The 144179-nt window shown below is 44.4% G+C and overlaps 1 protein-coding gene across 4 annotated transcripts; it reads right to left on the minus strand.

The window, feature by feature from the left end:
• Positions 1 to 1911: 1911 nt before the first annotated feature.
• Positions 1912 to 115328, minus strand: SPRED2 (sprouty related EVH1 domain containing 2). Of its 4 annotated transcripts, XM_013051105.2 has the most exons (7): positions 115198 to 115322; positions 70666 to 70815; positions 32032 to 32209; positions 23709 to 23877; positions 21534 to 21598; positions 7389 to 7538; positions 1912 to 5210 (listed from the first exon to the last, which is right to left on the minus strand). In XM_013051105.2, exons 3-7 carry the CDS (start codon positions 32173 to 32175, stop codon positions 4545 to 4547), a joined length of 1194 nt encoding a protein of 397 aa, XP_012906559.1. In that variant the 5' UTR covers positions 32176 to 32209; positions 70666 to 70815; positions 115198 to 115322; the 3' UTR covers positions 1912 to 4544. The 4 variants fall into 4 exon arrangements, with proteins under 4 accessions (XP_012906559.1, XP_004742137.1, XP_044933851.1 ...); XM_004742080.3 differs by lacking the exon at positions 70666 to 70815 and having other exon boundaries at positions 115198 to 115328; XM_045077916.1 differs by lacking the exons at positions 70666 to 70815; positions 115198 to 115322 and adding an exon at positions 53970 to 54269.
• Between the last annotated feature and the right edge of the window lie 28851 nt (positions 115329 to 144179).

Consider the following 144179-nt stretch of genomic DNA (forward strand, 5'->3'; position numbering starts at 1 on the left):
GCCTGCAAGCAGCTGGCGTGCTTCTACTAGCTCTGGCCCGTCATTCACAAGGAGGGGTTGCCTGCTCAAAAGCCACATTAGAAGAACAAACCACCTGAGAAGTCCCTGTAAAACAGGATTCTTTCAACAGTTTTTCCCCTGAGATGTCCTGCTTTTCCAGGGGGTAGGGTGGTGCCCACTGTTGGAGATACAGGGTTAGGCCTACATCTGAGAAGCTGAGGCCCCGGAGAGGAGCACGCTGACTTGCAGGGATCAAGGCCACCAAAGAGCTGGAAGGTTTAAGGTAGTAGCACTCTGCAAGACCACGTGTTCCCATCCTGGTCAAATACGCTGAGCCAGATCTAGTTTTCTTGGCAGAACCACTCAGAGGCCCAGAACTTTCTGGCAAGCTGCACGGGTTGGCCCCAGAGGAATCTGGCCAGCCTAGTACACTTCGAAGACTAGCCCTTGGGCAGGCAAGGAATCAAAAGTGAATTTAGAACTGCAGAGAGGTTAAGAAAAAGAAATCTCAACGTAGTAGGTCTGAATACTCACAAAATAGCTGCAAGCTCTTCAGCTTCCTGTGCTTCAAGTGGTTGTCCTCTCCAGTTTCTGGTTTCCAGAATAGAGGAGGAACTGAGGACAGGGCTAGCATTTCGAAGCACCTCCTGTGTTCTGCACTGTAACTACAGCAGAGCCTTTGACCTTCGCGATGTGTATTTCCTTTACCTGAAAAAAAAAACAACAACAACAACAAAAAAACAAAGCTCCAAGGGGTGACGTCACTTGCCCAAGGGTTAATAGGCTAGTAATGGCAGAGACATGGAATTGTGAATTAATGGACTTTATTTTCCTGCTTTCTCACCTGAGTGGAAATGAACCCTCTTTTCAATGGAGGTTTAAAGGAGATGATGTGTGCAGCACGCCCTGCTCCTGGCTGAGCACATAGGGCACCAGATGACCAGCTAATCCTGAGGCAGCTTGATGGGCCCAAGAGAACAAGGAAGACAGAGCAAGGCTCTTAATCAGTGACCCCTTCTCAAGCCCCAAAAGGGAGGTGAGCAGAGGTATGACAGCAAGTCCAGGAAAAGGACCAGGGCTCATCAAATTTCTTGAAAACATGTTTTCCATTGGATGTCTTCACTTCTCCCATGTTGGCTCTCCACCCCACTATAATTGTTATGGCCCCCTACTCTGAATAGCTTTCATGTTCTCTGGTCATCTCTTAGTTACTAATCTTTATGGCTTCTCTCCTCAGGCTTTCCAACTTCCAGCATCGTCTGTTGTTTTTCACCTTTGCCAGTGGCTTGTAAGAGTTAAAACTAAGAGGGCCCCTCTCCATGTCTTTTTAAGGCCCCTGCTCCATTCTCTGGAGAGGAGCTGAAGCTTTCCTCTGTGACCCTTACAAGACCCCACACCTTCCTCCTGGGAATTGCCACTGTAACTTTTGAGCATCCAAAGAGCCCATTTGGAAGGGAAAGTGGGCCAAATGTCACTGAAAGAGAACCACTCTGAGGAGACCAAGGGTCTTGCAGTGTTAATAGTTGTTTTCTGTGAGAAACTATCTCCCAAATGCCACACAAACCCACCTACCCGAAGTTCAACAGGAATTGGTGGAAAACAACTCGGAGGAAGTACAGCTGTTCCCTCTGAGGAGCACGCGTGGGGGAAGCCAGGCCTAGGACGAGGGGGTGTTCCCGGGGCTGTGACATGCAGCATTCCTTTCGCTTGAAGCATCCAAGCCCAAGGAGCTGCAGTCTCCCCTTGGGAATATGACATAACCACAGCCGGGAAGGGCCTCACAAAAACAGACTAGTGTCCACGTGTCCTGCTCCAAAGGAAACCCCTTCCCATCCTCTGCGAGAACTCTAGCATGTGCTGAGGCTCAACTGCCCCCGCAAATCTCCTGTCAGACAAATACCCCCAAGTCAATGATCTTTAGGATGTGTTTATATTTACATGGTACATTTTAAAGCAATGACTACATTGGTCATACATATTAGAAACCATAAAAAAAAGTTAAGAACTAAAATGTACATCATACACTTGTATATATATTTTTTACACAGAGGTAAAAAGGCTTATTATAAAAAAATCAATACAACAGGGTTTTTAGTATACAGGTAAAGAATGAATTATGCTTCAGGCACTTTAATTTGTTAATGTGAGCAAATAGCTTGGGGGTGGGGGGTGGTTAGAGGAAGCTTCCAAACAAATCTTTTGGTTAATGTTTTGTTACCACAGATACAAAAATAAAATCTGAATAATTTCTCTCAAATGATTGACGTCAGTATGGCAAAGCTGACTGGGAAAATACTACACACTGTTCAGCTGCAGTGTGGCAATTAGAGAGAGAGACGTATTTACATCAATGTCCCCATGGCTGTCCTTGTGCCCTTAACCACTCGCTGCCTTCACAGACCAAAACGTATAGGCAGAGTAAGATTCACCAGCATAACTCTTCAAAGGGTGGAAAAGGACAAGGGGTCAGTAACAACTAAACAGGGATTACAAACAGAATGTGCCAGGATGTGTGTTCCTAGTGAAATAAATAGGGGCACTTGAACTGAGGTCTAACAAACCTACATTAGTGTTGTGCTTTGTAGAGAGGAGAGACCTTGAGAAAGGCCCTGAGGAAATGCCTCAGGAGGGGGGTCTTGGGGAGGGGGCGCTGGTCTCTTGACAGGGTCTGGAGGCTGGCTGGAGATTTCTACATGTTCTCCAGGCTGGGAACCAGTTCTCTTTTCTTCCATCACCAGACTGACAGCTCTCTGCTCCTTTCCAAGCCAGAAGGCCCAAACCAGTCACTCCCAACAAATGAAAACATCTACCAACTAACTCATAAGCACACGGAGTATTTACACCGATGATCTGACTAAAGAAATGTGATGGGTGCTCGGATGAGCTGAAAACATTCCAAGAAGGTAAGCATGGCTAGCACTTTCCCAATACGATTGGCAGACTGGAAAAAAGTCCCTTTCCTTGAAGACTAGCTGTCCTGTGTGCAAAAGAGAAGGGATGGGGGGGGGGTAGTGGAGATACAGAGAGCAGGCCATGCCCTCAGCTGGCAATTAGCACAGGAAGATCATGGAGGGAAGAAGAGCCAGCCTTGACAAGCCTGTCCCCTACGGTCTCCGTGACGTTCTGATTGTACTATGCTAGGTACCACTCTTTGCTTTTCTTCTTTGTGCATTGAGATTTGGCTACTCCTTGCAATATATTAGAAAAATACTTTTTTCCAGCTAATTAGAAGCCTCCTACATGGCAAGGCGACAGGTAGACCCAGACTGCTGACCTAACCATCTGTGCACCCGAACTGGTAAGTCTGGGATTGGAGATGTAGGAGAAAGACACTTAGGCATTGGAAGGGTTTTTACATATGGCCTTGGTTTTTTTTTTAATCCCCCCCAAGTATAAACGAAGAATTTGGTGATGTGATTTTCAGTTTAGAACAAAAACAAAAACAGAAACCCATGAACAAAATGCAACCCACCACTCTTCAGATTTAGGACATTTAAAATGCACCCCTCCCCCAAAATAGGGGATATGGGAGGAAGCTCCTTTAATTTTATTTTCCACAACCTCGGTGTTTCTCAACTGGAAGTCTTTGGAGAACACGGGTGTGTGTATGTGTATGACTCAACTATTTCATTTGCAAAACAATGAGCACAATTTCTTAGTGTTGTCTTCTAATATTGCTAAATTTTTAGAAGTGGTGGGGACACAATTTTAAGAAAGTTCTATTTAAGGGGTTACCAGGGAGGCTCTCAGAGTACCTGAAATCCCCCTTTTCTAGGCGTGGTCCATGAGGATGCAATGTGGTTTAAGGAATTTTCCTGATTCACACAAGTTAATCTCAAGTTAAGGCTCAATTCTCAGTCATTTCATGGATGAATGTTTTGCATCAGTAAATGATTGACAGATTTCTGGGGGAGGGCAGAGAATGAGGATGCGCTCCAGATAGAAACTGCAGCTTCCTTGGGAAATTTGGCTTTCCAAAAAGTTAAAGCGATCTTGTTTTGTGGGAGACGTTTGTTAATTAGCTTACCTCCTATACATAATCCAACTGCAGGTTAAAATACTTCTGGTGGGGTTTCATCGTTCTGACGTTACCTATCTGCAGGAACCCAATACTCCTTAGCAACCGGCGAGCTGAACCAAGAGAAAGGAGCGGCTAGAAAAACCAACTACAAACCCCACCCCAAAGCAGCAGTCCGACTACAGGCGCCTTTGCACTGGAAGAGGTGGGTAGGAAAGACATGAAATCAACGCATGTATAAGACAGATTGATTACAGATCGTTAATAATACACGAGTGTTGTGCGGAGGTTCCTTTCCTTCCAACACTGTGTGCGTGCGTGTGTGTCTGATGCAGAGTGGGGGTTGGGGGGGCGGGGGAGGGGGGGAAGTGCAGAGTCCACTAGGCAGGCTCCCTGGGCTGGAATAGCGCCTCAAGGTACCAGGGAGCAGGGAAGGTGAGAGTATGTCGGACACAAGTTTCCTTGTGGCTGTGGGAGGAGGAGGAAGAGGAGGAGGGGGAGGAGTAGGGGAAGGGGGGAAACTGAGTCACACGGCCGCTTTGTGCTTCCCACCGCAGCACCTGCACATCACTCCGCAGTGGTAGCAGGCCCGAAGGGGCAGGTAACAGCACATACAGGGGGCCAGGAAAGACAAGGCAATAAGAGCCATCCACCGGAGGCAAAACTTCTCGTCGCTAGTATCGCACGAGCAGGGGTCTGTATAGTCTCCCTCGGGGTCCGACATACAGTGATAGAGCATGCTGTCCGCACACCACATACAGCTCACGCGGCGGATGCAAGTTCTCACGGAGTCGGGCGCGTCCTGACAGTGGCCCCTCCGGTTCTCCTCGTGGTTGAACATGTCCCTGCAGTACTCGCACCGGGAGCGCTCGCCGTCCTCCTTCCGCCGCCGGGACTTGCCCCGGGACGGCTGGGTCTTGATCACGCCGCCCCCGCGCCCTTTGGGGTCCTCGCCGAGCCCGAAGTCCGAGGAGTCCACGTACGGGTAATTGTAGTCGTGCTTGGGGACCTCGCCCTTGGCAAAGCGCACGTACGAGTCGGCGTCCTCTGACGTGTCCGGGGACTTGCCCCTCACGGGCGCGTGCCGGTAGTCCTCGTAGCCCGTCAGCCAGATCTTCTCCCTCGGGTTGATGCGCACGATCTCCTCGTCGTCGTCTGGGAAGCTCACCTGGCGGTAGGGCCTCGGCATCGGCTGCCCCGGGAGAAAGGAGACTGTTTTATAGCAGCGGCAAAAACAACCCCCCAAATCCTCCACTGTGTACTTCTGGCCTTGACGAAGGCATTTCTTGACACAAAGATCGGACCCACCCTGGAATGAGTGAACATCTCCTAGGTCGAAGGTCCTGTAAGTTGTGACTCGCCATCCACTCCTGGGTCGGAAATTTTTTTCCTTTTGCCAAGGTACTACCATACACGAGGGAACCCGTAAAAAGGGAGTTTGAATTTTTGGAAGCTGAACACACCAAGAGGGAGAAGAAGAATGTGAGAGGCTTCCCTGAGCCCCTCTCCCTAAGGTGACGGTGACAGCCCTCCTGATTTCTAACAGCTTAGACTAGTTTCACCTGTGTCTGTACAGCGCATTCTCTTTTGCAAGATCAGCTTTTCTTCCAAGGGAACAGGGAGGGACAGGAGCACACTGCCTGTTACAAGGGTGGCCTCTGTGTCTGTGAGAGCTGCCTACTGGGTCACAACATGAAATGCATTTTGCACTGTGGGTCATGTTCAGAAAAGCAAAAATGGATACAAGGAGCTAGGGTATGGGGGTCTCTTGTAATCTGGCTGGGAAGCTACAGGAGTACAGATCCGGAGGCTCACTGCCTGGAGTCTGCATGCGGCCAGGGTCTCACAGGTGGTGAGGGGCAGGCCAGACCCAGAGCCTCACCCCTCCCTGCCTCTAATTCTCCCAGGGGCTACAAAGTCCTCTCTGCAGCAAGTCCTGCTCTGGCGTCAGGGAGGTCCTGTCCATGGCCAGGGAGGCACTGAATCCGTAGTTATCAATCCACTTGACCGCCTCTGTGGATGAAGTCTTCTTAAGGGGTGAGGAACACGGCTCTAAGGGAACCCACTAGAGTAAAATTCGGACTTTGGAATTTACTAGCATGTATCTAAGCCTCAGATTCTCTATCACACAGGTGTGGCTCACACCTGTCTCGGTCATCATCAATCTAATACTGTCACAGGATTTATCACCTGCTAACTAAATCTGTCCATTCCTCTCACCAGACTGTGCGCTCCTTGAGGGCAGGGACCATGTCTCACATATTGCCAAATTCCTATTAGATTCTTTTTTTAAAAGATTTTATTTATTTATTTGACAGAGATCACAAGTAGGCAGAGAGGCAGGCAGAGAGAGAGGAGGAAGCAGGCTCCCCGCTGAGCAGAGAGCCCGATGTGGGGCTCGACCCCGGGACCCTGGGATCATGACCTGAGCGGAAGGCAGAGGCTTTAACCCACTGAGCCACCCAGGCGCCCATCCTATTAGATTCTTGACAGAGTTCCACAGACTTTAGAAAACCATAATCTTATATAGATCAAAACAAATCCTGGGAGCAGAACAGGCTTTGCTAATTACTTTGCAAAGTAAGGAGTCAAAAGGTCAATTCCCAACTACAGGTACCATAAAGTGATTTTTAAAAAGAGTGTTTTAATGCCAAAATATTAAGAAGCACACAGTAAGATTTTCTGGGGGGGGGGTTTCTACCAATCTAGCTTTATGTTGAAAACAAAACAAAACCAAAACCCTTCACTGCCCTGTGTTCCTTTTTTCCTTTTCAGAACAGACTGGTGGCCGCATCACCCTCTACGGGCACCAGTCCATGTCCCACAGTTTGGGAACCTGCTCCGCAGAACAGCCGCCTGGTAAATATTTGTTGAGTTACTGAATTCTAGATTCCAGCTACATCTCCCCAAGCAAGCCTGGGCCTGCAGCCTGCGATGCCAGGGTGCCCGAGCCAAGCAGACAGCATTCTTTAGTCCTGATCCTGGCTCTGGGCTTTCACACCAAGCCAGGAAGCCCTTTGCACAGAGGAACTCGGGGGGCAGCGTAGCATGCTGGGTAAACACACGCTTGCATCTGTAACCTGTTCTATCAAGGACTCTCCTAAGCCTTCTCCTCTATAAACTGGGGATGCCGAGGACGTGCCTCGTGGGGTCATTTGTGAGGATTTGACAAGCTTAAGCAGAGGAAAAGTTTAGCACGGGGTCTCGCACATAGAAAGCTAAGTGGGCATGAGCTGCCACCACCACCGTCAATATGGAGAACAGAGGGTGCCTGGCCATGAGCTTTGGGTCACATGGAAGGGGAAGGGGGCTGTCCCAGAATCAGCAGCTGCCCACCCCGTGCTCTCGGAGGAACCAGAGGGTTGCTCACCTGTTCAAGGTGACAGTGGTCCGTGGGGTATGAGTCGTGGAGGTGGCCCAGGGTATAAATCCTCCTGTGCTCACAGGATGTGGGAGAAGAGATTGTCCGAGTAGGTTGTTCCCTCTTCTGGGAGGAATTAGAAGAACTGTCTGTAGCTGTCTGTTTAGAGGGAGGTAACCCAGAGTTAATTAAAACAAAAACAAAAACCAAACCCACATACCCAAACCGAACACGCCATCTACCCCCACTTGTGGTGTCTTGCTGGACTTCCCGAAATCTGGAGTTTATCTTGGCTGTGGGAGGCAGAAGGACCCCTAAAGGGCCAGACTGTCTAAACACGATGTGGCTGGCTCAAAGGGCAGAGAAAGCCAACCACCCAACCCTGGAAAGCTGGGTTTGTTTTCTCAAATGTGGGAGCAGTTACCAGGCTTCGGGGAAAGGGCTCGCTTCATCAGGCCTCCTGTGAGTGTGTCCCAGTTTGATCAAAAATGGTCACCTCACTTGTAGCCCTGGTTGCATGGGACTCTGGTGCGCAGGGAAGATGCAAATGGGCAAAAAATAAAATCCAAATGTTTCTGTGTGGGGCTAATCCCATCCTGGGAAAGTCTCAGCAATAAAGATACCTCAAGGGTATCGCGGGCATTGGCTTTCCTGGAAGAAATTTTGTAATTTGGGGTTGAAGGCAAGCCTTGGGGGGGGGGGTGGTCACTGTAAGCCAGTGGAGGGGAGGGAGAGAAAGAGAGAGGGGATTGCACAGAGAACGAAGGCCCCTGTCTGTCGGTGGTGAGAGCTGCTCCCCCAGTAGAGGTGATGGGTTCAGACTGGAGGCTTGGTGAGTGTCTTTGGAAGGCGATCACATATTGGGATGGACTGTGGCCCCCACCTTGAAAGCCAGGAATCCTCAGAATTCCCTCCTCCCCTGGCTCCTCAGAGTCACAGATCCTTTTCTCTCCCAAATCAATGGAAAGTTATTTCTTGTATCTAGCTGTCCTATTTCGGCAAAAATCAAGAACTCCTCCATGGCTCTTGCTTCTCAATGTCTAAATTCCCTTGCCTCATTTGCTTATTTATCTCTTTATCTTACATGTTTTTTATTAGCGCTGTATATCTTTTTGGGGACAAGGTTAAAACAGACTTATGAAAATTATTTTTATATCCTCACTCCCAACTTAGAAAGTAATACCTGCCCAGAAAAATGGGACCAGTATTTAGGACAAAGATACCCATATTCCAATTATGCAACTTAATGACTGTTAATTTTTAAAACTTGGTGGACATGTGTAACACCTCTTTGGAGACCCAACCCTTCAGATTTTTTCCCTCTAATCCTGTTTGGTCCAAGTGATAGAGAGCTGATGCTGTTTCTGATCCCTCAATCCAGAGTGACTAATTCAGATAAGGATTCATGGTCCTTTCTTTTTTTTTTTTTTTTTTAAAGATTTTATTTATTTATTTGACAGACAGAGATCACAAGTAGGCAGAGAGGCAGGCAGAGAGAGAGGGGGAAGCAGGCTCCCTGCTGAGCAGAGAGCCCGATGTGGGACTCGATCCCAGGACCCTGAGATCATGACCTGAGCCGAAGGCAGCGGCTTAACCCACTGAGCCACCCAGGCGCCCCGGTCCTTTCTTTTTTTAAAAAGATTTTATTCATTCATTTGACAGAGAGAGAGAGAGATCACAAGCAGGCAGGCAGAGAGAGCGGGAAGCAGGCTCACCGCTGAGCAGAGAGCCCAATGCGGGGCTCGATCCCAGGACCCTGAGACAACGACCCGAGCCGAAGGCAGAGGCCCAATCCACTGAGCCACCCAGGCACCCTTCATAGTCCTTTCTGACGTAATACAAAGATTTTTCATGGAGAGGTCAGAAAAGATATTGTCTTAATCTTGGTAGTTAAGATCTAAGGGTCCTAGAAGCCTGGAATCCTGGTGAGGGTACAAGGAAAGAACCTTCTGAGGAGGATGTGAAGCCAAACCAGGGCAGCCACCCCCATAGACGCCATCTGAGCTTCTGGATCTCGTCAAGCCTGAATCCTGATCTACCTTAGGCTGTCCCCAAGGTGTAAGCATATTGCCTTGGGAACTTCAGCCAGTATGCGTTGGCTTCATCACTGGGGCACACTTCCCCCTCACTTCTGCTCTCCCCCGCCTTGGCAGTCCTGCCCACAGCATACTCTGCCTCTCCTCATTCCTCTCCACAGCAGTGCAGTGGAACTGGGCACACAGAGTCTGCTACTTCTCGGCCTCTTGGGAGCCACCCAACTGGCAAACAGCACATGCCGGCATCCACTCTGGGGACGGTGTGGTCCTCTTGGAGGCCAAGAGCCCACCCCACTGTGGGAGGCTGTGGAGATCAGCGCCCCTGCGCTTTGGCAGGGCGGGTCTGTCCAATCGTTGTGTCTTCCCACCTGAGCTGTCTGCTTCCTGCAGACGTGGGCCAGGACAGGTATCATCACTCTTCATGCATTTCCTTTCTTTTCTCCCCCTCAGTACTTCAGGACTTAGGGAAGAATTGCTATTTACCCCTCAAATCCCAATAACTGAAAGCAACCAAATGGACACACAGGAATGCTTACCTTCTCCCAAACTCTGTCCTGTCTTCCCACCTCTCACCTGCTCTTTCTTCCCATCTTCAGAGGTACTGACTACCTCCCTCTTTTCACACACGGGTGGTTGTAGATCAGACAGAATTAAGCCAAGAGTTCGTCCCTATCTCTGGCTGTCTGCCAGGCCCCGGCTTGTTCGGGGGTGGGAGTGGGTAGGGGGCTGGTACGCAGACGCAGGCAGAGTGCTGGCTCCGATTCACACATAGGACGACAGACTCCAAGCCAGGCAGGGTCCTGCTGGCCCGACCAGGGCAGGCAGCCACTGCAGAGCTGGATGGAAATGCAGCCCTGATCATGCTCGGGGAGGGGGGTGGGTGCGGGGAGTCCATTCACAGCACTGCTGCTTCTAGCCCCTACCAGCCCTTTCCGATGCCTGCCCTCAGAGGGGTTTTGCTGAGATTAACTTAAGCACAATCCCTCCAAGTAAAAAGGTGCACCCTGCTTTAGGCAAACCTAGGAGATAAGGGGATGACGTGTCATGATACAGAGGTTTCTAAAGATCTCAATAAATACTTCCTGAGTGAGTAGGTGGGGGCCCTTCAGCGTGAGTCAAATCTCAAGGGTTAAACTCTTAAGCAGCACCACACATGGCAGTCCTCTCTCTGGACAGAAGCTACCTGTGTATGGAACACTGTGATATGCACTCTGCATCGCGGCCAGTTCCGTGTTAATCATCTGTTCGCCCTCCTCCACCCTATTTCCTGTGACCTATGTCCAGGTTAACAATGTGGAGAAAGTCATTCTGAGCCATGAGGCACACCGTGTTTTCCTGGTGCTCATCAGCCAACCAGCAGTGCCACCTCTGATGCAGCCGTCCTACCTCGTGAACCCCGAGCAGCCTCTGCCCGCTGCACAGTCCAGTGCAAAGCTCCCTGGACACTATCAGAAAACGTGAGACTGAGCAGAGCTCATTAGATGAGTATCTCCTCGTCTAATGACAGATTTGTACAGGGAGCAAGAGGGCCAGAAAGCTCTGAAGCATGTCCACAGTTCACGGCCTCCTGCAGGCAGAGCTGAAGTCCGTGCCCAGACTGCTGGGGGTCTGTCTGGACTCTGGCAAGGAGAGCACAAGACAGTCTGCCCTACAGCTGTGGCTTATTCCAGATCTAGAGTATCAGCCCTTGCAGGCAGTGAGTGTGACCTACAAACAAAAGCAATGTACTTTCAGGGCACCTCAAAGAAACAAGGGGGAAAAACCTTTTATCCACATGTACCTTTTTTTTTTTTTTAATTTAAATTAAGTAATCTTGATGCCCAATGCGGGGCTCAAACTCATGATCCTGAGATCAAGAGTCACAGGCTCTACAGACTGGGCCAGCCAGGCACCCTCTCCACAGGTCCTGCAGAACTGACTCTCCCACAACGCTGCTTGTGGTTTCCACACATGCTGGAGAAAAGCAGCCCACCAAAGCGCCACACACACACACACACACACGCGCGCGCGCCAGATTCTGAACGTCTGTTATATGCTTGCACAAGTGAATGACATCAACCGACCAACCAATCTGATAGTGTCACCTTCACCTTGAAAATACTCTGGCTGTGTTTTAAACTCCCTGTGCTCTGCAGGGGTTGTACTCAAGCAGAACAGAGGCAGAGGCTTCCACAACAGGCCTCCCCACATCCAGGGACAGGGAGCCTTCAGCACTGCACCCCCATGGACGGCGAGGGCCAGCTTGGCTGCTGACTGGCGGGAGCTCCTGTGTGATGGGACTCAGCAAGCAGAACCCCACCACCTGCAGATTTGCTTCTGAAAAATCTTGCCTCTGGCTTTGGGCTGGACTCTGGCTCAATGTCCATGCCCATTATTCAAAAGCTGTCCAATGGAGAAGTTTGCAAGCTGACAGGGGGCATCGAACAACAGAAACTCGACAGAGTGTTCTAATGTGAAATGACAAGGTCTCAGCTCAGGAAATCATCCTCTAATTAAAAGTTGTGTGATTCTGTTGAAGGTAACAAGCTCTGTGTGGCCTGGTGCTGAAACCCTCTAACAGGGGAGAACGCTGAGACAAGACTTTGGTTAAGAAGAGCCTAGACGGAACAGGAAGGTGAGAGGAGTGAGGGGAGGGTGGGAGCAAGGATCAGAGGGTACGAAGACGGAAAAGTGGCCACTGCCAACCTGAGAATTAAGAAAATAGAGACACGAGTGGCCTGATAGAATGCACTTGGATTACGGCACTCATTCCTTCCCCGGGTTTGGGCCAAGTGCTTGGTGGGATGTGGGCTCAGACATGCAGGGGGTGATGTGGCAGGGGCAAGGCCACGTGGTTTCCATCCCAGATGGGTGGGAAACCCAGACCAAGCCTCAGATGAAGAGAAAAGGAGGTGCGAGGTAACCAGTGAACATCTAATAAAATTCTTCAGAAAGAGCAAGCTTCCAAGGGCCAGACTCTGCAGACATAAACTGTACTTATTTTGAGAGTTCAGATATTTCTTGTAATTCCCTAGAATTTAACAACGAAGGAGAGAAACATATCAGAGCTTCAAAACTTGATACAGAACTTTTCTTCTAAGTGACTTTAATGTCACGCTATCTGACAATAATCACAATCCAAAGTACAAAAGATACTTCACTGAGGCTGCCTGGTTTGTGTGGAAACCAGAATGAACGGGGAAAGGAGAGAAGAGCCAAGTCTCACTTTAATCCTGTGGCTGGCTCCCTTCTGCACGGGCATATTTTATAAGACAGCATTTCTCAGTCTTGGAACCTCAGCCATTCTTCCCTTTTCTTGGGTTTATCTGGAAGTTCCTGAAGCGTACGCATCTGTTCGCATGCCCTGGGTCTGGAAAGAGCCTTCTTCATTTGGAAGGCTGACCTCTTTGATCAAGGGAAGCTCAAGGAAGGGAGGAGGGAAAGCACCAAGAAGCCAGAGCAGCTGAGGAGGCAGTCTGCTTCAATGACCCATCCTGGGATGGAATCCTGGCTGTTGACCAACGGCTTTTTGGGGCATTCAGGGTGGGTCAGACTCTGCATTTCAAAGTGAAACAAGTGTTTTCAAGGCTCTGTGCATCCCTTCAGCTCCCCTTGAGTTTTCCTGTTGGTTCTCTGTTCTTCCAAAAGGATGGCAAAGGCAGAGGCAGCAGCAGCAGTAAACGCTGCTTATGGGAGAGGACAGAGAGGACAGATGTACCCCGGGCTGTTCTTTCAAGGACACTTGGGACTACTAAAGAGGCACCTGGAGCATTCTACTCCTTATCAGCGACCGAGAGGAGGCTGGCAACTGGCAATTTCCTTCTCTGTCTTGGGGAGAGAAACAAATGGGATGAACCCCACCTTCAGGAAGGCAGACAAAGGCGCCTGGGTGGCTCAGTCATTAAGCTCAGGTCATGATCTCAGGGTCCTGGGATCAAGCCCCTCTTCGGGGAGCCTGCTTCTCCCTCTTCCTCTGCCGCACCCCCCACCCCGCTCTGTCAAATACATAAATAAAATCTTAAAAAAAGAAAAAAAAGGAAGGCAAACAAGGACAGTCACTTCATCATCCCTGTGTCCCAAGACACACACGAGCTGACAGAAGGAAACACACACTGTAAGGAGCCAAGTGCAAGGAGGGACAACGCCAGGAGGTTAAGAGGCCAACGTGTTTTAAGCGAGGCCTAGAAAAATAAAGGTAAGAAATGCTTAAGGAGCCAGGCTGTCTCACCCAGAAATCACATAGCGCCATTCAACACCACTGCACCATATAAAGAGAAGTGATGCCAGGTTAGGCCAGGTGTCTTGCACAAGCTGTTTAACTTCCCAAGGCCGCAGTTTCCTTGTGTGTAAAACAAGGGAGAAGCACTGAGTGATCTCCAAGGTCTGAGGGAGCTGGGCGCGGGGGCATGTGTAACCCTCCCCTCTCCTCTTAAGAACATTAGCCGTCCAAGGGGTTTGACCAAGACTGTTGCCTCCCTGATTGCAGGGGGCGGGGGGAGGGAAGGGGGCCGCTACAGGATTCCTTCAGATTGATTAAGTAGAATTCCTGCCTTGTCTGCAGATGCTGCTACTTTACATTTTTAAAGGAGGCTACCTAGTAGTTATGACCACAATTTGTATTATTTTTACTGCAATCCGCCACCAAAATAGATCTCAACAGCTGATGCAACCAACGCAATATTTGACCTTCTTTCCATTGCAAGGGCTTTTCTCCTTTTTTTTTTTTTTAAAAAGTATGTACACACACGGGCTCTTACATGGCCCCAGCCAGCAGGCAGTGTGGGTCTACGAGGCAGCTGCAGAAACAGGGAAAGAGCCGACTTTGTCCCTAGACTCTAGGACATTCTGCTCTCTGGGACCCAGAGGATAAAGTGGGCATTCTTTCATTGTGAGGAAAACAACAAAAACCAAATTCCCACTCATTGAAAAAAAAAAAGTCTTAGGTTTCTAAATTCTCAAGTTAGGTGAAATTTTATTACAAAAGGAGAGGACTCTGATATACCCCCAGCTTGGCTTCCTGGGAAGGGGCAAGGGGCTGGGAGCAGGGAGGCGGGGTTTCAGGTATCCCTGAATATGTGCTCTATGGGAAGGAAGAAAATGGAAAGACTAGTGTCCTGCCAGCCACAGCTTAAAAAGATGAGAGGAGACGCATGTAAATGAAAACAGACACAAGTGGGAGGGCCAGCAAAATGCCTTTGGGCTTCCTGAAACCTAGAGCATTTCAAAGCTTTTGTTTGAGCTTAGGGTGTATTAATTGCTTTAATTTAGCCACTGTAGGTAGTTTGTCTGGAATAAAAAGATCCTCCCCTAACTACGCAGTGTGAGCTTGATACTTCATCTCATTTGGAAGACCAAGTGACTCCCACCCATCTTCTGAGACCTTCCAGCCACCCCGTATAGGGCTGGGCCTTGGCCAGCAGCAGTTTGGGATGCCACTTCCTGGGGTCCACCACATAGCACACAGATGCCCCTCCACCACATATGTGCTTTTCTTAATCAGCCACAATACTCATCAGCTTCACTGGCTAAGCTCTATAGAAGTAGCTAACATTCTGAACCTATGTTCTCTTTTCCAAAGCCTCTCTCCATCTCACTCTGCCCAATCCCTTGACTGCAAAGGAAGAGACAACAGAAAACATTTGGGTCACTTATCACCTAAGAGAGACAGGGGCTTCCCAGCGGAGATGCCGGGAACCTCAGGCCTTAGTGAAGTAGTCTGGAGCTCAGGCACTCCTGGGAGAGGCTATTGGTTAGGAACCTACTTTGCAATGAAGGGAATCTGGCTTATCTAATAGGTAGAAACTTACGGAATAAACATTTCCTTTTCTTAAAACTCTCTGAAAGGCAGCAGGCAGATGGGAAGTTTGCATTCTGGGTGGGCAGGGTAGGGAGCCTCGCTGATTTTCTCTGCAGACAGAGAAGCCTCACTATGTGGCTCACAGGGCGGGTGGCTGTGAGGCCTGCGTGCGGTCACATACGTGAAAACCCAGGGCCCGTGCCAGGGGCAGCCCCACACCACGGCACCTCTCCTTCCCCTCCCCAGGGGTGGCAAACAGAGGCTCGGAGGAAATACATTTGCCTTCACGAGATTCTGCGATCAGAGTTTACTACTAGCAGAAGTTAAGTCTGGAATGCAGGCCTCTTCTCCCTAGCTTCCAAACTCCACACACTCGGAGGTCACCCACCACGTCTTAGAAGATCAGTAAATGAACCCCACTCAATACAGAATTAGATTTGCCTTCAGTCTTAACATCTGCTGGGATGGAGTAGGTGGAAAAAAAACTTCAAGAAAAGGGAAACGTGGCGTCCTGTACTCCCCCCACCCCATGAAGCCTTGGTAACTACAAAATGCAATGAATTCATCATTTTCCTCCTTAACTCAGGAATGAAAACAAGCACAACTTGCAAATCCTCAAAAGCCCATCTAGGACAAAACAAATTGCTTCTCAGTACTTTGGTTTCAAATACTTGCTGTAGCCACGGTTTACAAAACACCTGGGGTGGCTGGGCGGTGCCTGGGAGGTCATTAGGGACAACTGCTCTGAATAGCCAGAAAGTAATAAAATGCAGCTTGTAGTAAACAGGATGTCAAGGGTTCAAGCGTAGGGCACGAGGAAGGACCAAGTTTTCTAGTCTAGGCAAACCATGGCTGGAAGCGGATGGTGTTCTAAAAGACAGGACATTTTTCCTCCGCGAAGGAGGGCTACCTTCCTTAAGTCTGATGAAATGCCAAACGAAATCCAAATACCAGCCTTCTTCTGCTGGTTTCTAGGCGAGAATTCAGACCCACGCAAAATGACGCGATTGCTCCTCTCCATTCGGCCAAGCCCAAGCTGAGGGTATACACGTTAATCCCATTCTGGGTGCACAGGGGAGGAGTGATCTCATTACACAGGATGGATGCCTTTAGGCACTAAGGGCTGCTGAGGAGGACTGCCCAAATCCAGAAACAATACCTAGGTGGTGGGAGTAAAAACCTAGAAGGCAGGGGGAAAAAATCAAGACCTTATATAGGGGAGGCTTTCCTCTGGTTAAGCTTTGACTTGCTATTCTGGAGACCTCTGGGCGGCAACACTCAGGAGGCTCCCAGTCTGTCCCATGAATGGGCCACGCAGGCCATGGCTCATATATTTATCCTCTTTTTGCTCCCTTGTCCAATTTGGGTCCCAGAGAACCCCAAAATATAATGCCTCTATTTGATTGTTGTTGAAAAAATAGAACAGCTGAAATATCATAAATATAATTATGCAACAGAGGAAGAGAAAAATAGCCGTGGTGGCCTGGAGGGGCTGGAGGAGGGTGTTCACAGCTCCTCCACTATGAACTGGCCCTGGGATCCTCAGTAAGTCACCCAGTCGACTCTCAGCCGCTTCCACAACTGCGGCTATAAAATGAGGTGAATCCTATTTCATTTGGCAGAGGAAGCAGGCTGGCTCATGTGATAGGAACTCAAAATCCCTTCCAATTCTAAGACCTGTAATTCTAAGGAGCTGGCATGTCTATAGCTAACCTCGCCTCCCCGCAAGCCAAACATTTCCAGCTAATTACCTGCATGGTGGACACACTGCTTCCTAGCACCAGGCAGAGAAAAAAGACGCACACCTCCAGCCGCAGACCTCAACGTGTATTGTGTCTCTTTACGTTTTTAAACCCCCAATGTGGGGGGACCAGGATCACCGGGACTAGGGTGTCTCTCCATTCCGCCTTCTCCCTTGAGCCCCTGGCCCTGCTCCGAGAAAAACCCGGCACTCTTTCTTTTAAAAAAATCAGCACACATGTATCATTTCCTGTCTCCAGCAGCAGTTTTGCCCCTCCCCATCGATGCTCGGGCACCAGACAGAAAATACTCTTCCAGTTCTTGTGGTTAGCTTCTTCTGGTGCCTCTCTCCATTGTTTCCAATGCCATGTGGTTATATATGACCGTTCCCCGATTTGCAGATTTAGATATTATGTCAGGACTTATTATGGAAGAAGACTTAAGCTATTTCATACACCCCCAAGTATCTGTCTATAATGCAAATATTTCCCCTAATCCCCAAGCTTTAGAGCCAGAATCCAGCCACTCAGCACAATGACAGCTGAAGCAGCAGCAACACCTGACCGCAGATTCTAGATCAGCCTGCTCTGGAAGTATGTATACGTACAGCTGCATTCTCCCAAGACCACATTAAAATTAACCTTGTCTATCTATGAAGATTCTAATAAGAATTAAAAAGTGATCATAGGCTTTGGCAGCAGTAAATAAACCACTGGGTTTTAATGGACCCAACCTTATGGACTAGGGAAAATTCTTCATTAAATGGCCATAAAACCCAGAGCCCTTCTAGTTCTCTATGGTCCATTTTTCCTACTTCTCCTCTTGTAGGCTCTGAACCCTTTGGCCTCAGAGTCTTCAACTGTAGGGAGCTCAGAGAAAGTGAGTCTAAAGTTGGGGAGCAAACCAGATCAGCTTATTCATGGAGCTAAACTGTTCCTATCTCAGGCTGACAATGGGCCTCCCCTCCAGGATATGCCAAAGCACGTGTCTTCTCTGCAAGACAAAAGTACAACAGAAAGAACAGACTCGAGGGTCTTTCCATTCTGTCCTTTTTAAGTCTCCCCAAAAATGAAAGTCTCCCAGAAACGAAAAAATCCTGTTAAATAGAATGCTAACCTTTTTTGTTGTTGTTGCTTTGTATTTTTTGCATTACTCACCTTCCAAATTTTATCAAATGTCTCAGGTCTCACACCTGCATATTTAATGCAGGGCACGGCCATGCCATGTAGGGATTTGTGTTCACCTGCACCAGTCACTGTACCTGAGGTCCCCATGAGCAGAGGGGGCCAGCATGAGACTGTGTTGCAAGGGGGAGGGCAAGAAGCCACAGGAGCAGTCAAAAGCTTCCAGTGAGCAACAATGCTAGGAGCTCAGCTCCCATTTGTAGACTCAGCAGAAAACACAGCTAGAAAAACAATGAAGCATCCCTCAAAATCACCCAACCTTGCATCGCTCCCTCCATAACAATATGGCAAATGAATAAAATATGCAAACCTATGACTGTCAGCCCCTGTATCTGGGGTTCAGACCACCCATTTTATTGAGCACCTTTTAGAGCAAAGCTTTATACAGGGTTGCTGAGACTGTACCAGTGAGATGTCCTGTTTTTAATTAGATGAAGGTTCATTCGTTCGGCAAATAAAAAATTTAAAAACAGAAAAGGGCAAGCTTTCAAATGGCAAGCCAGAAATCATCCACAGAGTACTTTGGAATTTTAAAGGAGACAAAACAGCTGTAAGCGATGGGAGGGAGAAAAAGGATACATGAATGAATCAACAGCCCAAACTCAGAAAAACAGAGCAGTCACTCATCGGGAGTCTATGCTGGTGGCAGTGGAAGGGAACGGAGAGGCAGGGGGACCCCGAGAGGGTAAGGGCGCTGGCGAGTGGCCACAGATGCACGGGCAGGGTATGCATGCGTGTATGTATGCACATATGTGTGCACTCATGCACATGCCAAGCAGGACGTTAATTTTCCTCTGAGGAATTACAGCACGGTTTCACAATCCTTGTCCAGGAGGACAAGCTGGTTTGAGGGATAAGCAGGAGAGCGGGGGAAGTGTGAGCAGGGACAGCCCACGCTTGGTGAGTGCCCAATGGCTCCAGGGGGAGTCGGGTCTTTCTTCCCCAACTTTATTTCCCAACACAACACACATCAGTATACTGTCCACAGTATACTGTGCTCTTTCTGTCCACAGAGCCTGTGCTCTTTCTATGCCAAGGAATCCCCTGCAGCAGAGGGAAACCCCTGGCTCTAGCAGCAGAGATAACCTTCTGGTTCCTCAGGTTAGACCCATACACACGCTCTTCTCCCAGAAAGCCCTCATGGTTCTGAGCCATCCGTAAGTTGTTTAGAAGGTCTTCTTGCCATGTATACTCTATCTGTAATAAATGAGTTCCAAATTCTAAATGTCTGTCCTATCAGTGAAAGTTTTAGAATACAACAAGCTTTGGGAAGCTGTAGACTCTATAAGGAGTCAACAGGGCGCTCCTGTCCTGGGCTTCGGCTTTTGGGTGTTTCACTTACCCAGGTAGGAAGCCCCTGATGACCCTCCCCAGCCTTCCCAACCCTCCCCAGCCTTCCCGATGATGAGTTCCTAACAGTCAAAGGACTGAAGACCAGGCCTGCCCGGGAAGGGAGCTGCTGTTATTAATAGGCCCTTGTTTGTAAACAAATGGAATGAAGGCAGACAGACACCAGGGCCTGCCTGGAATGCAGTTCCCTGGAGCTACTTCTCTGCTGAGTGTCTGGAAACAGCCCTGCTGTTTCCACACCTCCTCCTGGGCATCCGGCACCACCCTAGCGTAGCAAGTCGAGCCCCTGTGGATTAGGGGATGAAACTCGGAGGGATGCTGGCTTCCATCACCCCTTTCCCTCTTGCCCTCTCGCGATTCTATAAATCACTTCTGGCAGGTAGCTGGGAAGCAGCTGCGAATTGACAGTTTCGCTCTGGAGCACAGGAAGCCACCTTTTAACCTGCCTGCTGTTGTTTGTCTCTTGAAAAAAACGTGACAAAGGAACAGATGTAAGTAACATGCCAACTGTTGAGAGGGTCTGCTCGGAGCACTATAGGAAGCCGGTTCAGAGTCCCAGCACACACCAGGCGCTCAATGGAAAGACAACTGAATTCATTTCCTGACACCCCCAGCTATGCATGCTCGGGTCCCCTCAGGCTGGGGTCCATAGCCCTCAAGCAATTCACCACACACATCCCTGCTTCTGCCTTCCCGCATGCTGCCCAGCTTTGAAGCCCCTTCCTGAGTAGGGTTCAGAGGCCACTGAGAAACAGGTCAGCCTCCCCTCCTAGAGGTGTTCTCTGACCCCCCAGGTCCCTGCCTGTAAAGTACCCTGGACAAGAATACTTTCCACAGTCAGGGCCCTTCCACGGGTCAATCCAAACCATCCTGTTATCTCCATGAGGGGTTGAGGCATGCTTTACACGCCTCTGTATTCTCATGATGAGCGCGCTGGGAAACATGTTTAAAGGGCTGCAGCCAATATTTAAAAATATGAAATAAAAAGATCTAATGAAAGATACTCTTGGGGTAAGTCAGGAACTAGGAAGGAACTATCAGATGATTATTACAACATTCCTATTAGTTTTTCTAGGTATAGTAATGATATGCTTTGTAAGAGGATGCCTTATTTCTAGAAGATGCATGCTGAAGTATTAATAGAATTAAAGCCCTGAGGTGACTTACTTTTCACTGGATTGGCCAGAACCAAAACTGAAACCACAAGTGTGCGTGCATACACATGTGTACAGATAAAGCAAATGGGGAAGAATGTCTCAACGGCTGAATCTAGGTTTTCACTGTGCTCTTCTTCTGATTTTCCTATGGTGCTTTAGAAGTCTTGTAATAAAAAGTGGAAGGAAATGAAATGGAAGAGAAAAAAAGAAACAGAATGCAGAACATGAAGTATGATCTGGTTTCAGGTGTCTACAGATGTGCGTTTGTATTGTATGTTACAATGTAAATGTATTTCTTACTGTGGGTCAAGACAAAGAGTTTGAAAATGCTGCCCTACAGCTTTCTCGCTGCACTAAGCCATCTGCACTAAGCATACCGCAGGCCTGCAATGGACTATTTGTTAATTAATGTCTAGAAGCACAGGACTTCAGTGCAGAAGCAAGCTGAGAAATCATTAGGTCTCCAGTTATATCCCATTAACTCAAGCTGTGTCAGACTATCCAAGCCCTTTCCTGTCTTTGCATATGTGGGCCTCAGCTCCACTCAGCCTTCAGACCTTTCTTATCAGATGTTTAATTCCTACTCAGAAAGGCTATTCTGACTTTCCCCAGGGTGCCAAGGAGGGGTTAACACAAGACTCTGAGTAGGGTGACCAGGTGTCTTGCAGACCAGGGGGGACTCTTACTGTTAAAACTAGGAAGTCTCAGGCAAACCAGAGAACTGGTCGTTGACCCTGGATCTGAGGGAAGCCTGCATGAGAACCTTGGACAGATTGGGGACAGCTCTTCCTCATGGAATCCCAATGGCGACAGCAAATACCAGACTGCGAAGTGTCTCCTACACCCTTAGACAGAGCCTCCCTCGATTATTCACTAACTAATCTGGAAAGCAAAGGGCAAAGGGAGCTTACTGTGAAGACGTCATCATCGCCAAGCTCTGCTTCATTATGGATGGTGGAAGATGATGTGGTTGAGCCTAAAAAGATTAAAAAAAAAAAAAAGAAAAAAAGAAAGGTAGTAAGACGCATTTCCAAAGATGATAAGTCAAAGTCAATCATTTAAACAATATATTTTAACAAAACCACATTCCATTTCTTTTGAATGTGAGTCATCAACAGAAATACATAACCTGGGAATTAAATGTTTTTAATTTATTCCTCTTCAACTGACTCTAGCTAGGATGTTATTCCTTAAATTAAATCTGTCTACTGTTGTTCTCAATCCTTCAAACTTCTGCCCAGGCAACTAGAGAAGCAGCACCCAGAGCGGCACCTCAGAGGGGATGGCGGGGGGGTGCTGCCCATAGCTCGCCAGCACGCGCACCTCGGGCAGCCTCTGCCAGTGGCACCCCAGCAGGAATCCACCACAATCTCCATGAAAACTGGACTTACTTTCCCCATCTTTTCATCTGCCAAAAAGAGGGTTTGACGAAATGGCTTGCATGGTCACCTCTTGTTCTGAAATGCAGACACTAGACTCAAAAAAACCAGATTGGGGGAGCTGCCTTCTAAGCTGACACCCATGCAAAGAGGTTTTCTCTTGCAATGTTGGGCCACCAGTGAAGTTTCCATTTCTGCAGGCTAAAATTTGGGCTCATGCCTGAAAACCCAGTTTATTCCATCATGGAATGATTTGGGCCTGTAGGGTTCGATTTATTTACGTGTTCATCTCTTTCTTCCTTCTGGTATGCATATCCATGTAACTTCTTCCTTTTCCCCTAACAGTACCCGATACTGGGTGGCCCATCTTAACAGATACTGTTAATGGTCAAAAGGAAAAACATATTTAAATCTGCGTAAGTGATCTAGGTATACCAACAGGGAAATTTCTTCTCCATCTCCTTTTCTTGGTTAGATCTTTAAAAATGTGCATTTAGAAAATATTTTGCTATTCCATAAAACTGAAATTAAGAGAACTGCACTGAAAGGAATGAGAACTGTTTAAATTTCTATGAGGGATTGGAGGAGAAAAAAAATGTCCTCTGCTCAATTACTACCGATCTTTCAGGAGTTTCCTCAGCTAGTTCAATATTTCTAATCAACTGATGTTTGATGAAAATTTGACAGAAAACAGCTAGGTAGATAATATACAGAGAAAAAAATTCTAAGTCACATTTGTTCAGCTTCAGTGACTATCTGGACATATGGCACACAATTCTATCAATAATATCGGAGCTATTTTCTTTGTAATTATTTAAAAGCTATGTATGATAACATTTTAAGCATCTGCCACCTTAGGTCAGACCCATAATGTGAACACAGGTGTTTAATATCTTTTTGGACAGCACATGGTTGTAGTGAACAGACCCAGGTTCTAGCTTGAATTGTCTTACTACTGACGTTGACCAAGTTTTCTTAGTAAGATTTGCTTTCTGCTCTCCCCCAAACCCACAAAGAAGAAAAGGACTTCAGAACACTTTAGTTCTTAAATGCAGCAACCCATTCTTATTAATCAATCTCCCCAAATTCTGAATTTGGTTAACACATGCCTTGCTTGATTCTTTCTTTTCTAACAGGGCCCGGGCTGTGGCACCTTTAATTCTTCAAATGGATAACTTAATGTGTGGAGAACTTGTGCGTTTGCATGTGTGGACCCTAGAAAAGCCTATGAGAATGGAATGCGCAAGAGCCTTCCAGGTCATGGTCAAATGCAACCCAATGTCTCCTACCCACTCACCCACAGACTTAAGGCCTAACCCCAACCAGGGCTCCAGGAGATCCCCTTCCCTTTCCGTGCAAACACCCTGAGCTCTCGTTACAGGAAGGCAGTGGGAAGGCCTGGCACCTTCAGGGCCTATTAGAGTCACTCTCCATTTCTAAGTCAACACGGATCACACCAAAGCCATTTCAACAGTCAGGGAAAGGTGAACTCTGTCAAAAAGTCACTGACATGGAAGTCCAGAACTTACCTTTTCGGAGCAGAGTCTAAAAACCAACTGGGATCACCCCGTACTCTGAAACCTATCTCCTTTTCCCCTGCATTGTCACTTGGTAAACCACAAATACAGGATGGCAGACAACTGGAATAAAAAAGGCCTCGGAACATTCCCACTGTCCCCCTAAGAGCACAGTGACAAGACGTGATACCTTCTATAAGGTCCTCGATTGCTTTCCTCACTCCCCTGTCAAAGGCTCGAGCATCAGCTGGGCTTTGGAAAGTAAGTCCAAACTTCCTATTGTCGACCTTCCAATGATGAAAGGTTGGGTTGGCTTTGGTGTAGACCAAGTCCTTTCTTACATAGCATTCCAATACCACCTGAAGGATTGAAACACAGAGGCTGGTTACTTATGGAGTCGGGATGGTGTCTGGTTACCAAAATCCCAACCAGGAAACATCCATCATTAATGGCAACTAATGAAAACCCTCCGTCCCTGCCTTCTTGTATCTATGAGTCTCCCCATCTTAAAGGAAGCCTTTGCTTGCCTCATGGACCATTGCTCTTTGTTGACCCTGCCTGGCTGGCCTTTGGTGATCCTCACTATACTTCTTCTTTTTTTTTTTTAAGATTTATTTATTTATTTATTTGACAGAGATTTCAAGTTACGGGAGAGGCAAGGAGGGGGTGGGGGGAGGTGAAGCAGTCTCCCCACTGAGCAGAGAACCTGGTGTGGGGCTCGATCCCAGGACCCCGGGATCATGACCTGAGCCGGAGGCAGAGGCTTTAACCCACTGAACCACCCAGGCGCCCCCTCACTGTACTTCTTAACCATCCTGGTTCTCAGTCATTTTAATTCCTCCCACCCCTGATGGGGAGGGGGCAGTGGGGGTAGGGTGAAGGCGGTTTCTATGCTGATGGCCCAGGTCTTGGGGCTTTGCTCTGTTTCAGCTTTACTGCTACTATGTCAGGGCCTTTGTTCTAATGGCTCTCAACCTTCCCTCCTCTGTCATGATGGCTATTTCCCAGAGACCACACATGCAACATGTTGAAAAAATTAACTAACCTGTTCTGAAATTTCTGCCAATTTTCCACATCTAGCAATGCCAACCCTTCTCTGTTCATGCTCCCAGCTCAAAATCTCTGTGGCTGTCTCTGTCTCTGGTGCTTTCCCTCTATCCTATATTATCGACCACCAGGTCCATGTTTGCTTCAACATCTTCTAGATCCACCTCATATCAGTTGCTCCCACCCTAGTCTATTAAACTTTTATCTGGATTATGCAAACAATCTCCAAGTTTTTAGTGATCTTGTCCCAGAAGTGCCTTTTACTAAGCTGTGACTTGGAGCTGATTGTTTCAGACCCTTGGTCTTTTCATCTTTAAAATGGAAATAACACAGACACCAACGTGCTTGGAAAACACTGAATGAGAAACTTAACAAGGTCATACTATTTTCCCAGGATATTCCCACCATCACATTCTACTTTCACTCCCGTTCTTACTGTGACCTTCACAATTTGGTACTTGATTTCACAGTATTTTCTAACAGTGTCATGTGCGTTAGCCCTGTGCCCCTAACCAGGCTGCAGAAGACCAAGATACATTACAAAATAACAGTATGGCCAGCACAGTGCTGTTGGTGACAAAGATACCAGGACCTAAGATTATACCATCAAAGCAGCACTGCCCTCATGTGAATGTAGACGTCATGCTTTATTCATAAAAATCTCCAAAATAGCGACCATATTCATTCCTATGGCTTCATTAGCTATACCAAGATCATTCTGCTAAGTTTTAATAGCTTCCACCTTGTTCTGGCAAAGCTCCACATTTAACAAAATAAGATCTTATTAATTTTAGATTAAGCGAAGGGCAAGAGTAAAGCCCTGCCTAAATCAGTGTAAGTTCAAATCAGAGAACTTTAAATGCATAGAAGTTTCAAGAATGCATCTAAGCAAACAGAAATTAAGTGCTGCCTAATAATTGGTCTCTGACTTAATAAACGGAGTGCACTAGTCACATTGGTATATCAAATGGAGTCCACAGCAGTTCACTTTATCCCGTTGTATTGAAAGAAGACAACGGTCCCCTCGCACAGTTCTATTTATGATTAAATTGCTTATTATGGCCACTTTTCTCTAAGAATAGTGCAATGATTAAATGTCAGCCCAGCCCCATTCCAAATTGGGGAAATCCAAATAACCAAGGCTTTAACTAACAAATGTTATCTATTTTAGAATTTAATAGTCTCAATTCAAAGCCTCAGAATAAACTATTTATAAAAACAAAGACTTCCAGTTTCTCCTTATTTTTTGAAAGTCAACTTTGCTCCAACGTAGGGGCTTGAACTCATGACCCCGAGATCAAGAGTCTCGTGTACTACGGACTGAACCATCAGGTGTCCCTCTCCATGTTTTTAGGATGGAAAAAAATTAGTCTTTGGTTGATGTTTTCCACATTTAAGATTCTCACAGTGGCAAGTTTTCTTAGAGAAGTTATAAAATTCTTAGAAAAGCTCAGCTACCTAAAATAAGTGAGGGAAAAGGGCTCAGTACCATCTCTTTATGTCCTGTTAAACAAAATAACATCACTACGTATCTAGGTTTAATGACAACAATGAGAAAGTTCAGGTGTTTTCATCTTCACAGGTATAAACCCTCTAGTGAAGTCTGGCTTAACTTAAACCTTGAGAAAGGCTTTAAACAGATTATCTTTTTAAATGAAATGCATGGGGAGAAAAAAAGGTCATTAAATGTTCTCATTGGAAGCTTTAAAAGAATCCATACCAGAAATGCATATTTTCAAAGATTTAAGTAAATCTACACAAATACATGAAGGATTCATTCTGGTTCACCTGTCCTTCCCCACTCTCAATGCTTCTCCACTTCTAGAGTCAGCTGCTGTCAGGATGGGGGACACAGAGCCAGGTCCCTTCCTGCGGCTTCCTTATACACACACCTAAGCTTCTGTGTGAGTGTTTTTAAATGTGGCCACATCTATAACTGGCTCTGCAACTTGCCTTTATTTTCCTTGAGAACACATCTTAGAGACAGATACAGGAAAGGAAGGAGTTTCATTTCATGGCTCAGTACGGATACGTTAGAATTACTCAGCCATTTTCGGCACTGAGGGGCGTTCAGGTGATTTCTGATCAGTCGCTTTTAGAGACAGTGCTGCAATGAACATCTTTATACTTGTACTCAAATTTTGTTTTGCGAGCTCTTGGGAGCCCTCCCACTTACTCCCTCCTCGCTTCAGGGGATCCAGGGTGGCAAAACAATTTTCACATAGGGGTGCCTGTCGGTTAGGCGGCTGCCTTTGGCTCAGGTCATGATCTCGGGATCCTGGGATTGAGCCCTGGGTCTGGCTCCCTCCCTGTTCCGTGGGGAGTCAGTCTCCTCCCTCTGCCTCTCCTCTCTCACTCGTTTTCTCTCATTCACTCTTGCTCTCTCTCAAATGAACAAATAAAATCTTAAAAAAACAAAACAAAACAAACTATGATCACATAGGCAGTTTTTGCCTTTTCCTTGTGTTGCCATTTCTGATGAGGGTGCAGAAGGCACAGCCAGGAAAACCTTGGTGCTGTGTGCCGTTCACATACAGAGGCAGTGCAGCGGCACCAACGTCTACACAAATCACTGGTTTCGTCACTGCCACATAGGCCACATGGAAGAGGCCAGTTTTATGTCAGACTGTCCTTGATGAAGCAGTTAACAAGTATTAAGTCTTGCCCCTTAAACACAGAGCTTTAATCCCATGTGCTGCAGTGGAATGTGCATATAACGGGACTTTCCTATCTGCTTTTGCCTTCAATCTACTGTCCTACGTTGCTCTGGCTTAAGTATATGAAGAGATTTCATAGTGCATGTCAAATGTCAAATGCACAGATGGAGAGGGAGGGGCACTTCTCACAGCCTGTCCACTTCTGCTGCATATGGAAGAATGACGACTGTCTCAAGGAAAAGTACTCGTTCAACTGTTTCAGTTGTGACTTGAATGGACTGCCTTTTCCACAGATCACCAGGCTCACTTGAAAAAACCACCAGCAGATGGACTATGGTTATTCGGACCCAGAATTTGGCAAATACTTTCTTGAAAATGAACACAGCAAGCCTGTCACTTCAAAGAAAACAACTGGAGGTATTTGCTGCCAATAATAAAATCTGAACTTTCCAGTGAAATCAGAATTTTGGATAGCTTCCCAATACTTAACTTTTCTAATGATATTAGTGGTGAGGTTATGAAATGTGACTTTTTTTGACACTGCAGGATTAAATGTATCAATGTTTCTAAGATCTGCTGAACTCAGTAAACCATTCTTTTTCAAATGACATGATGTTAAAAAAAATTAGGAATGAGTAAAAGGTCCACTCAAGGTGAAAGATAAGCCAGCAGATTTAACGTTAACAGGGTATGAAAAGTTCATTCATGTGGATTTGGATCGCACATTTCAGAAACTACTATAAGCTGAGTTTTGGTGGGGTACATCTACAATTACCTGAAAAGTCTATTAATATTTTTCTCCCCTTTTGAACTACTTCTCTGTGTGAAGCTGGATTCTCCCCATATACTTCAACCAAAACACCAAACTGCAACAGCTTGAAAGCAGGAGGAGATATTAGAATCCAGTTATTTTTCTATTAAGCCAGATATTAAAGAGATTTGCAAAAATATAAAGCAATGGTTCTATTTTCTCCAATTATTTTTGTTCGGGAAAATATCATATGGTGACTTGTCATAAATAATTTTTAAAATTTCAGTTTTAATTTCCAATATGGTAAAAATAAGTAGCTATAACTCACAAAACGAAAAGCCTTTTCCAATCCTCAATACATTTTTTGAGTGTAAAGGAATCCTGAGACCAAAAATGTTTAAGAACCACTGCTTTCTTTAAATCTTTGTGTGCAAGTCTATCACTACAGGCTGGGGTTTAAATATGAAACCGACAAGTTAAGAAGTATGTACACTTAAAATGAATGCCCTGCCAAATTGCCGTTCAAAGAGCGTTAGCTGTTGGAACTCCCACAAGCGGGCACATACGCTCACAGACCTCACAGACCTGCTCATGTACAACGCAAGGATGACCAACCTTTTACAGGATGGGGTTCATCTTCGTAGGGTGGTTTCTCATGGGATTTAAGGAGTAAACGTCTCTAGTTTATCTAAAATGATTCAACTCAGACATTTTACATTTACATATAATTTCTCAGGAAAACTTCATCGTCCCCAACTTAAAAAAAAAAATCTAAATAACAATTTCTGATTGAATGTCTGGAACAGATTTTTCCCATGGAAACAATGGTAACTCTATTCATAGGCTTCAACATACAATTCAAATAATAACAAGAACCAATGTGCTAAATTCTGGAACTGTACTACACTGGAGAAACTAGTGATAACACTAGTTTTCTATCAGAAAAAGCATTTCTTGTCCTAATTGGAATACTAGGAACTCTGATACCATCCATCCAAAAATGACCTCCACCCTCTCCTCACCATTCCACCACTTGCGAGAGGGGGTCCTTCAACAACCTACCCCACCTGCAGGCTCCCTACGAGGGTCCATACCCTCCAGTGGGGCAGGAGTGCTGTGTTATGAAAGCTTGGAGGCCCAAGGAGCAGTCACAGCATCCCCAAACGGTGTGTGTATGTGTATTGTGGGACAAGGCAGAGGGGATTGGGGTTAAGTACCACCGAGAAGAAGAGTCTAGAATTTCCCAGAGTGTGAGGGGTAGAGAGATGGAGAAGCACAAATGGGTATATGGGTGTGTGATTTCAGTTCAAGGGCATATAAAAGTCTAGAAGTGTAGAGTCACAGAACATAGAGGGGACAGGAAGAGAAACGGGGTGACTGAGAAACATGATGGGGTATGGGGGCTGGTTAAGAGAGGATGAGGCACACAATCCTTGTGCAATAGCAACAAATAACCATTAGCTCGTCCACAACCAGGACTGCCCTATTACCTGGCAGAGTTAGAGTGGGGGGACCAGGTTTTGGCCTCACAGTGAAATGGTTTCCAATGCTGGCTCTGCTACTGACCACGTGCCTAGATGGAGGAAATGGATCACGTCTTGGAGCAAGGAGTTTCCCCACTGCGAAGTGGAGATACAAGTATCTTCCTCCTTCAGAATGTTACAGGAATTTAGCTGAGGTTCTTTACATAAAGGGCCCTGACCAAAATGGTAAAAGTTTACAATTATTATGTACAAGTCCATGGTAAGATACAAGTTTATAAATGTATTTCTAAAATGAAGGGGCTGGATGAGAGAATCTAAAGGCAATGTTAGGTTGACATAGTCTACGACAGACCATGAAAATACCAAGAAAAAAAGAGATCTAAAAAGATTTAACTGCTCAGGCAAGATAATCTGCTAACACAAAAGTAATGATAAAAATAAAAAGTGAACAAGTGAAAAAAATTCTATCAAAATTTTTGCTAGAAAAATAACACTAAAATAAAAAGGTAAGCAACAAATTTTAAGGGTATTTACAGTAAATAAGGCAGATGAAGATTAATATCTTTCTTATATAAGAGGGCACATATAGCAAGGAGAAAAATAAGGCCCCCAACAAATGAATAAGCAAAGGACACTGACAGATAATTCAGTTATAGCTGCTTAACAAACAGAAAAACAATGATACCATTAAGTACTCGATAACATGATACCATTGTTACTCTGTCAAATTGGTAGAGACTTAAATATATGACCCCCCCATGTGTTGAAGGAGATTCTCATACATACTGGTAGCAGTTCTTTGTGTAAGAATCCAAAGTCATAAAAATTTGATCCCCTAAATTCTTACAAGAAAATAGTAAGTGTGAAAAATGTAAGTAGTCATATGAGGTGGTGGGGGAGGGTGGGAAAGTACCTTAATATTTATAAATAACCCTAAAGAGATCAAGTAAATAATGTTACATCAACCTGATACCAGCAATTGGGAAAATTTCTTATGAGAATGTTAAGGCAAAGCAAATGAGATGCAACATTGTTGACCAGCTCCGATTGGGCGCTATGGAAAAATAAAAATACACACCCTTGGCGCTATGGAAAATAAAAACTACACACCTGTGGGAAAAAACTACACCAAAGGACTAAGGGCAGTTGCACACATGTGACTTTGGCTCAGTTTTAGGGTCAGAGTGACAGGGTATCAAATACTAGTTCCAGGCCCTCAAGAAGGGTCACTGAGAACAAGGAGTCTTTCTGAATCTTCATTTTTTTTCAGTTATAATTACACAGGCTACCGTAAGGGTTAGCACTCTATTTAGTGCATGGCAGACATCAGATGAATGGTAGTTATTTTACTTTTTACTGGTAGTGTGGTTACACTGCCTGTATTGTGATTATCTTGTAAATAAGAATGTTTTAATTATTGGACTAATATGTAGGGAATTTCCTGAATGGGCACCCTTCTTAAAATGAGCAATGTTCTCCCTTTAAACTTTCATTCACTGCATTTTTCGAAATGAATCAAGTGTGAAAATAGCATTTCTGTTAATCTATATATAACATTTATAAATTGTTCTGTCTTATCTGTTTGGTAACTTTTTTTAAACAGTAAGAAGTGGTTGCAAAAGAAGATTAAATTTGTACATTTAACTCATAAAACTCAACAGAAACACTCGCTGTTAGGATCTCAAATGTAACACTGACATTCCCTGTGGTGTCTCTGTATGTTCTCTGTTGAGACCCCATATGATCCTGCACATTCTGAAGCAACAGATGGCTTTTGAGTATACACTCCATGATCAAATAGGGCAGATAGGAGCAATGTTCTTCCAGGTTCAAGGCCACTAATTAAAAACAGGTTGGAACATTCAATTTTCCTCCGTATCATAGATTCCTTCCTAACTCAGAACTGGACATCCAAGGTCCTTCATGGAACTGTATGTTATGAACTACAAATGCTCCAATCTCCAAAATACATATTTAATAAGCATGCACAATTATTATAGATGAGTGATACCACTACTTTTTCCAAACAGGTTTTCTTTTCATTAGTGTCTGAAAGGAAAGCTACACTACCTTTTAGATGAAGAGTAGTTAAAAATAACCATATGTCTGGTGACATTCTGCCTTTGCATTTGACTTTTTAACCATCCAAACCTTGATGGGATACTTCATGAACAAACCCTACATTATTAAAAAAATAAGCCCGACCTCACAGCTCACTATTGTGTGATTCATAACAAAGAAAACACTTTTGTTTTGAAGATCTTGTTACAGGGACAGAAAGACAGCTCAGTTAAGCAAAGACGCCAACAAGACAGCCAAACACACAACTTCGAAGCACCTGCGGTGTCTGTGTGTGGTAGAAGTGCCTTTGTTGGAAAGCCAGGGTGATGTTCTGCATGTGGCATCAGCTCCAGAGGTCTAACTTCTGAAGCTTTCACAACAGTTTGAAGTCAGAGAAATAAGGGGAGGGAAAAACCACCACCACCACCAAACCTATGTGAAGAGGGCTTGCGATGAAACAATAAAGAAATCAGTTGTCGCGGATTTAACCATGTGTTGCGTGTCTGCTATTACCAGTTTGTCCTTCTGGCGTTCACCATGGATGAGAAAGCCGCTTCGTCCATTGCCTTCGGGGTGCATGACCTTACAGACCCCCACGCGACTGATCCCGCCTCCTTCCTGTGGGAACCATCCCCCGCTGGAGTCATCTCTGGTCATAACCACAGCCTTGACACGCACAATATAGCTGTCACTAAAACGACAACAACAAGAAGAACGGGGCATGACAATGGTCTGGTAGCTGCAGGACACGTTTCCCAATACAAGATGAACATCAGCCGGCACTGTTCTGGACTCGTCAAAAGAAAAATCAATGCCTGGTAGCAGCCTTAAAATGTGGTCTTTCTCAAATCTGGGGGAGGGGGGTGTTTTGACAAAAAACGCTTAAACTAAATATACTGTGAAAGTATATTTTTAAAAAGACACCCAGTAATTTAAAAATATTTGTGAGTCTCTGGAGATGTATATAAGCATTAACACTCTAGTTTCTGGATATAAGTTTTAACAACAAAATGAATGAGCTAATTGCCGCAATTTATTATCACCAAGTAAGAAAGACAAACCTATGAACTTAAGAGGATATTATAGTTTCAACCCTTAAAAACTTAGTTTACAATGAATGACTTAGGCTTAACATTTTATAAAGCTAATCATCTTCTGACTTAGTACAAGAACAGGATAATTCCTTTCCAAATTGCAAATTCACCATGCAATCGTGTGTCTAGGTGGGAAAAGATTTCAGTTCTAATACCCTTTACACATGTGCAGCCTTCTGTTTATGATTTTATGTTTTCTAGTGTAAACTTCAATTTTGCAATAAGTTCTCTTGCACATTTGCCAAAAATCCTCTTTCTTCTCCAGAGACCAACTCTAGTTCTTTTCATTCTTCATCGCTTTTGGGGAAACGTATTTGGGTTTTTCAGCAAGGCCATTTAAATTCTCATTTGCTGTTTTCTTTCTTTGGACAGAATTCATTTTTTACTCATTCAAACATATATTCACATCTTCTACATGCCAGGCACTGTGCCAGATTCTATAGAAACAAAGATGTAGAGTAACACAGACCCTCCCCCTTTCCTTGGGACTCAGGGAAGACACCACCCCCCTACCCCCAACGCCAGCCAGAGCCTGGCCACTGCCATCTCCAGTCCACCAGAGATCATTTAGACACCGCCCTTCTGCCCTCCACCCCTGCTCACCACACTCAGGATTTCCCACGACTCCCTGTGGCTCAGTATCTACTACCCACCCCCACCCGCTCCCTCCCCTCTTATTTCCACATCCCTTCTTCAGATCATTCCTTTCATTTTGAAAACAGTAAAATACGTAGTAACACATACCATTTTAACTGTACAATTCTTTGCCATGAAGTACGCAGCCACGGCTCTTCAACTCTCCCCACCATCCATCTCCAGGACTTTTTTTTTTCCATATTCTTAGGTCACAACTCCATACCGTGAAACACTAAACCCCGTCACCGCTCTCCCCTCGGCCCAGGCCCTGCAATCACCCTTCTGCTTTCTGTCTCAATGATTTTGACTGCTCCAGGGCCCTCCCAGAAGTTCCTTTCACTTTCTGAGCCCACATAGAAATGTGCTCTGGGGCTGGGCTTCCGGGGCCCATTGACACCGGGCCGCTGCCTCTCTCCTGCAGCCCTCTCTGGTTTCTCCGGCTTCCCAAGTCTGAACATGCCGCCACCACCCTCCTCTTCAACCTACTACAGACCTCTGGGATGCAGCCCTTCCCTCATTCCTGGAAGACAGTGGCAAATGGGCCCACTGTCCTCCATCTCTTACAATGATCCCTGCTGTGATTCTTGGTAATCTGCTTATACACACAAATGATCTGTACAACTCCTTGGCCTCTCAGTTTCTGGAACTCTTCCCCAATGCCCTTGTCTTACATACAACCTTAGGCATCCTGGCCTAGGTCATACCCATGACCTTGTCATTACTGATATCTGTACCACCTCCTTAACCTCAATTTTACACAGCTTGCTCTCCAGCTGCCACTTCCCATCTTTGCAGCTCACTCCCTCCACATTCCTCCAAGTCTTCACCCCACTGGGACCAACCATCTATCACTCTGACCCCCCTCCCCTCTCCCCTTCATGTTCTCACTTGATTCACTACTCAGGTTCCATAGTCGACTCAACACGTTTTTGTACAAAAACACAACACGCTGCCCTCTTTTTCTCCACTCTAACGCCCGGTGAAACCCCAACCCTGGTGGAATTCTACCACCTCCTTAACTTCATGCCCTGCCCAGGCTGTTGAGCAGGACTTTGTTCATAGGTCTAGTTTTATTTTTTATTTTTATTTTTTTAAAGGTTTTAATTTATTTATTGGACAGAGAGATCACAAGTAGGCAGAGAGGCAGGCAGAGAGAGAGGAGGAAGCAAGCTCCCTGCTGAGCAGAGAGCCAGATGTGGGGCTTGATCCCAGCACCCTGGGATCATGACCTGAGCCGAAGACAGAGGCTTAACCCACTGAGCCACCCAGGCACCCCATAGGTCTAATTTTAAAGTCATTGATCTCAAGTGGGCACAGGCTGCTCCATTTCCCTGATCTGTTCCCAAGAGGATTATTTAATGGGTCCACCTACCCTGTCCCTCTCAAGTGATGGATGAGTTTGCTTTAATTTCCCTGGGAAGATCGGAAAGTCAGAAGGGACCTTGCACCCGTGCCCACTAGCATGCCTATGACTCTGTACCAGTTCTCTCTGCCTCTCCTCCCTTAACTATGGCTAAACCATCCATAACCCAAGCTGGGGTCAACGACGCCACTTAAAATTCTTCTAGGTGCTAAGAGTGCCCAAATTCACATGTCTACCCAGACCCTTTCCCTAAGGTTCAGATCCATAAAATCAACTGCCTATGTGATTTCTCTCCTTAGGTTTCTGGTAGGCATCTCAATTAGCATGTTTCAGAATGAACTCTTAATTCTCAATACCTCTTTTATCCAACTGGTTCTCCCTTCAAAATATAGCCAGAATCCACTTTTTACCACCTCTGTTGTCACTGCCCTGATCCTAGCTGCCATCACCTCTCAGACTACTGCAACCGCCTCCTAACTGGACTTCCTACTTCCACACCCGCCCAACTTTCTAAGAAAATAAAAAGGGGAGTCAGATTATGATTCTACTCAAACAAGCCATCCAATGAGCTTCCTATGTTACTCTGAGTAAAAATGAAACCCAAGCACTTATCATTCTCCTCCTTACTCATTCTACGTCAGTCCCATTGCCCCTGTCCTCCACATCAAGCACACTATGACCTCAGGACCTTTGCACTTGCTATCCCCTCCTCCTTCCTCCACACTTAACAGCTCATTTCTTTATTTCCTTCAGGTCTCTTCCCAAGGTTAATTCATCAGAGAAGACTCTCTGTCCACTTTACATAAAGTAGTACCTGCCAATCCTCTTAAATCTTATCTTTTCATCCTTCTTTATCTTTCTACATGCTACTAAAACAACATTTGCCCTATTTGTTTGCCTACTTTGCCCAACTAGATTGTAAACTCCACAGAACCAGGGCCTTTGCCCTTTTTGTTCACTGCGACATCCCTAGAACCTACAGCACTGTTTTATATATGGTAGGCTATGGAATGAATGGGTTACATGCATGAAATTTATAGAAAGATTTAAAAAAAGTTATTTGTAGCTAACTAAATCTGAGAAAAAATAAAGCATTCAATAATCATTTGCTTATAAGCCACAAGAGCGTAGCTGACATAGGATAAAGATTTCATTAATAAGAAAACTAAATGTAATAATCACATGGTTTCTATCATTAATCCACTTATCTCATGATTCAAACCCATATTCCTTTAGATCACAGAGTTTAGGAACATTTGGTAACATTTATTTACATCAGTTACATACAAACAAGTTGAGAATATACCCCTCCAACCCTCACCACATCCCATTCATTACAGAAAATCTAAGGGTCCCCGGGATTTGTAACTCTCCACTATGAAACACTCAGCTTTCTCAGATCTTCTGTGAGTGTATGAAGGGTTCATCCCCATAGGAAATGGCCAAGGTGAGTAACTGAAACTACACAACTCTTGTTAGAACGTGCTTTTTACTTTTTATGTGCTGCAGCTGTCTGCTGTTCTCCCCTCCTTTGAGGGGAGTAAGCAGACATGAAAAAGGGAAGTTTGCATTACTTATGTTGGTGCCATAAACGTACTTCCAAAAGGTATTTAGACATTGGCATTTTTAAAAAAATACCCCACCCCTTGGCTTCTAGACTACAGGGGCTGCTAATTTTGGTCTTTGCTTGCAGTCTGCCACATCCTCTTTCTTGCCCTAATTCCTCCTATGTCCCTTCCCAAGAGCGCTGACTCCTCTGTGATGGGGTGTGTGTGTTGGGGGCTGGGGGAACAGAACCCCCGCCCCACCTTGTCTGGCCATAACCCCAACAAGCCAGCATTTACTGAGGCATCTGGCTATTTGATACCAGGCAGGGGGATAAAGTGTTGCACTGAGAACTGTGAAGGCTGTCTGGCCAATCCAGCTGCATGGCCAGAGGCCAACTGCTTCCTATCTGTGGTGTATTTATGTTACTCAGGCACGTCACCCCACCCAGAACAGAAACGACAGTGAACTCGACGACCAAAAAGGTATACGGGAGCAAACCTCCCTTCCCACCTTCCCTCTGTCTCTTTCTGGAAAGAATTAAACAACATGTTTAAGCCAGATGTTGCGTTTGTTTGGGGGAGGATGGGACAGGAAGGGCAAGGGCAGATTAGTTTTTTCATCTGCGCAAAGAAAACGGTGCTGGTACGCTTCAGAAGAAATTCAAAAAATGCTATTACTGTCAAAAATAACAAAACTTTAAAAAATGCTTCTGGAAGCGGCAAGTGCTAACCCGGTATAACTCGTCAAGGACCCGGTGAAGTTCCACGTGTAGATCCAAACACCAACCGGACGGAGATCTAGTGTCTGAGCTGGAGCTAAACTGCCCCAAAGACTCAGTGTCGTTACATATGGGATCTGACTACCACCCCCCAAATATATCCTATCCTTTCAGTATATTATGAACAAAAGAGGCTTCTGTGAATCCAACTGGAGCTCTGCCACTGAAACGTGGCTTCTTTAAGGAAAAAGCTTTGCATTCCGAACATGGGGGCTTATCTGTAAAAGTGAGACTTGTTCTGTGATCAGTGAATGTGCAAAAGAGGGAGGGGACATCCTAGGGCAGGACAGGGAGGCAGGGTAAGAACAATTTCAAAACCAGATTCTTATTTGGGGATACTGATTTCAAAGGAGCACGGCAGGGTTTGGATCTTTGGCTTTTACGTTCTAAGCTCTCTTCCAGATTCAAAGCAGGCCCTGTCTGGACCACATTACAGAAGTAAACAAGGTAAACAAAGGGACTGTAGGAAATGGTGATGAGGCAGCACCGTCTGGAAGTGTCATTCAAAGCTGGACAGGTTCGGCAGCGCCCTGACCCAGTAGCTGAAGAATCTTCTTGTGGAGCTTCAGATGTCCTCATCTGCAGAAGACACAGATAGAGGATCTAGACACAGACAGAGGACTAACCCTGCTGGAACGTCCTGAGGGTTAAAAGCTACATCAGAGGTCAAGTGCTTAATAGGGAGAAGTTTGGTAAGTTGCAGCCATCATTATTTTTGCTGAACGTCTGATTTTATGACAAAACAGGTCCTATAAAGACCAGCTCCCCTGGCCTCTAAGGAGTGTGTTTCCAGGCCTTTGGGCCCTTTCCAGCTTGCAGAGACCAGAGTTGCAGGGAGGCTGTCAGGGCCTCGCCAACAGAAGAAAATCCCAAACGGACCTGCAGCAATTACCAACACAAGTTGGATTTATAAAGACCTGGTTTGAGCCTCCATTTCAGGCACACCTGTAGAGGAAAATAATTCCATCTGCCATCTGTGAACTGGTCCTGTGCTCCTGCCCTTAGGCCCTTGGCTCTGGGGATGGAGACTGGAACTTTTACTCCCCCCCACACAAACTTCCTGGCCCCCTCATCTAATCACAAGGCTCCTGTATCTCTCCATTTTACGAAACATCACTGCTTCCTTCCTTCCTGCTCTCTTTTCCACCCTTCTGTGCTTCACCAGAACCTGAGAGGGATTAGCCAAGATCTGGCCTCTTAGGTTCCCTCTTCCACTGGGCACAGCCACCAGCTGAGCCCAAATATAACACGGGCACACCTTTACTGTTGTCACATCCCACAACCCCCCCCCCCCCCCCCGTCATCCTTGTGCCTATAGACAGACAAGGTCTCTTTGATTCCATTGATGATACATGGATACAAAGTATGGCATGTGTACTGAAGCCAGACAATGGTCAGATTCTATTTAAGCAGGTGGTCGTTCCATGAGTGGTTATTTTGTTAAGTATCAACTACTTAATTTTTTTTTTAAGATGTTATTCACTTATTTGACAGACAGAGATCACAAGTAGGCAGAGAGGCAGGCAGAGAGAGAGAAGGAAGCAGGCTCCCTGCTGAGCAGAGAGCCCAATGTGGGGCTCGATCCCAGGACCCTGGGATCATGACTCGAGCCGAAGGCAGAGGCTTTAAACCATTGAGCCACCCAGGCGCCCCTCAACTACTTACTTTTTTAAAAGTGGACTGCTCTGGTCTTAAAAATAAGTGTACTCCAAAACTGTAGGCAAGGGAGTTTTCTACATGATGTGGTTCTATGCATGGTGGTACCATGATTTTCGGCTCTGTACCAGCCTCTAATGGTAGGACACTGGCTCTGCCCACAAAATGTGTAGTGCATAGTTAGGCCATCATAAAATAGAAAACAGTGGCAAGAAAAGCCCACTGAAGATGCTGGATCTGGCAAAAGGTACCAGCTTTCCTCTCAAATGCTGGTAAGCAGGCACTATGAAGCATAGAAGGAAATTTTCTGAATCTTAACTGTTTGCTTCCTAAAGAGAACTGGTTTGCAGGATACTGGAGTTGGGGAAGCTGAGAAGTAGGCTAAGATCACGTAAGAAAGAGCCTTCCCTACAGTTACTGAACATCTGTGAAATCAGCCATGCAGTACACTTGATGGAGAGTCATACTGGGGACTGCCCTACCCCAGTATCCGCTAGTATAAGAATCCATGTACTTGAATAGGTACTAGCACCATGACTTTGAACTCATGGTGTCAAAGCCGTCTGTGCATGCCTGGATGTACTGAGAGAGGAAATCTTCGTTGTGTTGCTGCTTTTCTGAGACACCCCAGCTCACCTCGTCTTGGCAGAGTAATTCCCCCCAGACGGTTACAACAGAGCTGTTCTAGGCTCTATCTTCAAGGTCAACTTAGGTACTTTAAAAATGGCATGTAGTGAGTTTCCAGGAATGGAACCCAATACATACACATGGCACCCAAAAGGTGATTGTGGAGTTAGGGGGTACTTGTCTTACAATGACTTCACCCAGGAACCAATAAAGCTCAAAGCCTGGGGTCCTGTGGGAGCCCCAGAGGGGTGTGAATAGGTTCCCCTTTTATTGTGTGCTGGGCTCAGAATCCATGAGTGAGGGTATGAGAAAATGTCTTAGGAATCCTCAGTTCTATCTTGCACATAAGCCAGTGTGTTCTGCTGTACTGCGAGGTCACTAGAGCCCTCCACATGTCCGAGTCCTCCCCTCATCCAGGGGATGTCCATTCTCATCCTCAAATGCCACATATAAACCCAGCATCTTTGTTGTTATGCTACCTAGCTACACTGAGGCATATAAATAGACCCACTCACCCACACACCATTTTCTACGGCACATAATAGAAAGGGCTGCTTTCTCCATTTATTGTAAGGACACTGCCAACAAGACTGGGTTTCTGAGATAGGAATGATTATTACATTTAGTAATTTTAAAACCAAACCTCACAAGTCAATTATATACGGCCATTACTGTTTTTATTTTCCTATTGAAATCTTAATACAAAAATATTCCTCTAGGGCGCCTGGGTAGCTCAGTGGGTTAAGCCGCTGCCTTTGGCTCAGGTCATGATCCCAGGGTCCTGGGATTGAGTCCCGCATAGGGCTCTCTGCTCAGCAGGGAGCCTGCTTCTCTCTTTCTCTGCCTGCCTCTCAGTCTACTTGTGATCTCTCTCTGTAAAATGAATAAATAAAAAATCTTAAAAAAAATATTCCTCTAGAAAAACTATCACCAACTCATAGTTTATAAGCTTGTGATTCTATGATTCAAAATAAAGACCCATACCTTATTTAAGACAGAGGGCCGATTTGGCTTGCTACATGCCTCTATAGTATCTTCAAGTTACCGTGTACTGGAAACAGAAACGCTTTCTAGTCTCAAGTGCTAATTTACACCTTCCGGACCTAAGAGCCACAGCAGCACGTGCACTGAACATTCTGGCACATTCTCTCTCGCATGGGGCCAAGGCACCTGCCCTGGGCATGTCCTCAGGCATGGACGTTCTGCAGGGCTGGCCAAATGGAGGGTACCAGACATTGTGCCACTCACTGCTCTGCTCCCTCTTTCTTGGCTGCTGTGTCCTGTGACCCTTAATGGCCAAGAAAAGGAAATGAAGCAAAGACAAAAAGGAACAAAGATCAAGACTGGACATCAGACTCACAAGCTTTACAGTGGTTTAACGAGGCCTTTGAGGAAATAGTTGAGGAAATACCAGAGGCCCTCAGGGGTCCTCTGACATCCTTGCAGCCTGGGAGCACTGTGGACAGTTTTGCCGGGCCAGTGACATGACAGCCGGCCAAGACTGTCTGAGTCTCTGCTCCCCCACCTCAGTGAGAGCCCTGATTCTAGGGGCAAACCTTTGGGGTCGGTGAACACAAGGTGGGGATGCCCACAGCGGTGTGTGGGCGTGCTGGCAATTATTGGAGTTTCCTTCTCGGCAAGGTTTACAGAGTTATATTAAACTCACTCCACTGTACTGTGCTCAAAATGAAATTTTTTTCATTTCACCTCTGACTTTTATTGCCTGTAGCTCGAACACGCATGAATTCTCCACAAGAGAAAAGAGTATTTCAGCTGGATTCTACTTCTACTGCTCTCAGGTTTTTTTTTTAAACTTCTGTAGAGATCTTTTGATTTTATTTATGTAATATATCACATGTCTTGGACACAGTGCTGTTAGTTTTTTTTTTTTTTTAAACAACAAGACTTTTCCTACCAACATTTAAATTCAGTAGCCACAAGAATATAAAGTATCTAATATCCGTGATGAGGAGTCGCTGACAACGGGGACATGATTAAGATAAGGCATGGGGGGGGGGTACCTGGGTGGCTCAATGAGTTAAGCCTCTGCTTTCAGCTCAGATCATGATCTCAGGGTCCTGGGATCAAGCCACGCATCAGGCTCTCTGCTCAGCAGGGAGCCTGCTTCCTCCACTCTCTCTGCCTGCTGCTCTGGCTACTTGTGATCTCTCTGTCAAATAAATAAATAAAATCTCTTAAAAAAAAAAAAAGATAAGACATGTGGGCTGTTCTGCTAATAGGCAATCTAAAATCATAATACTGGGCTGTTTTAAGCTGGGACAGTGAAATGTTTGAATTAAATCTTAACTTCAGCACCCGAAAAGGCAATTTTAGAAGTTGTATCCAAGACAGATTTTTTTAAATGGCTCTTTGGCAACTCTCCCTATGTCAACATAACTTTTCTGAGCAAGTCCCTCTTGAGGTGAGTAATGCATACAGCTAGAAGAAAGGCCCTCCTAAGGTCAAGCCTGAAGCAATGGGGCAGGACAGGTCTGGTAGTTTATTGGGGGAAAGGGGGGGATAAATAATCAGTGAAGAAAGTAATCATTTTTCTTGGAATTTAAAAACTATTTGCTCTAATCCCTACTAATAGCAGAAATCCTAATTTCCACCCTGGGGGAAATTAGGGAACTGGAGATCCCTGGGCATGAGCCATTAAATCCTAGCTGGGATTCCTGGTCAACCACTTGGGACCTCTGTATCCTTACCTGTCAAGTGTCTATACAGTGGATAATTAATTACCTTAATAGCAGGCTGTGAAATACATTTTAAGTTCTGAGTCTTAAAACACTGGTTTCCAGGAAATTAAACTCCAACAACAAAAAAGTAAAGTATAATACGATTTTTAAATTTTTAAAAGATTATAATTCCATTGCATTCAACAAAGTTATAAAAATTTTTTGGAAAAGCTTTTGTAAAACCCAGCATCGAGTGATTCTCTGCCCTGTCACATGTGATGATTACACTAGCACAAGGGGGTAACTCACATTCAGACTCTTGCTTTCAAGGCAAATCTATACCAAACAAGGCTTCCAAACCCAACTGGACACATCAGCAGTCTGCCTCTGCTCCTAGTCCCTTTAATGTGTATGCCTAGGAAAGGAATCGTATCTGCCATAGCTAGTTACTGAAGAAACAAGATAAACATATACATGTATACACGTGTGTTTTATTTTAATGTTAATTCTATCCCCCATATTCTGCACAGATTCTCTCAGCATTAACATGGGAATTTTAGGCATGGACAAACCATTTTAGTAAATGAGGGTAAGATTTTTATCACAATAGTTTATTAACATTCAAGGCATCTATTGAAGATTTTTGAGCTTTTGTCAAAAATCACCAGAGCAGGACAACTTGGACATGGCTAAACTGCTTTAAAAAAAAAAAAAAATTATTCAAACTGAAAGAGAATGAGTCTACTTCTCACAGACTGGAATAGTTCTGTTCTGAAGGGCTGAGCTGCAGGGTGATCCCTCAGTGGGAAGTGGGGGTGAGGGAGTCCTGGGAGGAGAGAGGCCGAAGTCTGAATCCAGGTTTATGATTTTGCTTTTATTGTCGGCTGCTTTGCTGAGCCTGGAGTTCAGTGGAGTTCATAATTAATCAAGATCAAAGGATTACCAACTTAAAACAAACAAAATAACCCACCCCTGAAGAACCCTTTCTTCTTCTCCTACTTTTTACTCCGAAAGCAATAATTTTCTTTGACTTTCCCTCTGTTTTACACACCCTTCCAAAAATGGTATTTACGATCCACATTTAAACCCCCAAAGACCAGCTAATGGAAATGTTAGATTACTAAAGAAAATTAACTCTCACCACATTAAAGTATACATGTAATAGAAAAACTGGTACTTCAAAACACAAATGGCAAAGGGAGCTGTTTAAAGTTAATAATCTCCAATTCAGGTCTTTAAATTGCAGCCCTTGAACTTCCAAGTCTGACTTTCTCAGAAGATCTTTGCTTTCTTTCTCACTGAATTGGAGAAAACAAAGGGAGAGAGTACCTGATGATCCCACATGCTGAGATGTTTTTAGGGAGAAAACTAATATAGGGGCGCCTGGGTGGCTCAGTGGGTTAAGCCTCTGCCTTTGGCTCAGGTCATGATCTCAGGGTCCTGGGATCAAGCCCCTCATCATGCTCTCTGCTCAGCGGGGAGCCTGCGTCCCCCTTCTCTCTGCCTGCCTCCCTGCCTACTTGTGATCTCTCTCTCTCTGTTAAATAAATAAAATCTTAAAAAAAAAAAAAAAGCACTAATATCTGCACCGACTTTGAAATACATAAACATAACCTGGTGTCCTGGATGGAGAGTAGGATGGACACACAGACACCCGGGTGATAAAGCAGAAACAGTAAAATGGTAGTTGGAGACAGGAGCTAGTGAGTGTTGACTGTATACTTCTTTCAACTTTTCTCAGTAACTGAAGACTTCCATAAAGAAGATGAGAGAGATGGGGCGCCTGGGTGGCTCAGTGGGTTAAGCTGCTGCCTTTGGCTCAGGTCATGATCTCAGGGTCCTGGGATCAAGTCCCGCATCGGGCTCTCTGCTCAGCGGGGAGCCTGCTTCCTCCTCTCTCTCTGCCTGCCTCTCTGCCTACTTGTGATCTCTCTCTGTCAGGTAAATAAATAAAATCTTAAAAAAAAAAAAAAAAAGATGAGAGAGAAAACTTATAGAGCTACATGATTCTAAATGGAGATCAACACTAAACCTAGAAGATGCTGATAATGGTACTAAAAAGTCAGCTTCTCAAGCAGTCCAGGTCACATTTCCCATTTTTAACCCGCCACTCTCCCACTGTCCACCTTAAAGCAAACCATGGTGAAAAAGTCAGGAAATTACTTTACCAAACTATGTTAATACGAAATTCTAAATCTACAAAATCCTTTACAAACCAGTCCTTAATAAAACCTACTCTCACACGAAGACCCACAAAGAAGAAAGTAAGTCCACATGTTGAGCCGGCAACAGGTTGACTAGATTTTAAGAGCCTCCGCGCTTTTGTTCCCGACCCATCTAGTAGACACCGAAGCCTTTCAGATGGCAGGAATCACCAATTCATTTGTTCCCTTTCCTTCAGGTTTCCGCCATCTCCTTCAACAGAGATGAAAAGCTTAACACACAAAGAAACAAAACAAAGCACTTGCAAGGCATCTGTTCTCACTGAAGAATTCTGGACCTCTTCCTTTCTCAGGTAGAGATCGGGATAGAGGTGGGGCCTGCAGGTGGAGTTTAGGTCTCCAATCAGGACTAGTGAAGGGCCACACAAACTAGTTAGATATACATTTCTTATTTATTTATTTGACACAGAGAGAGATCACAAGTAGGCTGAGGCAGGCAGAGAGAGAGAGAGAGACTGCTGAGCAGAGAGCCTGATGTAGGGCTCCATCCCAGGACGCTGGGATCATGACCTAAGCCGAAGGCAGAGGCTTTAACCCACTGAGCCACCCAGGTGCCCCTAGATATACATTTCTATGTCAGAAAAAAAAATTGTAGAAACCATCTACTCTAGACCCCTTGCTTAGAAAATCTGTAGTCCAGACAGGAGAAGGGAATTGTTCTAGGTCACTGGCATTAGAGGCAGATAAAAGACTAAGATTGGTAAACAGACCACACCCCTACCCCATTTTTTTTTTTTTTTAAAAAGGTTCCTATGTTGTAGCTCATGTTTCCCATATTTAACCTAGGTGATCGAGAGGATATAAATTATTCTCATCGGTCTCTTCAAGTTTAAAGTATAGGCAACTGATTGTCAAAGGACTTGTAAGGAGAAATGAGGAGGTAGCACCAAGAGCCACGTGAACAAAATGGCAGAGCTAGGGGGAGGGGTCGGGAAGCCCTACTCAACCCTTCCAGCAGTAGAGGCAATCTTCACTCTCAGATCAGGTAGTACAGCTAGTTTCCTAAGTCAGCAGACATGACCTCTACTGCACTTCTCCTCCTTCCTCTTGGCTGAGACACCCCCGACTCAGCTTCTTCGTATGTAAAACAAGAGGTAGGGTCCAGTGACCTTTGAGGTCTCTTTTCAACTTTGGTCCCTCTTTTAATTTTGTGTAAAAAAGAAAAAGGGGGGGGGGCTTAAAGTCCTTCAGCTGTGCCAGAGGGCTTAGCAAACTTAAGCCATCCAAATACTCTACAAAAGCAGATGAGAAAACTTGCAGCAGTAAAATGCAACTGAAAACATTTTGACTTGGGGGAGAAAATAAAACCCTAGAAACTACAAAGACCCGAAGCCACAACAAACTAACAGGTCTGTTCTCTTGGTACAAGTATCATTATGCAATTTTAAGGTTCTGAGGAGCAAAACAAGTCTATCAAAGCATTTCTAAAAAACAAGAAAACAATGAAAATTGAGTTTTAATAAGTTTCTTAAGATCTTTGAATCAAACAGTCACAATGTAGCCATCTAGCTGGGTTTACCCGGCCACAAATGTAAGATTCCCTTTAGCCACATGGAAGCAAATCTCTAAGACACATCTATAGACCAAATGCAGGCAAAGAGGAGAATAGTTCATCCTATGTGCTTTAATCAACTGACTCAAGAGCAACACTCCAATACCAGCTTTTCATTACCTTCAGAGAGAAAGGAAAAAAAAAAAGTTAGGAAAAGGTAAGGAAGCAACCACCTTACTTCAAAATGGGGAGAGACATACACTATAGACCTTTGTTTACAGCAACTCTAAACAGGTTCAGGCTCCTTCGATGTCACCAATGACATTCTGGTCTACAAGTTTTCTTGTAAATCAGTTTTTTGAAACTGGAATGTATTTTTCCCACAGGAAAAAACAAAACATGAAATGCTGAGCATCAGGATTCCACTCCACAAAAGCCTAATCAAGCCCTAAAATACCTGAATCACAGTTATATTCCCAAATGGTTTTGACAGCTCACCAAGTCTCCTTAACAGAAGCCTGGAGGCCCACCTGCAGCGGGAACACCCAGTCCTACTCACTCAGCTCTGGCTAAGAGTGTTCCCCTCTGACGTGGGGTGGGGGTAAAGGGGTAGGCAAGGAGGAATCCCTAAACTTCTGATCTAGGTTTCATCTGGGACCCCTGGACTTTGACCTAAAAAGGGCCAACTGGATGGTCACCTGCTAGTTAGGCTGAGAAATCTTTTCACCTAAACAGCAAACACACAAACCAAAAAGCAGGCCTACTTAGGGGAACCAAACTCACAAGGACTGAGGAAAACACAAATTTAACATCGCTATCAGCTTCAGTGCTATAGTTTAGTAGGAGTTCCAAATTAAGTGTCACTGAGGAATCTGTTCTTTCCCTCTATGGTGGCCGGTGGCCGTGATTGTTGGTGAACAATCAAGAAGGACAAAACTAGCTTCGGCCTCACAGGATAATCCCCCCGCAGCAGATTCTTGACTAGTCCTTCACCACAACAGAGATAGGATTTGACCTACAAGGGCAATTTCCTTCCGAGTTATGACAAAACAGTCATCCACTCAGCACATGTGCTTCTAGGAAGTTACTCTCCTGCCGGAAGAGAACACGGCAGTAAGGAGAATGTGCAGGCCAACTTGCCACTACTCTGGCTCACAGTTTTACACAATATTCTTAGAATATTATTTCATCTATGGGAGAGTATTCATTCTGGTTTCACTTCAAAACGAACTTCCAGGGAACTCTAGGGCTATCCCCACATGGCAAAGTCTCCCAGCTTGTGGAAGGACTGAAGTAGTTTCATTTGGAGACTCATGACCTTCACAGGTGACTGAGACCCCTGGAGGCTTTGCTGACCATCACAGACGTGCTTGCCCCAGGGAGCCCAAGCAGGTGGTAGGTCACGCATTCAGTGGCAGCTAACGACCACTGCTTGAGGCAGGGCAACCGAGAGGCCACAGCCAACCACCCAGAAAGCTTCACTGACACGGTGGCAGTCTGGAGGCCAAACAGATGTAATTACACTACCTTGAAGTCATGCTGTCACTGTTGGCTGCCATTTAATACTGGAAGGAAGAAAAGGGCCCCCTGTCTTCACATCATTGAAGAGGAACTCCCCATGGCTCATTTCATTCACCAGTGTGCTTGTGCCACTTCCCAAGACTAAAGTCACCTCTAGGAAAGTCACAATCCCTGCAGGCACTGTGGCTACACTATCCCAGACCAAAAATTGCCACCTACCCAGCAATTTCCCACAGCGAGTAACCTGGCATACGGAAACTCGTGTGTGGACTGAAAAGGCTGGGTAAACATAAAGTGACATGACACAATGACACCTTTTCTGATGTGTTTGCATATAGAAGATTAACAATTCTTGAAAATCAATTCCTGTCTCAAAAGGCAATTAATTTCACATCTATGTTCACTGCAGCATTACTCACAACAGCCAAGAGGCAAAAGCAACCTAAATATCTATCAAGGTAAGAGTGGATAAAGAAAATGTAGTATATATACAGACAGTATTTTTCAGATTAAAAAAAAGAGAGAAATCCTGTCATTTGCTATGATATGGTTGAACTGTGAGGACATTATACTAAGTGAAATAAGCCAGTCACAAATTTCAAATACTGTGTGATTCCACTTTTTAAAGTAGTCCAATTCATACAAACAGAAGTAGAATGGCGACAGTGAAGGTCTAAGATGAGGGGGAAATGGAGAGTTGTTTAATGGCTATAGTTTTAGTTTTGCAAGATGAAGTTCTGAAGATCAGTTGTACAACAATGTATAATGAACACAAATGTACCACATACTCAAAAATGGCCAAGATAGTCTATTTTTCCTATTTATCTGGCCATCATTAATTAAAAACAAAACAAAACAACAAATATGAAAAACAAAAGAGGATACTTGAAATAAACGGACTCAAGAAGGATCCCAGGGGCGCCTGGGTAGCTCAGTGGGTTAAGGCCTCTGCTGTCTGCTCGGGTCGTGGATCTGGGATTGAGCCCTGCATCGGGTTCTCTGCTCAGCGGGGAGCCTTGCTTCTCTCTCTCCCTTTGCCTACTTGTGATCTCTGTCAAATAAATAAATAAATAAATAAAATCAATCTTTAAAAAAAAAAAAAAAAAAAAGGATCCCAGATGAAGAAATTTGGGCTTTGGCTAAGGAAGTTTCCATAGTCTTTAAGAAATAAACATTTGGGACGCCTGCGTGGCTCAGTTGGTTAATAACGCAGTTGCCTTCGGCTCAGGTCATGATCCCAGAGTCCTGGGATCGAGTCCCACATCGGGCTCCTTGCTCAGCAGGAGCCTGCTTCTCCCTCTGCCTGCCATTCTGTCTGCCTGTGCTCGCTCTCTCCCCCGCACTCTGATAAATAAATAAAATCTTTAAAAAAAAAAAAAAAAAAAGAAAGAAAGAAACATTGGCACTTAAAAAAACCAAAACAAGGGGTGCCTGGGTGGCTCAGTGGGTTGAAGCCTCTGTCTTCGGCTTGGGTCATGATCCCAGGGTTCTGGGATGGAGCCCTGAATCAGGTTCTCTGCTCAGCAAGGAGCCTTTTTCCTCTTCTCTCTCTGCCTACTTGTGATCTCTGTCTGTCGAATAAATAAATAACTCCCCTTCAACGCCAAAAATCTTTAAAAAAAAAAAACAAAACCACCAGGGGCACCTGGCTGGCTCAGTCAGTACAAAACGAGACTCTCTCTCTCTCTTTTTTTTTTAATTTGTTTATTTGACAGAGATCACAAGTAGGCAGAGAGGGAAGCAGAGAGAGAGGAGGAAGCAGGCTCCCCGCTGAGCAGGTAGCCCGATGCGGGGCTCGATCCTAGGACCCTGGGATTATGACCTGAGCCAAAGGCAGAGGCTTTAACCCACTGAGCTACCCAGGCGCCCCAAAACGAGACTCTTGATATCAGGGTTGTAAGCGTACCCCATGTTGGGTATAGAGATTATTGAAAAATAAAATCTTTAAAACAAAACAAAATCAACAAAATCCCCCCTCCATTATCAAGTCAACATATGTCCATTGTGCAAAATATACATCATGAGCAGCCTTTAAGCTATGAAATATTCTTCTACACTATGAGGAACTAAGAACAAATTTGTAAGACCTTCACAAAGTAACTATAAAAGGAAGATCTTGTGCCTCAAATATAAATGTAAATGTGGCCTATGCTTTGTTCTTTTGGATACAAGGCAAATCACATATATGAAAAACACAAACATTTCCTTTGTAATTGGTTTTACTGAGATAAAAACAGTTCTTCTTACAAAATCACATCAAAGGACAGAAGAAAGTTAAATATAATGGACTTTTCCCTAATTGTTAGCTCTAACAAATTCCCCTCCCTCATCCTTAACTGATTATATTCGAATAGAAGGCTTATGATGTTTACAAAAGTTACAGAATCCCTAAAAAATATTTATGATTAGTCCCTTTTTACTAACCTTCTAAGATTATTAAAACACATGCACACAATCACAAAGATTTTCTAACAGTTCCATTTCTTCAACATGAGGGTTAGTGATGTTTTTTAATATTTCTCAAAGCAGGAAAAAAGGGGCTGTTTTATTTTTCTTTGGAACAAGTTCCTGCCAGATTTTGCACACTGCAGTTCTTTGGCGATGTGATGAGAACACATGCCCACCCACAGGCACTAATTTTGCTCTTCACCCTTCCCAAGCAGCCTTTATGACACATGCTGTCTGCGCTCCATTTCATGGAATTCAAGAGGCCCAGTCAAACAGCAGGCCTCGTGGGGCTAGAGCAAGGGCAGGCAACCCCTCTCTTTCACTGGATGGGTACAAGGCACATGTGTTTAAAAGAAAACCACAAAAAAAAAAACCCCAAACCCAGGCTGGACATCTCCAATGTGAAAAATCTTTGCAACAGCATGAATTAGCACTGAAAACTGAAAGTCACCTCTTGGGTTGAAATCTGCAAAGAGATAGTATCTTGTTGCAGTTTCTTGCATACTAAGCGCTATGAAGACGACGTAGCTAACTCCCCATGCTGCTCCTAGAGTGTGAGGCAAGGAAGGTAGAGTTGTCATGTAAGCCAAATGCTCTTTCAGGAAGGGCTGAAGTGCCAGTCTCGTTCTCAAGCATTCACTTTCTCTATGGTGATCATTAATTACAAAGAAATGTCGGCGATTAAGAATCTGACTGGGAAGGGGTATGGCTTCCATAATTGTCCCACATATACCCTAAAGACAATCTGAGCACAGATGTCACTGCAAACAAGCCATCAGCAAATTTATATCTGGAAGAATGCTCAGGACTAAGAAAAGTTGATGCTGGTTTGATAAGAAAATGGTCATTCACCCCATTTAAGCGTCCTTAAAAGTGGGGTTTATGTACTAAGAAGGCTGCTCTGTGCTTGTCTCTGGCATTTTTGAGCTACAACAAGAAAGCTGTTATTTCCAGATAATGACGTAAGATCTACCTACAAGTACTATTAATCCCACCCACTATGTAGGCAGGATGTCCTCCCTATAACCTCAGGCATAAGGAGGACAGTTTAACTGCAGAACAGTGGGAAGTAGACAAGAGGAAATGGACAGGCCCAGCTCTCCCCTTGGGGGGCTACAGTTATTGCCAGTCATTCACAGATCATCCACCTGTACAGCATGAAAACATTATAAACTCACGAAACAGATGTCTCTAAATACAAGTAAGTGTTTTTAAAATGCCGATTATCTATAGCGATTTTATTTATGTATTTACGTATTTTTAGTAATCTCTACACCCAACATGGGGCTCAAACTCATGTCACTGATATTAAGGGTCCCAGGCTCTTCTGACTGAGCCAGCCAGGTGCCCCAGTCTATGGTGATTTTAAATAAACAAACAATGTTTTTATTAACTGGTTCCTGAATTCAGTATAGCTTTGAGTCATTAAAGTATAATTTTATTTATTTATTTATTTATTTATTTTTTAAGATTTTCTTTATTTATTTGACAGAGAGAGCTCACAAGTAGGCAGAGAGGCAGGCAGAGAGAGAGGAAGGGAAGCAGGCTCTCTACAGAGCAGAGAGCCCAATGTGGGGCTTGATCCCAGGACCTTGGGATCATGTCCTGAGCCGAAGGCAGAGGCTTTAACCCACTGAGCCACCCAGGCACCCCTAAAGTATAATTTTAATAGATGCTGAAGTGGGCAGGGGTCTTCAACTCTCAAAGATAAGGAAAAAATGTCCTTGATGTATACTAATCTGCTCCAATTCAATAAAATCTCAATGCTCTAAGTTTTGAGGATTCAAATGCTCTCCCCGACTGCCACTCTCCTCAAGGAGGAAAATCAACCAATCAATCAATCCTTCGTCTGAGGTTGTCAGTCCACTTGGCTTCAAAAACATGGCCTCCAAAACTATTAAAGGTATTTTTTTTAGTAGGGCAGTTCTTTCTCGATAGCCATCCAAGAAGTGTTAGATTCCGAAGAACCAAGAGGGAATAGCTAAAAGGTGCTTCTACACAGAGCAATTAGTGGCTCCAGATTATAGACTCCAGTAAATCTATGAATAAAAGAAAACCCGGGAGGAATCTACCACCAATAACGATGAATCCCCACTTAAGAGGGAATGAGAGCAAGAACAGGGCTGGGCCCACATAACAAGCATTTTTTAATTTACCACCATCCAGCACATAGCTCTGAACACAGGCTGCATCTCACTCAATACCTACTGATCACTTCTAAGTTGAACGATAACGATATCCTTGGTACCGGCCCATGGCTCTGTATTCCTTTTCCCTCAAAAGGGAAAGAAGGATCTGAAAACCATGTGGTCACTCGGGACCAACAGCACATGGTGCTCAACAGCACAGGGGCCTCTGAGAGCCTCCGAGAGCGGCGGCCACAAGCCTAGGGGTGACTGTCATTGCCAAATCACAGTCATCAAGGAGCTCTGAGTGGGTAAAAAAACCAAAGCTGAATGAAATCTACACTGCCCTAAAATGATCTGGACAGGACTTGAGTGTCAACTACGCAGAGCACAGGGAAAGCAAGACAATGCCAATTCACCGAGAATTTTAGACCAAATGTTTTTATACACCTGCCTGTAACCACTTTCTGGAGTTATTAAGGGGAAAAAATGATAAAGTGGAACCCAAGATTCCAGTGAAATCAGAGCAAATGAGCTATTCTGTCTTTAGTTCATATATTTAGGTCCCATGATTTTTCTGGTAACTTTTGACCAAGAGAAACTTGAACCAATGGTGCCCACCAAACCAGCAAGAGAACCTCATCTATTAAAGAATCACAAATTCAGGCTTTAGTTCAAGCCAACATTTTTAAAGCAGCCTTTCTTCTACAACTTAAAAAAAAAAAAGTTAATGAGAAGGAATAAAAAGGCTTACTTTGAATCTGAAGTATTTTTTAATACCACCAAATGCTATTATTAAATATGTACTATATATGCATGTATACACATACACATATAAAAATAAGCACTACAGATGTGGGCAGGAAAATTCTTAGCAAAACCCCCACATATTTCAAATACTGTTCTTCTTCATTATTGTCCTCTACCATAATTAGCATGTTACAGCATAACAGGTGGCTTTCATTTATAGAATGCAAAATTAATGAAATTTGGAGATGGTCCTGTCTTCAAAAACAAACTGGCCATTCTAAAAAAAGTGTACCTCTTAATCTACAGAAGAGAAACAAAACAAACTCTCTTCATGCTGCTTTTCCCTATTATCTGAATTTCTGAATGTAAATAGGTAAATTTGATACACTTAGGGACAGTTTAGAATACACGTCCCTCAAAGAAAACAAGTCATTATTATGGGCTTTACAAGAAAGGGGAAGAGAAACAAAGACTGCCTACATTTCCAGCTCGGTAAGCCTAGATCTGTTTAATGCTTTCTGAGTGATAACAGCATTTACCCGCATCGATGGACTGTTACACAAATGTTCAGTCTTAGGCAAATTTGTGGGTAGTTGTGTTATAGGTCTCGACCCATTCTGGACAGACAGACTAGAAAAGCATAAATAGTACTACTATAAACTAACTATAGCATCTGTCCCTAACAAGTAGGACACAAGAAGTATTTTTTAAAAATATGAGGAGATACCGAATGGACTGTCAACACAAAGAGGAATGTTTAATATACTCAAATAAACAAGATCTGTGCCTTCACAAGTCAGGCATTGTTTAAATTTAGTAAGTGAAGAAAGAGAGGTCAGACAGGCGACACAGCTTCCCAATTATGCAGAACAATCCTTCAGATCATGTGAAAGCTATAATTAAATGTTGTTACTAAACCCCCACTACCCTTTCTCCCACCTAGAAAAGTTAATGCATGAATTTAGTATGAACAAATTATGATTTGCAAAAATTAGACACAGTTACTCAGTACAGGGTTAAAGCTTTCTTGCATTAAGTTGTGTATCTTGGAGGTAAGAAAAATCACAATATTGAAAATAAATCCAACATAATAAATACAATTGTTACTATTAGACTGTATCTGTTAGCTCACCTCTGCTTGCTCTTTCTTTCATTCATTCATTTATTAAAGTTTTGAGCTATCCACCCAAAAGAAACACCACCTCTGCAAAAGCTGTTTCCTAGGCAGCCTTTTAAACTCAGGGCTTAATAAAAGGGATGAATTTACCTGAATACCTAAGGAGAAATCTGTTTGCAGAGAGGGAGAGGAGTGGAAAAGACCTCTGTCCTTTCAAGGAACAGTGGTAACCTATCTGTCCTTGCATGTGAGCACAGGCACACACACTTCAGCGTTCAGTGCCTTCCAATTAGAATATTTTTGTTTCCTCCCTTAAAAAACTGTCACATTATCAGAAAGGTTAGGCAGAAGAGAACAAGGAGAAAATAAAGTTCACGTAAACAGTAAGCACATACCTGCTGGGTGATGCCATTTCCTCTACATTGTGGAGCCTGAGTGCTGGGTATTAGCATTATTGCTACTATAAAGCTTCCGATAAAAATGGATGGTCTCTTGCGGACCTGAGAACCAGCTGGCTGCTTGAAGAGTGGTTCCCCCCATATATGATTCAGTCTCCTTGACAAATATACTGCATCGTATTGGATGAGTCATCGGAGGGTTAGTCCGCATTTTATAGGCCTGTTGTGTCATTACTCACATTCAACATCCTGCTTCTCAAAAGTGGAAGTTGGAAGCATGACAGCTGACAGATGCCTTTTCCAATTAAAATATTGTTTAAAAAAAAATTCCTGTAAGTTCTGATTATCAATCATTGATGATACTACGAAATGCCCAGGAAGCAAATGGCATAGCTCGATACCTGAGATTCCAAGCCAGGAACCACAACTGCAATTTGCTTACCCGCCCGCATCTCCAATCCCAATAACCTGGTTCAGAGCTGAAAGCAAGGACCACCCCCTACTCCCGGCCACAAACTCTTTTAAGAAATCAGTGAATCAGTATAGGCACGGATACTGTCAATTCTTAGGTTTTAAGGGAACCTAGCTGCAGGAGCTTTGTAAAAACTACACATCAAAATTTGGGTCCTGGTTAATTCTGTCAAGTTCGGAGAGCGGCACTGTACTCAGAAAATGTCTACTCAGAGAAAGTATGTTAGGGATGAAATGATGTGCTGCTAACTAGGATCTGTTATGAATATTTTACCAAAGGTGGGGGGAGGGTAAGGAAATGTGGTAAAATCTTGATCACTGTGCAGTAAGTAATATGGGGATTGGCTGTATTAGTCTCTCTTCTTTTGAGTATCTAAAGATTTTAATGATAAAATGTTTTTAAAAATTAAAAAAAAATTTTTTCCCCAGTCCCTACAGTCTAGTTTGTACCCGAACAAGGCACTTTTCTAGTTAGGTATGGGCTTATCCTACGTGCACACAGTGCAACCCAGTCACCATGGGTGTGGGAACTTCCAGCTTGAAGGTATGGCACACGTGTCCAAAGGCCACCATGAGGGCTGCATCCACCCAGTGAACAAACGCCTCCTGCTCTCTCCTCCCAAGACTATCTGATGTTCTTCGTGTTTCCTTTGCGGACACAGGCCCCAGCCTCATTTGTGAGCTCAATGTTGACATTAGAAGGGAGAGGTTACTATTTCCAGCTTCCTTATATGGTTTTGGAAACACTCCATGAGAGGTTACGTAAGTCACATCCATCGTCCCCTTACACCAATACATCTCTTTGTAAGGTGGCAGTGTTTGCTCGACTCCCTTAACCATCTGAGGGAAGAAGAGAGCTTTGATTTCATGCCTGGAAAAAACCCAGATATGGAAGCTCCAATGTATGTTAAACAAAACCACTACTGAAACTAGATGTTGTTGAAAAAAATCGTCCTTGTTGATATGTTCTGAAAGTGTGACAAGTCACCGCAGGACACTTAAAGTACAGACATTCTATGAAAAGCCTGGGACCTCTGGACTGCTCCCTTTCTTTCCAAAACTAAAGGACAGGAGGGTGTGTCAGGTCAAGGCTCCCACTTCAGCTAGTAGTCAAGGCCAATCCTCAAAGAACACTGCCCAAGCAGATGGAAAGCATGCAGCAAAGGGTTGTTAAATCCCCACACAATGTCAAGAGAGAGCCTCATGAATCCAAACTGGTCAGGACTGTGTGTAGGCTTGAGCCGAAGCCTTCTGTGGTTCTGACAAGTTCTTTCCTCATAAAGACTTCTAACTATAGGTTTATCAAAATGTCCCCTTGCAACTTAAGGAAAACCTTTCATACACCTGCAAAGCAATGATTTGTCTTAATGCAACAGGCAGAAATGGGGGGAATCATAAATTTCTAGTCTTACATGAGTTTCTTCTGCAAGTATCTTCAAGAAATAAGTATAAAGTTCATTAAAGAATGTATAACTCAAATTTAATTAAGAATATAAAAGTAGGGGTGCCTGGGTGGCTCAGTGGGTTAAAGCCTCTGCCTTCAGCTCAGGTCATGATCCCAGGGTCCTGGGATGGAGCCCTGTATCGGGCTCTCTGCTCAGCAGTGAGCCTTCTTCCTCCCTCTCTCTCTCTGCCTGCCTCTCAGCCTATTTGTGATCTCTGTCTGTCAAATAAATAAATAAAATCTTAAAAAAAAATTATATATATATAAAAAGTAGAGGTGCCTGGGTGGCTCAGTCGGTTAAGTATCTGCTTTTAGCTCAAGTCAAGATCCCAGGGTCCTGGGATCGAGTTCTATATCAGGCTCCTTGCTCAGCAGAGAGCCTTCTTCTCCCTCTCCCTTTCCCTGCAGCTCCCCCTGCTTGTGCTCTCTTTCTCTGACAAGTAAATAAATAAAATTTTAAAAAATATATAAAAGTAATGGCAGTAATACACAGAGAATGAGAATATGGAAATTATGGTAAAATGTTAACAAATGGGGAACTGGATATAGAAGAATCCTTCAGAGGCACCTGGGTGGCTCAGTCAGACTCCTGGTTTTGACTCAGGTCATGATCTCAGGGTTGTCAGATCAAGCCCTGTGTTGGGCTCTACGCTCAGCACAGTCTGCTCAAGATTCTCGCCCTCTCCCTCTGCCCCTCCCCATGCATGCACTTGTGCATCCGTTCTCTCTCTCATAAATAAATAAATAAATAAATAAATAAATAAATAAAATCTTAAACAAAAAACTTTCCCATCTAGTAGAGGTAACAAATAAAAGAGAGTCCTTTCACGTTATTCTTATAACTTATCAATGACGATGAAATACTTAAACACACAAAACAAAGAAAATACATACCCCCCCTTTTTAAAAGATCTATTTCAGAGTTAGTGACCACCATAGTTGTTGCGGCTGTCACCTCACCCATTTAAAAAAAAAAAAAAAAAAAAAAAAAAACTTGGACCATAAAGGAAATTTACCAAAATGCCAACATTAGGTAAGGACTCTGGGTTAAGATTAAGGATGATCTTTATAAACAATTTTATAAGACAATCCCAAAACAAAACAACCAAACAAACATTTTGGGAAACTATATCCTCGAGAATACTGTTTGTTTAGTCTTGCATTTCATAAGTTTATCTGACCACAGGAACCTCCTCCCCCGTTACCATCCCTACAAGCAGAAGAAAGCATTTTGGGAAACACTGCTGTAGGAGGGATATGAATTTTCCCCCTGATCTTTACTCTTTAGTTTCCTTCAGAACACACCTTACTTACTGTAACAACAAAAGGCATCCAAACCTGATTTCTGCCAGCTTTAATGAACATTTCTACTCGGTAGAAAAGAAATGACCACCACTGCTCAGCAAGCAACTTGAGGCACGTGCTATCCAGTCTCCCCTGACCACCTCAGACCGGCACACCATTGGGGACAACTGAGGAGCCTGTATAGTGTGTGTGAGTGTGTGTGTGTGTGTGTGTGTGTGTGTGTGTGTGTCGGGGGGCTGGGGGGAGGTTAACAGCTCATGCCAGAGCCGGTTTTGAATCGAACGGCCCTGGGTGAAGCCATCCCAAGAACAGTAGCTTGTTCCAGGCCCAGCTCTACCTCCACATTTTCAGAGGACTAGCTCTTGGAACCTGGAAGCCGGCCTGGGTGCCTCTGGCCTGAGAGCCCCAGGCCTTTATATACTTAGCTCCCACATTCCTTGGGTATTTAAGAAGCAGAATACTGCTTTCATTTTTTACAACTTGTTTATGGACTCGTTTTAAATTTCTGCCACGTATTAATCTGTGTAAGAGTTTCTAACAACAATTTGTTTGTATGTTTTGGGCTTTTTAAGGGGCATGGGGAGAGGCTAACGTCCAAATACTGGCTAATGTCGAGCTCTAAAAGCAGATGTGGACATTGATGACGTAATCTACAGGCTGTACTGTGCAGTGGTAAAAGAGCATGAAACTGAAGTCAAGCAGTCTTGGTTCAAAATCCAGCCTGGCCCTTCTTCTCTAAGCCTCTGCTTCTTTATCAGTAAAATGGGTATAATATTAATAACTTCACAGAATTGTTCTGAATGGGATAAATGGGATCACTCATAACATGTGCTTCGTAGTGTGGGGCCTGGCCACATACAGAGCGCTCACTAATTTACGCCAATGACAATGGTGAGGATCTTTCTAAGTCTTACAAACTCAGGTTGGCAGGGGTGGGCAAATTCTGGCCCTCCATGAAATGCTGGTCTGTTTATGTATCGTCCAGCGCTGCTTTACGGCCACAAAGGCAAAGCTGAGCAGTTGTGACAGAAACCCCATGGTCCCCAGAGCCAAAAATATTTACTAACTAGACCTTAAAAGAAAAAGTTTCCCAACCCCTGGTGATCAACCATTTAGTGGTTAAAGAATCGTCCAGTAGAGACGTCTTGGGACGTCTGGGTGGCTCAGTTGGTTAAGCGGCTGCCTTCGGCTCAGGTCATGATCCCAGCGTCCTGGGATCGAGTCCCACATCAGGTTCCTTGCTTGGCAGGGAGCCTGCTTCTCCCTCTGCCTCTGCCTGCCATTCTGTCTGCCTGTGTTCGCTCTCTCTCCCTCTCTCTCTGACAAATAAATAAATAAAATCTTAAAAATAATAAAAATAATAAAAAAATACATTAAAAAAAAGAATCGGGTCTTTCCCCTCAAGAAGTTTCGGTGGTTGGTCCTTTACTCTATTCAATGTCTCAATTTAGAAACCAAACAGACGGGTGTTCTTAACGATGACTTGGCCCGCGAGCGCTGGAGCTCACGCTTTCCATACACCGCCCAACACACACCACAGTGCGTTGTCTTGTGGCCGGCCTCTCCACCTCTGCTCCTTCCTGACCAGCCCACTCACAGAGGAAGACCTCCCTATTTCAGATGTGTGTGTGATGTGCATGAGCCCACAGCCATGCTTCTCCCACCCCAGTTACATCTGTGCATTATGTCGAAACCACATGTGTCCCCAGAGTTTGAAGCAAGAGGTGAAAGATGATCTGGAAGAGGCATTCAGGAAACCGAGCAAACAGAAATGAAGGATGCTTTCAAGAGGGCTGGACCACCATGGGCGGTATTACTACAACTTGAGGGGCCTTTGGAAACGAAGGCTGCCATAACATTATCACTGCAGACAAGAGTCCAGTAGAGACTGAGGGCACCACAGAAAAATGAAGAACAGGGGCGCCTGGGTGGCTCAGTGGGTTAAAGCCTCTGCCTTCGGCTCAGGTCATGATCCCAGCGTCCTGGGATCGAGCCCCACATCGGGCTCTTTGCTCAGCAGGGAGCCTGCTTCCTCCCCTCTCTCTCTGCCTGCCTCTCTGCCTACTTGTAATCTCTGTCAAATAAAATAAATAAAATCTTTAAAAAAAAAAAAAAGAAAAAGAAAAATGAAGAACATGCCTCAGATGCACGTCCCAAGGCACGTCCCTGCATCTAATCACGCTGCCTGTTTTCTTTGGCAGGAAAGCTTGTTTATTTGGGGGAAAATGAACCCACTGCATTAATGGATAATGCAGGTGAAGGGAGTCCTGGGACTGGTCTCTGCAAGAGGAAATTTGAACAAAAGGAACCATTCTAACTGCCTTCAGTTAGCTCTCTTATTTAAAAAAAAAAAAAAAAAAAAAAAAAAAAAAAAAAGGTCCAGCCTTTCTGGTGGCCACTTGCTGCCTTACTGGCAAATATCAACATTTTTGCAAGGTCTACCCAATAGAAAATTGCATGTGTTAAATGCCAACACGGATGCTAAGGGCTAGGGCTGTTAAAGAAACAGAAGGGGGAGGCAGATGATTTCTACAGTTACCTACTGGGAGCAGGATTCCAGAGACGTACTCAAAATGACAAGTCGCACTTGAGACTAAGCCAGTTTTCAGCCATGTTCTGTAAAGTGTAACTGGCGGGCACAGGGGTAAAATAAGGCACTTTCCAAAGCTCACAGTTATTTTGGGGATTTCAGCTTGGTCAGAGTCAGAGAGACCTGCACTGATTACATGCATGTGAGCTATTACACTTAGCTGATTTTTTTTCTTTTTGAGAGAGAGAGAGAAAGAGAGTGTGCACACATGTACGTGCAAGAGTGGGGGCCAGGGGTGGGGACAGAGGGAAAGAGAGAAAATCTTAAGCAGACTCCCCGCTGAGCATGGAGCCTACTGCTGTTAACTCTGAGATCACCACCTGAGCTAAAATCAAGAGTTGGATGCTTAACTAACTGAGCTACCCAGGCACACCATATATATATTTTTTAAATAAAAGATAATAAACGCTATGATATGAGGATCTTTCAGGCCTAGGCTGGTGGATTTGGCAAGATTTCTTTAAGGAAAGGTTAAGGGAATGGACATTCACCCAGTGCCCACTTGGTATGGGGCATTCCCTATGGTTAAACCAACACACCCACAAATTTTGTGCCTGGTCTGTATGGAGTAAAAACAAGGGGCTGAACTACTAGTCCAGAGAGCCTGATTTCCTCCAGCATAAGATGTTACACAAACAGGGCAGGATGGATACAAAGTGGAAGAAGGAATCCAAACTATATCAGAAACATGGGAAAGTCACTCTGGGAAATCAGGAAAGGAGGCAAGGGATTGCTCAGCAAGAAGAAGTAAGAGCATTCAGGGTTCTGTGGATATGGCCACGCCAGAGGCCAGGCATTCATTCAAAGACCATGTTAACCCTCAAGCCTGGAGAGCAAACAGGGCAAGAGGGCCTGGCCTCAGAGACAGACTGAAGAGAGAAACCAAGCCTACATCTGGGTGTGGAATTTTAAGTTCAATGGATGAGAGCGCCTCAAGACCTGGAAAGGGAATGTGGGGAGTGCCCAATGGGTGACCAGTGAGTGTATTTAAATCCGCCATGCGGAACAGTGAGGTCTGTGTCTGGAAGATGCTTAAGGCTGGCTAGCTCATTCTTCAAGACACAGTCGCACCATAAGGCTCATGACAGACGGAGTGTGCCGGACCCAAATCTGCCATCAGCTTAGCCAGCCCACTTGGCTGTTTCCTTAACTGCAGGACAGAATGAGACCTGAAGATGCTTAAAGGCTGTATAATTCTAGGAAGTCTTAAATCTACCACTTACCATAACGCTGATCACAATGAACTTATCCAAGATAATGGTAGCTTCCTAGCTAAGCAAACCTTTCTCATGGAAGCCACTTCCGTCAGATGTGTCTATTTCAGTTGTGGAAATAGAAATCTCTTCTGAGAACTCTCAACAATGCTCTTCAATTGTTCACCTATTTAAACAGCACACAATGCTGGAGTCAGAAATCCTACAAATTCATTCTGTCGGGAGGCAGCAGCTTGAGCTGAACTTTACCACTGTTACATGCTTTTGGGTCACTTTTCTTGGTGCCTCAATTCCCTTGTCTGGAACATGTAGGGCTTAAACGAATCCAATCTTTGAACCTCTAGAATTCTTTTTTAAAAAGATTTTATTTACTCCGACAGAGAGAGAGAACATGCAAGCGAGCATGTGCGTGCATAAGCAAGGGGAGGGGCAGGGGCAGAGGTAGAAGCAGACTCCCCACTAAGCAGGGAGTCCAATGTGGGCCTGGATCCCAGAACTCTGGGATCATGACCCGAACAGAAGGCAGATGCTTAACCGACTGAGCCACTCAGGCATCCCTGAAACTCCAAGAATTCTACAAGGCATGTATTGGTAAGGGCTACATGAGAAAACCGCCTACTAATACAAGTGGGAAGAGAGAAGAGATGGGAGTGGAAAGCAAGCTGGCAATGCTGGCGGATCAAGAACAGAAGACGGGGGGCGGGGAGGGGGAGGACGGGACAAGGTAAGTTCTGACCCTGGATCCAAGAGGCCAGCCTAAATGAACACACCAGTTTAAAAGGATGTGGCTCTCGCCCCAAAGCTAGAACTGTCTTTTCCTTACAAACAACATTGGTCAACAATAGCAGCTAATGTCAACACTGACTGTGGCCATATCATATGTAAGCACTGAGCCTCGCAATTTCACAGAACTTCTATCCTAGAGACCGGAGGTAGGAAATGGAGGCTAGTACATTCTCTTCTGTCTTCATGGCAATCAGTGCCATGATGACAGCATTTTGTTGTGACTTGCATGTCCCCTTTGCCATTGGACTTGAGACTCTCAAAAAAAGATGGTTATTTTCATTTTTGTAGCTCAATGTCTAACAAATGGTAAGCCCCTGGTAGACCAGAGTTTCTTTCATTTCATTCAAGAAACAGATTAACCTTTATTGGCTTAAATAGGGGGTGGAGATAAAAGTTAGATGGAAGGAGGAAGTGACAGAAAGGTACTAGCAAAGGTTTGTAATGTGTTTTCTTCATTACAAAACGTGCTAAGTTCATCCTAGAATACTTAGAAAATGCAAAGGAAAACATTCACCTGAAATGGCATTCAAGTGGTAGAAAGTAAGAGCATTAGAGGCATCTACAGATATGTGAGCCATGTTTACTGATTTGATTTATTTGTCACTGTCTGAACTCCATTACAAAAATGACTGGGAAACATTTCCCTATTTTTCTATTTATTCATTTCTGATAAAAACAAAAGATATTGTGTCTAAGTCTTAATAAGATTTTTTTTTAGTTCTTTGATTCAGCACCCCACGGTGCAAATAAATAATTTATGGGTTTCACATCTTATGGATCAGATATTAACTAAAGAACTAGAAGAGCAGCCTAGAATGCTAAAGCAAACCTTAGAGTTCTAGTTCTAGACCAATCACAATTGACCTATGAGGAAACTAAATTTTTTGTTCAAATTTAGCTCTAGGGTTCAGAACTGGGCTTGTGACTTTTGACTCTGTGTCTACGTTACCCACCTAGCAAGAAACCAAAATCATCCCTCAATTCTGTCACACTGTTAACTTTTGGTTTCTGAAAGGCAGTCAGAAATAATTCCAGAACAAGAAAAGTAGATGATGGTATCCAGAATATTTACTTGCACTACAATTCTGAGGTGCCAGGCTAAATATATCACCAGAAGAACAGCCAAAGCTCCTGATTACTCTGGAAATTGCTTCTGACTTTGCCATAAGCACTTTAGCTCTTAGCCCATTAAAAAAATGGGCCAATGAATCTGAGTTAGGGCTTGCTGGTCATCAGAGTGCAAAGTGATCAGATAGGCTTACAGATCATTGACTTTGGCCCCACCTTTCAAAGCATCTTCCCCTCTCAGGAATCCCTAACAGCAGTCATAATAAAACTTCCTGAAAGAGGAAAGGGGAGAATCCAAAGTGCCTCACCAAGAGAAGAACCTGGCCCTCTGTAGTAGTTAAGGCAAGTGCCTTATAGGGGAAGCTCATATATGCATAGTTAGCCTTCCAACTGAAAAAGAGAACAGAACCCAGAGCCTGCGTACGTTCAAGGAGAGAAGAGGCTCTTCTTGATGAACACATGCACCCTAGAATTCATCAAGATTTGGGGACCGACTGTCTATGTGCCTCTCCCAGTCTGTTGCTACCCTTGGTAGGATCTTGGTATTTAAAGATGAAGTAGCCACTCATCTTTCAACACAGACCAGGAACACTAGTCAACTACTTCATTTGGTGTTCTCTCACAAATATAGTGATCCTTCCGAAGACTGGAGGAAGAGGGGGAAGGCTGTATGCTGACTTCCTGCAGAGCTGCCAAGGGTGATTATGACCACATGCGGTTTTCATTATGTGTACAGCTCTTCTCGAAAGAAGACAAGACCTGTGCGTGATATAATAAATCCCCGATCAAACCTCAACCTTCTGAGTACTCACTCCTAGAACAGTACTCACTGTAGTATTCATTCAAGGAAGAAAAGGTACCAAGGAGAGCTTACTCACTCTCTTCATTTAGTTGTCATTTAACAGGACGGCCTTCAAGTTTTATTAAAATTAGTTACCAGATAGCTAAAACAGAATAGTGAGGAGAATGGACAATGGATGGAGGTCCCACTTAGTTTATAGACGCAAAACCAAAGAGCAAGCCCTGGATGCACAAACTGAAATAAAATATAGAAGGTACATTTGTGGCAGAGCCAAGAATAGGTCCTCAGTGTCCTTGAATTTCATTTTTCAAAGTACTTTTTTTTTTTTTAAGATTGTATTTACTTATTTGACAGAGAGAGAGAGCGCACAATCATGAAGAGTGGCAGGCAGAGGCAGAGAGAGGGAAGCAGGCTCCCTGCCGAGCAAGGAGCCCCATGCGGAACTCAATCCCAGGACCCTGGGATCATGACCTGAGCCGAAAGCAGACCCTTAACCGACTGAGCCACCCAGGCGTCCCTTCAGAATACTTTCAAACAAAGTTCACTCCAACCATGTTCTTTGCTTCAAGGCTCCCCCAAAGATTCTCTCTGCCCCTCTTTCTCCACCCAAGAGGGAGAAAACTGTTCCATGCATTCCATTTGTTTGTTTCCTGTGAGCCCTAGAGGAAATGTCCCTAATACTAAGAATGTGCCGCAAGTGCAGAGCAAGTGTTAACCTCAGAACATTCTTAGCTACTAGGGTGGGACTAGTTCAGCTGGAAGGGATTTTGCTACCACTCTGTAGAAGCTGGAAATAAATACAAACACACAATCAATATGGCACACGGGATGCCAAGGGAGAAACAAAAGACTGCATGGACAGAAAAGAAATGGGAACGGAAGCCATCCCAATTCCCCTAACCCGGGCCCACAGCTTCCCCTACAACACCTTCTTCTCCCCGTAAGAGGGAAACCAACTGCACTGGAGGACATGGCAAGAGACCTTCCCTATCCTTTCTGGTTAAACTTCAGTTGTCAGCTCAGTTTCTAGTTCAGGGTGAGGAAGGGGGAAAGCCCATGGGCTTCAGAAAAGAAGCAAATATTTATCATCTGCTGTTGAGCAGGGCATCATGGGGAAAATATGGCACACATTCCATGGGCTGGTCATAGGCTCACTGATCCATTTCCAAACACACCAGCTAAGGAGTGGTCAGAAGCTCCTCTAAGATTATCTGGGGCATGATAAGCCATCAACTTATCTGCAGGATATAAATTTAATTGTTCTGCCTAGGTAACATATTCATGATCATAAATCAAAATATAAAAAGGTATACTCCCTTGGGGCACCTGGGTGGCTCAGTTGGTTAAGCACCTGCCTTTGGTGTAGGTCATGATCCTGAGCCCTGTGTTGGGCTCCCTGCTCAGCAGAAGGGGGGGGGCTGCTTCTCCCTCTTCTCTGCCCCTCCCCCATGCTTATTCTCATTCTTTCTTTCTCCCTTTCAAATAAATAAAATCTTAAAAAAAAAAAAAGTATACTCCTGCCACATCCCACCTGTCCTGGTCCTTCTCCCACCCAATACACCAACAGTAACCATCTTTTGAAAGTCTTTTGTGTATCCTTCTAGGGTTTATACAAATATATTATTTACATGCTCTGGAGCTTGCTTTTTATCTCCTCAGAATCTTTGCATACGGAAACACAGAACTAATTCATTCCCTTTTTACATCTGTACAATATTCTGCCATAAAAATATGCTGTGATTTGGGGTGCCTGGGTGGCTCAGTGGGTTAAAGCCTCTGCCTTCGGCTCCGGTCATGATCCCAGGGTCCTAGAATCGAGCCCTGTGTTGGGCGTCCTGCTCAGCAGGGAGCCTGCTTCCTCATCTCTCTCTGCCTGCCTCTCCTCCTACTTGTGATCTCTGTCAAATAAACAAAATCTTTATATATATATAGTGATTTATTATATATTTATGCTATTATATATTATATTAATATAATTATATATATATATATATATATATATATATATATATAAAATGATTTAAAGAAATGGGTAGAAGACATGAATAGACATTTCTGCAAAGAAGACATCCAGATGGCCAATAGACACATGAAAAAGTGCTCAACATCACTCGGGATCGGGGAAACACAAATCAGAACCACAATGAGATACCACCTCACACCAGTCAGAATGGCTAAAGTTAACAAGTCAGGAAATGACAGATGCTGGCGAGGACGCAGAGAAAGGCGAACCCTCCTACAGCGTTGGTGGGAATGCAAGCTGGTGCAGCCACTCTGGAAAGCAGCTTGGAGGTTCCTCAGAAAGTTCAAAATAGAGCTACCCTACGACCTAGCAATCGCACTACTACTGGGTATTTACCCTAAAGATACAAATGTAGTGATCCGAAGGGGCACGTGCACCCGAATGTTTATATCAGTAATGTCCACAATAGCCAAACTATGGAAAGAACCTGGATGTCCATCAACAGATGAATGGATAAAGAAGATGTAAAATATATATATATAATGGAATACTATAAAGTCATCAAAAGAAATGAAATCTTGCCATTTGCAATGATGTGGATGGAACTAGAGTGTAGTATGCTGAGCAAATTAAGTCAGTCAGAGAAAGACAATTCTCATATGATCTGTCTGATATGAGGAATTTGAGAGGCAGGGCAGGGAGTCGTGGGAGGTAGGGAGAGAAAAAAATTAATTAAGATGGGATCGGGAGGGAGACAAACCATAGGAGACTCAATCTCGCAAAACAAACTGAGGGTTGCTGGGGGTTGGGAAGTAGGGATAGGGTGGCTGGGTGATGGACACTGGGGAGGGTATGTGCAATGGTGAGTGCTGTGAAATGTGTAAGCCTGACGATTCACAGACCTGTACCCCTGGGTCAAACAATACATTACATGTTAATAAAAATAATTTTAAAAGTTAAATAAATAAAATGAAAGGAATAGTAGGGAAAAAAAAAGATATACTGTGATTTAACCAGTCCCTTATTAACGGACACTGAAGTTCTTCTGAACCTTTTGCTATTGAAAACAATCCTGTGACAAACAACTTCAGAGATCAGAGTTGCCTTTATATATTAAGATGCTTGTTTACTGCTCTGTGATTAACTGGACCATGATACAGAGAAAGAAGGAATAAAAACCTTCCAACTGCAAACCCATTTAAAGTCAAGACAAAGCCTTTCTAAAGCAAAAAATATGGTTCCGGAAATAGGAGATTCTGATTTGATATGACGCATATGGGGTAGGCACACAGAGATTTGCGCAGGGAGCCAGAGTTCACTTATTTAGACTGCCCATTCTCTATCCTGATCTTCTCCTGCTCACTCCCCCTAAAGACTTGCCACCCATTCATCCCAGGGGCCATCCAGTCATCTACCTCTCTCTAAGAAATCCTAACAGCATTCTAGCTCTTAGAAGGGACACACTGTACCAACACAGCGCCAACGGGTTAGGTAGCTTTCTTTCTGTCCTCAGAGGCCAGAAAGCAACCCTCTCCTTCCCTCTGGACCTGAATCCAGAGGTTCAGCTGGAGGGGAAGACTCGCAGAACCCATCTGCACCCTAAGGAAGCAGGGCTGAGAGCTATTGGCTGGTCCCTGCATCAGGGCACAAGTCCCAGGTGAAGTCCAACAGAACCAGCACAGCAGGACCCCTCAGCAGAGCCCAGGGAGGACCCCCAAGAGGCAGTTTCAGCCCTTCCCAGTCACTGTCTTCAGCAAAGGAGCAGGAAATTCAAAACCATCCACAGAGTTGACTCACACTCTACAAGCAGGCTGAGGTTCTATTCTAAGCTTACCAAATGAGCTATGCCTTCAGGCAGAAGCAGAGCCGCACAAAAGTGGTTGTGACTGGGGCCTCAATGAGTACTTCCTCCACGACAGGTCAAGGTCTCACCAGAAGGGCTAAGGAAGATAAGGGGCAAAGAGAGACCACCCCACAAACACCTGGTGAGCCAAATGCCATTTACACCTTTCCTCAGACCTGCGGATGCATCATTACCTGTGCTCGCACACAATGATGGTTTAATTACCCCAGGGTGCAAGTCACACTGTTAAAAATGAATTATACTCGTTTGGACCCTAATTGGAAGAAACCAAATGTATAAGTGCACTTTTGTGACAAACTGGGAGAAAACTGAACACGGATTTGCTATTACATGAGATTAAAGAATTACTGTTCATTTTCTTAGGTGTGATAATGGTACTGTGGCTGTTTTTTTTTTTTTTTAAGTCTTTAATCTCGGGTGCCTGGGTGGCTCAGTGGGTTAAGCCGCTGCCTTCGGCTCAGGTCATGATCTCAGGGTCCTAGGATCGAGTCCCGCATCGGGCTCTCTGCTCAGCAGGGAGCCTGCTTCCCTCTCTCTCTCTGCCTGCCTCTCTGCCTACTTGTGATCTCTCTCTGTCAAATGAATAAATAAAATCTTAAAAAAAAAAATAAAGTCTTTAATCTCTTAGAGATGTACATGAAGGTATTTATGGATGAAATGATGTCTGGAATTTGCTTTAAAATCCTCCAGCCTACCCCTCACCTCTCCAGAAAGTGTGTGTAGAGAGGCAAAGGAAACAGGAATGACTGCTGGGTGATGAGGGCATGGGATCCCCTCCACTATTCTCTTTTACCTTCGTGGAAGACGTTTCATAAGAAAATAGGTTGTTAGAATAGCTATATGCCACGGAGACCTCCCTCACTACTGACTGCAACAGGCAGTTCAGCCCCTAGAGGGGACACCCTGGCCCCAGGTGATCCGTAGAGGAGAGAGTTCATGACCCTGCCAAGGTAAGTCAACTCAGGAGGGAACTGTAGCAGAAGGCTTTTCATCCCATCACCTAGAGCACTGCTTCTCAAACTTGGCTGTCCACTGGAATCACCTGGCAGTTTGTTTCATTTCTTAAAAAATATTGGTCCCTAATTTGATTGTTTGGGACACGGCCCCTATTTCTGGATTTTTTCAGAGTTCCTCAGGTAATTCTAATGGGAACTGAGAACCAGAGCTCTGGGAACCTAATGGGCCGGTTCAAGGAAAGTCAGGGGTTAAATGTGAGAGTCAGTGGCCACCACACACTCTGCTGCAGCCTGCCTGTGACCCTGCTGGCCTAGAACTCAGTCTCACTGGGACCCCCAAGTCAGGGATCCAGGCCAAGTTGCCCTGAATGATCTGTGTGATCAAGGAGGACACTAGGACTATAGTAAAAACTAGGGACTTGGCAAACAGATTAAAACCTGAAGGTGGGCCTTCTTTAAATCCAAACAGGAAATGACCAGTAATCAATATCAAGTTCATAAAGAGCATTCCGTTGGGTGTTTCTTTTTACTCACCTGAGCACTAAGTGCTGGTGTGCCTCTTGCTAAGGCTAGCCTCTGTTAGCTCCAGAAAAGCTTTTAAGAGGTGGAAGGGTCTTAGGCAGCTTTGTCTGTCAGAGGGGCTGACTGCTAAACAGCTGGCCTTATTCAAAGCTGAGAAGAACCGGGAAGAACCGGCCATTCTCCTCTCAGGAGTACAAGCCTCACCTCACAGAGGACTGGGGACATTTCCCCCGCAGCAGGTGGCATATCTGATGCGTGACCAGGGGCTTCTGCATGGCAATGGGGTTAATTCTAGTGTCACTCTCCAAGGCCGAGGGGAGGTGGAAGGTCTGCATCTGTTTAGGCTCTTCCTATGTGCAACTCTTAGGACCCTTTCTCCCAACAATCCTGAAGTGGAACCGGGTTCTGATTTTCTAGATGAGGGAAATGAAGTCTAGGCAATTCTAGTTATGACACCAGAGGCGACCCAGCCATCGAGAGCAGCACTGGAGTCCGACCAGCCAAATTCTAAAGCCCTATGCTCTTTCCACAGCGAGGACAAACTCAGATATACTGAACATGGCACCTCTAATTTCCACCTGTAAAAAATAATCCAAAGGCTGCTTGGGGGCCCATCCCTTCTAGATGAACCTATTGGTCATCATGAGCCTCAAGAGATGAAACTCTTGAGCTTTCTTCCATCATTTTCCATGGAGACATGCATTTTCCTCCACCCCCAGTGAGTGCCAGTTCAGCGGTGCTTTCTAGCCACTCAGCCGTCCACGGCAATACAAGAAAGAGGAAGGTCTCCCACGCCACCTGAAGGCCTTCCCTTGACACAGGCTGACACTCTCAGATTTGACTTCCACATATCGCAAAGGGTAAACAGACGTGGAAGGCAAGTCAACATCCAAAGCCAGGTTTTGGCTTCAACTCCTTGGATGCAGGGAACGTTCTGCTTCTGGCCCCATTACCAGCTACACAAGCCCCAAATGCCAGCTCAGCAGCAGGGGTTACTTACTACACTAGGTGTAAAGATGAATTTACTCACCCCAAACCCTGCCTTTAAGACTTCTGCTCTGCAGCCTCTATTAGTGTTCCAAAGTTGCTGTCCCAAGTCAAGAGCTCCCTGGAACCCTTCTTCTGGGGGCTGCCTTTAAGGCTAGTCTTCTAATAAATGAGCCAACCACTACAGTGTAAAACAAAACAAACCCAACCCTTATTTTTTAGTTAAAACACCATTTTTTAACCCATAGCAGACCTATCACCAAAGCTTATTCGCAAATTCTTAATCAAACTGAGCTCTAATGAACTTAAGGCCATTTCCACACTTCAAATTTACTTTCATAGTTTAATTTTTTGAAGAGATTTTATTTACTGGAAAGAGAGAGAGAAAGTGTGTGTGCGTGCATAAGCAAAGGGAGGGGCAGAGGCAGAGGGAGAAGGAGACTCCCTGCTGAGCTGGGAGCCTGATTCGGGCTCCATCCCAGGACCCTGGGATCATGACCTGAGCCAAAGGCAGAGGCTTAACCAACTGAGCCACACAGGTGCCCCTACTTTCACAATTTAAATACTTAATAAAATCATCCCACTTTCCACTCTGTTCACACCAGCCTCATTCGGAGGGCACCACAGCGCAGGTGGCCAGGGGCTACGGAGATGGGACGAGCATGGGTCGAGAGCAGCAGGCTGTGGTCTGGCACAGCACAGAAATTCCCAGTTCAGTCACCTGGATCACCAAGAGGGATGGGCGGAGCTCCGTGCAAAATAGGACATCCCTGCCCCACCTCGGAAGGCCTCAGGAAAAGGCAGCTGGCTTCCCTCCAAGTTCCGCTGCGGCGCAAGCCACCACCCACGCAGCCCAGTCCCCACGGCCTCTCTGCAAGTCAAACAAGAAGGCTTACATTAAAAAATAAAAACAAAAAACAAACAAACAAACAAACCCAACAAAAATAACAAACTCACCTGTGTGCTGGCCTGACATCTGTAAGCACAGAAAGGTAGAAGACCAAAGATCGTCTCCCAGAGGCAGGCAAGCGGTAACGCTCACGCCTACATACCAAAGCCTGTCTGTCTGTCTGCCGGGTCTGAACTTGGCCTGGCGTCAACATGGCTTTTCTCTTCTTCTTTGTGCACAGTCATGAGCACCAAATATACCCTCATCCCCTTGTTTTTCAAAGGGCAAAGCTGGAAGATGTTTTAAGAACAAATTAGGGCCCAATGAGGGGTGTTTTAAATTCTTCAAAGGGGTTAGAAGCATTCCTGGAACCATGATCCCCCTGTGGATATTCAGCTGGGTGCTTAAAACCCCCTCCAGTCGGGCCCTCTGTGGCAATCACTTCATCTCCTGGGGCTCTGGCCAGAAAGGAGCTATTGGTCATCCAGAGGGAGGTGATATGATTGAGGGCACCTACAGACACCCACGGCCGGTCCCTTCGCACCCCTGCCGGTGTTCCCGTGTGCTGGGCTCAACCCTTCGGGACTGGCCTTACTCACCGTGCTGCCTCACTGAAACCTCTCCAAGGAAAAGTCTGACACCAGTATGGAAAAGTTCTCTTATCATTTGGAGAAAATAATTTAGGGCTGGGTAGATAAACATGTACAGGAAATACTTCTATAGAGGTCTTGATCCTCTGAAGATTAATAACCCGCGGAGCTGGAGACCGGCCTCAAACTCGGAGGAAATAGGCAAGTTATAAAAACAGGAAGAGCGGGAAGTTTATTTTTGGATGAATATTTGTTCTAGTGAAGCTCTTGATACTGACACAAACCCTGATCTGTAGGTCATTTGCTCAGCTCAGCAGCTGTGGTGCGTGTTTCCACAAGCTGTCCCACCAGAGATTTCCGGGTCTTTCTGGAAAGGGCCTCACCCCCACTCCTGCAAAACATCTGCCTCGCTGCCACTGGCCTGGGGAATCCTTTCTCTGCCTTCCTGCTGGCGAGCAGACTCTGCAGCCCAGCTAAAAGCCTCTGCCGTCTCCTATAACCCTCTCGGCTGTTGGTCCCAGGGCCTGAAGGCAGCCCATCTCCACCAGATGTGTAAACTGGGGCTGCTGGTATCTGCCATATCTGTCTGTCTGCGGTCAGCCTCCCTCCACAGACCGCCAGCCTCCCTGGTTCTCCTCTACAACCCTGTCGCCACACCTTGCTCAGCTCCTACAGCTTCTAGGCTCAAGCTACCTTTACCGCCCCATCACCACCCGCAGGGCTTGACTACATGATTCGCAGGGCCCACTGCCAAAGCAAAAAGACAAACATTAAGAATTTCCGGACAGCAATGGCTGAGCGTTAAACCAAGCAAGGTGGGGCTCTTGGGTTAAGAGAAAGTGCGAGGCCCTCAGGCTGCACAACTCGGGCAGGCCCTTCTGTAGGTCTTGAGACACAGCCCTGAAGACAGAGGACACAACCGCTCCTACAAAGAACCCTTCTCACCTCTCTTCACCCTCACAGAAATTCGTCTCTCCCCTCAAAGAAGACTTTAAAACAGGCTTCCAGCTTCTTTTTTCGTTTGTTTTTATTCAAATTTCAGTAAGTTAACATCAATGTAATATTCGTTTCAGGTGTACAATGTAGTGATTCAACACTTCCATCCATATGTCAGCCGGCGCTCATCAGAGAGCGTGCCTTCCCTAATCCTCTCCTCAGCTTCCATCCAAAGTGACCCACTCACAGGCCCCCCTCCACAGAGCTCTCTGGTTCTAATTTATAGTATGGTTATTTATTTATCTGCCTCTCCTCCACCTCTGACTGAGACCAACAGTCCCAGGGCTCTGAGTTCACTGCTTAGTCACTTGTGTGCCCTCTCTTCCACCTTTCCAGAACAAAAGCTGGTCCACACGAGGACTACAACAGATTTCTACTGAACGGCCACTAGGACTACTGCTCTTTCCTTTAATGGCCACTCACAGGAGCCTCCAAGGACCTTGCCAAGTGACCAGTTAAGAGAAATTTTTAAAGCTCCCTAAAGATCGTGCTTTTACATAAGAGAAGATGCCCGGGAGCTCTAGAGACAGAATTACACAACGAGCTCGAGGGCATCTGAACAGGAACTTCCATTAACCACCATTATGAAACCTACTGGCCAGACACAAAGGCTGCACATGTTGACTTTGGCAGTGGCTTCACAGGTGGCCCAGCTAGCGCCGTGGCAGAAATCTCACCACCTCCTTGGCCGCTGTCAGCACCGTGGGGGGGCATGAAAGAAGGAGGGTAAACAGGAGAGCCAGCACTGCCTTCCTGTCGTCGTATTCCATCGGACACAGGGGTGGATAGAGCTGAGAGGGTGGATCGATGCTTCATTCCCTAACAACTGCCACTAGAAAGCCAAAGAAAGACAAGAGCCTTGGATTTTCTTAACTAGAAACTTTAAATGAGATCTCAGTTCCCTTGAAATGATGACCTCTTCAGGGAAAAAGCTTGTGAGCCCAGAAGTTCTTTTGGAGCAAAGCAGCAGAATGAGGTAGGGAGCAGAAGAGATGGACCATGACCACCACCAACCCTGAAATGTGGGCCTGCTTTATTATTCTTGAAGAGGAAGAAAAACACTGGAAATCCCAAATAGCTTCCTAAACATTCAGGCAAAGTTGATTTTTCCAGCAATTGGCAAATGATCCTTCTATAGGAGATAGTGAGGCCAAGAGGGGGATGATATAGTATCGGAAAAAGCACAGGTGGGGTGCCTGAGTGGCTCAGTGGGTTAATCCTCTGTCTTTGGCACTGGTCATGACCCCAGGGTCCTGGGATCGAGCCCCACATCGGGCTCTCTGCTCAGCAGGAAGCCTGCTTCCCCCTCTCTCTCTGCCTCTCTGCCTACTTGTGATCTCTCTCTGTCAAATAAATAAAATCTAAAAGAAAAAGTGCAGGCATTAATTTTGTGTGTCCTCTACTATTAGAGGATCTCCCCCAAATTTAGTCAAGGCACATTCCTTCCCCCACAGGCCATTCATAACCAATGAGAGCAACAGCAATAGCTTTACTGAGCTGGGTTGCTAGATCATTTGTTCTCCACCCCATCTCTGTGGGGAGGGGCCAGACCATCTGCACTTTTCTTGTTTGCTGCATTCTCCGCTTAGGGCACAGCTCCCCCTTACAAGATGTACGGTCACCTCTGATTACCCAAGACCCAAAAGGTACTGCCAACCTGGTAAGGTCTGAATGTAATCACAGATTTGTCAGAAGTAGATGATCCCCATCCTTCCGGTATGGTTCCCAGTCAACGGAAGAAGAGAGACCAAGCAACACATTCAGGGTGTCTCAGAGAGGACATTTCAGGTTTTGGACCTTCGGCGGTCATTCTGTGTGTCTACAAACACTTTGTTTCAGGAGTCCCAGGCATGAGTCTGTCCATCAGAACCTTCACTGTAGAGTCCTGCCTGCCTGGACACATTTCACACAACAAATACTGCCCACATAAAGTTCTTTAAGAGCTACTTTCTTTTTCTTTTTCTTTTTTTTTTTAAGTTGAAGCTGGTTTAATGTTACACAAAAACAGTTGGATTGTGAGGTACTCAAGCAAATACCCTGCAGACCTAAAACCCCAAGGTTGGCAGGGGGCGGCTGGGGGAACTCTTCCTCTGTGACAGGTTGATTTTGTGATCAGCATGCTAAAAACCTCATGCAGAATGGCTTAAGTGGTAGGTACTCAATTGATGCTGGTTCCCTCACTTGTAGTCACACAACACTGGAGACAGAAATTCCAAATGGCTACCCAAACAATCTCCTCTGTAAGCTGTACGCACAGCTCCTGATAGTGCTTTCTCCTTCAGGAATACAGCTGGGACCACTGAAAAGGGAATATGAACTCCCTCCCTTCAGAGGGTTCTAGTTTTCCTATAGAATAATTTGTAAGCCTCATCAGTTTTCACACAAAATCATGGTAAGCACACCCAAGTCTCAGCCTACTGAACAGAGAACAACAGCTAAATATATTCAATACCAGAAAAACACAAAAATTTCAAAGCATACCAGGTAAATGCTTCAAAATTATTTTTGAAGTAAACAGGACCCATGTTGCAAAATTAGGTAATTGTGTATATATGAATCCCAGAGCAGACATACTACAGCACTTGGTTAAACAAAATCAGAAATATTAAAATAATTAGCCCTATGCAACATCGAATGTGTATTTTCCAGTTCAGATTTAATAGTTTAGACTGTTAACTAAAAATGTGAACTTTAACCTAAACATACACATTTACGTAAAAAGGGAACTTCTAAACATGGAAAAACTAGGGAGAGTAAATAGCTAAAAACCACCATGAGTTAGCACTGAGGTTCGGGTCTTAAGGACAATGCCAGGTTTGGTGCATGACAGAGCCAAAAAGAACCAGGCCAGAGACTCATCCATGAGCTGTGTTCAGTCCCTTATTTTCATACTTGTTTAGGGTGAGAAGTTTAACCTGAGTGAATCCAGAGCGCTTATGGAACTCTGAATCCGAGCCCTCAAAGTAAGGATCAACAGGTCCCCCATCAGGGGCAGGGACCGAGACTTACCAGTACTTGACAAACAAGGGTAGTGTAAGGGGACGCCAACCCAGGGCCCCATGTGAGCAGACTACCCAGCCCAGCCCATGGCTGCCTCCCACCTAACGTCTCCGTTCCTACTCTATCCTGGGCCATGCCCAAACCGGCCAAGGCCCATAGGCTTACAACTCCCTTTCCAGTAATTTCTGGAGCCCGAAGAATGGGGACCTTCATGAAAAACTCTACCGTTTCCTTGATGAGAGTGACTAATCTCCTCACTGGTGTGCTTACCATGTGCTCAGGGTCTGTTACCAATGGGGCAGTTAGTCCCTTGGTCCCATCCAAAGACTACCAGTAATACAAGAGGGCAGGGGAAAGGGAAACAATTCATCCCCCAAATACACATACACTCTTATTGTGTTCTTTGTCGTTTCCTGGTACCCAAAACAAAACCCAAACCCTGAGCATGTAGTCCAGTGTCATAAATTTATATATTATATTTAGAATATATTATAAATTAAATGATCTCTCTCAGTCTATCTCCTAGCCCACCTTCCCCCCATTGTCCTTGGTTTAGAGGTAAACTGCTCAACTGGGTAGCCACACAAGCCACCAATTTAGCCAGTGCCCATAGACACTGCTGGTTAATCATCTGGAGGAGCTGATTCTGATTCATGGGTGAAGTGGGAGATTCTGCATTTTTTTTTTTAAGATTTTATTTATTTATTTGACAGTCAGAGATCACAAGCAGGCAGAGAGGCAGGCAGGGGGCAGGGGAGCAGGTTCCCTGCTGAGCAGAGAGCCCCCATGACCTGAGCCAAAGGCAGAGGCTTTAGGCTACTGAGGCACCCAGGTGCCCCCAGATTCTGTACTTCTAACAGCTCCCCAGAGATGCTGGCCCTGTGGTGGGAGCTGTGTGGAAGGGAGCTGTGGGCACAGGTGCTCTGGAAATCTTGACTGGCCCAGCCTGTCCCTTTCCCTCTAGTTTCTTAAGCCTCCACCCCTTTTCCCTTTGAGGATGAAAGGCACTTTGCTTTAAGGCTCTACCCCAGTGTCAGGAATCCCCCTGGCAATTCTCCCCTGTTCTCACCCCAGCAGATGTCTCATCACTCTTTTAGAGACAGCAGTAAAAAGATATATTAGTCTTTTTTTTTTTTTTTTTTTTTAAGGAGTACCTTGCCTTAGGAAGCATGGTCTTTCCTTTAAACACTAAAAATTCTGAAGATACTCTACTTCTACAATTTAGAAAAATAATTTTGCTACATAACTTCCCTCTTCCCTCCCAAAAAAGTATGTTAAGTGGAGAGACAATAACTCATACTTTTGAACTTTCTGGAAGGAAGAGTATAAAGAAACACACAGGTTCTTTGAAAATATAACACACAATGTCCAAATTTAAACTTTGTTTTAGCTTGAACACCATAGTCCCCATGAAGAAGTACCTAAAACTTGATTATTTGTCGAATAACATTTCTAAGATGTAAAAGCAAAAAACATTCCCTGCCCTGCCCACCCCACACCTAAAAAGAAATGTGATTTTGTGCTTCCACATCGTGGGTGAAGAATGCCAGTACCCTCTCATTGTTCGATTAATGTGACAAAACAAACAATTAAGCAGAAACTCTGGCTGAGTTCTCAACAAGGTACAAGTTCAGACAATAGCTGAAGGTATTTCTTTTTGGTAAAGAAATGGAGTTGCTCTAACTTGAATGAGGGTTACGACGCTCTTTGCCACGCATGGATTTTGAAGGAGCTGGAAACTCTGCAGGAGTAAAACTGCATCATAAGAGAAAACTGAAATGCATTTTAAAAAACCTGGACAGTAAAGCAAATTTGTCAAAGAAATGTTTACAACAGATAAGCAAAAAGAAAATCTATGACTTGTGATCTACCACCCAGAGATCACCACGGCTAACAAAGCAAGAGGCAGTGACTGGGGTTTTGTTGAGCAAAAGAGGGCGATAGATATCCTATTATACTTCACCCGATCCCTAAGTTCAGACTCATCTGGAAATGTGTACAGAGTTCAGAAACATCATGGGAGATTCTGGCCCTTAGAGAAATGCCTGATGGTCTGAGCAGAAGAGCCGAAATCACCTTCAGAGGAGAGAAAGACTGGGCAGCCAGACTCAGTGAAGTCAAGGAAAAGGAGAAGTGTTTCCAGAAATAACTAAAGCTGCACCTGGACCCAGCCCTATGCCACAAGATCATGTGGCAAAACTGAAAGAACTCTATCACCAGAGGCCAGTGCCTCTGCTATGGAAATCCCCACCCCAGGCTCCGGACAGGGAAGGTGTTTCCTCTGTTTGAGGTCACCAGCAGTCCCAGCATTGGGGGGGTGGGGGGACTGGTTTGAAGAACAGCAGTAAGAGTAAGAATGTGGCCAGGGCGCCTGGGTGGCTCAGTGGGTTAAGCCGCTGCCTTCGGCCCAGGTCATGATCTCAGGGTCCTGGGATCGAGTCCCGCATCGGGCTCTCTGCTCAGCGGGGAGCCTGCTTCCCTCTCTCTCTCTCTGCCTGCCTCTCCGACTACTTGTGATTTCTCTGTCAAATAAATAAATAAAAATCTTTAAAAAAAAAAAAAAAAGAGTAAGAATGTGGCCAACTTGGTGTTCTGGTATGGGTGAGATCGACAAAAATGTCAAGAGAGGTAGCAATGGAAGTGGCTGGACCTGGGCGGCGTGGGGGGATGGTGGCAGAGAGCTGTGGGACCATGCGTGAATTACCCGATTCCTCTGTGCTTCCGTAAATGGGGATGTGATAACAGTACTTACTTCACAGGCTGCAATGATTAGAGAATGTTAACCACCTAAAGCATATGGAATGATACTGGCCACACATAAGCACCCTTTTGGCTTTTACATATTTACTTTCTCCTGCGTTTTCTAAAATAAGCCATTTGAGTTTTATCACCAGAAAATCTATTGCTTGACTCCTACACAGGCCCCATCAGCTTGTCACTTGTCACTTTATCTTTGGCCCTTCCTGCCAAATGGCACAAATTCATCTCCATATGCATACACGCACACTAGAGTAACCAATTGTCCAGAGTAGGATTCTTGATGCTAAAACCAGGGCAGTGCTGGGCAAACTGGAACAGCTGGTCACTTTAATATACACATAGAAGAATAGAGAAGAACACGAGAGACATGCCTGTAACACCTCAGCTCAGAAACGACCATAACCATGCTACCAGTGTGATTAAGAGTTCCCTCCGGTTCTTTTGTTGCACATATGTTCTAGGCCAAATTCAGAGGGTGATCTGTAGATAGAGTTCTGTATCCTGTTTTCAGCCAGTGTTGTATTATTTGTGTAATTCCTGAACATACTGGGGCTGCATACCCTCTGGTTGTGTGCATGTTCCAAGGGGCTTAACCACTCCCCTATGCTCTCTTACCAACATTTTCGACTCCTATAACTTTAAGCACCACTTCCCATAAATGGTTTTTCATAGGATTATGATCTTTGAATTTCTAGAAGAAATTCTGAATAAAGATGATAAATTTTTAAAAAGATATATATTATCAAATGGCTTTCCAGAAAAAGTGCATTAAATTCTACTCCCAATAGCAATATATGAAAAATGTCCCCTCACCAAAGCCATATCAGCATTTTAAAATGTTTCTATTTGATAATTAATAGCAACTGAAAAACGCTACTGTTTCATTGCATTACTTTAATAATTTGTGGGTTTTTAAAAATTTCATGTTTAGCCAACTCTTTTTCTTTTAACCAGTTAGCTTGGCATTTTTAAGATAGTATGTTGTCTGTTTTTCTAGTGGTTGTCTTAAGCATCTTTTTGGTAATTTTCTAAACTTTTCAGTTTTGTATTAACTCCGAAAGTCACAACTGAGGCAAACTTTTGCGTATGTATATCTGTCTGTTAAATTTGTCTATGGTATCACACAAACAGAAGCTTGGAAACTCATCAGTGATTCTTCTGTAATTCCTTCCAATACTTTGATGTATGAGCAATCCTTCGTTTAGAGAGAAGTTAAATATCCACTCAAGTGTCTGGTTTATTTTGTCAAGCTTTTTCTTTTCTATTTACCTCACAGTTTTGAAATAAAATGTGAGGAAATCATAAAACCCATGGTACAATAGCCTTGTGTTGAAATGAGGAAATTGTTAAGAAATTAAATCCGCAGGATACAAATAGGGGATTTGCAGGAGACCCACTCTTGGTAATGAATCAGCTCATTAAAAAGCTGTACTTGACAATAAATAGGATTCATCAGAACAGGCCAGGGACACTCAATCCTCTTCCAACCCCAGGCCCTACCTAGTCTTTCTAAGTGTTATTTTAGTGAGCTGTTGAGAGCTGAGCAGAAAGCAAGCAGGATGGAAGCAGAGTCAGAATGGGTCTGGGGTCCTTCAGGCACTTCTGGTCCCAGACCTCAATGGCCAAGAGATTCTACTTCTGCCACTAAGTAACAGGCAATAAGGAAGAGCAAGGGGCCTGTCAAGAGTTTAAAACAGCTTTCTCTGCCTCCTTTTCAAAAGGCAAAAGATCCCGTAACTAACTATTTTTCTTACACAAAGTTATTGCTACGAGATAGAAACAAGGCAGCATGTTATCCAAAATCATGCCGAACGAAGGGCGCCTGGGTGGCTCAGTTGGTTAGCGTCTGCCTTCGGCTCAGGTCATGATCCCAGAGTCCTGCGATCAAGTCCCACATCGGGCTCCCAGCTCCACGGGGAGTCTGTTTCTCTCTCTGACCTTCTCCCCTCTCACATTCTCTCTTACTCTGTCTCTCTCTCAAGTAAATGAATAAAGTCTTTAAAAAATGTCAAACGGAGCCTTCCACCACCTTTCGGACAAATGCACAAAGATGCAGGACAATAGTGGGAATATATGGGAAATGGGGCATCGCTCCCCAACCTGCTCCTCCGACTCCATCCCCTACTCCTACCTGCTTTCCCAAATCCAGAGCTGAAGAGGACAGTTTTACCCATCCCTGTTGGTTGAATAATCATAGTTTCCCCCCTCTTCCCTTTGCAATTATAAACATAATAAAGAGATCTATCAGACAGAAGGATGATTTTTTTGGTGTCTCCTGGTCTGTGGCCCACTTCTCCAAACAACTATCTCAAATATTCATTCTCTTATACTACAGGGCATTTAGGCTATTCCTTCTTGGAGCATTCATTCATTCATTTATTCGTTCAATAATTAATCATTGCCAATTGTCAGACTACTCCTGATAATGAAAGCAGAAAGCCAGGGTGCAGTCAGAGAACTCCCGGTTCAAATCCCAGCTCTGGCATTTACCAGCTGGGGAATTCTGAGCAAGCTACTGACTTACCTTCTGCATCTGGGCTCTCATCTCTAAAATGGATTTAAAACCACACAAGGAAAAAATTACTGCGAGGACTACTTATTTTGTGTGAAAAGTACCCAGGGAAGAAAACTGTAGAATGTCAATCGATAGTGACTGCTGCTTGGGAACAACGCTTTCCCTATGCCACAGGGACCAGAAGGGAAGCGGGGTATATGTAAAAAATTTTGAAATCCTGCAAACATTTAAATTCTCATTTCCTCCTAGAAAGAGATCAACCACTGTTCAACAACTAGGAAATTATACATCATTACATTTGGAAAGATGACTCCGCAGACAAATCCCTGGTTTTAAAATGCATAGGCTTCTGGCAGAGAGTGCTGCTTTTACAGGATGGTCATACACCGGGGGGGGGGGGGGGGGGGGGGGGGGCTGGGGGGGGCGGCTGTGGGTACCTGCACAGGCCCCTTGTCTGATAGAATCCTGGAGGCCATTGTGAATGGACATGAACAAAGGCTTATCAAACCTTCTATTGCAAAGAAGCCTTAATCCAAGAACTGCCTCTGGGCCAAATATGAGGAACACACACTATCTGAAGACAGATGATTTTTTTGAAGTGGTTTTTTTTTTTGTTTTTTAAGATTTTATTTATTTATTTGACAGACAGAGATCACAAGTAGGCAGAGAGGCAGGCAGAGAGAGAGAGGAGGAAGCAGGCTCCCCGCTGAGCAGAGAGCCCGATACGGGGCTCAATCCCAGGTCCCTGAGATCATGACCCGAGAAGAAGGCAGAGGCTTAACACACTGAGGTGCCCAGGTGCCCCTGAAGACTGATTTCTTATCACTATTTCACAGACAAAGGATTATTCACCTGACTCACTGGAAGAGAGAGGCATAATCCTCTGTCCCTCTCCTGGCAGGTCCTAGACATTCAAGTGGACAGGACTCTTTCCTCCATGTGGGCACCTCAGTCCCACATCTCTGTGCATTTCTGTCTGATACTAGGATGGCTAGGAGCTGTGAGGCATCTTGCTTATTATTTCAATTTTCTGGCACACCAAAACCCTTCTGATCACAGGGAGACTCAGGGAAGGCAGAATCCAAAGGACACAATATTCAGGTGCTGGCCAGCACAGTTTCTTCCCTTTGTAGGAATCGAAATAAAATTTCTGAAGCACTACATTTTCACATTATGCTACTTCTGTGTCTTTTTCTTAGGCAAGTTTATACCAATCATAGGACTTTGATTCCTTTTCTGAACAAGATGAGAGACTGCCTTGGGTTGGGGTTGACTCTAGCAGCAAGTGTAAAACTGAGATGTCTATGACCAGGACTTGGCCAGTCCAAAGTCTCTCTCCATCACGGGCCCCTCCGGAGATATCACCATGTACCCTGCCTTGACCTCCCTCATTCCATCCCAGGTTCCTCTCCAGCCTCAGATCTAAGTGTCCAGCACAGCAAGTCCACAGCCCCAGCTCCACACTCTCCACACTCTTTTTTCCCACCTTCAATCCCCGTAGACCTCAAGCATCAGTAAGTCAGGCCTCAGAGGCCTCTGCCCCACTCGGGGCAGACCGTCCCAACCTGACCCTTCACATCGTTTGTAGGGTGCATAAGGAAGGCAACTTGCTCCCTCTTTTGCTCACATAGCCCTAGGGCACTCTCCAGGATCTGCACCCCACAAGATGGAAATCAGAAACCTGCCACACCAAGTCTCCCACCTCCCACCCCATCTTGTCGCCCCCACAGCTCCCACCCCCTCTGCCTCACCTCTGTCTCTCCTGGGCTTCTTTGGTGGCCCAATAGTCTCTCTGCCTCTGACCTCAAGTCTACCTCGCACACCATACTCTATTCCACTTCCAGCAAGTCACTGACCCACTCTCGATCTCCCTATTTCCTTTTGAGTAGGAGGGGGCGCCCACAGCACCCATTTCATAGGGCTGTCAGGACCATTAAAGAGCATTAGGGGTATCAGGCACCTGGCATAGTCGCTGGCACAGACTGACTAACTCCGATCTTTTCGCCTTAGAGTTGGAAACCCTGCTGGGGCCACACCACACCCCATTACATGCCTTCAATGGCTCCCTGCTGCTTACAGAGTAATTAACTCAGCTTTCAAGGTTCTTTCTTCCATCTGTCCCAAGCCACTTTTTTCTAAACTTTACCTTACCAACTACTCCTTTTTTCCTCAAATGATCTTTTGCTTAAGCTGATGCCTGCTTCATCCTAGAAACCGACAGTTTGGGATTTGGAATCAGACTGTCTTGGGTTCAAATCTTCACTCATTACCTACTTTATGAGTCACCCTGGGCAAGTTATTTAAATGCTCCAGGCCTCTGTTTTTGTAGCAGGAAAAAAGCGTTGTGACGATTAAATGGGATAACCAGGCTGACAACTTGGTCAAGTGCCTCCTCTGGTACAGTGAGAGCTGAAAAAGCACCAATTACTTTTCCTTCCAATTCTCCATCATCCTCTTGCTTTGTAGCTCACATATTACCTAGCTCTGCCTAAAACACCTTCTCCTCTACAGAGCTAAGCCTGTCCTTCAAGGCTCAACTCAAATGTTACCCTCTCCATGAGGGTTTACTTGAAACCCACCCATCTAACTAATCTCCTTTCCCTTCCAAATACCTACAGTACATGGCGCTATTCTTGGGCATTTCACGGTAAAAGATCCCACGTGGTCGCCCTACTGCAAGACATCTTCTCCTTGACTGACATCGTTTATGGAGAGGCCCCATGTCTGATTCATCTTTGTGCTCTCCACACAGTCCTGCATATGGCAGAAGGTTGGTAAATATTTGCTGAGTGAAAGAACACATTTTTGGAGGAAAGGCAAGAGGGAGTTCCAAGCTTTGAAGACTAAGGACCCAGCACCACTGTGTTACTGAGCAACAGGACAGAGATGGATTTGTCCAGGGACACACTAGAGAAGTAAAGAATGTTTTATTCCTAAGGAGCACTGAAGCCAAACTATACAAAGTAAAGTGAAGTCAGCCTCCTCCTGTCTACTCCAAGTGAAGCATGGCTACCTCTTCAGAGCCAAGAGTAGCCGCCATTTTAAACAAATAAGTCACGCTGCCTCTGGGCACAAACAGCCCTCAATGCTTCAGTCCTGAGGGGAGGGACTCTTGACTATCATGCACTTGAAAAATTAGATCTTTGATCCCAAGAGGCTATTCTAAACTTCTAACCAGGCCTGTCTGCTTAGCAGTTCGCTCCTTAAAAGCATGTGTTGGTAGCAAGTACAGCTGCATTCTTAATCACTTACACCCCACAACCAACTAAAGATAGCTTGAAGAGGTCTGCCATATGCCAAATTCTTCTTTTAAATAAGAACACAAGAACCGTTCATGCAAGAACAATTCAGTCACGGCCGTCAGAAAAGAAAAAAGGAAAAGGACTTGACTTTTCTCCGTTTTGAATGAAACACTGAAGTAGAAAAATTCTGATAGAGAAATAGAGACACACTGCATCTTGGCACCCCCATTCACCAGCTTAGATCATCTTACATGACCTGGCTGGAAGCCCAACACTGATCAGAATCCTGAAGACGATCCAGTCCTGCCAGAAATCAGCCAATGACAGTGCCAAAGAATAAACCCAGCCCACAGGACCATCATACTGAACAAATGACAAGGTTAACTTTTCTCCCTGGGAACCAGAGTGGGCTTGGATCTACCTTCTTCTTCTATCCAAACCCTACCAGTCCATCTAGGCAAAGCTCAATTCCGTTCTCTTCTTGAAGCTTCTCAGAACTGCTGAACCCAAGATAATCTCCCCTTTCCCACCATCAAATTCCTATAATGTTTCTGTCACCCTTTTTGGCCCTTTGCTCCCAATATAAGGTAATCCGTGATTATATTTAATTCACAGATCCAGCCTTTTTTTTTTTTTTAAACTTATTTTATTATTTGAGAGAGAGCACACAGGTACACGCATGTGAGCAGGGGCTGAGAGAGTCTCAAGCAGACTCTGCACTGGGCACAGAGCCTGAACTCACAACCCCAAAATCACAGCACAAGCAGAAACCAACAGTCAGACGCTCAACCAACATAGCCACCCAAGCACCCTGTCCTTTTGGCCTCTCTAGATTGCCAACTTCTGCAGGCAGGAATCTTAGCTAGATTTCTTTAGACATGTCACTTCCTCCAAACGAACAGCCCCTGACAGGCCCATGCCCAACACGGTAGAAGGTACAGGTATGAATACTTTTCCAATAGAGCCCCTGATGTACAACCCTTGTGACATCAATATTAGCCCTAATCTACTGGCTTTCTCAGGTTTAGCACTCTTCTGTCACCATGGGTCCTCCACAGTTCTCCTCCTCATGCCCTCCTGAATAGTTACAGGACATTTAAAGTAAATCAAGATTGGGGGATACGCTGGTATAAATATTTAGAGCTGACCTGGTAAAATTTGATAGTCTTATTCCTTGTAACTTTTTATTCCTACATGAAAAATGGCCACTTGTGCTTAGTTTTCCACGTATCAAGGACTACTGCATCTGCAAACTGGGCCAGAACTGGAGAATATTCTGATAGGATCAAAAGCATTTCTGCTCTTCCTGCCATCATCCCCTCCAGGACCACCTGTCCTGCATCTCCACCACCTAGACAGGTTGCTCTTAGGGCCTAAATGTGTAGCTGCATTGCTGGGGTTTCTTTCCTTTGTTTCTGTTCTGTGTTGGACCCTATTCCCTCGATTTCATGGTGTTCTCTTTTCCTTTCTTCCTTGCTCTGATGCAATGTTCTTCTACTCCCTGTTTTTGGTTCAGACTGTATCTGGAAACCCTGCCTTTCGGATTCTGTACCAAAAACTTCCATCTATCCCACCCCCAACTTTGCACCACCCACCCAGGCACGCAGTTCGGTTTCAGCTTTCTCCACTCTGCTAAATCAGCATTCATACGGTGGCATTCCATCTTGTAAAATTTGGCTGAGATCTCTCTGGGAGGTTTCTGGGTTTATACTGTTTTTATTCCTTATGTCATTTTATTAGAGCTTTGGGAGGAAGCAGAGATATATACACTTGTTCAATTTACTACATTCAACCAGAAGTCAACAACTAATGTTTACAAGCAGAATTACAAGGTCAGTCATCATGTCTCCTACCATTTTTTCCTCTTCCAGCACCAAATACAAAGACTTGCAAGTAGCAAGAGCTCAAGAAGTATTTGCCAAAAGCGGTGGGTCAATATTTTAATTAACTAAATGCAAACATTTAGACCACCCACAGATTATTACTTTTTAGATTTTATTTATTTATTTGACAGAGAGAGCACACAAGTAGGGAGAGCAGTAGGCAGAGGGAGAGGGAGAAACAGGCGCCCCACAGAGCTGGGAGCCCAACCAGGGGCTTGATTCCAGGACCCCAAGATCATGACCTGAGCCAAAGGCAGACACTTAACTGACTGAGCCACCCAGGCGCCCCTCAACCACAGATTACTAACTGCAACTCAGAGAATTAAAACCAACGTATTAATTTTTTTTCCAAGGTAATTCGGAAGGCACACTGGTTTCCTAGGAACTCAGACATCACTAGGAGAGTCAGTGGCTTTATGCAGCCCTGCAGCTGCAGGAACCCACCTTCTGATATACTCTGGAAATTTCTTTATACTACAACAAAACAAAGCAAAAAATATATATATATTTAGAAATGATTATGCTTATTTTATTATTTTACTTTTTGCCCCAACAGCAGTAAATAAACACCAATGCTGGTGGAACTCTAAAGTTCTTTGCATTCAAGATAAAGTCACTAATACTTAAGATTCTACTGTATTCAGGTACTTTCTAAGCACTATTATACAAAGGAGGTTCCTAGTCATGGATAGGAAGATAGACCATGAACATGTAACAGTGATTAAATCCTGCAGATTTCAACCTGGGTGATGTAACAGGGTGACCAGAGTCAGGGAAGGCATCCCAGAGAAGCTGACATTTAAACTCAGATACAATTATGAGGAAGGAGCCGGTGATGGGAAGGACAGAAGGAACAGCACTTTAGTCAGAGGGAATGGCCAACACAAAGACCCTGAGACAAGGAAAGAGCTGGCCTGACCAAGAGAGTGGTACCAGATGAGGAGAATGATCGATCCAGGCTGACACAGGAATCTGGGGATTGGCAAAGCAGGTGTGAAGTTCCCAGGGAAAAAGAGACACAAAACAGTGTGGTTTCTGTAAAGATTGTTTGTTCTGCAGAAAACGTATTATACAGGGGGCAAGAGAGGGACAGAGTGCCAGAGGGCTCCACAATGCTTCAGGGGAGGGATCATGCCGCCTGGACCAAGGGAGGTAACTGCAAAGGGAAAGAAGGACAATTTCATTCTGTCATGAAAGAACAACCACTTTGTTGATGAATCAGATGCAAACAGGCAGTACAGGAAAGTTGGATCAAAGATACCATGAGATCTGGGACCTGGACCTCGGAGGGAATGGTGGTGTCATTTGTCAAGACAGGGAAGGGTGGGTGAGTGGACTGCCCACTTTTCGGGGATCAGAACTTGCTTCAGACATTTAAGTTTAGATGCATGCTAGACATCCATGTGGCGACACCAGACACATCTGAAGTTCTGGGAATGGCCATCCTGGAGAAACTAATCTGTCAGTCATCTGCACACAGACAATATGCAAAGCCATATTGTGGACTAGATTCCACTCAGTAAAGCCTGTAAAGAGAGAAAAGAAGGCGGCAGCTTTGAGACCCCAGCACCGAAGTGGGTGTAGCCTTATTAGTGAAGGAACAGTAATTCATATCATAACTTACTACACAATCATAGCATCTTAAGACACGCTGGAAGTTAAACTCACACCTATATTATTGCCCGAATTAGAGTAATGGAATCCTACAAAGTAGCTGCATCCAAAGAAATCCTCTAAAAATTCGGAAATTATTAAAATCAATAGGCATGGTACAGCTATGCAAAGAACTGTAACTAAAGTTTTTATTGACTAAAAAAGGTTAGACAATGATGCGTACATTTGGTCAAAAACTGAGAAACAGAAACGGAATCTATCATGTTTGGGACTTTCTACGTAACTTCAACCCTAAAATTTTATCAGCACAATCCATGCCTTTTGCCAACACTGCAACAAGTAACATTTGTTTTATACCCCAAAGCCCCCCAAAACATCCCCCATGTATTTATATATCCCTCAAAGCCAAATAAAAAGCATCAGACTTCACTGAAGGCTTACAGGGAATTCTGCCACGTGCTAGCTTCTCAGAGCAGCTACACTTGGGCCGTAGTAACCAGGGGCAAATCTTAGGCCCTCCTAAGGAAACAGCTATTTCCAGAAGAGATTAAGTATAGAAAAGTCAACATTCAGAAGAAGATATGCTAGACGTCTTTAGAACACCAAAAAACCCCTCAAAATACTACAAAGTGAAGTCTCTGCTACTGGAAACACAGACCCTGAGCCCCTCTACCCCAGACCTGCAGACTGGGACCCCGAAGCTTAGCCAAACCTCTAGGTGATGCAGAGGCACAGCAAAGCCCCGGGTCTAGGAGGCCTGGACATCCTGGCTGGGCACTGGTTGGGCACTGGGGTCACTTGGTGAGTGTCAACACAACTTCCAAAGCAACAGCCGCATCATCAGTTTCTGAAAAGGGATGTTCACGCTACTCATGCTCCCCTTAATTGTTTTAAGGATTGTGTGTAGGCAGCAACCCTGTCACATGAAGTGAAAATCTGTAATCAAATACACTCACAAAATTAATCACATATATTAAGTATATTAATAAACTGCATGGTGAATAGGTATAAAAATAAGTTTCTACAACTTGTCTATGACCAAACCAAATGTTTTAAAAGTCTTTCTGCTCTCTCTATTGGATGGCTTCGCAGGCTCAGCAACGGCAATTTTCTCAGGAACTGTTCTCAAGGAGCACATATGATTTAATGCTGTCATTCACACCATTCAATCAGCAGCTGCTGCCGGGCTCCTACCATGCCAGGTGCTGCACGCAATAACCAATCAGGCATATGCCCTGACCTCCCAGAACGAAATAAACCCTACTGTGCACAGAGTGGGTCCTGGGGTCTCTGGGAGCCGCAGAGTCAATACACCCAAGTCTGGGAATACAAGGTCACAGAGCAGCCACCTGTATCACAGAGTATAAAAGTTTTTAGTCTACAGAAACCACATGTCCATTTCTTATAAATGCACACAGTTCAGGCACCCCAGGCACCACCTCCCCAGCTTGGACATCTGCCAAACAAATCCCCCCACCCTCCAAGCAACTGGCCCAGAAAACCTCTGGAGGAACCTCCGCTGGACCAACCTCACTTAGCTCCAGACACGCGCTCGCTGACAGACTGTGAGCTCCCCACTTTCGTTGGTTACACATGGGGCAGAAACATGATGTTAGGGTGTCTGAAAGGCTCAGTCGGTTAAACGTCTGCCTTCAGCTTGGGTCATGATCCCAGGGTCCTAGGATGGAGTCCCTGCTGAGCAGGGAGCCTGCTTTTCCCTCTGACCCTCCCCCGTCTTGTGCACGCTCTCTCACTTTCTAAAATAAATAAAATCTTAAAAAAAAAAAAAAAAGAAAAGAAAAGAAACAGGATGTTATAACACAATTAGAATATTGACAATAATGGCAGCTTGCTAATATTTACCCCTTGTGCTTTCTTCTGTGCCAGGTGTTAGCTCATGTCACTGTGCACACACCAGCCCTTCTTCCAGAAGAGAAAACTAAGAAGGCTTGTAGTCTTAGCTTCTCCAGGTCACATAGCCAACAAACGGCAGAATCGGGGCTCCGCTTGCCTCCTTACAGCACCTTCAGCTCGGGAGACAAAAGACTGTCCAAGGAGTCACCCAAATACTGGTTTCAGCTTTCCTTTTATCACTCAAATAGCAGTTAACAAGGGCCAGGTGCCACATGCCTTCCTCGGTTTTTCCTCTTGCTTAGATCTTAGTTTATTCTGGCCTCCAATATGCCACTGAAACGTTTAATGGTGATTCCTTTTTCCTTCATCACGAACTTGTCACAAACGCAAACTGAATGACTGTCCAAAGGAGCAGGACGAAAACTCCCACCTCCCCCAGTTACATCCAATACACACACCTGAACTTAATGGGACTTCAACACACCCCCAAAAGATTAATCAGCACCACAGGGCTCCCGAGAACACAAAAGGCTATTTTATGCCGCACTGCAATCTTCTCTTCTATGATTACACCTCATTTTATAACAATGTGCAGACATTTGGTTGGAGCAAGTATAGTAATTACATTTCTCACTTTGAACTAATTTAAGCAGCTACATCTGAGCTCCTCCACAAGTCCTCAGGCTCCTCCACCCCCCCCCCCCCCCGCCTCCACCCAGGGCACTCCTGTTTGAGGAGACCCAGGGCCTCTCTGCTGAGTGACTATTGCCCTTTCCTTTGGGAACTCTTCTAAATTCTTACCGAATCCCCCCAGCTGACCCCTGTGATGGACAGCAGGCCCACAACCCTTCCTCCCAGGCACTCATGTGGATGGTCCCTGTGGTAAGAGAAAACAGCCAGGCCAACCACATCTTTCACTACGCAGTTGTGACCTGGGTCTAACTCCCAAGCCTAGGGATAGTTCTCCGTTCTCAGGCCAAGAGGTTGATGGGCACTCCCTGGGGCTGCTAACTGCCCTTAGGTCAGAAAAGCAAGCACCTCAGCCCTGGGCAAAATGCCAGAGCCACAAACACCACCCCCGGGCCAGAAAACCCCGAGCTTGTACCCCAGAGAAAAGGTGGGAAAACAGGATTTCCTAGTCCTCTCCCACAAACCTACAAACTTTCTAATCCTCCTAAAGCCTTCTTCTTATTCACTCTTTACGGCGGTCAAGAATAAATAGTAAGTTGAAATGTTAAAAACAGCAAGAGGAGCCATGTGCCCCCTTCCTCCTTCCCTCATATCCAAGAGCCTAGTTTTGTTTGGTGGGACCCAATGTTCTATCTGCTCCCGTGTGGGCACCCACCTGTCTCAAAGACTGCAAGAAGCTTTCAGAGAGGAAGTGACTGGGGCCTAAATGGTGTGGAAATGAAGGTAGTCCCTCTGGGGGTGGGGAGGACTTGCAGAGGGGGGAACTTGCAGCGGGGGATGGGAGGTTGGGGGCAGGTAGCACCACACACTTGAGAATGTGTCATTTCACCTTTTCTGGGCTAGGCAACTCAGCCCTCCTGGCTGCAGGTGAGAGGCCAGAAACAGTTAACATAAATTCTTCTTTGTTGGGAGCAAACCTGTTCCGCCAGAATGGCCTGATAAAGGGAGCCACCACTTCCTTCGAGATAAGATCCACCTTTCCTGAGAGCTCAGACCCACAAATGAAGCAGGGCTCTCTCTAACAAGCCACCTGCCCAGGCAGCTCTCACCGGCTTCTGATCCAAGTCATGGGACACGACTTGGGGCAGTGGAAAATTTCGTCTTTCTCAAACGGGGCACTCAGCTCCTTTATTCATCGTTCAAAGACCCACCACGGAAGGTCTCTGACCTCATAGCTAATGTGAGCTAACGATGAGAAAACTCACAAGTCACAATTTAATAGAAACCTCACATCTGTACGTGTGTGGGGTGGAGCAAGGGGGGCAGAATAGGATTAATACCTCCCCCTGAATTCAAGGAAAACCCCATATGCAGTGAAAACCCATCAAATGATAATCTTAGGGCCATTTAAATGATCCTCATCAAGTAAAGATGCCATGTGCGAGGGTGCAAAGGGCTCTCATCTATTGCTGTACGGCCACAGATGCAAGAGAGCTGCTGATAAATCAGAGGTGGATACATACATAGCATGCAAAGCTTCCCTCAGCTCAAGGCTTGGGGCGGGGGTGCTGCCTATTTAAAGCAATTTTATGCTGAGTCTTTGTGTACAGTGACTGTCACACACACACCCGCATTCATGTGCTTTGCAAATCTAGATTTTGGTGTCTGGTTTGCTTAAATCAAAAGATCAACGTGCATTTATTCTCTCCGGCTGGCTGACTCACTTGTCCTTGTACCTCTGAAGACACCGTATCTCCTCATGCTTCCCCTTGGGGGCAGGTAACCCCAAAACTCTATTTGAAGATATTTCTCCCTCTGGAGAAGTGCAACACTTTGACAGTCATTTTCCTCCAGAACAAATAATAAAAATTACTGAAAGCCAGACAAGGAAGCCAGGACTAAAAGGGGACAGAAAAAAAAAGTTACCAAATGTTTATGACCTAGCTCATGTAGGGAGGGTAACTCCCCAATAAGCCACCCACCCAGGCAGGGCCCCCTTTTTTCCTCTTTCCCGTTTCTTTGCCAGAGTCCCCTCCAGAACCTTGCATAGTCACACATCTTGGCACAGCCTAGGAGAATCTCAGTATATTCAATGAACCAAACAGATGAGGAGCTCTAAATCCTCCACGCCCATCCACTAGGCAGAGACAGGATTAATTAGTGTGTTTGCAGCTCCATAGTTTCTCACCAAAACCATCATAGGGGCCCCTCTCCTCTCTTGCTGGTTTCCTCTTTGGAGCAGCTTTTCAGAGGGGCAGGTCAGGCCCCCTCGGCAAGATGAAACTGCTTCCTGGATGCCAGTTGCAGTAACGTACTAGGGACCTCAGATGTGGCCGACGCCACGGCAGACTGTCATGTGCCGTGTCTGACTGAATCCTCGCAAGCTTCCTATGATTAGTACCATTTAAGAAACGAAAACGCTGAAGTTTGGAAAGATGAAAAATGCAGTATAAGGTTCAGTCAGAATTTGAAACTGGCTCCCTCGCCTCTGAAGTGGAGACGGTTTTCATGATGCCACAGAGATTCCCTGTCGCCTTCGTCTCTGAACCGGTCACAGAGCTCTAAGCCAAATGCATTATCCAGAGCCAGAGAGGCCCAGGAACTGGTCAGATTTTTTGAAATTCTTCTTCAGCCCACAAATATCGCCCTAATACTGGTTTTCATCATCAGCCTTCTCTTTTCAACTACACTCTACACAACAGACAGTGGTTCCCTCAAAATTCATAGGTGCTATTGACACAGCACCTCTTCGTGGACCCATCAATTTATGTACACACATTCTGAATTAATACATAAAACAGCCCAGAAAAGAGGATACTGTGGTCCCTTTTTTAAACATGTGAGGCTTTGAAAGGTTCAGGTAACTTACCCCTGGTCTCATGGCTAATAACCAGCAGAGCGGAGTTCACACCTGGGTCTTCTTTAGGCTAGAAGCACACTATCTCACAGCAGGCACTAGCCACACATGGCCATGAGCACGGCAAACAGCTCGTCCCCATGAGATGTGGTGCACGTGGAAAACATGGCATTTCAAAGACGTGGTAGAAAAAAATGCACAATATTTCACAAATAATTTTTAATACTGATTACATGTTGAGATAATTTAGAGGTGTTTAATTAAATTAAAATCACCTGTTTGTATTCAATTTTTTCTTTAAATACTGCCACCAGAACATCTAAAACGACTCCTGGACTCATGTTTTATTTCTACTGGACAGCACTGGTCTAAATCCTCTGGTTTTTACCAAGAAGGCCCTAGTGCCTTCCTGTAACATAGCTCTGAGCAATTCACACCTTGGATGTCATTTTAAAAAAAAGAATAAACAGCCTCACCTCTAGTAATGGGAATTATGTTTCCTGATGAAGACTAATAATAATTTTAAATGTGGGGGCAGGGGGAGTTTCTAACTCGTGCTGATACCAGAGAATCTGCAAGCAGTCTACACTGGCAGCCACTCCTCCCTGCCCATGCTGGGCTCGTCAGCATATCAGGGCACCTGGTAGATCTTCTCAGGGAGAGGCTCTTTTCACATCACTGTTTGTACTCACTATTCCAGTTCTTAACCTAACTAAAAATGGTTCCCAAATCAAATCAAAAGATGACCTAGCTTTTTTCTCCTAAGAATGAGGCTTTTACAGGTAAGAAGTTAGGTTGAAAGATGTCACCCATGGAATCTCCGGTGACAGCAGAAGGAGCCTGCCGCACTTCCATACCGTTCTCCCGAGGAATGGCTGTCATGTGGGATGCCAAGCCGGCATCAGGATGGGGTCGCGGCTGCCACAGGACTTGAGGCTTCCCTGTGCCTTATGCTGGGGAAAACCTGCCAGGAGAGGCTCTTGACCCTACTGCAACAGCAAACTTAAAGGGTTTGTTCCCTCTCAGGGTTGTCGGTTTGTTTTATCACCATCATCAGCTGCAGGACATAACCCACTTCTAAACTGATTGCTTTCCATGTGCCAGGCACTGTGCAACGCATGTGATCCACATTATCTCAACTAATCTTCCTGCAATTCTTTTAAGGAATTCCTCTCTGTAAACGAGGAAATCCCAGCTCTGGACCCAACTCTGGACCCTGGCAAGACTCAATGAACCACAGGCTCTGAAAAAGCAACACTACAGAAGGAGCCCGAGTGGGCCTTCCTGTGATAACCCCTCCACCTGCCATGGGGAGGGCAATTCGGTCAGCTGCAAAGTGCTAACATGGCATTATTTCTTAGTTACTGAAATGACATGCTCTTCAACAGCACTCCCACACGATGACATGACAAGACAAATGGCATGTTTACCTGTATGCTGTATCTGGCCACACGTGTACAGCTTATGTGAAGTAAATGGTGTGAAGGGACTTGGGAAACTAAGCTGCAACAGGGGACAAAAGGTACCGATGGAATGTTGGCCTGAACAGCTCATTTCCTTGCCTTAATTGGCGTCTATCTTGGTGTTAATTGACTTTGAGTTAAGAACCTTTCATAGAAGTTGAGGAAAACTGACCTTTGGAGCGTTGGTGACTTGTTGGGTAAATATGTCTTTATGGACTTCATAAAATGCAGATTGTGTAAACACATACTCAGGAACTATTAAAAGCACTGGGTGGCTGAAGAAAGGCTCAAAGGTGGCCTTGAAGATTCCTGAGTACTCAGTAGGTGGACAATTACGAAAATGAACATCGAGGATATAATTACAATTTAGGAAGTGGATCTCCTGACTGAGCCAGGGCGTCTGGGAGGGGGAGGGGTGCTGCAGACACGTGCATTTTTAACAAGCCCTGCAGACGGCTGACTGACTAGGTGGCCCAGGACCAGCTCTGAGACCCACCAACTTCAATGCTATTAGCAGCTCATTCCCCTTCTTGCCTGTCCTTCAGCACCTGTGCTGAAGAGTACCAGCCAGGGAATACAAAAGACTAGAGTACCGCACCTAGAAGTGGAGAGTTCGTTTGGGAAAGGCGGGAATGCCCGTCCCCATCCATGCCCACCACATTAAAAGCCAAGAGGATACAATACCTAAGTGCTCAAACTGGCAAAAAGGAGGCCCTGTCACAGGGAGAGACGTCTACTCCTCTAAACCCCATGGCAGCTGAGGGTGAACAATACATCTATTAAAAGAAAAATTGAGGGCACTGAGTGGCTCAGTTGGTTAAGCGACTGCCTTCAGCTCAGATCATGATACTGGAGTCCCAGGATCGAGTCCCACATCAGGCTCCCTGCTTGGCAGGGAGTCTGCTTCTCTCTCTGACCCTCTCTCCTCTCATGCTCCCTCTCTCTCTCAAATAAATAATTAAAATCTTTTAAAAAAGAAAAGGAAAAATCGAGGGTGCAGGCTCAGCACGAGTGGTATGCATTTTCTTTTTTTTTTTTTTTAAAGATTTTTTTTTTATTTATTTGACAGACAGAGATCACAAGTAGGCAGAGAGAGAGAGAGAGAGAGGAGGAAGCAGGCTCCCCGCGGAGCAGAGAGCCTGATGTGGGGATCGATCCCAGGACCCTGGGATCATGACCTGAGCCGAAGGCAGAGGCTTTAACCCACTGAGCCACCCAGGCACCCCGGTATGCATTTTCAATGCAAACAGCCTGGAGCCTTTCTATGTATGGACCATGCACACCTCCCACCCCCACCAACCCCGCCACCCTAGACTGCACAAAGAGAGGCAAACAGCACATGTCTAAGAGTTGGCTGTATCCAGAAAAGCGCCTCCAATTCTGGTCCCCCAATTTCTTGGAGATGGTTGAACTTGAACACAGATAAGGAGACAGGGATGATGCCTGGCCAGCAGAACGGAGGACACACAGCCTTCGTGCATCAGCAGGGCAGTCAGAACAAGAGAACCGGTTGTTGCTGCTGTGGACAGTGGTTCCATAGAAGGCTCTGCCAACAAGCAGAGCCGCATGCCCAAGACACTGGGCACGTGGGTTTCTTATCACGGAAGTGTCCAAGCAGAAACTGAAGGGCCACTCAGCGTGGTGGAACAGGGCCTACTTCTCAGCTCCCTGAAGTGGTAAGATCTTTGGATTCGGTGTTTCAGTCCTGGGAGGGGGAGGAAGGGGGTGTGCTTTCATATGGACAACTGTGCCGTCGACCATGAATAACCCTATCCCCAAGAGCTTATCATAGCAGCTCATCATAACATTTGTTTTTTCTAGTGGACACAGAGATTACCAAATTAAGTATCAAATGTGGTGATGTGGTAACTTAAGTATTCCCAAGGCCAGCAAGTGTCAAATCTATAAACAGTTTATGAATGAGTATAAATTTTCAATAATCAAGAATGAGTACTTCTTGGTTACCATGCAGTTTACTGAAAATTTCCCAAAATCTATATAAAAAGTTGCCAATATTCCTGCTCTGGGGGCACACCACCTCAGAAATGCTAACAATCCGATTTACATCAACATGCTACTAGTAAAACCACTTAAAGAGAGAACTGTCAACTCTTAAAAACACCAAAAAGGGCCTGACATCATCAAGGAGCAGGTTGTTTTCTCATAGCCATGCACTACGGCACATGTTCATTCTCACTGAACATCTGAATTTGACTCTTAATTTCACCTGCCAGTTTAGCAATCTGCTGGTCTCCAAATAGAAGAAAGGAGGAAGAGAAAACTGGCTTGTTTGGTTTTCACATGTGTGTTAGGTAGTAAACTCTTGCACTGTTATCCCACGCGGGGTAAGAATCAGTATTCTTGTTCTACCCAAGAAGTACTGAGGCTCTCGGGATAAGAAGTGCTTGCCTAAGGGCAGTATTGGTTGGTCACTAATGAATGAGTGGACCCTCAACCCTGGTCTCCCCAGCTGGGAGGGGCTCATCGCCCCACCATCCAAAATCAAGAACAGCTGTGGTGGTAGCGCTCCTGCAAAGTTGTTTGGACCTTAAGCCCTTTCTCAGAGGTTCCAACCCCTTGTCAAGACACTAGTCTAAAAAGAAATGCACAAAGTCAAAGTCAACTGCAGGAACCTTTAGAAGCCGCACGACTGAGCGCCACCGGAGTGACCTCAGATTCACTTGCCTCAACTTTTGTGAAGGAAGCTTTTTTGAGGGGAGGAGCAGAAGAGGAGAGGGAGGGGACTAGCGATTGACAGGAAACAAGAAATCTACAAAGGAAGATTCTAATTGGAAGATTGAGAGTCTGAGGTGCGCAGGCCCAGACAGTCATGCTCAAGCTGCCATTTTTCTGGAGTTCTTATTAAGTCATTAGTTGACGTCAGTCCCATTTTTTTGGTTTGATTTTTTTTTAATTGTGGAAAAAATATATAACATAAAATTTTATCATTCTAACCATTTTTAAGTGTATGGTTCAGTGGCACTGAGTACATTTACATTGTTGTGCAAGACTGTGTCCCATTTTCTTCTGGTTCTGGGTGACAAGCTATAGTCTTAAAACCTGGCATCAGTTTTTGTTAGAGACATCTGTTCTAAGTCAATGTATTTTCATTTCTAGGTAAAAGCATATGATTCTATAATTCTGTTTTCCTTTAAATTTGAGCAAATACGGGTCTCACATTAGCAAAGTTTTGTCAAAAATCAAATGCAAGAACTATTCTTGTTTCCTGCAAAATAACTGGTTCCACTCCACTAAAGAAAACAAAACAAAACAAAACCTATATTTATTACTTTAACTATTAAAATAGCTAAATACGTATCCTAAAAGCAACTGTGTTACATTACCAAGTTAATAGGGCTGTCAAAGTTTTAGTTAAACCTTTTTTAAAAATAATTTTTAAAAAGCCATAATTTACGGCAGCTATAGGTGATTTTTCATATGCTTTAGAATTTTTTTTATTAAAGACCTCTTGGATCAACAATTAGAATTTATTTTTTATCCCTTATGATCTTACTTCACATGTAACATCAATTTGGTATCTTCCTCCCTTAGTAATTATTTGTTATCCAACATAAATGAGGTGGAACCAAGAAGGAAGGGCAGGAAAAGGAGGAACACTTCTCAGAACATTCCCATTCACAGACATGGAGGTGTGTTGCCTTCTGAATACCTTCCAAAATGGCAGAGTAGTGGTAGTGACAAGCTGGGGAAGTTGGAGGAGGGGCTTTATTATTTTTTAGATATAACTGACATATAACATTATGTTAGTTTCAGGTGTATGACATGATTCGGTATTTGTAGATACTATGAAATGATCATCACACAATAAATCTAGTTAACATCTGTCACCCAGAATCTTTAAACAGAGTAAATTTTCCCTAGTCAAGACCATCTTGGTTGGTTACAACCCTCTAGGTTTGACTACTTCCCAGCCTATCCCCCTACTTCCCCTCTTCCAAATCCTGATTAGTCTGAGGCACATTAGAATCTCCTGGATTTGCTTTAGTAAGGACACACACAGTGGAGGTGAAATTCTAATTCCATTTGTCCAGGGATGAGAAAGGTTAAGACTGTAAAGCAGGAAGGGTAGTGCATCCTAAACAGTGTCCCAAACCAACCCTGGGCCTCTGTTCTACTGATAAACTGTCCTTGTTAGGACAGCTTGGGGGGCAGGGGGCGGGGTCTGTTTCAGGTTGTACACCAGGGGTGGTGGGTGGACCGCACCTACCTAATTCTCTAGGTCACTGCTGTGCTGCTCATTGTGGAGTAACAGGAACATGGAAGGGGGATCCATCATTTACAACCAAATGATCCGAATCATTTGGACAATTCAGAAGCACTGAACTAGGATCTTCAGGTTCACAAGGGACCCTTTTACTTCCTGAGTAAAAGAATGCCCAGCTGAAGGAGATCAACAGGAAGAAACAAAAGGGAGGGATGGATAGAAGCCCAAGAGAAAAAAAGTTTTAAAAATATAAGTTTCCTATCCTACACAATGATGAATGAATCTTGTTATCGCATGGGGAGTCCTGACTAAAGACTGTATGTAGTTTGAAAGCAGGAATGGGAAATGGATCAAATCTCACTGTAACAAAGTAGGGTATGCCTGCCCAGCCTGTTTGTGGGACCTTTGGTTTGTGGGGATAGTGGCTTGGTTTGGAGCTTATTTTCATTCTTTCTCTAGCCTAAGTTTCCACAAGCCCTTGGCTACAACACTACCTATGTTTGGTACAGAGGATAATCCTACGTTTATCTGGTTTCAGCCTATAGGGCAGTGGCCCTAGAAAAACTTGGAAGTAGAAAGCTACCATAAAAACATGCTCTTATATGACCAGGTGGTCAACTCTTCCCTTCCCTCCTTAGGGGCCACAGCACCTGCTGGCTTAAAAGCGCGCAGTGTTCTCACATTAATGTGCCAAAACCGCCACCCTTCCCATCCTGGCATCCACCTACCCCCACCCCACGAGACCTGCATATCAAATATTACTTCCTGCTGTCTATGACCACATTGCCTTGGCAGTTAACATCAAAAGCAAACACATGGGGAGAACAGAAGGCACTGGAGCTGGGGAGGAAGAACAAGGAGAGGTAATGTTTCAAAACTTTTTTGCTGGTGCCCAGGTGCAAAAACCTTGGAACATCACATGTATTTCAATTTTTCACCCGAGGGCTCATCTCCCCTCTCCCAGAATGGCAAGCTGAAAGAGGCCCTCCTCTGTCTCTACCCCCAACCCTTCTGTCCCTGAAACACAACACGTGGAAGCCAGACCTCAGGAACCCTACTTGCCATCTGCAGGTGAGCCACACAGGGACAGCGTTTGGCAAGCTCAACTACTGTAACCTATTGCATAGGAGCTGACCAACGCTATCAATCTGTTCAAAGTGTTGATGGTTCACCGTCTACACGGGCCACGTGAACCCAAACTGACTGTTTCCACCATCTTTATCTTGTCTCCTGGGGGTTCCACAACTTGAGGATAGCAATTGTCATGACTGTTTAACATAGTACCCAAAACAAGACTGGAACCAAGGCCAGATGACATCTGCTCACTGACATATCCCAAACCACTGACTAGCATGGTGACCCCAGTACACACATCTGACCTCTCCAGACTGCAATTTACACGTAAAAGAAGGGAGCTGAGATGGCATTTTCCTAAGATCCTCCCCAGTTCTATAATTTTATGATCTAATTGCAACCATTTTGCTCTACTAAGGGCAATGTATCCTGCACACTTCACAAGCAATTTCAACAGACCAGTGCTGTGTTTCTGCATAAGTAATAATACTAAAAACATATCAAAAAACTCACACCACTTACTTGGGTTACTCCCAAATTTTAAGTTTGATCTACAAAGTAAAGTTCTGAATTTCACTGCATACTTGACCATCTTCCAATAAGCGTTAACGACACCCTCCCTGGAACAGAACTTTTTACAGCAATGACTACTGCATTTAATTAAGGCTAGAGAGCAAAGTCCTGCCCAGGTATGGCAGAGCAACAATTATTAGCAGCCTTCTTGACTCCAGCCTAGCCTGCACCCGCTAACTAGTTCAACTAATTTGAATTTAACAACATATCACATCATCTTTTCTTCAAAACCCTAACCAGCTCTGTCCTACCTAAAGAACAAATGTCCAAGTACCTGCTTTGTTAGCCTGGCACTCAACAGCCTCCCAAAGCTAGTCTCAGCCAATCCCACTGGCTTGTTCTCTGAGCTCCCCCAGCATAAACCTAGACAAGGAGTTTCCTACCTGTGGAAGAGACCTTTGGACAAGAGATGCCTCCCCGCTATATGGCTTGATCTGTGCCTCCCGCAAAATACCACCAATCACCCTTATTTAAGTCCTCTAAGATTCAAGACCCACCCTGCCAAAAGTGAACTCTTCCCTGACTGGGGCAGCAATTAGTATTTTAATTTCTACTTTGTATTTCTCTCTGTTTTAAAAAAAGAGTATTATGCCAACCAACACATGAAAAGATGCTCAGTATGACTGATCATCAGGCAAGTTAAAACCACATTAAGATATCACCTTACACCTGCCTGAAATGACAAGTATAAAAAAACAAAACAAAACCAAAAAAACACACCCCCAAAAAACAAAACAAAAACAAAAACAAAAAAACCAAGAAATAACAAGTACTGGTGAGGATGTGGAAAAAAGGGAACACTCATGCACTGTTGATGGGAATGTAAATTTCTATATTGACCCATCAACAGAGGTCCCTCACAAAAATTAAAAAGAGAAATGCCATACAATCTAGTAATTCCACTACTGGGTATTTACCCAAAGAAAATAAAACTCTAATTCAAAAAGATACATACACTTCTAGATTCACTGTAGTATTATTTACAACAGCCAAGATATGGAAGCAATTCAAGTGTTCATGGAGAGATAAATGATAAAGAATGTGTGGCGAACACACATATATACACCATGGAATATTAGCCATAAAAAGGAAGAAGATTTTGCCATTTGCAACAATATGGACAGACCTAGAGAGGATTATGCTAAGTAAGGCAGACAGAGAAAGACAACTAGCAAATCACTTCACGTATATATGAAACCTAAAAAAACAAAGCAGAATAGACCGTAAACACAGAGAACAAAATGGTGGTTGCCAGAGGGAGGTGGCGTGGGGGAATGGGCATAAGGGTGAAGGGGAGTGGGTGATACAGGCTTCCAGTTACAGAATGAGTAAGTCACAGAGATGAAAGGCACAACTCAGGGAATACAGACAATGGTATTGTAAAATGGTGTTGTGCGGTGACAGATGGTAGCTACACTTGCGATGAGGACAAGATAAGGTAAGGAGTTGCTGAGTCACTATTATGTTGTACACCTGAAACTAATGAGACATTGTGTGTCAACTATGCTTCAAAAAAAAAAAGAAAGAAAGAAAGAAAGAGAGAGAGAAAAGAATATCAGGCTTATAAATAAAACAATTTTTTAACATTTACTCTCCCTACAATATCTGGAACTAGACGAATCCTTCAGTATCATTATGCTATTCAACCGCTTAATTTTAGAGATGAGAAAGCAGAGTCCAGAGAAGCTCGACATCTTAGGCCACACACCAGGGTAGTGGTGAAGAAGGAACGGGAACCTAAATTTCCTGTCTTCCAGAGCTCTGTACACATGTTAACAGGGTGACCATCTTCTGTGCTGCTTGGTATTCACTCAAGAGTGCACAGCACAGGTACTGGACAGTGCTGACCACGGGAGCTAAAAAAGGCAAGAACTGAAGACAGAGAAGACTCAAGCCCCCAGCACTCCCAGCTTTAATCAGAAGACCAAACATCATGCCAAGTCTCTAGAGGAGAGGGCCTGACTCACTTTCATCTCCTCCTCCTCCAACTACACTTGGCCCCTACTTTCCTCAGACCTTCCAACCAATCCACCCAGGAGTAGGAACACGCCTTCTTGCGCCTGCATCCCCTACAGAAGGACCACACTTATGTTCTTACATCCAGAATGAGGGCCACAGGGATTCCCAATTTTCTAAGTATGAAGACTCAACGGGAGAAAATTCGGATACCAGCTCCCCTCCCCAGGGATTACAGTTGTATTTGTTATAAACCATAAGTTAAGAAAAATATACGACAAACATCCACTGTGAATTGTGTAGTGTTTTAAAGAGGTCATGGTTTATTATTCTGTAAATGCAGCTATGTACATTGAAACAGAGTAATAGTTACAAATGGGTGACATTATGTATTTGGTTTACAGACACCTGGGAGTGTTTATGGGTTCTCAGACATTGGGAAGTGCTAGGTGGTGGCATCAGACCAAAACTTCAGATGGGATATCCAGGGGTAGGGGTGGAGGGTCTTTAGTCTCTCATCACAAATATGGCAGACTAATGAACACACAACCAGAGGGTCATCAGCTCATTTCAGATTTCCCACCGCATCTGCCCCCATGTTGCAGTTTTACTATCACAGCATTGGGGTATTTTTAGTACCACTGTTTTGGGGGAACAAAGGGTCTCTCATTTACTTCAGTCCTCTGGTCTATTCTTGGCTTTCCTAGCCATGCTGCCTCAAGTGGAAAGCCCCATCCCAATTCACATTCCAGTCTTTTCCCCATCTCTCACCAGGAATCATCTCTAAAAAGTAAGCAACTGACAAGTGATGGATAATTTGCATTTTAACCCTATTCAAATTTGGGTAAATGGTTTAATATGCATACTAATATTCCATCATTATTTCAATTAAGGAAACTATTATGTTAAAGTGTTTAATCAGGAGAATTAAGGAGAACTCCAGACACCTAAAATTAACCTCTAATAGTCTTGACATTCATTTCATTTAGGTGCAATTTGCCAAGCTATAAGCAACTCCTTGCTTAAAACTTCTGCTCAGGCACGTGGGTATTCCTGATAAGACCTAAAAGCAATTCATTTCCTAACTAGATTGCTGTCTAAAAGAATAAACTGAAAGGGCTGCAATTTAAATACAATCAAATCCCCAAGCAGTGCATTCCAGAAGACTTAAACACCATCATCGGGATCCTGAGGAACAACAATGCTATTCGCATCAGAAACAACACAACCACTTCCTCTTTCTCTGACCTTCTCTGTTTAATTACTTCCTGTGATTTCTTCTAGGGCTGTACGTGCCTGCTTCCCCAGGCAGCAGGCTTTCCATACAAGACGGATTTGTCTGGAAGGTGCAGAATGCCAGCTGACCATAGACCTTACATACAAAGTGCTGGGACTTCATATTTCTTTTTAAATGATGGATTTCTTGGGCCTCCTGGCATTCACCAAGAATGCTTTTTAAGCCGTAAGAAAAAATTCTTCCAGCATATTCCCATCTAAAGCCAAGCTCCATCTCAAAGCTGGAAACTCTGCCAGGGATGGAGAAGTGGCTGCTTGATAATAGTATGTCTCCATGTGGAAGCACCACCTTCTTCAACAGATTCCAAACACCAAGTATGTGAAGTCAACTTTGCAGACACAAACCTGGCCGCTGTGAGCTTACTACCGGCACTACCGGATATGCCCTGATAACCCATGAACTGTCATCCACGGAGCAGCAGCACCTGGAAGTTTATTAAAAAATGGAGAATCTGAAGGGCACTTCGGAGGTGCAGTGGGTTAAGCATCCAACACTTGGTTTCAGCACAGGTCATGATCTATCTCAGGGTCCTGGGACTGAGCCCCGAGTTGGGCTCCATGCTCACTACAGAGACCACCTGAGATTTGTTTCTCCCTCTCCCTCTGCCCCTCCCGCTTCTGTTGTCCATCTGTCTCTCTCTCCCTCTCGAATAAATAAATCCTCTTTAAAAATGCAAAATCTATGGGGTGCCTGGATGGGTCAGTGGGTTAAAGCCTCTGCCTTCAACTCAGGTCATGATCTCAGGGTCCTGGGATCGAGCCCCACATAGAGCCCCTCATCTGCTCAGCAGAAAGCCTGCTTCCCCTCACCCCACCACCTGCCTCTCTCTGCCTACTTGTGATCTCTGTCAAATAAATAAATAAAATCTTGAAAAGAAAATACAAAATCTGAGGCCTTTCTAAACCAGAATCCTCACTTTGCAAGACTCACAATACAAGTTTAAGTTTGATCCTCCTCCCAAAATAGCTAGGCTAAAACACAGGTCCAGAATAGTATGCATTGTTATCCATTCTCATCTAGACTTCAAGGATAAGGTGGCTAGTTCTTTTCCCCAAAGAGGTATCTGTAAAGTTGCTCTTTTTTCTTTGAAAGATTTTATTTATTTGAGAGAGAAAGAGAGAGAGAGAGAGAGAGAGTGAGCAGGGGGAGTGGGAAGGAGAAGCAGACTCCCCACTGAGCAGGAGCCTGACAAGGGGCTTTATCCCAGAACCCCGTGATCACTACCTAAGCCAAAGGCAGAGAGACGCCCAACCAATGGGGCCATCCAGATACCCGTAAAGTTGCTCTTTGTATCAGTACAGAAAAGGTCACCTCTGGGGGCACTGCTTTCCAGGGCTGAAAAGAAATGCAAGAAAGAAATGTCACCTCATAGCTCTGAGGCAGTTTCAGGATTCAAAGTAAGTTTTAACTTCATTTGCTCTACAATAATATAAATCAAGCTGTACACACAACACAATTTTTTATATAAGAAAACTAAAGCTCTACAAAGTTATGACATGTAATATTCTATAATTATGGGGCCCGAAGTTAAAGGACCTGGATTAAAAATAAATTCTGCTCTGTGACCTCAGACAAGATACTTAACCTTTCTGCATATTCTCCTGGCTGTCAGACATATTCCATCCACATGTGAGGGCACGAGTGCATGTACACACAACACACACCCCCCAAAAATAACTTGAAGAGCTAGTTGGGGGATTCTGGGAAGGGCAGATGCTCTGGATGAAGACTGCCCCCCACCCTCAACTTGGGAATCCTGATGCCTGCAGCTCTAGGGGGAGCCCTGCAGAAGCAAGGGAAGAAAGGAAAAACAACTCTGAGAGTCAGTCATCAAGATGATGCTGTCTTCATACCCCTAAGGCATATGAAAGTGCCTAGCACCCTAGAACACAAGGTCCCTAAGGCCAGAGCCTCCTTCTGAGTCACAGTTCCAGTCCCATGCCATCTCGGTGTCTGGTGCACTAAGGTACACAGTAAGTGAATGGCACTCACCAGGTAGTCACTCCCTTGGCTCAAGCCTCACCAGCCTGGTTATTTACTTACCCAATAAAATAATTAACACATGGCTTTGCAATTAGGGTCCAAGTATCATTTTTTTAAGATTTTATGAGAGAAAGGAGAGAGAGAGAGAGCGAGCATGAGTAGCGGGGAGGGGCAGAGGGAGAGGGACAAGCAGACTTCTAAGTGGGGAACCCGATGCAGAGCTCAATCTCAGGGCCCTGAGATCATGAGCTGAAGACAGACGCTTAACTGACTGAGCCACCCAGAGGCCCCTAGGGTCCAAGTATCTTCTAAAGACGGGTGCCTGTGTGGCTCAGTGGGTTAAAGCCTCTGCCTTCAGCTCAGGTCATGATCCCAGGGTCCTGAGATCGAGCCCCGCATCGGGCTCTCTGCTCAGCAGGGAGCTTGCTTCCTCCTCTCTCTGCCTATTTGTGACCTCTCTCTGCCAAATAAATAAATAATATCTTAAAAAAAAAAAATAAAGTCAAGTAATTTAGATTTAAAGTCTACCACACTCTGAAAACCTCTGGAAACTAGTACTCCCTGATTTTCCTTAGTATAAAAGACATCAGAATGGAGGGAAAGGGACTCAAAGCTAGTTTATAAACAGTAGACTCTGGATATGAAACCTGTTTATACACAGATTAATGAAAAGGCAACCATTAGGCCGTCAGACCCAGAAGGAATACTGAGCCAGTACATGCTCCCCTGGCAGAGCAGACCTGTTTTGGAATACTGAGTCTGAGAAAAATCATAGATTTGATCTAACCTATTAAATGAAGGAAAAAGATGAAATGACTACATTAAGACTATATTCACACTTTGCAGCTTTAAAAGACCTGTAAAAATGAATAAAATTACTGGAATGCTGGTGATTACATTAAACATCTAATCTAACATTTACTTTATTTCTTGGCTGAAAATATAAAACATAAACACCAACACGGCATACAAATAGAAAAAACAAGTCACAAGCCAACTCACTCCTAAGGGAATCTTCAGCCAACCCCCCCCCCACACACACACACACCTACCCCACCCAGACCAAGCCTATGGACTCTGAAAAACAATCTGAAAGGCATTGGTGATAGGATTTCTAGACCTCTGGCAGGAATGTCAAGAAGGCCAAGGATGTTACTACATCCTTGTAGTACAAGGCCAAGGATGTACAGGTAAGTACACTGACAGTAACAGAGGAGGCCAGCTTCTGTAAGACAGGAAATCTTAAAAAGACAGCCAACTGAGTAAAAGTGCCAGCAGTCAGCTGGGCATTACTGACATGACAGCACCAAAACTAATGAGTTTCTCTAGGTCCTATAAGCATAGCACCAGAAAGCCGAACAGAAAGCAGAATGTGACTTCGAGGCTCTAATTCTCCTAGTAACCCCCTGGAGCAGGTCACTTCAACTCTCACAGGCATTAAAGTGAGAATCTTGTTCTTTGACTCAAAAGGTGCTCTGGGCACCTCAGTGGCTCAGTGGGTTAAGCCTCTGCCTTAGGCTGGGATCATGATCTCAGGGTCCTGGGATAGAGCCCCACATCGGGCTCTCTGCACAGCAGGGAGCCTGCTTCCCCCCCCACCCTGCATGCCTCTCTGCCTACTTGCAATCTCTTCCTCTGTGTTGAATAAATAAATAAAACATTAAAAAAAAAAAAGGTGCTCTGAAGGTAAAATATTGCAAATGGATATCCTCTACCTTGTAGATTCTGAAAATAAATCATACTGTGCTACATGATATGAGACACTGGAGGTGGGTGAGTCCCACTGAATTCCCAATTTATCAGGCACTGTGCTGAAATGCTTTACCTTCAAGATTTCATTTCCACTTTTTAACAGCCTATGAATTAGATAGAGTGACCTTCATTTATATTATCCCAGGACTCCTGGCTTAAAACACCTTCCAGGGGCCCTTAATCAGCAGAAGACAGAACACAGTATGACCCCAAAACACCCATTTCCTCCACTATCATCACGGCAGCCGGTCCCTCCTGGACATTTTGAAAAGGTAACCTCAAAATCTTTTGGAATGTAGGTACACTAAGAATAATAGTTTATATTTTGATACAAGGTATAATTACTTTTCAATTAACAAATATTTGCTTTAATCAATCAACAAACACTTGCAGACAGCCTACTATGCGCTCAGCATGCTGCAAGACTATGGGTATAAGGCTTCATAAGTGATTATTCCCAACACCAGCAGGGCAGATAGGGCTAGCCTTCTCCATGCATTCTCAGGGTGGGATGCAAAACTAAGTAGTATCTGAAAAATCAATACTGGATGCCAGGGCCAAAGCAACCCACAGAGGAAAAGAAGAGGAATAAGAAATGAAAACGAAGAGACAAAGATACCATTACCAGATGAACTAGGAAAGACAATTAAAAACTTAACCTGATAATTAAGTTTAAGCACTTAGGAATGGCCAACAGGGAATATATCTAAGAATGAAAACAACCAGATCTGAAAAATCATTCTATCAGTACACAGAGGAGCCAAACCCACACATTTCAAAAGCTGCCCTTATTCTAATCCCTTCAATTGCCAGTTCCTAGCAAGTATTTTATTAAAATCCTGGCCTGACTTCCTTTCTATGACATGAGACACATAACAAGCTGCAGGACCAACGTGTCACGCCCACCAGTGCACAGAAAATGCTTTTTGCTCCACAGTGCACTATGTGTACTGGTGCAAAATAGTCCTTCTACTCCAGTGACTACATGCCCCTGAACATGCTTTAAAAAATCATTAATGTTCTGGTCTTACATACTGCTTAAAGGGAAGCATTTACAGGAGTTCATCAATATGACTGGGTCTCAAACAAACAAAACCAGCCCAATTTACACAACAAAACAAGCCAAAAAAACCATACCCCCAAACTTGGGGCTCTGCCTCTATTATCATCATGTTCAGTTTCTGAGAGTTTTGCTGTCAGACTGTGTATTTGCTTTCAGCCCGGGGAATATAGGAACTGTGCCAATACTGGTGTTCATGAGCATGGCTGTCTCTGACTTTGAGTGCCGAGACTCCACGAGAACCCTGCGGCTACTACAAGTTGTTAATATTGTGATTTCTGTGGAGATTCTCCTGCAGAGGCAGAAACATAGCCCCTGGCTTGTAAGGCACTCAAGATCTTCCACTTCCCAACTCCTACAACACTGACTGGAACCAAAATGGTTTTGAGCTATCAATCACAGACCACCACCACCAGATCGTTCAGCACCCAAGTTCCACAAAATGTGCCAAGGGCTTCTTGTGAAGGCAGTTTCTCTGAGGGGGTTTATCCACATATTTTCTGTGCACAAATACAATTACAATTATTGCATTCGTTGGTAGAGACAAAGCATCCTAAAATAATTAAATCCATTTTTTAATTCAACAGACATTTATTAAGCAACCATAATGTGCCCAACAGTATTGGGCCAACAACTAGAAAACTAAGTAGTTAAGAGGTAATCCTGAATTCAAGAAGCTCATATTCTGGTAAGAATCTAGTCGGGTATAGGCCCAACTCTAAATGGTGGGAACTGCCCTACAGCATGAGGAAAAAATACTATAAAGGGTCCTCAGTTTTGATGTGAAGAGGGGACGGAAAAGAAAGAATGGAAGGACCTCATCAAAGTAATGGCTGCAGAACTGGTGGGAGGGGGAATGAGCAGAAATTCACTTGCAGAAGAGAAGGAAGAAAACTCCAGAATACAGAGCCTGAGTAAGCAGACTGCTGAGGCAGAATAGTTTTGGTATTTGTACTGATTCACTTTTATATATTTTATCTGATTAAAGGAAGTGGAAAGCAGAGGGGATCAGCCATAGCTAGAAAGGAGGGAGCACTCACTAAGTCCTCGTGGAAACAAGCCTAGCAGATGGAGAGAAGTACAAGTTCACCACCTAGAAAGATGAAGGGCCTTACAGTAGGCCCTTGACTTTATACAATTGCATGTCCTGGCTTACAATTTTGTTAAGGTCTTTCCAAGTGTTTTGTTTTGTCTTGCTTTCAAGATCTTCTGGTGAATGGACCAAGATTCAAATTCTGCAGAGCCAACTCCATGTTCTCAACATTTAAGGACTCTATTCAGGTGGAGTATAAACACCTCTTTTTTAAAGGCTGATGCAAAGAAACTGGATCAATATTTATTGTACCAGGTCTAATTTCTACAACTGTATTTCAACGAACATACAGCTGACATACAGCAATAATCAACTCTGGATTCACACTCCAAATATCTTATGGTGTATCATAGAATTCTCAAGCCTAGGTTTATTTAAATTCACTTTAATTCAGTACGTGCCCCATGGCAATTTCAGGGAAGATAAAGGAAGTAGAAAAAATTATGGCAATGATAGACTGTCACCAATTCAGAAGAATCAAGGACAGCATGACTGACAGAAACAGTGTGAGCTCAGAAGTCAGAATGACTAAGGCTGGCCCACCTGTCCTCCTCTGAGAAGGTACCTCACAGTGGTTAACGACAATCCTTTCTGGGCTGCCAGGATGGTTCAGTCATTAAGCAGCTGCCTTCTGCTCAGTTCATGATCCCAGAGTCCTGGGACTGGAGCCCAACATCAGGCTCCCTTCTCAGTGGGAAGCCGGCTTCTACCCTCTCCCGCTCCCCTTGCTTGTGTTCCCTCTCTCACCGTGTGTCTCTGTCAAATAAATAAATAAATAAAATATTAAAAACAAAACAAAACAAGTCCTTTCTGAGCCAGGCTGCTGGAGTCAAATCCTAACTCCTTCATTTACTAATGATACGATCTTGGACAAGTTACTCATCTTCTCTGGGGCTCAGTTTCCCCACCTATAAATGGAGGTAATAATACCCCATCTATCTCATAGGACTGTTGAGAAGACTAAATGACTAAAGTGTCGTCTTAAGCAAAGCAACTTAAGCTTCCTCATCAGTTAAATGGAGTAACTCCAGAGCACCTGGGTGGCTCAGTTTTTAGCCTCTGATTCTTGATTTCAACTCAGGTCATGATCTCAGGGCTGTTTTGAGGGTGGTGGGATCCAGCCTCTCTCCCTCAGCCCCAACCCACCACCGGTGGCTCTTGTGTGCACACGCTCTCTCTCTAAATGAATACATAAAATCTTTAAAAAATAATAAAATAATGGGGTAACTCCTTCTTCATAGGATTATTTGAAAAATTAACAAGCTGAGCCTATAAGAAACCTATCCCAGTGGCCTTCTAAGAGCCAACACCGGACACCTGTTTGATGCTTGGTGCTCGACAGTAAGCTTTACATAGGATATCTCCTTTAATTTTCATAGCAACTCCATGAAATTGCTAACATTCACTCCCATTTTATTCACTCAGATTAAACCAAGGTGAAAGGGGCGCCTGGGTGGCTCAGTGGGTTAAAGCCTCTGCCTTTGGCTCAGGTCATGATCTCAGGGTCCTGAGATCAAGCCCCGCATTCAGCTCTCTGCTCAGCAGGGAGCCTGCTTCCCTTCCTTTCTCTCTCTCTACTTGTGATCTTTCTGTCAAATAAATAAATAAAATCTTAAAAAAAAAAAAAAGCCAAGGTGAAAGAAATAACTTGCCTTAGATCAGAAAGTGAGCAAACAGCTGAGCCTTGAGCTGTAAGTATAAGTTAAATGCCTTTAACTCAGGATCATTAATTGGCACCTGGCTGAAATGACAGTTGTAAAAGACATTTTCAGTCAACTGCGCTGAATGTTAAAGACAAAAGGGAATAATTATTAATTTTGTAAAGTGTGATGATGGTATTGCGGTTTCCTGGATGAGTATCCTCATCTTGTGGGAAGTAAGCTCAAGTATTCAGAGACAGGACATTCTGACGTCTCATTTCTTTGAAATGGTTCGGTAAAAATATCTGTTTTTTGTTGTTGTTTTTTTAATGGAAGACCTTTCAACATTAGGAAAAACATGACTAAAAGTCCATTCTCAGCAAGATATGTCTTTCAGAGAAGTATTTATGAGAGGGACAGAATAGCTACATGGTAGGCCGATGTCTTCTGCGTTAAGCTCACTTGAGAAGGATTTCTTCATTTTGTCAACAAATTTCCAAATCATTCAAGACCATAATCAAATGCTTTCAAGATACAGACAAAATGCACATGATCAAAAAAATTTTTTCCACTCTTTTGGACAAAAGATTCTTTTCAACAGTTTGTTGATGCTTTTTACTTTTAAATTATTTTTTAAAATCTGTAGAAATGTAAAACTTAACATGCATTTGTAGCTGGAATGGGATCAGAGGAGAAAGGTCAGAGTATTTTTTCTTTTTTTAAAGATTTTATTTATTTATTTGACAGAAAGAGACACAGTGAAAGAGGAAACACAAGCAGGGGGAGAGGGAGAAGCAGGTTTCCTGCTAAGCAGGGAGCTCGATGTGGGGCTCAATCCCAGGACCCTAGGATCATGACCTGAGCTGACACTTAACGACTGAGCCACCCAGGTGCCCTTCGAGAAGTTTTGTTTTGTTTTGTTTTGTTGTTGTTGTTTTTTAAGATTTTTTATTTATATATTTGACAGAGAGAGCAAGCCAGCGAGAGAGGGAACACAAGCAGGGGGAGTGGGAGAGGGAGAAGCAGGCTTCCCGCTGAGCAGGGAGCCTGATGTGGGACTCAATCCCAGGACTCTGGGATCATGACCCAAGCCAAAGGAAGACACCCAACCACTAAGCCACCCAGGCGCCCCTCCCTCGAGTTTTAAATCGACATAGAAAAGAGCATGAGAAGACCAAACATTAATTATTTTTTAAAAGTAGGCACAATTTTGACAGTTGCAAAATTCTGACTTTACTGACACTGAACATATTTGTTATATATCTGTACCATTTAATAAAAACCTTAAATATATATGGACTATCAAGAAAATCTATTTTAGGGGCGCCTGGGTGGCTCAGTGGGTTAAAGCCTCTGCCTTCAGCTCAGGTCATGATCTTAGGTTCCTGGGATAGAGCCCACCATTTTCAGCAGAGAGCCTGCTTCCTTCTCTCTCTCTCTTTCTCTCTCTGCCTGCCTCTGCCTACTTATGATCTCTGTCTGTCAAATAAATAAATAAAATCTTGAAAAAAAAGAAAAGAAAAGAAAAATCTACTTCACCTAAGGCATAACTATTTCTCCCATAGGTCTCCCATTTGAGGTCACCAAACTGCTTTATTTTAATACACCTTGTCTACTTCCAAAAGATATCTGTAGGACCTCAAACATAAAGCCATTAGAAAAGAAAATGAAAGATCAAAATTCATACTAGAGAGGTAAATAAATCTAGCAAAAAGCTAGACTAACTACAACTACTGTAATCAAGCAATAATTTTAGCTCTGAGCTTTCAGACAGTGGTTGCAAAAAAACCCAACAACAAAAAGGCAATCACAGCAAGTCCTGCAACCCAGAGAGAAACCTTCTTCCAGGCACTAACATTTAAAAGGAATTTTTCAGATGGGTCATTACGTAAGAACTTGAACAATACAATGAACAGTGTCCACAAATGGCAGTTTACAGCCCCTACAGCCCGTGTTCTTACGGGCTTACGTTTCATGTCTCATGCCAAGGTCATTACATTAAAAGTAATCCCAGGAAGACCACTTCTGCACTGGGCTAAGGTGCCACAGCTTTCTGATTCTCTAACTGAAACCAGAACCTGTCCTCAAATACCCACTGTCTCAACTGGGCTTCTGACAGCAGTGGAGGCAGCCAGTTCCATGCTGAATTGCTCTGAAAGCATGAAATGAGATATAGTCATTTCTTGCTGGTGATGCCACCCCAAATCCCTTTGCTTTGGCTAGCAGATGGGGTAGGTGCAAAGCTGACATGCTATGGTGAAAAGTGAGAGGCCAGGCCAGTATTCCCAAGGGATGGAGGTAAGGAACCCAAGGCAGGGCGAATGAAACCAATCTGTAACAAGAATCCCAAAGTTCAGAGCAAGGCAACTGTCCCTCCCTGTTACTACTATCTGTGTGTGCCAGGACAGAGGAAGACCTATAAAAACACTTGTCTATTAGTCAAGTTGGTATGGGGGCAAGGCCCACCAGCAGATTTCTTCCCCACAAGATCAACCCCCCCCCCCATTTTACCCTTTCCTGAAAGCAAAGCAAAATGTTTGAAAAGACCAGCACAGGTGGTGGGACTGCAGCAACAGGCACACCAGGCAGGATGCTCTCCAGGTGCGGTGTCTGGCAGACCAGGGGTTACTGCAGTCAAAGATCCCCAAAGGAAGGAAATGCTCTTTCCCATACACCACCCCTCTCAATACCCTCTCAGGCCCAGCCTGGCAACAGCAGAGGCCAAAGGATAAAGGGGCATTAAAAAAAAAAAAAAAGTGAAGTAGTACTCTGAAGAGTAGAGCACAGCATTCTGTCACCTGCTACAAGAAAAGCCCTCCCTGTCAACCAGCCCTGAGTCACTTCCCCTCTCTGCATTGACTGTCAATGCTCACAGGGGCAAAAGACCCCAGGCCTCTGGAGCAGATACACGCCAACCCCCACGACCCCACAAACCCACTCTCTGGGCCTCTCCCCAGGGTGTGTCCCAGTGGCTACCAACCGGCTCTTCTGCGTCCAAGCCAGCGCCACTGCTACCTTAGCTAATGGCAGCTCTGAATGAAAGGAGCCGAGGCAGGCTCCGGATTTATGAATGTGCAGGGGAGGAGGGGAGAGATATCATGTGACAATAAAGGAGAGCGTCTTATTCACAAAAAAAAAAAAAAGAAAGAAAGAAAGAAAAAAAAAAAAGTGGCTGGTGGCGGGCACAGCCACTGAGCAGCGGCGTGGGCCGCCGTGAGGTGACCACTCCGACCCGAAGCCGACGACCTCAGGCGCGGGGCCCAGGAGCCCTGCCTCCGCTGCTCCCCTAATTGGAAACGCCTCGGGCGGGGGTGGGAGAAAGCCAAACCCGATTCCACTACCGCGAGGCTGGAGGGAACCTCACCTTGGCCCCCGGCTGGGAAACGTCCCGGATGCCCCGGAGGGCGGCGGGTCACCCCGGAGACCCTCCAGCGGAGCGCCCCGAGCATTGTTCCCTTCGGGCCCGCGGGCCGGGCACGCATGCCTGTGCATGCGCGCACACACACTCGCACACAGATACATACATTTACACACACACACACTCACATACACACACTGGCCCGCAGCACACCGCCCCGCACGCTCCCGCCCGCCCCCGCAGCACACGACTCGGATCCGCCCCCGAGCGGCCCCGATCCCGCGGGGCGCCTATCTCAAGCCCAAAAGCGCGTGCACACACGCTCACACGCGCCGCGGGACCCCTCCAGCGGCTCCCGCTCGGCGACCTGCCTGGGGATCCCTGCTCACGCAGACCCCAGCGCAGCCCGCGCCCAGTCCTCCCCTGGCTCCGCCGTGTTTTTTATGAATGAAAATGTGGTATGCAAATGAGAGCGATTCAAGAAAACGAAATGGCGGAGCCTGGGCCCCAGTGGGTTCCCTCAGGGACCGGGGGGCGAGCGGCGGGGCAGGAGTCACAAAGTCACTACATGAAAACCCACCGACCCCGGGAAGCCGTAGCGGGGGTGTCAGGTCTTTCGCTCCGGCCACGGAAGATTTCGGGGTGGGGGTGTTTGTGAGTCCCCGGAGAGGGAGCGGGGACCGCCCCGAGGTCACCCGCGCGCCCTTGGCCCCCGCCACGGCCACCAGCCCGCCGACTCAAGGCGCGCCCCCGCGGGCCCTAAGCAGTCTTTGCCCCCTCCTCACTTCAACAACGCGGGGGGAAATCTCGCAGCCCAAAGCCCACAGGCCGGCTAGTAGCTGCACCCCACGCCAAGTTCACCCAAGCAGCGTCCCTGCCTGCGTCCTCAGCCCCGGCTCCCTCGCTACCCCCGCGGGGCACCCTCGTCCCACCCCGCGGCCAAACTTACTCGTCCGGGTGTGTTTCTTCGGTCATTTTCCTGTTCACCTAGACGCCTGTCCCGCGGCGGGCAGCTTTGCTCCCTTCATCTTCCTGTCCGCTCACCCCCCTTCTTCACATCTCCGGAGATCGCCTGATTTGGTTGGGGAGGGGGAGCGGCGAGAGATGAAGGGGCGCCGCAGAAGGGAGAAGGGGAAGCAGGGCGATAGGAGCGCGGGTGAGGTTTGGGGAAGGGGTGCAAAGGCAAGCTGCGGGAGGAGTGAGCGCAGCAGCGCCCGGGGCTCTGCAGGAGGGGCTCCGGGGGCTCGGCAGCGAGCAGAGGGGGGAGAGATTTGGGCAGGGGACGGCGGTGGGGGAGAAGAGGAGAAAAACAAGCGCGCCGTGGAGCGGCTTAGACTGCTGAGAGAAGGAGGAGAGAAGGGCCAGCCGCGGGTGGGGGCTCGGTCCGGGGTCGCCCCCGGGGGCCGGGCCAATCAGGGTTCCGGGGAGCGGTCGGCGGCCGGGGGAGGTGCGCCTGGGAGGCGGTGCAGGGCGCCCCGTCCGAGCCCCATCTCTCGACTCCACCGATTTACTCCATATTGGATTCTCACCGCCGCCAACAGGAGGAGGAAGTAGGGCGGAAGCGATGACGTCTTCCCAGCGGCCAGAGGTGGTGGAGTGCAAAAAGCTTCCTACTTGCGACCGAAAGAAAAAAAAAAAAAAAAAAAAGGAGGGGGGGAGGAGAAAAAAAAAAAAAACTTTGTCCCGCCTACTGAGCATGCCCGGCTTCCTTTCCTCCTCCCTCCTGGCTTATACTCCCGGAGGAGTTGTTTGTGCGGCGTCTGTCTGGCTCCAGATCCTTTTTCGCCATCGCTCCGGGTTTTAAGAAGCCCGAGAGGAGGGTGGAGGCGGGAGCCGGGGACTCGCACACATCTGGCTCCAGTTTGGTTCCCTCCCTCCATCCTAACCCCTGGATTAAAAATGGTGGGGGGCGGGGGCGGAGACGTGGAGTTGAGTAGAGGCCCAGAGGGGTGCTTGGGCTCAGAGGACCTAACTACCCTCCACAGTGGAACGGGAGGGTGGGGACGGCACAGGTGTTTTTGCCAACGTTCTGAATGGCAGAGCTTTTCAATTTCTCATGAATCTTGTGATCTTTTTTGTCTTGCTAGCGGAGTGGGCATTTTTGAGGAATCATTATTTGTACACTTAAAAAAAAAAAAGGCAAATCCAACACAGTCCAGAAACGTTTGCATTTCAGTAGAAATGATGGACTTCTTCGGGTTAAAAGGTAAGCTCAAATACATGTTAAAAATTTAGTAAACCTCTCTCTTGTTGGAGGATGGCCCTTACCCCAGGCCCTTGAAGGCCATAGTTAGTGGGCCAGAGGTTACCAGCCCAGTGGGCCTTGGCACAGATGAGGAGTACTTTCTGGATCCCCTCTCCTCCTACCCTTTGTCTTTTAAATGATTTTTCTTGTCTTGGCCCTGGGACCGCGGGCAGCCCCACACTCTCCAAAGCAATATTGTCTAGGAGTGGATAAGGCTGGCTTCCTTGGCATGCAACCTGTGCTGTTGCACGGAGATCTTTACTTGGTTTGATGTTCTGCTGTTGCAGTTTTGAGATTCTTTTTTTTTTTTTAATATATTTTATTTATTTATTTGACAGACAGAGATCACAAGTAGGCAGAGAGGCAGGCAGAGAGAGAGGAGGAAGCAGGCTCCCCGCTGAGCAGAGAGCCCGATATGGGGCTCGATCCCAAGACCCCGGGATCACGACCTCAGCTGAAAGCAGAGACTTTAACCCACTGAGCTACCCAGGCGCCCCTTTGAGATTCTTTATAGTGTTGGAACAAGGAGCTCCACACATTTACTTTACATAGCTGTTCAGTATTTCCTTGGGGGTGGGGGCGTCTTGCTATAAAGCAAGAGGTAGTCCCTGCCCCTTCCTGTTCTGCAAGCACAGTACACTTTCCACGCTACTGAATGTGCCAAGAGAATATGCAGAGATTTTAACCAAATAGCAGCCATTGAACAAATTAAGAGACTAAATGCCTCAAATGTAGTACACCTAAAGGGTATATGTATGCATTTGGAGAGCCACAAGTGTTCCAAAGATAGTATCACCTTGAGTCAAGGAGAAACTAGTGGTTTACCCTAGGCTTCATGCCTATCACAACCATGATCTTTGTGGACATGGATTAGGGTTCACCCCCCTTTGATGCTGAGTGCTGGTGTATAGTGCTGAAAAGGGAACTATGCAAGGGAGGAACACCTGGGCTTTTTTTTTTTTTTTTTCCTAGCAGCCTTGAGACCTTGAGTGAGACGTTTAGCAGTTCTTCAGTTTCCCTATAAAACACGGATAACAAAGACAATCTTGTCTTTCACAGGTTTTAAGGCCATTGAGAGGCTATGAGAAAGCACCCAACAAAGGAGCATCTCATTGTTTTCTAAATCCCCATAAGGCTAAGGCATCTGTCCTGTCCTCACCTTTAGTCATTGCTTTTCTCCTGGAGGTGCTGAAAGAAATTCCACTTGGTCATTCCTTTACTTCCAGGAACAGATGTTTGTCCATGTCAAAATTTTCCATCCAGTGGGCATCGCTATGGCTCCATCATCCAGTTTCAGAGTGTCCAAATGGCAAGGTGGCAGGTGAGATGATTATAAGTTTCTGCAGGTAGGCAAGTAAATCCGTGTCATCACCACTCATTCATCCAGCTCCCTGCTAATAGTAGTGAATGGCCCAGACGGCAGACCAGGCAGCCAGAGGAGCAAAGAAAAACATTCTGAAGTCCAGGTGTCACCAGCTCCCCACTTGGATGTCCTGATGCCAAACTCCAGCAGGTCCTTAGGTTCTCTGAGCCTTGGATACAACACCTGTGGGGTCAGAATAATACCCTCAACATACGGTTGCTGGGGAAAATAAATGGCTACAGTGATCGTATGGTATTAAGCAGCACACTGCGAATAGATGAATGGCAACCCTTTCTCCTCTCTAGCCAGTTGTATTACTAAGTGCCACCCTCCTTCACTCACGTTCCTTCTTGTTCCTTTAAAGAAATCTTTCCAGTTCTCTACAGCCTCGTTCAACACCCAAAAGGGGCTTTTTAATGTAAATGTTCTTAGCAGGTCACCTCTTCGTCTTCCCCCCGCGATTGCTGCGACTCCTGCAGCTCCATAGAATAAATGGCGATATTGGGCGAATAACTCAGATATGTTTTTGATCTGAACATCAGGGTTTTATCGAAGTCTACTGAATTGTTACCAGAATAGCGGGCATCACGTATTTAGGGCTTTAATTTAATGACATTACCGAACGAGCTAAATACCCATATCCGTGTTTCTCCCCCACAACCAGAAAAACAGGGGGCGGGCAGCTCTGAACACGATCGATTCAAGGATGTCGACTCTTAGTGAAACCTTACAGCTTCAAAAGTAGAGTCGTTCCTCTCACAACTTCACGCACGCCCAGCGGAGCCCCCAGCAGGACCTCCGCCTACCCGCCCCTCCAGCTGGAGTCGTGGGCGGGGAAGCACCCCCAACCCCGGTCCTTCCGCCGGCCGCCTATAAATCCCGGAGTGCGGAACCGGAGCGACCCTCGGCTGCCAAGGAACGGGCATGCTCAGTAGACCCGCAGGTCTGGTTTCACTCGGAAGCCGGCCGCAGACCCCGCTCCCTACCGCCCCTCACGGGCGCCGGGAGAAGCGGACATTTTATCTTTCTCGGCAGTCGGTTCTCTTTCGTGTCCTTCGCCTCTTCTCTGCGTCCTCTCACCTCATTTGGGTTTGGCAGGGGCCGCGAGTGTAGATCTCTCTGGGCTGGGTTTGGGAGCGGGATCTGATAAGCCACTCCCCCCGGCCCCCACGGGGGCGCGCGCGCCGAACCGGGGTGTTTTGGGGGAAGACTCAGCTGCGCACTAAGGTTCGTGCGGCGCAGCCAGGCGGGAAGAGTCTCCCAGTGCCGGGGCGCCCTCGCTCCCCGCCCCGCAAGGCGCGCGCAGCTGCGCCCAGGCCTGTCCTCACCTCACCCCCATTCTGCGCCTTCGGTATTTCTCAATGACCGGCGGAGGACACTTCCGACGGGGGAGGGAGCGGGTATCATTAGCGCTTGGTTTATCAGTTCCTTCCGGTCTGCCCAGAGCCCAGCTCTGCGTGCCGCTCTGCAGCGCCTCGGCGTCCCGGTGCCTTTATTATGTTTAAGTAAGCGGCCGTGTGTGCCAAGTGAGTTTGTAGCCCAGCTGTCTCTCCCAAGACCGGGCGACGGGAATGGAAACCCAAGCTCTCGTAATAAAGGTGATGATGCAAACTTAGAAACTGACCCGGCGCCCGGGAATGGTGGCCCCCGTGCCCCTCCCCCCCCCCCCCCCCGGCGCGGGGCGTCCCAGTCGGGGCATGAATGGCTGGAGCCAGATTGCATAATCTACGTGGTATAAATAGCCGGCGGGCGGGCCGCTGACGCGCTCGCTGGTACCGTTATCGTGCCATACTTCTTGCCCCGGTGCAGCTCACTCCCAGCTCATTTTACCTTTCTGCTGCGCTGCTGGGATTTTAAGTAGCAGAGATGAAAGGCTCTTGTCCCTGCCTTCCTCCTCCCTTGAGGTCATATTATGAATGAAACGCCAACCTCGCTGCTTTCCGAGGTGCCCCACTTGAGGCAGGAGACAGGCTCAATGTCAAGTGCAGCGGTCCACCAAAATGTGTGTGTGCGCTGTGGGGAGGGAGAGAAAGCAAGTAGGAATGAGTGACGGGGCTGGGAAACCTTCTGGTCGAGAAAATGTAACCGCTTAGGGTTAGCCTCCGGAGTTTCAGTTTACACCTCTACCAGCCTCAGCCAATTTCAGAGCGGATTGTTCAAAGGGTCTTTCGACTGGGGCTGCTCCCTCTCCCAACATAGGCCGCCGTCCCTTTAGAAGTGCTGTTTCATTCGGAAGAGCTGGTTCCCTTTCGCCTCGGAGGCAGCAGACATCCCTGACTATAAGAGCCCTGGGGACTTTTGAGGTTCGGGAGAAAGGCTAGTGAAACGAGTCAGTTTAGCCATTTTCTAGTTCTAGAACCCTTAGAAGACTCAGCTATGTCCAAAGCGGAGGAAATATAAAATCTTATTCTTTGCAACAAATATTTCACAAGTATGTGGTCATTTTTAAAATGAAAGTATGCACAGGGGTTCCCCCACCCCCTTCTCTTAAACAAGTTTGAACGTATTTTCTCAAAGTAAAAATTACCAGTTCTTTGCCAATGGGTTTCTGGCGTATGAAAGGCAATAAATAGGCTCATTCTTTTTCAAATTATATGCCCATTACTCCAATCTGCACTCAAAAGTGTGGGTACTCTGTGAGGCAATAGGAATATGGAGGTGAATGAACCCAGGTCAAGTGGGGCAACAGGCCTGTGAAGAAAACTTTAGAGCAAAGGGGTACCGCTCTAAAACCCGGAGCAAGCTGGTAGAGAAAGTAGGACTCCAGGAAAGGAAGGCTTTGGAGGAAGGAGTGTTTGAGCTGGTTTTTGAGGGAGGGTGAGAGTATTGATATGGTAACTGGGAATAGGGCACTCTGGAATAGCCCAGTGAACACAAAGGCCTTGAGGTGGTTAACTGTGGGGAGAGAGTGTGGGAGTGACAAGCCCTAGAAGGAGGCCACAGAGGCCATGCTAAAGGACCTTCGACTATCCTGAAGTCAACCTTTGTAGCGGGTTCACAGCTGATCTTTGTCAGTCCCAGTTCCCTGCAGTGGTGCCATAGATATGCAAATGTGGGTCAAGTGGACATTCATTGTTCTGGGATTTAGGGCATAAAACCACGTTCACAAACTGATAGCCCCTGGGCCACAAAAGATCCCAGACAAGTTTTGTTTTGCCTGCATAAAGTAAATAAACAGGGCGCCTGGGTGGCTCAGTGGGTTAAAGCCTCTGTCTTCAGCTCAGGTCATGATCCCAGAATCCTGGGATCGAGTCCCACATGGGGCTCTCTGCTCAGCAGGGAGCCTGCTTCTCTGTCTCTCTCTACCTGCCATTCTGCCTACTTGTGATCTCTGTCTGTCAAATAAATAAATAAAATCTATAAATAAATAAATAAATAAAATCTAACAGTTTAAAGTCAGAATATTTCATGTAAAAATCAAGATTTGGGGCTCCTGAAAAAACTCTAAAGATGTGGCAACAGTGAAAGCAGGCCAAATCCTGCTTGGTCATTGTTTTGGGGGGCCACTGCCTTGTCTGTGAGGCTTCTGGCTCCCATAAGCATTTGTGGTTTTGACCTCTATGTGAACCATTTATGACTGGATCAAAGCTCCTTTCTGAGACCCCAGGTAGGTATAACTTGTTACTGGGTACAGCAGTTTGCATGAGGAGCCCTGGGCCTCTTGGGGAGGAAAGATACCAATTCCCAATATCCTGCACCAAGACTCTGTATTGGGAAAATAGGTGAATCTTAATGTCTTTAATGGTGGTTAGGGTGACAGGTGGGGGAGAGGAGGAGGGTTTAGTTCCCCAAGATGGAGAGACACAACTGACAGTTGCCACCAACTTTGAGATTGAGGAATACACTGAGGCCAGCACAGAGAAGAACAGAATCTAGAGACAGTTCCATGGGGAAATCATTTGAACAACTGGATTCAATCTTGCCAGAAGCTTGAGGATGATCTGGACTTTTAAGATCAAATTGGGCTTCTGTCATTTACAGCCAAAAAAATTCTAACTACCAAAATAGAAAGCCATATTCTGGATTGTGAAAAAGATTGAGAGGAAATAAGGAATGGAACAGAAGGGGAATTTAGAATGTGTGTTTGCAGTTTAACACAGGGACATCTGGGGTCAATGCCAGAGAATTTTGTAGAGATTCTGATTTTGTAGAACGAACTTCACCCAGGAAGTTAACACTGAATGAGTTACAGCGACATCTCTTTTTGATGTCACCATCCCACCATCACCACCATAATTCCCATTTCCTTACTCTTTTCTAAAGGCCTCATTTTTCCTACTTTTATTCTCCATCCCCTTCTTCTGTGAAGCCCTTAACTGAGAAAGAATTAAAAAAAAAAAAAAAACCAGTGCCTTTAGATTTAAAACAAAATGAAAAAGAGTATGTTTGGGGCAACTTTGTCTCTAATAAACCATTTTGCCAAGTTTTGGGGAATGGATAAAGAGTGATAAAGAGAAAAGAGGAAAACAAAACTCAGTAATATATGGTTCCTGTATCAATTAGCTTTTGCCATATAACAGACCACCACAAAATTCTATGGCTTAAAACAATAAACATTTTTTTATTTCTCATGAGTCTCTGGGCTGTTGACTCAGTGGCTCTTTTGGCTTTGGCTAGCTCAGCTGGGGCTGGATGGTTTAGGATGGTCTCTAACATACCTGGTGATTGGTGGGGTGGTTGGTTTACTAGGGCCTGAGCTGGACTGGCCCAGCTCTGCTCCACATGAGATGTTATCTTCCAGCAAGCCAGCCCAGATTAGATCATATGGTGGTGGTGGCAGGGTTCCCAATTCAGCATGAGAGGGCAAACCCCAAAGTGCATGCATTTTTCAAGCCTCTGTTTGTAACACATTTGTTAATATCCCGTTAGCCAAAGAAGTCACGTGGCCAACTCAGACTCACGAGTCAAGGAGTGGGGAAATAGACTCTCCTTTTTCTTTATTTCTTTTTCTTTTCTTTTCTTTTTTTTTTTTTTTAAGAGAGAAAGCAAGCAGAGAAGGGTCAGAGGGAGAAGGAGAGAATCTTAAGTGGATTCCAGGCCCAGCAAAGAGCCTGATGCAGGACTCGATCTCATGACCTAAGATCATGACCTGAGCCAAAACCAAAAGTCAGACACTTAACCAATGGAGCCACCCAGGTTCCCCTACACTCTCCTTCTTGATAAGAAGAGCAGCACAATCATATGGCAAGGGAGGTGCACACAAAGAAGAGAGGTACTTGTAATAATTTTTACAACCTACTTAGGTCTCTACCCCAAGTTTCACAATTAGGGAAGGATATTAGGATATTTATAATAATATACATTGATCACATTTATAAATATATATTTGTAATATAAATATATGATATATAAAATATACATGTTTAAGTATATAAATATATGAATCATTTTTATGTAAGTATCAGTATATATTTATATATGGGTTATATATTTTTAAAAATGTTTTAAGATTTTATTTATTTGCGAGAGAGAGAGAGACAGACAGACAGAGCACAACTCGGGGGAAGGGCAGAGGAAGCCCAATGTGGGGTTCAGTCCCAGGACCCCACGATCATGACTTGAGCCAAAGGCAGATGGTTAACTGACTAAACGACCCAGGTGCCCCTAGGTTACTATTTATATATAGGAGTACTCTTGATAGAATTAACTTCCACCTTTCTAGTCACTGATTTATGACCAGGTAACTAAAGTTGCTTAATGTTTAAGTAGATTTGTGCAAGCTATAAAACTCTTCTCCGTAATTTAATGGGTAAAGAAAGAGACCTTATGAACTTACTATGCTTGTCCTTCTTTCTCAGCATGAAAATCCTGTCTCTGATATGCCTTGCCTTTAAAATAGGTATATTCCTAAAGAGATCTGGGCAAATTCAAATTCAAATTTATAAACCAAAACACATCTAAAAAATACCAAGGAAACTTAACTAAGTTTTCCACAGATTGAATAATTTGGAAAGCAAATAACCATCCCCTAATTTGTTCATTCTATTAAATCAGACTTTATACAAAGTTTTGGATTAGTTAAAGCAAGGCTTACTTGTATACTTTTTTGATGGTGGCAGAGGACGTGCTCTCAGTGGTACAGGAGGGGATGATGGTGACGACAATGAAGGTGTTAAGTCATGCTGCTGGTGATGATGGAGGTGGTGAGAGGGGACCAGGAGGGGCGAAGCGGTGGTGGCAGTGTTCGAGGTGATGGCAGTGGAGGTTATGGAAAGATCGGAAATAGAAGCTGGGAGTTTGCTGCCAGAGTGTCTCTGTGGCCCTCTCACCTGATCCCAGACATACAGACATCTGGGCAAATACACTGCAAAAAAGAATAGAAGAACACTATGTCAGAGAAAAGAAGAAAAGAGAATATGTTGTAGGGTGAGCTTCCCTGTAGGCCAGGCAATTTCCCATAGTAGCAGGAGGACCATCCAAGTCCTCTTCCTCCTGGCCTCCCTTGGGTATCCCTTCCTCCAGGGAGGTTCTGTCACCTCCCCTCATTAGGACTTTGTGCTCCAATGTATGACCTCATCTTCCTCTCTCCTAGACTTTTTTACACACTATGTGCTTGTGAATCTATTTTTCTATGTTAACCTTCCCACTAGATGGTAGGCTCACTGATAGTGGACACTACTTTTTATTCTCTCTTATTCAATCTAAAGTCATTATGGCACATAGTGAGTCTCCTGTAATATTACTGAGTAAATGAATGACAGGCACTATGGCTTGCCTTCTTTCCTTCCCTCTTAAAGTACATTTGTCCCATGGCATCAGAGAAACTACCCTTTGGAATAACTTTCCATGTGTCACCGGCCCAACTTGCTGGTGTCAGATAAGGGGCTGGGAAAGTCCACAGTTGAATAGCACATAAAATCATCCTATAGTAATAGAGTTCAAAGGACATTTTAAACAGCTACCTGTATTAAGATGAGGAAACTGGGATAGGTAAGCCCAGATAAACCAAGTGACTTCATTAAGACCACATAGATAGTCAGGATCACATCTAAAACCATAACTTAGAAACTCAAAGTCCAAGTTCAGTAACTTCAGCTCTTGTTGGATTCCTACCATATGTACCCTTGGCACTTGTAATTATGCTCATGGGAAGCAATTTAGCTTATCGATATTGTAGCTCATTCATGAAAGAGAAAATGAAAACTTGTTTTTAGCTTTCCAAAGTCTACTCAGGAATAAATATTAAATATATATATATATTTAATATTTATATATATATATATATTTACTTTATGTATATGTGTGTATATGTATACATATATATGTAATCTTGCATCATGGTTCACATTAAATTCTACTGGACTCTGTTGGTCTAGGGAAATAATGGAAATCATTCTCTCCCTTCTTCGTTTGGGCTCTGGTTTTTTTCTTTGAACTATAGTTTTTTTTACCCTATTTTTTCCTTAAACGGAACCATCACAACATAGCCAATAAAATGTAGGAAGATGTCTTCTAGGGAAATTCAATTCTAGGAAACATTTGAATCCCTGGCAAAAAGAGAGATGGGCTAGCCTCAGCAATCAGACAAGAAAAATAAAGTAAAGGCATCCAAATCAGCAAAGAAGTCAAACTCTCACTCTTTGCAGATGATATGCTACTTTATGTGGAAAACCCAAAAGACTCCCCTCCAAAACTGCTAGAACTCATACAGGAATTCAGCAAAGTAGCAGGATATAAAATCAATGCACAGAAATCAGTTGCATTTCTGCACACCAACAGCAAGACAGAAGAAAGAAATTAAGGAGTCAATCCCATTTACAATTACACCCAAAACCATAAGATACCTAGGAATAAATCTAACCAAAGGGGCAAAGAATCTCTACTCAGAAAACTATAAAGTACTCATGAAAGAAATTGAGGAAGACACAAAGAAATGGAAAAACATTTCATGCTCACGGATTGGAAGAACAAATATTGTGAAAATGTCTATGCTACCTAAAGCAACTACATGTTTAATGCAATCCCTATCAAAATACCATCAATTTTTTTCAAATAAATGGAACAAATAACTCTAAAATTTATATGGAACCAGAAAAGACCCCTAATAGCTGGAGGAATGTGGAAAAAGAAAACCGAAGTTGGTGGCATCACAATTCCAGACTTCAAGCTCTATTACAAAGCTATCATCATCAAGACAGTATGGTACCGGCACAAAAACAGACATATAGATCAATGGAACAGAATAGAGAACCCAGAAATGGACCCTCAACTCTATGGTCAACTGATTTTCGACAAAGCAAGAAAGAATGTCCTTTGGGAAAAAAGAGAGCCTCTTCAACAAATGGGGTTGGGAAAATTGGACAGCCACATGCAGAAGAATGAAACTGGACCATTTCCTCACACCACACACAAAAATAGACTCAAAATGAAGGAAAGACCTCATTGTGAGGCAGGAATCCATCAAAATCCCTGAGGAGAACACAGGCAGCAACCGCTTCAACCTTAGCCACAGCAACTTCTTCCTAGAAATATCGCCAAAGGCAAGGGAAGCAAGGGCAAAAATGAACTATTGGGACTTCATCAGGATCAAAAGCTTTTGCACAGCAAAGGAAACAGTCAACAAAACCAAAAGACAACTGCCAGAATGGGAGAAGATATTCACAAAGGACATATCAGATAAAGGGCTAGTTCAAAAATCTATAAAAAAAAACTTATCAAACTCAACACCCAAAGAACAAAGAATTCAATCAAGAAATGGTCAGAAGACATGAACAGACATTTCTCTAAAGAAGACATCCAAATGGCCAACAGACACATGAAAAAGTGCTCCAAATCACTCGGCATCAGGAAAATACAAATCAAAACCACAATGAGATACCACCTCATACCAGTCAGAATGGCTAAAATTAACAAGTCAAAAAATGACAGATGTTGGTGAGGATGTGGAGAAAGGAGAACCCTCCTGCATTATTGGTGGGAATCAAGCTGGTGCAGCCACTCTGGAAAACAGCATGGAGATTCCTCAAAAAGTTGAAAATTGAGCTACCCTATGACCCAGCAATTGCACTACTGGGTATTTACGCTAAAGATACAAATGTAGTGATCCGAAGGAGCACATGCACCCAAATGTGTATAGCAGCAATGTCCACAATAGCCAAACTATGGAAAGAGCCTAGATGTCCATCAGCAGATGAATGGATAAAAAAGATGTGAGATATATATATATATATACATATATATATATGTATACATATATATGTATACATATATATATATATGTATATACAATGGAATACTATGCAGCCATCAAAAGAAATGAAATCTTACCATTTGCAGTGACGTGGTTGGAACTAGAGGGTATTATGCTGAGCAAAATAAGTCAATCATAGAAAAACAATTATCCTATGATCTCTCTGATATGAGGAATTTGAGAGGCAGGGTCGGGGGTTATGGGGGGGTAGGAAGGGAAAAAATGGAACAAGATGGGATCGGAAGAGAGACAAACCGTAAGAGACTCTTAATCTCATGAAACAAACTGAGGGTTGCCTGGGGGTACCGGGGTAGGGATAGGGTGGCTGGGTTATGGACACTGGGCAGGGTATGTGCTATGGTGAGTGCTGTGAAATATGTAAGCCTGATGATTCACAGACCTGTATCCCTGGGGCAAATAATACATTATATGTTAATTTTTTTAAAAGAGAGAAAAGTTGGGGTGCCTGGGTGGTTCAGTGGGTTTGGCTCAGGTCATGATCCCGGGGTTCTGGGATTGAGCCCCGCATTGGGTTCTCTGTTCAGCAGGGAGCCTGCTTTCCCCTCTCTCTCTCTGCTTGCCTCTCTGCCTACTTATGATCTCTGTCAAATAAATAAATAAAATCTTTTTTAAAAAAAGAGAGAGAAAAAAGTTTTAAAAAATTAAAAATTTTAAAAAAGAGAGAGATGGGGTGAGAGGAGAATGCCCTCCCATGCCAGCTTTCAGAGGCAGTGATGTTCAGTGCTACCCAAAAGGAGAAAGCCACCAAGGTCAAAGGAGAACTGACCCTGAATCCTGAAATTGCTGAACAACTGAGTTAACTCGATTTGGAACCCACCTACTTCTGGATTTCATGTTATATGAAACAGTAAATCTTTATTGCTTAAGCCACTTTTTACCAATGTCTTATTCCTTGAAGCCAAACTAAATAATTCATGCAGTATGCACTCATTGTATACACTCCCTGTTTTAAGTAAATCCCAGTATTTCAATGGCAGGTGCCTGGCTGATTTGCCACCTCACAGAAGAAAACTAACCAATAGAGTGGATTTCTAAACACATCTCTTTGGGATGTTATTTACTGACATTCGTAGACTGAGAAATTTCTGTTACTGTTCATGTGACAACTAAACATTGGACAATCTACAAAAACATAAGAACTTCTAGCCTCTCGGTGCTTACAAGTACAAATGCTGTATGTTTATAACATGTGATGGTTAAAACTCAATGATTTTGTTCCATTGTTATTTGTGATTATGAAAGTAAGCCCCATTCATTGTATAAACATTTAAAGTCTAAAAAAGGATAGTGAAGAAAATTATATCCTAGTAATCCCATCATCCAAATATAATCTGTTAAAATTTTAAATGTGTATCTTTATATGCTTTTTCTATACATAGTATATATTTTATTTTTTATATAGTATATATTTTAATGTAATATTATATAGTGTATATTTTATAATTTATTTATTTTAAAAATCTATGTATTTTTGTGAGAGAGAGAAAGAGAGGGAGAGAGAGTGAGTGAGTGCACACATGAGGGGAGGGGACAGATGGGGAGGGGGAGAAAGAGAATCTTAAGCTGACTCCACACCCAGTGCAGGGCCTGTATGGGGCTTGATCTCACAACCCTGAGATCATGACCTTAGCTGAAATCAAGAGTTGGATGCTTAACCAAGTGAGCTACCCAGACATCGCCCCAATACAGTGTATATTTTAATAAAAATAAGATCATTTTAAACATAGTCTTTTGTAATCCCCTAAAAAAATTCTTAGTAACGATTTGCATGTGTTCACAGTACTAAATGTCTCATACATGTTTTCTTTTTTTTCATACATGTTTTCTAAGAAGGAGCTATGATATGGTAACATTTTCTTTAGTCTTGATGCACACATTCATAAATACAGAAATAGCTGGCAAATAGGTGACAGATGGCAAAATAATTTCATATAAAATATTTTATTCTTCTGTACCTCTGCTATAACCCATACTGAAACTATTTGCTCATCTAGCTTTCTTTCTTTCTTTCTTTTTTTTTAAGATTTCGTTCATTTATTTGACAGAGAGAGAGATCACAAGTAGGCAGAGAGGCAGGCGGGGGTGGGGAGACGGTGGAAGCAGGCTCCTCTCCTCTGAGCAGAGAATCCCATGTGGGGCCTGATCCCAGGACCCTGAGATCATGACCGGAGCCAAAGGCAGAGGCTTAACCCATTGAGCCACCCAGGCGCCCCTCAACTAGCTTTCTTCACCAACTAAATCATAAATTCCTGGAAGTGGGATGCCTGGTGGCTCAGTGGGTTAAGCCTCTACCTTCAGCTCAGGTCATGATCCCAGAATCCTGGGATCGAGTCCCACATTAGGCTCTCTGCTCGGCAGGGAGCCTGCTTCCTCCTCTCCCTTCTCTCTGCCTGCCTCTCTGCCTACTTGTGATCTCTCTCTGTTAAATAAAAATAAATAAATAAATAATGATAAAAAAATAAATTCCTGGAGGGGATGGGGAAAGCAATGACCAAATTAACCAAGTTCTTTCTATACACATATATCTATATCTATATCTATCAGAATGTGTAATGCATGCAAAAGTTTATGTGATGAACAAGAAATATGCCTCTTTAGGGTTTTTTGCGGTTAAAATAAATGTTTTGCAGGCAAATTTATACTGTTGTTTGCCATGAAATTGTCATTTCAAACCATTTAAGATCACAGAATGATTAAGATCACAAAAGAAACAAACATTGTTTTATCACCAAATCATCACAAATCTTTTAATGGTTCTAGGCTTGAAGTTTTGGCCTGAAGTTCTGTTAGTTCTGGACTTGAATTTGAACCATTGACATTTTACCCAACACTAAACAACCCAAAGATAAGCAGAAAATCAATCATATACCCCAATATTTCAATAAACTTGACATTTTGGGTTAGCAGATTTTTAAAAATTCAAGTGGCAGACCAAATGTGTTCATTTTTATCTCAATACTTGCTGTCACATTTTTTTTAAATTTTTTATTTATTTATTTGACAGAGAGATCACAAGTAGGCAGAGAGGCAGGCAGAGAGAGAGAGGGGGAAGCAGGCTCCCTGCCGAGCAGAGAGCCTGATGTGAGGCTCGATCCCAGGACCCTGAGATCATGACCTGAGCCGAAGGCAGAGGCTTAACACACTGAGCCACCCAGGTGCCCCTTGCTGTAACATTATAAATATAATATATAAACTACTTTCTTCCTCATTTCCATTCTTTCCTAAATCTACCATAGTGTAGCTTTTGTCCTCACCATTTCACACAAGTTGTTCCTTGGCTAGGTCACTTCACTTCATTTGATTGCTAAATCTGACAGTCTTTCTTCAGTATTGATTTGTCACCTAACATAGCTGACCACTTCCACCTTCTTAAAACTCTTCCTCAAATGGCTTCCATAACCCCAGCTTCTGGTTCCTCTTTACCTCTTCTTATTTGTTTATTCATCAAAAATTTTACTGAGTACCAGTATAAAGTGTTATAGTAATAATATTCATAAAGTGACATTTACTGAGTGCTTGACAAGTTTCAGGCAATGTTTAAAAATCTTAAACACTGGGGCACCTGGGTGGCTCAGTGGGTTAAGCCTCTGCCTTCAGCTCAGGTCATGATCACAGGGTCCTGGGATCAAGCCCCCCAAAGGGCTCTCTGCTCAGCGGGGAGCCTGCTTCCCCTCTCTCTCTGCTTGCCTCTCTCCCTACTTGGGATCTCTCTGTTAAATAAATAAATAAAAATCTTAAAAAAAATTTTTTTTTTAAAAACACTTTACATGTATGAGCTCAGTCTCACCAGAGCAGGGCAAGCAAACTTTTCCTTAAAGACAAGTATCTTCTTAAAGTAAATATCTTTGGCTCTGAAGGCTCTGTGATCTATGTTGCAGCCATTCAACTCAACCATTGTAGCATTTGACTATAGACAATCTAGAAACAAATGGGTGTGGCCATGTTCCAGTAAAACTTTATTTACAAAACAGGTGGCTAAATGTGTCACAAAGGCTGTCATTTGCCAATCCTTGCTCTTAAAGCTAATACAAATTCTGCCAGGGGGAATGCCTGGGTGGCTCAGTGGGTTAAGCCTCTGCCTTCAGCTCTAGGTCATGATCCCAGCGTCCTGGGATTGAGCTCTGCATCAGGCTCTCTGCTCAGCAGGGAGCCTACTTCCCCCTGCCCTCTCTTCCTGCCTCTCTGCCAACTTGTAATCTCTGTCTGTCAAATAAATAAATAAAATCTTAACAAAAAAATAATTCGGCCAGAGCAAGAATTTTTGTCTGTTTTGGTACACAATAGATGGTAAACATTTGGTAAATGAAACTCTCCCTGTAAGAAACTCCTCTGATCTCCATCTTACAAATAAGGAAATGGAAGCACAAAGGTTAAATAACTTGCCCAAAGTCACCAACTGCTATGTGTCAAATCCAGGATTTAAATGCACGCCATCTTGTATCACAGCCTGTACTCTTTGTCACTATGCTGTGCCACCGGGGCACAGAGAAGGTCTGCTGCGAATCTCACTGGAATCTGGAGAAGTTATTTTTATTTATTTATTTATTTATTTTTAATAGATTTTATTTATTTATTTGACAGACAGAGATCTAGAGAGGCAGGCAGAGAGAGAGAGGAGGAAGCACGCTCCCTGCTGAGCAGAGAGCCTGATGCGGGCTCCATCCCAGGACCCTGGAATCATGACCCAAGCTTAAGGCAGAGGGTTTAACCCACTGAGCCACCTAGGCGCCCCAGGAGAAGTTATTTTAACTGAATCTTGAAGAATGAAGAATTCACCAGGAAGAGGGAGAGGCTTCCTGTTCTAGAATGTAGAAATTGCAGGTACACAAAAACAGGGAACTGATGGCATTATGGGCAAACCGGCAGCAAAGGAAGATTGTTGCTCAGGAATGCATTCATTTTTCAGTAATTCACACGCCTGGACATAGGCTTTGAGGTGAGAAGTGGTATAGATGAGACTAAAAAACATGCTAGGGGCCTTGGGTGACATGTGAACAAATTTGGATTTTAACTTGGTGGCAGATGGGCTACTGAAGTGTTTTCAGCATGGGAAGGAATGACCATATTTGCATTTTAGGTCAATTTTTAAAATTACATTTTATTTTAAAATTAGATGATATAAGCATATTGTACAACATTCAAAAGCTGGAAAGGTCATGCTCCTGCCTGCCTCCAGACATCCAGTTCCCTGTTCTAGAGCCACACACTGTTTGCAGTTAGAAAGACTTCCACTTAAAAAAAAAAAAAAAAAAAAAAAAAAAAAAAAAAAAAAAAAGAAAGACTTCCACTTAACAGCAGGATGAGGGGATTGGGTCAGGGTGAACTGGATCTTATTAATTAATTTAATTTAATTAGTAGAATTATTAGTAAATTAATTTGAATTTCCTCCTTAGGATAGACGATAATGAAAAAAGGTTGCGAAAGACTACCTTATACCTTATAAATGGTTCTTCTATTAAATCCTCTTCAAAGGTCTCAAGTTGAGTTTGCATGCTTCTGCCCATGTGTCTAACTGATAATGGATGGTAAAACTAGGATGGAGAATAATTGCCCACGTGGTACATAATCATACAGAAAAGGCCATATACCATCTTGGTAACAAGGATAGACTTTAACCTCTCTGTACCTCTCTGCAAAATGGGGATAAGAATGGTACTTATCTCCTAGTGGTTGTAAAGATGTCACTTAATGTAAGTTGACTAATTGCTCAGAGTCCTCATGATAAGAGCCTTAAAGGAGAAGGGGGTTTTGCAAGAGGGTGCAGGAGTAAAGGTTTAGAAATAGGATTAAGGAATGTGGAGGTTTGTTAACACCACTTCCCATGCCCGTGGGTTATGGAGCATGAGAAAATAAGTAGCATCCTTTCCAAAATTCAGCAAGGCAAATTCCTTAGGGAATACGTTTACTTTGCTGTCAGACAAGGAAGGAACTAGGAGGTTAAAGGTGAAAAGAAGTTTACTACAGCTGAATGGGGATTCTGAGGTACAGAGAAAAGACCTGAGAAAGAGGAGGGCAAAAGATAGAGAGAAAGCCCGAGCAACATGGCCGGCCAACCAGAGATTAGGGGGAGGAGGAAGAGAAGGGCTGGAGGCAGGGCCACCCTATATGAGAGCTCAGGCTGAGCAAAGCAGGGAGTGGAAAACTATGGTCATATCTAGCCAGCTGCCCATTTTTGAAAAGCCCATGAACTAAGAACTAACAACTAAGGCTTTTACATTTTTTTTTAAAGATTTTATTTATTTATTTGACAGAGAGAAATCACAAGTAGACGGAGAGGCAGGCAGAGAGAGAGAGAGGGACGCAGGCTCCCCGCTGAGCAGAGAGCCCGATGCGGGACTCGATCCCAGGACCTTGAGATCATGACCTGAGCCGAAGGCAGCGGCTTAACCCACTGAGCCACTCAGGCGCCCGGCTTTTACATTTTTAAATGATTATTAAAATTGGAAGTAAGAATATTTAATGGTACATGAAAATAATGTGAAATTCAATGTAAGTATCCATAAATAAAGTTTTATTGTATCCGGCCATGCCGATTCATTTATGTATTATCCATGGCTGCTTTCACGCTACAATGGCAGAGTTGAGTAGTGGCCACAGAGACCAAATGGCCCACACAGCTGACAACATTGACCATCTGCCTCTTTATAAAGAAAATTTACCAGCCCCTGCTCTAGTACATCATCCATAGTCTGCTATATGAATGGCACCCCCAGGACTTGTGCACCACGGAGGAACTGGCTCTAGGATCACTCACTTTGGATGGTGATAAAGGATTACAGTTAGAATAGGTATTGATGGAATTACATGGCCTCAAGGCTCTTTTTGGAATGTGGGCACAATGTTGTTCTATTAAAACAATGCAAGGCTGTAAGACTGGATTCAACCCACCTGCTCTTGGGTGGTGAGGAACAAGGTGTGGTAGGCACAACTGGTTGTGCACACAATCTTCACTTCTCCTTTTGTTTCTTGCTAACAGAAGCCTGATTTGATCAAGGAGGTCACACACTATTAAAATTAATCATCTCAAGAAAAGTGCTCAAAAAATGATGGAGAGAAGTTGAAAGGACACAGAACTCAGCTTAAAGGAGCTCCTAATGGCCAGTCTGTAACCACGTGAACATCAAAATAATGATAGCAGTGGATTATAACCCAATGAATAGAGTAGGAATCTAGGAGTCCATACTGAAAAAAACGAAAGGAGGAGGAAACAAAGTTCTGTATGGTAAAAGGCAAACCAATAAATTATAGCATGAATGAAAGAGTTAGAACATCACCATTTTGTAATCACCATAATATTACTTCAGGCAATATCATCAATGGATACTGAAACTGGGAGGTGAAAGTTTGATGAGAAACATGGTATTTATATAGTCTGTTAGCATCTCCCAGATTCTTATTAATTTAATTTCAAAGGGTAAAACGGTGAATTTGTAGTAGGGAAATCGGACCAATACGACCATACCACCTTAACTAACCGATCAAAATTACTATAATTAGTAATAGGACAAACCAAATTATGTACCTCCTGATATGATGCCCTGAGAAAGACACCATATCATTTATGTAACATTCTAGCTAAAAAGACATCATTTGAATCATGAGAAAACACCAAATAATTCTAAATAAAGGATGTTCTACCAAGTAATTGGCCTGGGCTCTTCAATAATGTCAGTGACATGCGACATAAAGAGAGTTTGAAGAACTTTCTAGATTAAAGTAGAAAAAAATCATGAGAACAATGTGCAATGTGTGCAATGCAATATATGATCTTGAAATGGTTTCTGGACTAAAAAAGAAAAGAAAAGAAGAAAAAAATGAAATTATTTGCAATAAAGGACATTAGTGAGAAAACTGGGAAAAGCTGTAGATTAAATAATGGCATTTTATCGATGTTAATATTCTGATTTTGATTGCTGTATTATGGTCAAGTAAGGGAAGATCCTTATTTGTAGGAAACATACACTGATGTATGTAGGAGTAAATGTGCACGGGAGAGAAAGAAAACTATAAAGTAAATGTAAATGGTAACATCTGGAGATTGGAGGTGAAAAGCACACAGGAATTCTTTGTACTATTTTTGCAAGTTTTTGGTCAGTTTAAGATTATTTCCAAACAAAAAGTTGAAAGAAAGAAAGAAATATAGAGAAAAGGAAAGAAAGAAAGAGCGGGCATCTCCTCTTGGTATCCATATAGTGAGATGTTCAGATCCCCCTTCCTGGCCAATGAGTTGTAGTTTTTAGTTTAAAAGTTGGGGCTTCTCTCAGGGTGTCTGGGTGGCTCAGTGGGTTAAAGCCTCTGCCTTTGGCTCAGGTCATGATCCCAGGGGGATCATCCCCACATGGGGCTCTCTGCTTAGCAGGGAGCCTGCTTCCCCCCAACCCTGTCTGCTTCTCTGCCTACTTGTGATCTCTGTCTGTCAAATAAATAAAATCTTTAAAATAAATAAATAAATAAATAAAAATGAAAATAAAAGATGGGGCTTCTCAGAAAACTATTGCTTTTCTGATAAAAAAAAAATTAAAAAATCAAAAAAGAGGAGACTTGGCATATGCCTTTTGCTCCTTATTCCTGCTTGAATGGGGGCTTAAGAGCTGATGTGGAACTGCCATCTTATGACCATAGGACAAAAGGAGCTGGAAGGAGCTTGCATTTTGCTGGCTTCATTAAGCCCTACCTGGACTGGCTTCTGGATAAATTGATTAATCCACTGTAGTCAGATTTCTGTTGCAGATTTCTATGCAGTCAAATGCAATTCCAACTGAGCTAGAACATCTCCCAGTGGTGTTCAGAATTTAGAGTTTGTGTGGCTTGCCTCCTCAGTCTTCTTCATGGGCAACTGCTTCCAACTGCCTTAAGTCTTTTTTTTTTTTTTTTAAGATTTTATTTATTTGACAGAGAGAGAGAGAGATCACAAGTAGGCAGAGAGGCAGGCAGAGAGAGGGGAAAGCAGGCTCCCCGCTGAGCAGAGAGCCCAATGTGGGGCTCGATCCCAGGACTCTGAGATCATGAGCTGAACCGAAGGCAGAGGCTTAACCCACTGAGCCATCCAGGCACCCTCCAACTGCCTTTAAATCTTAGTGTTCCCTATTTTGGGTCCCCAGCCCTCTCTTCCTTCAATATAGTCTCCTTGGATTACCTCATTCACTCCTACTTACCATTAAACTCTGGTGACTCTCATATTACTACCTCCAGCCTGGAATTTTCTAAACTGCTGATGGCAGACCACATATCCAACTACCTATTAGAAACTTTTACCTACAAGTAACACATTATATGTCAATAAAATAATTAAAAAAAAGAAACTTGTACCCATGGTCAGTCACCTCAGCAGTTACAAAGGTGAACTCTCTTTTCAGACACACACACACACACACACACACGCACTCACACACGCACACATACACACACATAGTCTCTTTCTCTTCTTCCAACCACCATCCAACCACTTTCCCAAGTCAGAAACTCAGGAGTCATCCTCTCCTCTTCTTATTTTCTCACCCCCTACATGCAATTAGTCATCCAGGTCTTGATGACTCCATCTCCTAAATAGTTTCTGAATCCATTTCCTCCTCTTCATTCTCGTTACCCAGATAGATGCCTCATCATCTCTCACTGGTATTTTTTTCATTAACCCTTTGTTCTTTGTTCCTCCAATACGTACCATTGCCCATTATCTGTCTAAAATGTGAATATGATTACCATACTTCCTTACTTAAAAAAATTTCCCGGGACACCTGGGTGGCTCAGTTGGTTGAGCAGCTGCCTTCGGCTCAGGTCATGATCCTAGCGTCCTGGGATCGAGTCCCACATCGGGCTCCTTGCTCAGCAGGGAGCCTGCTTCTCCCTCTGCCTCTGCCTGCCATTCTGTCTGCCTGTGCTCGCTCTCTCCCCCTCTCTCTCTCCGATAAATAAATAAAATCTTTAAAAAAATTTTTTTTCCCTATCACTTTAACTGCTTATGGTAATATCTTTTCTTCCCCAAACTCCTAATTTGGCATCACAATAACCTTCTCTTGGCTGCCCTTGAGTGCCATGTCTCTGTGAGAGGGCTGTGGACTGTCCTGGCTAGTTGGCTATATTGTTAGGAGGCAACTTCTCCCAGGCTCTGGTAAACCAGTGGTGTCCCCTTGCTCTCACTTTATTTCATGTCAGATGACTTCCAGTGTTCTTTCATTTGTAGCAAAAATAGAACTTAGATGTTGATTAAAACGACGTGCTGGGGCCACTGTGTGTGATAGGGAGAGCTGAGCCTTGTTACTGGAATCCAAGAACTACATTCGCACAGGTGGTATTTCAGTCTGTATGAGGTAGCCCAGGGAGGGGGTCTGCAGGGGTATTATAACACAACCTGACTCCACACCATGGACCTTTTAATGCATTGACTGCTTTTGAGTCAAGCAAGCCTGGGCTCCTGGGACTGATCCCTTTATTTCCTGAAGCCAGCTGCTGTGGCTTTGGTGGGATGGGAGAGTTAACAGCAGAACAGGAAAGTTACCCAGTTTTGGCAGTGCCAGCCATCAGTCTTATCCTTTATTAACCTTCCTTGCTCTGTTCCTAGAAAAAGACTTCTTTTTTTCTTTTTTCAAACCCATATCAGAAGGACCTATTTGAACCTTCCTTCACCCAGGCAGTTAGACATCCCTCCTAGGAACTCCCATGGCATGTACCACACTACAATGTGATTATGTATTTACATGTCCATTTCCCTGCTTTTGGTTTGCAGTGTCTGAATGCAAATCTTACTCTTTTTTGAATACCCCTCCCCCATGAACATGTCCCCACAGTAGAGCCTGACATGTGGGAAATAATCAGTAAGTGTCTGTTGACACTTGAAATGAATGGATGTTTCTTCTAGGTTCCAGGTAGAACACAGTGGAAAGAGCTGAGGTCTGGGTACCATTCCCAGTTACTTCTTCCACAATTAGCTTTGTGACCACAATCTCAGCAGCTCCTTCCTCTTATTAACAAAGTAGTGACAATAACAGTCACTTTGTAAGAATTGTTTTGAAAATTAAGTGTTATTTTTCACTGGATTCATTTAGTTGCAGGAACGTACCAAATACCTTTAATGAAGCAGACACTGTATTAGGAACCAGGGGTATAACATTGTCTTTTCCTCATAAAACTTTTCCATCTAACAAGACAGAATTAAACAAGAATCTACAATAAAATGTAGTGAGAATTACAATAGGAGAAGAACCAGACACCATTGGAACATAGGACAGGGGGCGCAGTCTAGTCTAGGGGTCACAAAAGACCTCCCCAAACAATGTAAAACAATTGTAAAATACTATATTCATGTCAGTACAACATTATTACTATACATAAGACTGCCCTTGAGTGCATAGGAGACAGACACCACCCTGTGAGAAGTAAGACTTCCCAGAAAAAATGGAATATAGAGCTGGACCCAACTTCCTTTAATATTGCTGACCAATCTTTATTGGGAGGGCTTGCCCTTTGAATAGCATTTCCAGGATCAGGGATGGATTTGTCTTCCTTTGTCAAGAGTCCAACTTACCTTGTGGCTCAAAAAAAAAAAAAAAAAAAAAAAAAAAAAAAAAAAAACCAAGCCCTTCAGTTAAAGAATAAAAATCGCAGAGCTAGAGAATGCTGAGGAAAATCGGAGGAGCCAGTGATATTTGTAGGCCAGGAAGCAATGTCAAAACACTCTTGACTTCTGCCTTCAAAATGCATTCAAAATCAGCCGCCACCTCACCATTTCTTCTGTTATCGCCTGGTCTGGGCCATCGTCATGGACTCTGTGATGACTATGAAGTCTTCCAAACTGGTCTTGCTGTTTTTAACCTTGTCTCCTCCAATTTCACTTCACACATATGCCAGCTCTGAAATGTGGGCACATTTTGGGCACATTCCCTTAAAGAAGACCAGCTGTTTGCAAGGAAAGGAGGGTGCGGATGAAAGAGGAGGAAGGAAGTTTGGGTTCACTTGCAGGATGAGGAAGTGCAGGTAGGTGCCACCTGCCTGTTTCACAGCAGGAACTTGTGGCAGGTAAATAAACAAGAACAAATAAGCCCCCCGCCCCGTTCTTTTTGTGTTAAAGGTTTTTAGATAAGCCCCTGCTCCTTTACCTTCTCCCAAACTCCCGTCCCCCACATTTCCCACACATTCCCTGAGTTGTTTCCCAGCTGCGAACACCCCATCTCTCTGCCCCCTCATCTCCTTCCCAGTCTTTTCCTGACTCACCCTTCAGTTGTTCTCAGCAACTGACACGCGTATCCTCTTGTCTATCAAAACCAGTTCCACATGATCATTAGAATGTCTGACATTGCGGGAAGGAGCAGAGAAGCCAGCTTCCCGTTTGGTCAGCTTTTGAGTGTGCCAGACTTGAAGGCTGGACGCTCAATGTGGGTTTGCAGTGAGAGCAGTTGACCTGACCAGGCTTCAGACAGGACTGCATCTTCCAAGGATGAGGTATTTGAGAGCCTGGTGTTTTCCAAATGCCTGCAAGGTAAGGAATGGAGACACCATCTATTCCGACATCTTTTGCTTTTCTTCCCCGTTTATTTTTCCTGAATTTATTCAAATGTACAATCAAGTTGAAAGAAAAAGCAATGAAATCTGTGGGTTCTTCACCTAGGATAATAATAATAATTTTTTTTTTAAGATTTCATCTATTTATTTGACAGAGAGAAAGAGATCACAAGTAGGCAGAGAGGTAGGCGGCGGGGGGGGGGGTAGCTGAGCAGAGAGCCCAATGTGGGGCTAGATCCCAGGACCCTGAGATCACGACCCGAACCAAAGGCAGAGGCTTTAACCCACTGAGCCACCCAGGCGTCCCTAGGGTAATAATTATTAACACTTGCTTTCTCTTTTGCTTTTTCACTCTTGCATTTTCAAGATTTTCTAATATATCTATCCACACACCTGCATATGTGATTAACCTATTGAAAGTTAAGTTATAGACAATTTGATATTTCACTCTAGATATTTAATTCTGCATTTCCTAAGAGCAAGGACATTTTCCTGTGTAATACAATCTCATTATCACACCTACAAAATTTAACATTAGTGAAATAATGTTATCTAAAATATGATCCAGATTTTCCTGTTCCAAAAATATATAAAGAACCCCCTCAATCAAATCAGGGATCAGGTGTTGCATTTTTGCATTTGATTTTCTATAAATCACAGTATCACAGTTCTAATCCTTTATCATCATTATTTTTAATGCACAAATTTTTCCAGATTTGGGCAGGAGAGCCAACATCTTTAACTTTTGATTATTTATATTGACTTCTAAGATTGTTATTCTGCAAACAGCTGTTTTCTGCTGTTTTGTTTTTAGAGTGGGGTTTGGGATTTGATTTTGGGCAAGAAATTTGAAGAACTAACCAGGATTATATGTTCTGAGATCTATAACCAACTGAAGAATTTCTAGTTGGCTTAAACCACATATGCCCATGACATATGAATCAGAAAAAAACCTTGCATTTATTAGTAACAAAAGATGAAGTTATAGAGGTATTCCCAGAAACCACCATTTTCATAGCAACATAAAGGTAGCTGACATTGAAGAATATTTTCCTTTAATCTAGAATCTTTCAGGACAATGATAAGCTTACCTGGGGACTCAATATGGTTCATCAAGATAGGGCTTTGTATCTGTACACTCAAATCCCAGGTCTTTCTCAGCTGTGTGACTACGGACAAATCACTTCATTTTTTTCACCTTAAAGTTTCCTCATGTGTATAATGCGAGTACTGTTAAATACTCTAAAGATTTTTTAATGACTAAAAATAATGTAGTTTTAGTGTTTGTCAAATAGCAGGAACTCAGGGCAAGTTACTCCTTTCAAAAGGGAAGTGGAGAAGGGAACTATTTGGGTTACATGAATGGCTAAAAGCCCGTGTTGTAGTAGCTAAACAAATGTGAGCTAGCTGTACTGAGGTTAAGCGATTCTACAACAATTTCCTTTACCCACATAAGCCTGTAGGAAATGCATCTCATGTACTAGAATATAAATTCCATGGGAATTCCATGGGAATTCAAGGAGTTCCACCTGCTTTATTCACTGTTTTGTCCCCAGTGTCTAAAACACAATAGGTACTCGTTATTTTTGAATGAATGAATAAATGAATTTTGAATGAATGATTTTTGAATGAATTGTGAATACATAAATGAGTGAGTCAATATAATTTAATATATAATTCAATACCAGATAAAATAGAGACACCTACTGCTTATGTAACTAAAAAATGTCAGCTTCTACCCTTCTTCCCCTTTTTAAGAGTTGGATTCTTCTGACATAAAGTGATATATATCCATCAGCTACTGACACAGCTGTGCTGTCTAACAAATTATCCTGAAGCTCCATTACTTAAAATATCAATCCTTTATTTTCATGTTCCTAGGTCTACAGGTTGGCTTGACTGAGCTGGGCTGGTCTTTGGCTCTGGATTCCAAGCTCCAGGTCAGATTCAATTGTATTATATGTGTCTCTCACCTCCTTTGACCAGTGGCTACCTGGGGCATGGGATCTGTTCCCGAAATGAGATATTCCAGGGCTCAAGGTATAAGATATGAGTGGTGGTGTGGGCATGGTTGCTCTAAACTGAGTTAACTTTTAGGTTTTCCCATCAGTATAGCTACAAGATGAATAGTCATTCTCCTGACAATTTCAGGGGCTGGTTTTTGGATCTGCTAGATACAGATATGCACACATACTTAAAGATGAACATGAATTCTCAGAGACAATATAAATACTAGGAATAAGAAAGGAGCCATGTACCTCTTGATGGGTGTTCTTTTATGTCCTGAAATTTCTGGAAGGGATTTGATTAAATTCTTGGCCAAGAGCTCTTGTTCTCAGTTTTTATAGGCATAAGAGCAGGGAGTGACTTAATCTCTAAATCACACATGTATAGCAGATTACAGTAAGATGAAGAAAAAAAAATGTGATTAAAACAAACCTATACAATTCTCCTTCAGTTCTCTGTCCAAACTCAAACTTCCTTACATTGCTCAACACCCCTGTCTTAAAATAGATGACTTTATAGATAAGACCATCAGAGCAGAGATTTTGCAGTCTGTCTCTACCCTCCAATCTACCATTTCTTCCACATCTCCACCCACCTTCACTTCCTCTTCTTTTCCTCTCCAAAGCTAATCCTGCTGTATCTACTAAAATCCCATTCTGGAATTCCAAATCAATCCTTCCTCTCATCTCTTTAATTCCTTTCTCACCAAGTACTTTTTTCCTTTGGCCATTTAAATATGTTCCATCTTAAAAAAAAAAAAATCCCACTCTTGACCTTGTCTCTTCCTCTAAAGATACACCGCATGCATGTAGAGATACATGCCATATACAGTTATCTATGGGAATCTAACTAATCTAATGAAGGTGAGAGCACACCTCCAGGAAATAGCAGCCCTTGGGAAATAAAGGCCTTGGAGAAAGGGGATGTCAGATAATAGATAAATATATCATTGTTTGATGGAAAAGGAAACAATCAACAAAGAATTAGATTTTTTTTTTTAAGATTTTATTTACTTATTTGACACACAGAGAGAGAGATCCCAAGTAGGCAGAGAGGCAAGCAGAGAGAAAGGCAGGCTCCCCGCTGAGCAGAGAGCCCGATGTGGGGCTTGATCCCAGGACCCTGAGATCATGACCCGAGCGAAAGGCAGAGGCTTTAAGCCACTGAGCCACCCAGGTGCCCCAAAGAATTAGATTTAATAACAGAGCTTAGAAGGGTTGCTAGTCAACATTTACAAATCAAACATCTGTCTATACTAGCAATAACCTTCTAAAATGTAATTAAAATAGAAGAGAATATTTAATATAGTCATCAAAAGTCATAATATATCTAGGAATTAGCCTAACTACATTCTATGGACTGACTGTATCCCCCAAATTCATATATTGAAGCCTTTAGCCCCCAATACCTCAGAATGGGACTACATTTGGAGATAGGGTCTTTAAAAAGGCAACTAAGTTAAAATGAGGTAATTGGGGTAGGCCCTAATCCAGTATGATTGGTGTTCTTGTAAAAAGAGGAAATTAGGATAAAGACATGCACAGAGGGAAGACCATGTGAAGACATAGGGAGAAGACAGTCATCTATAAGCCAAGGAGAGAGATCTCAGAAAAAAAAAAAAATTCCTGTGGTCAACTTGATCTTCAATTTCTAACTTTTAGAAGTATAAGAAAATAAATTTCTGTTGTTTGAGCCCTCCATCCTATGGTACATTGTTATGGCAAACTTAGCAAACTAATACAGCAAGAATATACAAAATTTCTGTTGATAAAACTTTTAAAACTCTAAGCCAGTTTCTTCTTCCTTTTGCTCTTCTCTTGCACATTTGGTCCTTAGCCATTAGGGTGGGGCAGAGCATGGTAGACTTCTGTGGGTGGAGGATAGGAGCCAGCAACAAAGTGTCAGGTATCACATTTGGTGCTAGGTGAGGTAGGGGTGTGTGTGTGTGTGTGTGTGTGTGTATAGGGAGAGGTGGTAATCCGACATGGGATTCAGATTCCATGTGGGGTGGCATGAGGGGAATATCTATGTAGAGATATGTTCTGGCACATTCCATTGTGCGAGAAATGAAAGGAAGTGCTCACAGAATGATGGGGATGTATCAAAAGGACTTTCACTAAAGGAGCTCCCATTGGTCACACTGGGCACAGTTTCTACCTCAAAATTATGATGATGATGGATTATAACCCTTTGAGTAAAACAGAAAATCTTTTCAATACAGATATAAACAAACAAGTTAATAATTTGAAGAAGAAATGAGATATTTGTATGGTTTCAAAATACCCCCAAATCATGATTAATTCCAAAGGGAAAACAGTAACTTCACAGAAGAGAAGCCTAGCATGCCCCACCTTAGACCACTGATCAAAGGGACCATCATTAATACAGGACAAGTTGAGATCATGAACCTCCTGACAGGACGCAGTGAGAAAAACACAGCATCACCTCTGTGGGAGTGTGTATAACCTGACATATAACCTGTATCGAATCCCAATAAAACACCAAAGCCCACTGAGGGACATCCTACAAAATAAAGTCATGTAAACTGAGGCCAGGAAAATCATGAAAAGACAGAAGAACTGTTCTAGATGGAAGGAGACAAGAGACACG

This window comes from Mustela putorius, unplaced genomic scaffold (genome assembly GCF_011764305.1).
Source record: "Mustela putorius furo isolate JIRA1106 unplaced genomic scaffold, ASM1176430v1.1 tig00000224_pilon_pilon_pilon, whole genome shotgun sequence".
Classification (NCBI taxonomy): domain Eukaryota; kingdom Metazoa; phylum Chordata; class Mammalia; order Carnivora; family Mustelidae; genus Mustela; species Mustela putorius.

Bases quoted from the DNA above. Each gene is read 5' to 3' on its own strand.
- SPRED2 (XM_004742079.3), bottom strand. From the start codon at position 33,448: ATGGAAAAAAAAAAGTCCTGGAGATGGATGGTGGGGAGAGTTGAAGAG. The intron at 32,210-33,356 runs GTATGTGTTACT...TTGTCGTTTTAG, and splicing joins AGAATTGTACAGTTAAAATG to TGACAGCTATATTGTGCGTG. The intron at 23,878-32,031 runs GTAATAGCAGAC...TCAATCCTTCAG, and splicing joins AACGCCAGAAGGACAAACTG to GTGGTATTGGAATGCTATGT.